General features: G+C 47.8%; 1 protein-coding gene across 2 annotated transcripts; it reads left to right on the top strand.

Annotated features, from left to right (window-relative positions):
• The first annotated feature begins 263 nt into the window (after window positions 1–263).
• Window positions 264–57,759, top strand: LOC134984679 (zinc finger protein 271-like). 2 transcript variants are annotated; one of them, XM_063950202.1, is made up of 4 exons: window positions 264–340; window positions 459–556; window positions 703–1,006; window positions 55,509–57,759. In XM_063950202.1, exons 1-4 carry the CDS (start codon window positions 307–309, stop codon window positions 57,596–57,598), a joined length of 2,526 nt encoding a protein of 841 aa, XP_063806272.1. In that variant the 5' UTR covers window positions 264–306; the 3' UTR covers window positions 57,599–57,759. The 2 variants fall into 2 exon arrangements, with proteins under 2 accessions (XP_063806272.1, XP_063806273.1); XM_063950203.1 differs by having other exon boundaries at window positions 55,512–57,759.
• Window positions 57,760–111,294: the final 53,535 nt, after the last annotated feature.

The raw sequence follows: 111,294 nt of genomic DNA on the forward strand, positions 1-111,294 counted from the left end.
GAGAGGTGACTGCTGGGAATGGGGCATTATACAGTAACACCAGGGGAAGTGTCTGGGTGATGACTGGAGAGGTGACTGCTGGGAATGTGGCATTATACAGTAACACCAGGGGATGTGTCTGGGTGATGACTGGAGAGGTGACTGCTGGGAATGTGGCATTATACAGTAACACCAGGGGATGTGTCTGGGTGATGACTGTATCACTGTGTGTGTCAGGTTCCTATAAGGTGTCAGGATGTCACTGTTTATGTCTCCATGCAGGAGGGGGAGTATATAGAAGAGCACAGGGGTCTGTACAAGGACGTGATGATGGAGAATCACCGGCCCCTCGCATCACTGGGTAAGAGGAGACTGTCATGTATTGTACAGGGGAGAGCAGGTATGGGGCCCCCTATATACACACATCATCTGATAATCACATATATACACTGTACTCAGTCACTGTGTGTCTCCTACAGATGGGCCCAGTAACAGAGATACCCCAGAGAGATGTCCCCGTCCTCTGTATTCCCAGGATTGTACAGAGGAGTATCACAGGATCCCACAGGAGGATCAGGTAGGTGGGCTATAGGGTCTCCCCAATATACCAAAGTGACTGTCACTATATGATCTGTAGAGGAGCTGTGTGTATTATACACTGATATTGTACTGTTTCACCTCAGTTTAATCTGACTATATGCAACTGACATTGTTTTTTTTTAGGTGGAACGTCTGTCTAATATTAAAACAGAAGATACAGAGGGAGAAGAAGAGATGTATGTGACTGATATAAAGGCAGAAGATACAGAGGGAGAAGAAGAGACGTATGTGACTGATATGAAGGCAGAAGATATAGAGGGAGAAGAAGAGACGTATGTGATTGATATAAAGGCAGAAGATATAGAGGGAGAAGAAGAGACGTATGTGACTGATATGAAGGCAGAAGATATAGAGGGAGAAGAAGAGATGTATGTGAGGGGTGATCAGCAGTATAAGGAGGAGGAGATCCCTACAGAAATCAGCACAGGTGAGTAATAAACACTTATTACAGAAGTCACATATTCTCCTAGTCACGACAGCAATCTCTCTACACCCTCCTCTGGCAGTAAAAACTGAGGAATATGTATTTTCCGGGTTCACTACGGCTGGCCGGCGGTCGGGCTCCCGGCGCCCAGCATACCGGCGCCGGGAGCCCGACCGCCGGCTGACCGACAGTGTGGCGAGCGCAAATGAGCCCCTTGCGGGCTCGCTGCGCTCGCCACGCTACGGGCACGGTGGCGCGCTACGTGCGCCACACTATTTTATTCTCCCTCTATGGGGGTCGTGGACCCCCACGAGGGAAAATAAGTGTTGGTATGCCGGCGGTCGGGCTCCCGGCGCCAGTATACTGAGCGCCGGGAGCCCGACCGCCGGTATACAGAAGACCACCCGTATTTTCCCAGTGGGGGAGTCGGGAGACATCAGCCCCTATTATACTCCTGCTCTCCCACTCACATCATGTCACTGTGTGTTACCAGCCCAAAGATCTGACCAGTCTCCTCCCCACACTCTCTGGTGTATCTCATACATCAGGAGACATCAGACCCTATTATACTCCTGCTCTCCTCCTCACATCATGTCACTGTGTTACCAGCCCAGAGATCTGACCAGTCTTCTCCCCACACTCTCTGGTATATCTCATACATCAGGAGCCATCAGCCCCTATTATACTCCTGCTCTCCTCCTCACATCATGTCACTGTGTGTTACCAGCCCAGAGTTCTGACCAGTCTCCTCCCCACACTCTCTGGTGTATCTCATACATCAGGAGCCATCAGCCCCTATTATACTCCTGCTCTCCTCTCACATCATGTCACTGTGTGTTACCAGCTCAGAGATCTGACCAGTCTCCTCCCCACACTCTCTGGTGTATCTCATACATCAGGAGACATCAGCCCCTATTATACTCCTGCTCTCCTCTCACATCATGTCACTGTGTGTCACCAGCCCAGAGATCTGACCAGTCTCCTCCCCACACTCTCTGGTGTATCTCATACATCAGGAGCCATCAGCCCCTATTATACTCCTGCTCTCCCCTCACATCATGTCACTGTGTGTTACCAGCCCAGAGATCTGACCAGTCTCCTCCCCACACTCTCTGGTGTATCTCATACATCAGGAGCCATCAGCCCCAATTATACTCCTGCTCTCCTCTCACATCATGTCACTGTGTGTTACCAGCCCAGAGATCTGACCAGTCTCCTCCCCACACTCTCTGGTGTATCTCATACATCAGGAGCCATCAGCCCCTATTATACTCCTGCTCTCCCCCTCACATCATGTCACTGTGTGTTACCAGCCCAGAGATCTGACCAGTCTCCTCCCCACAGTCTCTGGTGTATCTCATACATCAGGATCCATCAGCCCCTATTATACTCCTGCTCTCCCCTCACATCATGTCACTGTGTTACCAGCCCAGAGATCTGACCAGTCTTCTCCCCACACTCTCTGGTATATCTCATACATCAGGAGCCATCAGCCCCTATTATACTCCTGCTCTCCTCTCACATCATGTCACTGTGTGTTACCAGCCCAGAGATCTGACCAGTCTCCTCCCCACACTCTCTGGTGTATCTCATACATCAGGAGCCATCAGCCCCTATTATACTCCTGCTCTCCTCTCACATCATGTCACTGTGTGTTACCAGCCCAGAGATCTGACCAGTCTCCTCCCCACACTCTCTGGTGTATCTCATACATCAGGAGCCATCAGCCCCTATTATACTCCTGCTCTCCCCCTCTCATCATGTCACTGTGTTACCAGCCCAGAGATCTGACCAGTCTCCTCCCCACACTCTCTGGTGTATCTCATACATCAGGAGCCATCAGCCCCTATTATACTCCTGCTCTCCCCTCACATCATGTCACTGTGTGTTACCAGCCCAGAGATCTGACCAGTCTCCTCCCCACACTCTCTGGTGTATCTCATACATCAGGAGCCATCAGCCCCTATTATACTCCTGCTCTCCCCTCACATCATGTCACTGTGTGTTACCAGCCCAAAGATCTGACCAGTCTCCTCCCCACACTCTCTGGTGTATCTCATACATCAGGAGACATCAGACCCTATTATACTCCTGCTCTCCTCCTCACATCATGTCACTGTGTTACCAGCCCAGAGATCTGACCAGTCTTCTCCCCACACTCTCTGGTATATCTCATACATCAGGAGCCATCAGCCCCTATTATACTCCTGCTCTCCTCCTCACATCATGTCACTGTGTGTTACCAGCCCAGAGTTCTGACCAGTCTCCTCCCCACACTCTCTGGTGTATCTCATACATCAGGAGCCATCAGCCCCTATTATACTCCTGCTCTCCTCTCACATCATGTCACTGTGTGTTACCAGCTCAGAGATCTGACCAGTCTCCTCCCCACACTCTCTGGTGTATCTCATACATCAGGAGACATCAGCCCCTATTATACTCCTGCTCTCCTCTCACATCATGTCACTGTGTGTCACCAGCCCAGAGATCTGACCAGTCTCCTCCCCACACTCTCTGGTGTATCTCATACATCAGGAGCCATCAGCCCCTATTATACTCCTGCTCTCCCCTCACATCATGTCACTGTGTGTTACCAGCCCAGAGATCTGACCAGTCTCCTCCCCACACTCTCTGGTGTATCTCATACATCAGGAGCCATCAGCCCCAATTATACTCCTGCTCTCCTCTCACATCATGTCACTGTGTGTTACCAGCCCAGAGATCTGACCAGTCTCCTCCCCACACTCTCTGGTGTATCTCATACATCAGGAGCCATCAGCCCCTATTATACTCCTGCTCTCCCCCTCACATCATGTCACTGTGTGTTACCAGCCCAGAGATCTGACCAGTCTCCTCCCCACAGTCTCTGGTGTATCTCATACATCAGGATCCATCAGCCCCTATTATACTCCTGCTCTCCCCTCACATCATGTCACTGTGTTACCAGCCCAGAGATCTGACCAGTCTTCTCCCCACACTCTCTGGTATATCTCATACATCAGGAGCCATCAGCCCCTATTATACTCCTGCTCTCCTCTCACATCATGTCACTGTGTGTTACCAGCCCAGAGATCTGACCAGTCTCCTCCCCACACTCTCTGGTGTATCTCATACATCAGGAGCCATCAGCCCCTATTATACTCCTGCTCTCCTCTCACATCATGTCACTGTGTGTTACCAGCCCAGAGATCTGACCAGTCTCCTCCCCACACTCTCTGGTGTATCTCATACATCAGGAGCCATCAGCCCCTATTATACTCCTGCTCTCCCCCTCTCATCATGTCACTGTGTTACCAGCCCAGAGATCTGACCAGTCTCCTCCCCACACTCTCTGGTGTATCTCATACATCAGGAGCCATCAGCCCCTATTATACTCCTGCTCTCCCCTCACATCATGTCACTGTGTGTTACCAGCCCAGAGATCTGACCAGTCTCCTCCCCACACTCTCTGGTGTATCTCATACATCAGGAGCCATCAGCCCCTATTATACTCCTGCTCTCCCCTCACATCATGTCACTGTGTGTTACCAGCCCAGAGATCTGACCAGTCTCCTCCCCACACTCTCTGGTGTATCTCATACATCAGGAGACATCAGCCCCTATTATACTCCTGCTCTCCCCTCACATCATGTCACTGTGTGTTACCAGCAGCAATACTGTGTGCTAGCAGTACCTCAGCCTATGGTATTACATGCCCTGAGAGTGTCTCTATTAGCACACGCCGGACTATATATAAACCATTTTTCTTTTTCATCCACTAAGGGTCACTGGAGTACTCTTAGGATATGGACGGTTTCCGTACAACCAGGCACTGAATATTAAAATTTAGAACTCTCCTCCCCTCCATATCCCAGAGTACCTCAGTGTTTTCTCTAACGTCCTAAGTGGATGCTGGGGACTCCGTAAGGACCATGGGGAATAGCGGCTCCGCAGGAGACTGGGCACAACTAAAGAAAGGTTTAGGACTAACTGGTGTGCACTGGCTCCTCCCTCTATGCCCCTCCTCCAGACCTCAGAATTTGGTGCTCGGCCGAGCTGGATGCACACTAGGGGCTCTCCTGAGCTCTTAAAAAACTTAAATATAACTTTCTTTTCTATTTTCAGTGAGATCTGCTGGCAACAGACTCACTGCTACGAGGGACTAAGGGGAGAAGTTGCGAACCTACCTGCTTGCAGCTAGCTTGGGCTTCTTAGGCTACTGGACACCGTTAGCTCCAGAGGGATCGAACACAGGCCCAGCCTCCGTCGTCCTGTCCCGGAGCCGCGCCGCCGTCCCCCTTACAGAGCCAGAAGCAAGATGTTCCTGGAAATCGGCGTCAGAAGACTTCGGTCTTCATTAAGGTAGCGCACAGCACTGCAGCAGTGCGCCATTGCTCCCCATGCACACCTCACACTCCGGTCACTGATGGGTGCAGGGCGCTGGGGGGGGCACCCTGGGCTGCAATAAGAGTACCTTACTGGCAAATTACCACATAATATAGTCATTAAGACTATATATGTGTAAAATCCCCTGCCATATATTCCATAAAAAAGCGGGAGAAGTCTGCCGGGAAAGGGGCGGGGCTATCTCCCTCAGCACACAGGCGTCATTTCCTCACAGCTCCGCTGGAAGGACGCTCCCAAGGCTCTCCCCTGCAGTTTCCAGACTTCATAGGGTAAAAAAGAGAGGGGGGGGGGGCACTAAAATTTAGGCGCAATCTGTGTAATATTAGCAGCTATAAGGGAAAATCACTGTGTGTATAGTGTGAATTCCTACATTATATAGCGCTCTGGTGTGTGCTGGCATACTCTCTCTCTGTCTCTCCAAAGGACTTTGTGGGGTCCTGTCCTCAGTCAGAGCATTCCCTGTGTGTGTGCGGTGTGTCGGTACGGCTGTGTCGACATGTTTGATGAGGAGGCTTATGTGGAGGCGGAGCAGGTGCCGATAAATGTGATGTCACCTCCTGCGGGGCCAACACCTGAATGGATGGACATGTGGAAGGAATTACGTGACAGTGTCAACTCCTTACATAAAAGGTTTAGTAGATGTGGGACAGTCGGCTTCTCAGCTCGTGCCTGCCCAGGCGTCTCAAAGGCCATCAGGGGCTCTAAAACGCCCGCTACGTCAGATGGCAGACACAGATGTCGACACGGATACTGACTCCAGTGTCGACGACGATGAGACTAGTGTACATTCCAATGGGGCCACACGTTACATGATTACGGCAATGAAAACTGTGCTGCACATTTCTGATGTTCCCCCGATAAGAAACTGGTAATTTCTAAAAGGTTACTAATGGCGTACCCTTTCCCGCCAGGGTACAGGTTACGCTGGGAAACACCCCCTAGGGTGGATAAAGCGCTCACGCATCTGTCAAAAAAGGTGGCACTACCGTCTCCGGACACGACTGCCCTAAAGGAACCTGCTGATAGAAAGCAGGAGGCTATACTGCAGTCTGTATACACACTCAGGTATTATACTGAGACCAGCTATTGCTTCAGCCTGGATGTGCAGTGCTGCAGCTGCGTGGTCAGATTCCCTGTCGGAAAATATTGATACCTTAGACAGGGACACTATATTGCTAACCATAGAGCATATAAAAGACGCTGTCTTATACATGAGAGATGCACAGAGGGATCTTTGCCGGCTGGCATCTAAAATAAGTGTAAAGACGATTGTTGAGTTGGGTGCACTATATCAATTAGTTGGGTTGATTGTCAAGATTAAAGCGTAATTTTTATTACTTTTCTTAATTTTAAGAAGGTCCTTGTCATGGGACACATACAGCAAAATATAGAGGTTAAAAACATGACATATACAAACACATACGTGAAACTAGAGAGAAAGAAATGTGAGAGAGATTCTTAAAAAGTGGGGTCACCACAATGACTCCTGCAACTAGTATAATTATTTATGTGTGAGACAATAGCCACTCAGGATATGGACTGGATGATGTTTGCCAGTCCTAAGTGTAATAAATATCGTATGGGACAATTAAATGTTGCCACGAATGGTGGTGTGTTGTAAGTGGAACACTGCCTCTGGTACGTAGATACCATGGAAAATATAATGCAATAAGAGCCTCTTTCTCTACTGCTAGTGATGTACAAATAAGTTGCTCTTAAATGGAGAGCAATAACTCCAATGATACTGGTGGTTAAAGCATAAACAAAATTGTGTTGTACCACTGGTGCCTTGTAATCCAAAAATGCTGTGTATATCCTTGCGTACTGCGTTCTAGATATGTCCGTAACGCTGCCTTAACATAAGTCCAGGGTTAACAGCATATGCCCCATGTAGTGGGGGAATCAATTGGAAAATATACTAGGATACTACAGTGATGATTATTTTTCAAATATAGGCACAGAGTGAGTATATTGTAGTACACATTTATTTGGAAATAAAAGGAAAGGATGTTGCACAATGTCCTAAGACAAATGTAACACGAGAGGAACACTTGTTGCAACACCAGTTCATACAAAGGAAAGAGGATTTGCAATAATATCGCTTCACTAATATATGTGCTATTCATGCATCATACACATGTCTACCTATTGAGAAAAAATTACTTTTATTAGAAGTGTAAAATACACTATTATCTTTACTGATCATACGCGTATACACCTCTTGTCAGGTAAGTCACTTAGTTGCTATCTCTGTTTGTTGACATAGCCTGGGGTAATCCCCTGTGCTGCTATCTCGAGTGGTAGTTTGTCTGTATTTCTAAACTCATACACACAGCCTGCCGAGCAAATCCTGATTGCTAATTGCTATGGCTCAGTAGAGATCAGTGCTGGTGCAGGTACATCATCACTATTACACAGAATACAACATAGCATATAACATTTTTAGGGAGTCCTTGATAAAGCTGCTCGTACAGTGAAACATGCATGTCAGCTTGTTAGTGGGCCACCACACTCCCTAAAAAATATGTGCTATTTCAACAAACAGAGATAGCAATTACTTGCTTCTCTGAACATTATACATTGGTGGACTTACTGAAGCTAGAATTACTCTGTGCCTAGTAACCACTGTACCACTTATAATAAAACTATAGGAATTAGGCATGGCATTATAAGCATTGGTCTGGAGCTATATTACATGTTAGGGGTTATCAGAGTCAGCAGTAACGGCATTTATTATCATCATAATCCCTATAGAGAGGAGCCATTACGCCATAACAGGGACAATTGACCCTAAGGGTGTTAAGAACACTGCTTAATTACACATCATTTACTATTAATTTATATTCTTTGCTCTCAATATTCTGGATGTCCTCAGTGGATTTCTTATATTGAGTACACATCTGTATACCCATATAATACAAGTGACTTACCTGACAAGAGGTGTATACGCGTATGATCAGTAAAGATAATAGTGTATTTCTCTGACGTCCTAGTGGATGCTGGGAACTCCGTAAGGACCATGGGGAATAGCGGGCTCCGAAGGAGGCTGGGCACTCTAGAAAGATCTTAGACTACCTGGTGTGCACTGGCTCCTCCCACTATGACCCTCCTCCAAGCCTCAGTTAGATTTCGTGCCCGGCCGAGGTTGGATGCACACTAGGGGCTCTCCTGAGCTCTTAGAAAGTAATAGTCTTAGATTTTTTTATTTTCAGTGAGACCTGCTGGCAACAGGCTCACTGCAGCGAGGGACTAAGGGGAGAAGAAGCGAACTCGCCTGCTTGCAGCCGGATTGGGCTTCTTAGGCTACTGGACACCATTAGCTCCAGAGGGATCGACCGCAGGCCCAGCCTTGATGTTCGGTCCCGGAGCCGCGCCGCCGTCCCCCTTACAGAGCCAGAAGCAAGAAGATGGTCCGGAAAATCGGCGGCATGAAGACTCAGTCTTCACCAAGGTAGCGCACAGCACTGCAGCTGTGCGCCATTGCTCCTCTCACACACTTCATACTTCGGTCACTGAGGGTGCAGGGTGCTGGGGGGGGGCGCCCTGAGGCAGCAATAAAAACACCTTGGCTGGCTAAAATACCTCAATATATAGCCCCAGGGGCTATATATGAGGTAAATACCCCTGCCAGAAGTCCATAAAAAGCGGGAGAATAGGCTGCGAAAAAGGGGCGGAGCCTATCTCCTCAGCACACTGGCACCATTTTTCCCTCACAGCTCCGCTGGAAGGGAAGCTCCCCGGCTCTTCCCTGCAGTCTACACTACAGAAAAGGGTTAAAAAAAAAAAGAGAGGGGGGCACTAAATTTAGGCGCAGTATACATTATATATAAAAACAGCAGCTATAGGGGACATAACTCAGTTAGTCCCTGCAGTATATAGTGCTCTGGTGTGTGCTGGCATACTCTCACTCTGTCCCCCCAAAGGGCTTTTGTGGGTCCTGTCCTCGTTTAGAGCATTCCCTGTGTGTCTGCGGTGTGTCGGTACGGCTGTGTCGACATGTTGAATGAGGAGGCTTATATGGTGACGGAACAGAGGCCGATATATGTGATGTCGCCCCCTGTGGGGCCGACACCAGAGTGGATGGATAGGTGGAAGGTATTAACCGACAGTGTCAACTCTTTACATAAAAGGGTGGATGACGTAACAGGTGTGGGACAGCCGGCTTCTCAGCCCGCGCCTGCCCAGGCGTCTCAAAGGCCATCAGGGGCTCAAAAAACGCCCGCTACCTCAGATGGCAGACACAGATGTCGACACGGAGTCTGACTCCAGTGTCGACAAGGTTGAGACATATACACAATCCACTAGGAACATCCGTGACTTGATCCCGGCAATAAAAAATGTGTTATACATTTCTGACATTAACCCAAGCACCTATAAAAATGGGTTTTAGGTTTGGGGAGAAAAAACAGGAAGTGTTTTGTTCCACCATCAGATAAATAAATGAAGTGTGTGAAAAGCGTGGGTTCCCCCATTAAGAAACTGGTAATTTATAAAAGTTACTGATGGCTTATCCTTTCCTGCCAGGAGAATAAGTTGCGCTGGGAGATATCCCCTAGGGTGGATAAGGCGCTCACACGGTTGTCAAAAAAGGTGGCACTGCCGTTTTAGGAACGGCCACTTTGAAGGTACCTGTTGATAAAAAGCAGGAGGCTATCCTGAAGTCTGTATTTACACACTCAGGTACTAGACTGAAACCTGCAGATCGTGCTGCTGCAGCGTGGTCGGTGACCCTGTTAAGCATACTAGTTTGCTAATATGAGAACATATTAAAGACGTCGTCTTATATATGAGGGATGCACAGAGGGATATTTTGCCGGCTGGCATCCAAAATGAATGTAATGTCCATTCTGTCAGGAGGGTATTAGAGACCTGTCACTGGACAGGTGATGCTGACTTAAAAAGCGCATAGAGATTCTGCCTTAAAAGGGTGAGGAATTATTTGGGGATGGTCTCTGAGACCTCGTATCCACAGCAACAGCTGGGAAGAAATATTTTTACCTCAGGTTTCCTCACAGAAAAAGGTACAGTCCTGTCGGCTTCAGAAAAGCAAGCGGGTCAAATGGCGCTTCCTTTCTGTACAGAGACAAGGGAAGAGGGAAAAAGCTGCACCAGTCAGCCTGTTCCCAGAATCAAAATTCTTCCCCCGCTTCCTGTGAGTCCACAGCATGACGCGGGTGCTCCACAGGGGTAGCCAGGTACGGTGGGGGGCCGTCTCAAAAATTTCAGCAATTAGTGGGCTCGCTCACAGGTGGATCCCTGTTTCTTTCAAGTAGTATTTCAGGGGTACAAGCTGGAATTCGAGATGTCTCCCCCCCGCCGTTTCCTTAAATATGCCTTGCTGACAACTCCCTCAGGCAGGGAGGCTGTGCTAGAGGCAATTAATAAGCGGTATTCCCAGCAGGTAATACTCAAGGTGCCCCTACTTAAACAAGGACGGGGTTACTTTTCCACACGGGTTGGGGTACCGAAACCGCATCGTTCGGTGTGACCCTTCTTATATTTAAAATCCTTGAACACATACATAAAAAAATTCAAGTTCAAGATGGAATCGCTCAGGGCGGTTATTGCAAGCCTGGACGAGGGGGATTACATGGTATCCCGGGGCATCAATGATGCTTACCTGCATGTCCCCATTTACTATCCTCGCCAGGAGTACCTCAGATTTGTGGTACAGGATTACCATTACCAAGTCCAGACACTGCCGTTTGGACTATACATGGCACCGAGGGTGTTTTATCAAGGTAATGGCCGAAATGATGATACTCCTTCGAAAAAAGGGAGTTTTAATTATTCCGCACTTGGACAATCTCTTTATAAGGGCGAGGTCCAAGGAGCAGTTGGTAGTCGGGGTAGCACTATTTTGGAAAGTGCTACAACAGCACGGTTGGATTCTAAACAGTCCAAAGTCACAGCTGGTTCCTATGACACATCTACTGTTCCTGGGGATGGTTCTGGACATAAACCAGAAATAGTTTTCTCCCGGAGGAGAAAGCCAAGGAGTTGTCATCTCTAGTTAGAGACCTCCTGAAGCCAAAACAGGTAGCGGTGCATCATTGCACGCGAGTCCTGGGAAAAATGGTAGCTTCCTACGAAGCAATCTCATTAGGCAGGTTCCATATAAGAACTTTTCAGAGGGACCTGTTGGACAAGTGGTCCGGATCGCATCTTCCGATGCATAGGCTGATAACCCTGTCTCCAAGGACCAGGGTATATCTACTGTGGTGGCTGCAGAGTGCCCATCTTCAAGAGGGCCACAGGTTCGGCATACAGGACTAGGTCCTAGTGACCATGAATGCCAAGGTCAAGTCAGGTTATTTCCCTACACATAAATATTCTGGACCTGAGGGCCATTTACAATGCCCTGAGGCCGGCAAGGCCTCTGCTTCAAAACCAGCCGGTACTGATCCAATCAGACAACATCACGGCAGTCGCCCATGTAAACCAACAGGGCGGCACAAGAAGCAGGATGGCGATGGCAGAAGCCACAAGGATTCTCCGATAGGCGGAAAATCATGTGTTAGCACTGTCAGCAGTGTTCATTTCCGGAGTGGACAACTGGGAAGCAGATCTTCTCAACAGACACGACCTCCACCCGGGAGAGTGGGGACTTCCTCCAGAAGTCTTCCAAAGGATTGTACACCATTGGGAAAGGCCACAGGTGGACATGATGGCGTCCCGCCTCAACAAAAGCTATAAAAGATATTGCGCCAGGTCAAGGGACCCTCAGGAGATAGCTGTGGACGCTCTGGTAACACCGTGGGTGTACCAGTCGGTTTATGTGTTCTCCCCTCTGCCTCTCATACCAAAGGTACTGAGAATAATAAGGCGGCGAGGAGTAAGAACGATACTCGTGGTTCCGGGCTGGCCAAGAAGAGATTGGTACCCAGAACTTCAAGAATTTATATCAGAGGACCCATGGCCTCTGCCACTCAGACAGGACCTGTCTGTTCCAAGACTTACCGCGGCTGCGTTTGACGGCATGGCGGTTGAACGCCGGATCCTGAAGGAAAAGGGCATTCCGGAGGAAGTCATTCCTACGCTTACTAAAGCCAGGAAAGAGGTTACAGCAAATCATTATCACCGCATATGGCGGAAATATGTTGCATGGTGTGAGGCCGAAAGGGCCCCAACAGAGGAATTTCAACTAGGTCGATTTCTGCATTTCCTGCAAGCAGGAGTGACTATGGGCCTTAAATTAGGTTCCATTAAGGTACAGATCTCGGCTCTGTCGATTTTCTTCAAAAAGAACTAGCTTCAGTACATGAAGTTCAGACATTTATAAAAGGAGTGCTGCATATTCAGCCCCCGTTTGTGCCTCCTGTGGCACCTTGGGACCACTAAAGACCGTGGATCTGTAATATCTCACTTGGAAAGTGGTCATGTTATTGGCCTTGGCTTCTGCCAGGCGAGTATCAGAATTGGCGGCTTTGTCTTGTAAAAGCCCTTATCTGATTTTCCATATGGTTAGGGCAGAATTGAGGACTCGTCCCCAGTTTCTCCCTAAGGTGGTGTCAGCGTTTCACCTGAACCAGCCTATTGTGGTGCCTGCGGCTACTAGGGACTTGGAGGACTCCAAGTTGTTAGACGTGGTCAGGGCCCTGAAAATATGTTTCCAGAACGGCTGGAGTCAGAAAATCTGACTCGCTGTTTATCATATATGCACCCAACAAGCTGGGTGCTCCTGCTTCTACGCAGACTATTGCTCGTTGGATTTGTAGCACAATTCAGCTTGCACATTCTGTGGCAGGCCTGCCACAGCCAAAATCTGTCAATGCCCATTCCACAAGGAAGGTGGGCTCATCTTGGGCGGCTGCCCGAGGGGTCTCGGCTTTACAACTTGCCGAGCTGCTACTTGGTCAGGGGCAAACACGTTTGCAAAATTCTATAAATTTGATACCCTGGCTAAGGAGGACCTGGAGTAAAAGTAATTTTTTCTCAATAGGTAGACATGTGTATGATGCATGAATAGCACATATATTAGTGAAGCGATATTATTGCAAATCCTCTTTCCTTTGTATGAACTGGTGTTGCAACAAGTGTTCCTCTCGTGTTACATTTGTCTTAGGACATTGTGCAACATCCTTTCCTTTTATTTCCAAATAAATGTGTACTACAATATACTCACTCTGTGCCTATATTTGAAAAATAATCATCACTGTAGTATCCTAGTATATTTTCCAATTGATTCCCCCACTACATGGGGCATATGCTGTTAACCCTGGACTTATGTTAAGGCAGCGTTACGGACATATCTAGAACGCAGTACGCAAGGATATACACAGCATTTTTGGATTACAAGGCACCAGTGGTACAACACAATTTTGTTTATGCTTTAACCACCAGTATCATTGGAGTTATTGCTCTCCATTTAAGAGCAACTTATTTGTACATCACTAGCAGTAGAGAAAGAGGCTCTTATTGCATTATATTTTCCATGGTATCTACGTACCAGAGGCAGTGTTCCACTTACAACACACCACCATTCGTGGCAACATTTAATTGTCCCATACGATATTTATTACACTTAGGACTGGCAAACATCATCCAGTCCATATCCTGAGTGGCTATTGTCTCACACATAAATAATTATACTAGTTGCAGGAGTCATTGTGGTGACCCCACTTTTTAAGAATCTATCTCACATTTCTTTCTCTCTAGTTTCACGTATGTGTTTGTATATGTCATGTTTTTAACCTCTATATTTTGCTGTATGTGTCCCATGACAAGGACCTTCTTAATATTAATAAAAGTAACAAAAGTTACGCTTTAATCTTGACAATCAACCCAACTAATTGATACAGTGCACCCAACTCAACAACCGTCTTTCCAGTTCTCTTTATATGTTTGATACCTTGGTTGTAATAGGGTTGCACCTCCAGAGAGGCTTAAATTCTAATTCAGACACACGTCTTTTGGGGCTTCATTGATTCATTTATCTATTAAATTGTTCACATAGATCATTCAAGTGTGCAGATGTACCTCTCTCTTTGTGATCTAAAATAAGTGCAATGTCCATTTCTGCCAGGAGAGCATTATGGACTCGGCAGTGGACAGGGGATGCAGATTCTAAAAGACACATGGAAGTTTTGCCTTACAAAGGTGACGAGTTGTTTGGGGATGGTCTCTCTGACCTAGTTTCCACAGCAACAGCTGGGAAGTCAACATTTTTACCCCATGTTCCCTCACAGCCAAAGAAAGCACCGTATTATCAGGTACAGTCCTTTCGGACACAAAAAGGAAAGCGGGTTAGAGGCGCGTCCTTTCTGCCCAGAGGCAGAGGTAGAGGGAAAAAGCTGCAACATACAGCCAGTTCCCAGGAACAAAAGTCCTCCCCCGCTTCCTCTAAGTCCACTACATGACGCTGGGGCTCCACAGGCGGTGCCAGGTACGGTGGGGGCCCGTCTCAAGAACTTCAGCAATCAGTGGGCTCGCTCACGGGTGGATCCCAGGATTCTACAAGTGGTATCTCAGGGGTACAAGCTGTAATTAGAGACGTCTCCCCCTCGCAGTTTCCTCAAATCTGCCTTGCCAACAACTCCCTCAGACAGGGAGGCAGTGATAGTGGCAATTCACAAGCTGTATTCCCAGCAGGTGATAGTCAAGGTACCCCTCCTTCAACAAGGACGGGGTTACTATTCCACAATGTTTGTGGTACCGAAACCGGACGGTTTGGTGAGACCAATTTGAAATTTGAAATCCTTGAACACTTATATAAAAATATTCAAGTTCAAGATGGAATCGCTCAGGGTGGTTATTTCAAGCCTGGACGAGGGGGATTACATGGTATCACTGGACATCAAGGATGCTTACCTGCATGTCCCCATTTACCCTCCGCACCAGGAGTACCTCAGATTTGTGGTACAGGATTGTCATTACCAATTCCAGACGTTGCCGTTTGGTCTGTCCACGGCACCGAGGGTATTTACCAAGGTAATGGCCGAAATGATGATACTCCTTCGAAAAAAGGGAGTTTTAATTATCCCGTACTTGGACGATCTCCTGATAAAGGCGAGGTCCAGGGAGCAGTTGTTTGGTCGGGGTAGCACTATCTCGGAAGGTGCTACAACAGCACGGTTGGATTCTGAATATTCCAAAGTCACAGCTGGTTCCTACGACACGTCTACTGTTCCTGGGGATGGTTCTGAACACAGAACAGAAAAAAGTGTTTCTCCCGGAGGAGAAATCCAAGGAGCTGTTATCTCTAGTCAGAGGCCTCCTGAAACCAAAACAGGTGTCGGTGCATCATTGCACGCGAGTCCTGGGAAAAATGGTAGGTTCCTACGAAGCAATTCCATTCAGCAGGTTCCATGCAAGGACCTTTCAGTGGGAACTGTTGGACAAGTGGTCCGGATCGCATCTTCAGATGCATCGGCTGATAACCCTGTCTCCAAGGACCAGGGTGTCTCTGCTGTGGTGGCTGCAGAGTGCCCATCTTCAAGAGGGCCGCAGATTCGGCATACAGGACTGGGTCCTGGTGACCATGGATGCCAGCCTTCGAGGCTGGGGGGCAGTCACACAGGGAAGAAACTTCCAAGGACTATGGTCAAGCCAGGAGACTTCCCTACACATAAATATTCTGGAACTGAGGGCCATTTACAATGCCCTAAGTCAGGCAAGACCCCTGCTTCAAAACCAGCCGGTACTGATCCAGTCAGACATCACGGCGGTCGCCCATGTAAACCGACAGGGCGGCACAAGAAGCAGGATGGCGAGGGCAGAAGCCACAAGGATTCTCCGATGGGCGGAAAATCACGTGTTAGCACTGTCAGCAGTGTTCATTCCGGGAGTGGACAACTGGGAAGCAGACTTCCTCAGCAGGCACGACCTCCACCCGGGAGAGTGGGGACTTCATCCAGAAGTCTTCCAGCTGATTGTAAACCGTTGGGAACGGCCACAGGTGGACATGATGGCGTCCCGCCTCAACAAAAAGCTAGAAAGATATTGCGCCAGGTCGAGAGACCCTCAGGCAATAGCTGTGGACGCTCTAGTGACACCGTGGGTGTACCAGTCGGTTTATGTGTTCCCTCCTCTTCCTCTCATACCCAAGGTACTGAGGATAATAAGAAGAGGAGTAAGAACTATACTCATTGTGCCAGATTGGCCAAGAAGAGCTTGGTACCCAGAACTGCAAGAAATGATCTCAGAGGACCCATGGCCTCTGCCGCTCAGACAGGACCTGCTGCAGCAGGGGCCCTGTCTGTTCCAAGACTTACCGCGGCTGCGTTTGACGGCATGGCGGTTGAACGCTGGATCCTGAAGGAAAAGGGCATTCCGGAGGAAGTCATCCCTACGCTGATTAAAGCTAGGAAAGAAGTGACCGCAAACCATTATAACCGCATATGGCGAAAATATGTGGCGTGGTGTGAGGCCAGGAAGGCCCCAACGGAGGAATTTCAGCTGGGCCGTTTTCTGCACTTCCTTCAACGTGGTGTTGAGTTTCTTAAAATCACATTGGTTTGAACCACTAAAAACCGTGGATCTGAAATATCTCACGTGGAAGGTGGTTATGTTATTGGCCTTGCCTTCTGCCAGGCGAGTATCAGAATTGGCGGCTTTGTCTTGTAAAAGCCCTTATTTGATTTTCCATATGGATAGGGCAGAATTGAGGACTCGTCCCCAGTTTCTTCCAAAGGTGGTGTCAGCGTTTCACCTGAACCAGCCTATTGTGGTGCCTACGGCTACTAGGGACTTGGAGGACTCCAAGTTGCTAGACGTTGTCAGGGCACTGAAAATATATGTTTCCAGAACGGCTAGAGTCAGAAAATCTGACTCGCTGTTTATCCTGTATGCACCCAACAAGCTGGGTGCTCCTGCTTCTAAGCAGACTATTGCTCGCTGGATCTGTAGTACGATTCAGCTTGCACATTCTGCGGCTGGACAGCCGCATCCTAGATCCGTGAAAGCCCATTCTACGAGGAAGGTGGGTTCTTGGGCGGCTGCCCGAGGGGTCTCGGCTTTACAACTTTGCCGAGCTGCTACTTGGTCGGGGTCAAACACATTTGCAAAATCTACAAGTTTGATACCCTGGCTGAGGAGGACCTAGAGTTTGCTCATTCGGTGCTGCAGAGTCATCCGCACTCTCCTGCCTGTTTGGGAGCTTTGGTATAATCCCCATGGTCCTTACGGAGTCCCCAGCATCCACTAAGACGTCAGAGAAAATAAGATTTTACTCACCGGTAAATCTATTTCTCGTAGTCCGTAGTGGATGCTGGGCGCCCATCCCAAGTGCGGATTGTCTGCAATACTTGTATATAGTTATTGTTTAACTAAAGGTTTATTGGTGAGAGCCATCTGTTGAAAGGCTCAGTTATTTTTCATACTGTTAACTGGTTATAGTATCACGTGTTATATGGTGTGATTGGTGTGGCTGGCATGAGTCTTACCCGGGATTCCAAATCCTTCCTTATTGTGTCAACTCTTCCGGGCACAGTATCCTAACTGAGGTCTGGAGGAGGGTCATAGGGGGAGGAGCCAGTGCACACCAGGTAGTCCTAAATCTTTCTTAGTTGTGCCCAGTCTCCTGCGGAGCCGCTATTCCCCATGGTCCTTACGGAATCGCCAGCATCCACTACGGACTACGAGAAATAGATTTACCGGTGAGTAAAATCTTATTTTTTCTGTGCTTCTCGTAGAAACAGTCTTGTGTGGAGCTTAACCACACTACTTTGAATATTTTTATTTTTAATCTTTTTTTTTTCTTCTACTTTTGAAATTTTTTGCTCACAGCACATCTCTTCCCAGTTTCTGTAAAAACTTGGGTCCGGGATAGTGGCGCTGCACGGAGCAGCGCATGGCGTGTCGGTCCTCACAAAGAGCACCCTCACAGCCACACGCAGTTCATTCCCTGACTGCTGCTACAGCTGGACGGAGCTTACAGATAGAAGCCCCGTCACAGCCATTTCTTCTGGAGTCAGGTATGCTGGGGGTATGGGGCGGTCAGCGCACGCTGCCGCCCCACTGTGTGGGGACAAGGTTCACTGAGCTCTCGCTGCGCCCGCACCCGCCTCTCCTGACAGGCCGCCCCGGCAACCGCTCCGAGCAACGCCGCCTCCACCGCTGAGACCCGCCGGCCGTTGCTCTCACCCGCCGCTCGCACCCGCTGGCCGCCGCTGTAGGACCGCGCTCCATTACAGCGCTCCCCGGCTCCCTGCACCCTAATTGCGCTGGGAGTGAGATACCCGCGTCCCGGTAATTCCCGCTCAGACAGCGGTACACGGGCAACGGGGGAGGGAGCAGGAGGGGGGGCGATGACATTAGCGGAGGGCTGCATAAGGGGGGTGACATTGATGAAATAGGCTGTTAAGCCTATATTACAGGGTTGGCTACACTTGTTACATATACCCTGCACTGTGAGGCATGGTGGCCATTTTAATCTTGCTTCCTGTCTTCCAGTTTGTGATTCCAGAACGTTCCTGTACTACATATCTCTACTCCACCGGAGGCGCAGGGCTGTTGGTGGGAATTTGGGATCAGTTTCATATAGTCCTGGCCACGTGCACTACACGTTGCTATATATATATATATATATATATATATATATATAAATATATATCCAGGTTGAATTCTAAAAAAAAATTGGCTAAAATTACCTTCAGGTTGTGTGTATATAATGTGTATAAGGTGTATATGAAACCTAAATGCATTCTGTGCTTAGACTTAGGTCCCATCACCATGATATCTCATTATGGTATGCAATTATTCCAAAATACGGAAAATCCAAAATACCTCTGGTCCCAAGCATTTTGGATAAGGGTTACTCAACCTGTATGTGTATGTGTGTGTGTGTGTGTGTGTGTGTGTGTGTGTGTATATAGATATAGATATAGATATATATAGATATATATCTATTTAGATATATGTAGATATATCACCTTAGTACTATTTACTGAGCCGTGCAGGTTGTCTGTCTTTGTATGTTGTATTGTCTGTCTGCATAATGAGTAAGGCACCGGCAAAACCAAAAAAGCACTGCCATGTCTGTCAGAATGTGTTACCGGATGGATCTACCACATGTACCGTATGTTTTGTGGATTCAGCTACAGATACAATCCCTGCTCCGCTGTTTAAGCCGGTTTCATCCCCGGACCCTCCATGGGCTATGCTAGCAGATGTCATGGCTGGTTTGCAATCAGAATTGGCCGCCGCTTGACAGGAGCGGGAAGCGGCAAGATCTAGGGTGAGACCGCTAGGACTACCGGAGGGGTCTCAGCCTTGCCAACGGCCTAAGTCCATTTTGGGCAGTAGGGATAAATTTACTTTGTCTTATGATTTACCAGTTTCTGCTATGTTACAGTCTGAGGATTCTATGCCAGACCTCACTGCGCAAGATGAGCATGAGGAAGGCGAATTGGACCAGCAGTCCGATAGTGAAGATTTTGACAGTCCGGGCATTGATAATCTCATCAGAGCGGTACGTCAGTCTCTGAGGTTTACAGAATCTGAGGAGCCTCTGACAAATGATGAAGTCGTCTTTGCTAAACGACAGAGGACTCCGATGTGTTTTCCTATTTCGGAATCTCTTAATAAGATGTTACTGGAAACACGAAAGAATCCGGATAAACGGTTTTCTATACCTCGCAGATTTAAGTCTAGTTACCCGTTTCCGGAGTCTGTGACAGCTACATGGGAGAATCCGCCATTGGTGGATTCGTCTGTGTCTAAACTTACAAAGAAATTAACTATACCAGTACCAACGGCTACTACGCTTAAAGACCCTTCAGACCGTAAAATAGAAGCTATGCTAAAATCCATGTATGTAGCAGCAGGAGTGTTGCTTAGACCTGGGTTGGTTGGCATTTGGGTAACTAAGGCGCTCATGGTATGGATAACAGAGCTCAAGTCTGCCCTACATGACGATCACCTCGTACTTCTCGCTGATCAAATCTGGGAAGCTGCTGATTATCTATGTACAGCTTCTACTGACGTCTGTCAGCTCACTTCTCGCCTTTCATTGTCGCTTGTTGCAGCACGACGAGCAATCTGGCTGCGCTCTTGGCAAGCGGAGGTCAAAAGAGGTATAGAGGCGTTACCTTACTGTGGCGAGAAGTGGTTTGGTCCTGAATTGGACAAATGGATTGCTGAGGCCACAGGTGGTAAGTCTGTTTTCTTACCATTGCCTCCAACGGCGCCTAGGCGGAAATACTCGGGCCCGGCGTTCAAATCATTTCGGCCTAAGCCCTTTCGAGGTCATGGTAGGGGACCAGCCACGGCCGGTAGACTAGGTCGAGGGCGTGGTTTCCAACAAACCAACGGCAGTCGTCAAGACGCTAAGGTCACCAACAAGCCAGTGGCATGACGGACTCCCAGCCCATCTTGGATCTCCAGTTGTGGGAGCAAGCATTCAGACGTTCCATTTGGCATGGTTCCAGACGTCCACAGATGGGTGGATCCGCAATTTAGTGCTCAAAGGTTACAAAATAGAGTTCGACTGTCTCCCACCACTGTGGTTTTTCAAGACAGTACTGCCTGTGTCGGACGACAAACGGGCGGTTCTCCAACTTGCCATTCAATGCCTGCTGGATTCAGCAGTTTTGATTCCGGTCCCTGTACAACAACAAGGTCAGGGTTATTATTCCAGTCTGTTTGTGGTACCAAAGCCGGATGGCTCGGTCAGGCCAATATTGAACTTAAAGGGTCTCAATCAGTACGTCACTTAATACAGATTCAAGATGGAATCTCTGCGGTCAGTAATTGCAGGTTTAGAGCCACAGGAATTCATGATTGCGCTGGATCTCAAAGATGCGTATTTGCACATTCCGATTTGGCCACCTCATCAGAGGTTCTTGCGGTTTGCAATACGGCAGAACCATAACCAGTTTCAGGCTCTACCGTTTGGCCTCTCGTCAGCGCCTCGGGTATTCACCAAAGTGATGTCTGTGATGATAGCTCATCTCAGATTCCTGGGAGTGATAATAGTTCCGTACTTGGACGATCTGCTCATCAAAGCTCCGTCTCAACAGATGCTTCTCCAACATGCGTTGCTAACGTACAATGTACTAGTTCAGCACGGTTGGATTGTCAACTTCAAGAAATCACATCTGATTCCGTCTCAAGGACTGCAATTCCTAGGTATGATTCTCGATACGGTAAATCTAAGAATTTACCTACCAGAACAGAAAGTACAGATTATTCGTCATCTGGTACAATTAGTGCTCAAGCCACGCACAGTCTCGGTACATTTGTGCATTCGCCTCTTAGGCACAATGGTGGTGGCTTTCGAAGCGCTTCAGTTCGGAAGATTTCACTCACGTCCTTTTCAACTGGATGTGCTCGCACAGTGGTCGGGCTCGCATCTGCAGATTTACCGCAGGGTGAGGTTGTCGCCATGGGCCAGGGTATCTCTACTCTGGTGGCTCAATGTACACAATCTGACCGCAGGGAAACAGTTCGGCGCCTGGAATTGGATAATTCTAATGACGGATGCGAGTCTCAGAGGTTGGGGAGCTGTAGTTCAAAATTGTCAGCTCCAGGGTCTCTGGGCGGCTCACGAAAGATTGCGGTCTATAAATGTCCTGGAACTCCGGGCAATTTACAATGCGCTCTCACCGTCGCATGGCCGTACAGCCTCGTGTACCTGTTTCCACCGTTTCTGCTGCTCCCTCTGTTGCTAAAACAGATCTAAAGAGAGTCCGCCACAGTCATACTAGTGGCGCCTCATTGGCCTCGGAGAGCTTGGTTCTCAGATCTCCGAGGACTACTCGCAGACTAGCCTTGGCCGATCCCACTTCGTCCGGACCTGTTACAACAGGGTCCGTTCCTATACCCCGATTTAGCGCGGCTGCGTTTGACGGGATTGCTGTTGAGACCGCCCTCTTGAGAGAGGGCATTCCAGAATCTGTTATACCAACCATGTTACGTGCTAGGAAGCCAGTTACGGCAGCTCATTATTACAGAATTTGGCGTGCCTATATAGGTTGGGGTGAAGCTCGGAAGTTTCCGACATCATCTTTCAAGTTATCCCGTCTTTTGTTATTTCTACAGACGGGGCTGGATGGAGGACTGCGTTTATCTACCCTAAAGGTGCAGGTATCTACTTTGTCAATTTACTTTCAAAGATGATTGGCTCTATTGCCGTCTGTACACACTTTTCTGCAAGGTGTCCTCAGAGTACAGCTTCCATTCATTCCACCTACAGCGCCATGGGACTTGAATCTGGTTTTAGATTTCTTACAGTCTTCATATTTTGAACCCTTACACCAAGTGGATATTAAGTTTCTCGCTTGGAAAACAATTTTCCTACTAGCCTTGACTTCGGCAAGGCGTGTTTCCGATTTGGGTGCCTTGTCATGCAAGCCACCGTATTTGGTGTTTCATGATGACAGAGCGGAACTTCGGACGAATCCCGCTTTCCTACCAAAGGTAGTGTCATCTTTTCACATCAATCAACCAATAGTGGTTCCTGTGTTGACAGGAAATTCTGGAACCTTGGATGTGGTACGCGCATTAAGCGTTTATGTATCCCGAACGTCTACAGTTCGTAAGACGGATACGTTGTTTGTTCTGTATGATGCTGCCAAGATGGGTTGGCCAGCTTCTAAGCAGACCTTATGCAGATGGATTAAACTGACCATAGGTCAGGCTTACCTTCATGCTATGTTACAGCCGCCTACATCAGTAACAGCTCATTCCACACGTTCTGTGGGAACTTCATGGGCAGCTGGTCGTGGGCTTCTACGACGCAGCATTGCCGTGCGGCTACATGGTCATTAGTGCACACGTTTGTGCGCTTTTACAAGTTTGATACGTTTGCGGCATCAGCATCTAGCTTTGGCCGCCTAGTGTTGCAGGTGCCAAACTGCTCTCCCGCCCACAGCGGAAGCTTTGGTACGTCCCAAGAGTACTCCAGTGACCCCTAGTGGATAAAAAAGAAAATAGGATTTTGGTACTTACCAGGTAAATCCTTTTCTTTGAATCCATAGGGGGCACTGGACGCCCACCCAGAGCAGTTTTACCTAGTTTGCTGTATCGTATGGTAACACATTCTCACCGACTGGTTCAAGTTTCAAGTTCTATCGGTTATTGTGCCAACTGTTTACTTGTCAGTCACGTTATTTGTCAACTTTATTGTTGTCCGTTCTGTTATATGTAATTCTCCTTTGTCAACCTCTCTATTGCTCCTGTCTGTTCGACTCAGTAAAAAACACTGAGGTACTCTGGGATATGGAGGGGAGGAGAGTTCTAAATTTTAATATTCAGTGCCTGGTTCCTACGGAAACCGTCCATATCCCAAGAGTACTCCAGTGCCCCCTATGGATTCAAAGAAAAGGATTTACCTGGTAAGTACCAAAATCCTATTTTCTCCAACGTCCTAGAGCAGGGGTGGGCAATTATTTCAGCTGGGCGGCCGCTTAACACTTCCAGCGAATATTCGAGGGCCACACACAAAATACTCAAAAAGAGTCCCCTTTTTACACATTACGGCAGACAACGTCCTCCTTTGTACACATTACGGCAGACTGCGTCCCCTTTTTACACATTACAGCAGACAGCGCCCCCGTTTTTACACATTATGGCAGACATTGTCCCCTTTTTACACATTACGGCACACATCGTCCCCCTTTTTACACATTACGGCAGACTGCGTCCCCTTTTTACACATTACGGCAGACAGCATCCCTTTTTTTACACGTTACGGCAGACTGCGTCCCCTTTTTACACATTACGGCAGACAGCATCCCTTTTTTTACACATTACGGCAGACAGTCCCTACACCCCTATCCCTCCCCTAAACCCATATTGTAGTTTTTAACTCAGCTGCCTCCCCACCCCTAAACCTATATGGCAGCTTAAGCAGTGAGGGGCCTGCAGGACAGGGGGTTTACCTGTTTGTCACAGTGGCAGACGATCCCCGCTGTCCGATGATCCGCGCTGCTGCTGCCTGGAGTCACTGCTGATGTGGCCTCTCCTGCTCCCGCTCACTGGCCGCCGCTTCTTCTCCTCACTCAGCCGCCGCTCCTGCTCACTGCAGTGCCCACCCCCCCGTGCCGCCCAGCGCGCACATGGTAACAGAGGAAATCACGGTCAGCTGACCCTGTGACGTGACCGGGATTTCCTCAGCAGCGCCGCGTCTGAGAGCAGTGCAATGACAAGCGGCCTGTCGGGCCACTTGTCATTGCAGTCTGGTGGGGCACAGTGGGCCAGGCACGATCGGGCCGCCTGTTGCCCACCCCTATACTAGAGGATGCTGGGACTCCGTAAGGACCATGGGATAGACGGGCTCCACAGGAGAAATGGGCACTTTAAGAAAGACTTTGACTCTGGGTGTGCACTGGCTCCTCCCTCTATGCCCCTCCCCCAGATCTCAGTTTGAGACTGTGCCCAGAGGAGATGGGTGCACTGCAGGGAGCTCTCCTGAGTTTCCTGCTAATAAAGTATATTTGTTAGGTTTTTTATTTTCAGGGAGCACTGCTGGCAACAGACTCTCTGCATCGAGTGACTGAGGAGAGAGAAACAGACCTACTTCTCTGAGTTGCAAGGTCTTGTTTATTAGGCTACTGGACACCATTAGCTCCAGAGGGATTGGAACACAGGTTCGTCCTGGACGTTCGTCCAGAGCCGCGCCGCCGTCCTCCTTACAGAGCCAGAAGAAAGAAGCCGGGTGAGTGAGAAGAAAGAAGGCTTCAAAGGCGGCAGAAGACTTCGTGAGCTTCACTGAGGTAACGCACAGCATTGCAGATGTGCGCCATTGCTCCCATACACCTCACACACTCCGGTCACTGTAAGGGTGCAGGGGGGGCGCCCTGGGCAGCAATATAAACCTCTCCTATGGCAATAAGAGATATATACATGTACAGTTGGGCACTGTACATGTATATAAAAGAGCCCCCGCCATGTTTTACATATTTTGAGCGGGACAGAAGCCCGCCGCCGAGGGGGCGGGGCTTCTCCCTCACCAGCGCCATTTCTCTCCACAGCGCTGAGAGGATTCTTCCCGGACTCTCCCCTGCTTACAGATGGTGACGGTGGGTTTTCAAGAGGGGGGGGGCACATAATTGGCGGTATACATGTGTTTCAGCGCTATTGGAAGGAACATACTGTGTTTCTCTTTCATCCACTAGGGGACACTGGCGTCCTATACAGTAGGGGGTGTGAAGCTTGCAACCGGAGGTGTGGCACAATCTAAAATTAGCATTGCCTGCACAGCCGGCTCCTCCCCCTTCACATCCCTAATCCCTCAGTTTGGAAAATTGTGCCTAGGAGGTACAAGCACAAGAAGGGAGCTTTTGTTCCCATGAAGATTTATTTGTTTATTTTTATTTATTTTTTCTCTTTTATACTGACCCAATCCCTCCTAACTAAAGGGAGGGTGCAGGTTTTAAACGTAAAGATGGTAAATGCCCGATCCCACCTAAATGAAAGGGGGTGCAGGCTTTACCAGGCGAAAAGGCTGCGTTCCCCTAATAAAAGGGGGACAAAGTTCTGGATTGGAGACAATGATTCCTGCTGAAGGGGTCTGCATCTCTATAAAAGCACCAACCGTGAGTACTGGGTGTTTTAAAATGGCCCTGCAGGAGTTGCAGTAGCATTAGGTTTTTTTTGTTTTTTCTTTATGTAATTTCCCTAGGGGGCTTTATTAGATCCTCATTGTGTAGAGGACTGATCCCCTGTAATGTGGATAGAAAGATTAGCTCCCCACAGCGGCGTTAAGGCAGCGATCGCAGTGTGAGGCGGGCCGGGATCCCTTCAGCAGCGCAGCCCTCCCTGTCAGTCCACACAGAGAGAGGCGCCGCTACGGGACCCGATGAGAGCAGTCCCGGCGCGCTGGCCAGCAGGAGATCGTAACCGCGCGCCTGAGCGGATTCAGCCGCCGGAGGAGGGGAGAGACAGAGACGCTGCAGTGAGAAGCGGCTGAGGTGATTCCCTCAGCCGCGGGACGGGGCTCCATAGCGCGCAGACAGGGCGGCCACTACGGCAAGTAGGGCTCCTTTCTGCATTGATGTACTCACCGGAGGTAGTTCCCCCTCATAAATGAAGTGTCCAGAACTTTTAATTGGCGGCCATCTTAAAATTCAGAGGCAGGCGCCAGAAAAACTGTGGCGCATGGAGTGAACCTCTCTCCTGTTATACATAAATAGTGAGACAACGCCCTCTACTGGTGAAATGTTATAATGCGGATCCTGAAATATAAATAGGATTATGAGGTCTTTTCAAAGGTACTCTATTACAAAGAGCCTACAGAAAATACTAAAAGGCAAGTGAAGCCAACTCTAACACCGTAGCTGACTTACAGTGGGTGTGTGGCGGTTACAAGTCAGATGGTGTAAAGACAAAAGAAATAAATCTTTTGTTTCCGCCATCTATCACAGTCTTTCTCTACCTAGTTTAAAGGGTGAAAGCGCTGCGACACAGTCTGGTAAGGGATTTTTTGTCAACATGTCTAATACACCAACCAAGACCTCCAAAAACCCATTAGGTTTGCAGGTAACGAAAAGAGCACGCGAATGGCAGCTCCAGGGTGTGCGCTTCCTGCTTCGACAAGGACGCTCCACCTGGGAGCAGTGCTCCTTCTAGGTCAGGGAAAGATAACCCTGCAGATGGAATCTTTAATGAGATGAGGAATCCCACACGCAACAATTAGGGCTGTGGGATTTCTCATCAGGTTAACGCCTACCGCACAAGCAGTAACCAAGGTGTGCAGGGCGGTTTAAGGTCCTCTTCCTCTTGTACCGTAAGCAGGACTGGAAGAGGGTCTTCTCATTGATACAAAGGAAGGTGAGTTAATTGAATCTAACCTAGAAGCCGACTTTCCAAAAGAGGACACGGCAATCTCAGGTCTTGATTTTTTAATCGAAACAGTGACGGAGATCCTACATGGTAAGGTAGAATAAGTAAAGGAGCCAGAACATTCAAATGGCTCGAATCCCAAAAGTCGCTTTCAGCAGCGTTTCCCATTCCTATATCCCTCCAATCTCAGATGGAGGAGGCTTGGAAGCAACCTGACAAACTCTTTAAAGTTTCCCAACAGTGTTTCCAGTAACTTATCCCCTACCTAAGGGTGTAATGGATAAGTGGGAGACTCCGCCGGTTGTGGATGTTTTCCTAGGACGGTTGCCGAAAAGGACAATCTTACCATTACCTAATGTAACGACCTTAAGAGGTTGACACAGCTTTAAAGTCAATTTTTGTAGCAGGTGCAGCACAGAAACCTACGGTTGTCTGCGCTTCGGTTAACAAGACCATGGGAGCATGGTCTGGACATATAGTACAGGCTATGGAGGGGGAAAATGGCTTGGAAGAAATTATCCAACGGGCGGAGCATATTCAAGATATTCGCAGGATGGCATCGCGCATCTCTGCATCAGCCATATCGACTAGACTGACAGAGAATGGCGTGGAGACTCTAGCACCAAGGGGCGGTAGAATCCTTTCCCTTGGAGGGTGAGATGCTTTTCGGTCCAGAGTTGAACAAGTGGATTCCGCAAACTACAGTAGGGACGTCCACTTTTCTGTCTACTCCTTATACTAGAGCTACTCCACAAGTTAGGAGAGGTTATTTGAGACCAGCGTGTAATTCCTTTAGATCGCAGTACTTGCAAGCCCGAGGAAGAAATTTCGGTACACAAGTGCGTGGGGGCGGAGGTAGAGGTTGCTCTCAGGCAGCAGCCAGAAAGCAGGATAAAACTGCTGACAAGACCATGGCAGGACGGTCTCCCGTCTCACCTGGGATCCCCCTTGATGGGCGAAAGTCTGGGAGGTTTTCGGTACATCTGGGTCTACACCTCACCAGAACTTTGGATAAACGACCTAATCTCTCTACAGACTGGATTTACCACAGAGACTGAGAGTCAGTTTTTTTACAAGGGGATTGCCTCGGTGCCCTCAGAAAGCAAAGGCGTTACTGCCAGCAACTGAAATATTGCTACGGTCAGAGGTCATTATTCCGGTTCCCACCTCTCAGAGAGGAACGGTTTTCTAATCCAATCTTTTTGTCGTGCCAAGACCAGTCGGGACGGTCAGGCCGATACTCAATTTAAAAGTTTTAAACCTGTTTATAAGGGTATACATATTCTAGTTGGAATCAATCCAGTCGATCATTGCAGGCTTAGAACATGCATATCTGCATATCCCAATCGGGGCCCTTAACCAGACTTACTTGTGGTTCGCACTGCTGACGGATCACTCCCAATTCAGGGCCATTGCAGTTCTGTCTCTCATCGGCCCCAAGAATCTTTACCGAAGATCATGGCAATCATCGTTGCAGAATCGGGACTATTGAGGGTCAGGATTAGCCTTATCTAGACGACATGCTAATCAATGCATCCTCTCGAGAACAGTTGATCAGGGATGTTCAGACATCTCATCCATTTCTCATTCAACATGGGTGGATTATGAATTTCCAAAGATCCAACCTCATGCCAACTCAACGGATTCAGTTCCTCGGTCTCATCTTGGACACTGTACAATTGAGAGTATTCCTACCAGAGAACAAGGTGCAGAACCTACAGAGATTAGTGGCTCAGGTACTGAGCTCACAAACGTTTTTTCTACACCTCTGTGTGTCATTTCTCGGGAAGACGGTGGCGTCTTTCGAAACTCTCCAGCACGGCAGACTTCATTCCCGACCATTACAGAGGGACCTCATTGCTCAGTGAGCAGGGTCACACTGGTTTCTACATCAAAGAATCCGACGTCCACCGCGCATACGCACCTTATTACTTTGGTGGTCGTTGCACATGAATCTCGCAACAGGCAAGGGATTCGGCATTTGGGATTAGAGGATCCTGACAACAGACGCCAGTCTCAGAGTTTGGGGTGCCGTCTTAGAGGAGTATCCGTTTCAGAGCAGATGGACGCTACTGGAGAGCAGTTTACAATGCGCTTTCCTTAACCAAAGACTAAGTCATGGGTCAACAAGGCAGTCGGACAATGTCACGACGACGGCATACATAAACCGTCAAAGATGAACAAGGAACGGGATGGCGTTAAAGGAAGCCACAAACATCTTGTGGGCAGAAAGGTGAAAGATCATCCTCTCGGCAGTGTTCATTCCAGGTGTGGAATACTTGGAAGTAGATTATCTCAATCACCAGGACATGTATCCGGGAGAGTGGTGCCTCCATCCACGGATTTTCGACATGGTGGTGAAGAAATGGGGTCTACCTCAAGTCGACCTAATAGCATCTCGGCAATAACATCAGCTGCCCAGATGTGTGTCCAGGATAAGTGATCCAGCAGAAGGAGTGAACGCATTAACTCTTCCTTGGTGTTACAGGAAGGTTTACATTTTCCCACTTTTCCAACTCATACCCAGGGTTCTGAAAAGGGTTAAATGAGAATGAGTGTGGGCGATTATAATCGCACCAGATTGGCCCCCCGCAGTAGTGCTGCTCAGGCCTGCGAGGGTTACTAGCGGAAGATCCTTGACGGTTCCGTCAGAGAGAGAACCTGCTATCTCAGGGACCGTTTCAACACCCAGACCTGGACGGGCTGCGTTTAAAGGCGTGGCGGTTGAAACCCGGATCTTAAGACAGAGGGACACCAAGAACGGCCATTCATACGATGATTGCCGCTAGGAAACCGGTCAAAGCCGTACAAGGAAGAGGTACTTGGACTGGTGTCAAGAACATGGGTGGAATTCGACGAACTTCCACTTATCTAAGCTTTTACTTTTCCTTCCGGCCGGCCTAGAGTTAGGTCTGCGGCTGGGATCTCTGAAGGTTCAAGTGTCGCCTCTTGCCATCCTTTTTCAACAGCGGTTGGCATTCTTGCCAGAGATTCAACCCTTTTTATAGGGGTTCTAAGGATAAAGCCCTCTTTTTCGTCCTCCCACTGCACCATGGGCTCTAACTTTGGTGTTAAAACGAAAAGCACTGTTTGCGCAGTTAGCGAGAACAGACCTGAAATATCTCTCTTGGAAGGTAACATTGTTGCTGGCCTTGGCTTCGGCTGGGCGGCTTTCTAAGTTAGGAGCCTTATCGTGTAAGAGTCCTTTGTATTTAATTATTTTTCATGAAGATCGAGCGGAAGTCCGTACAAGGGCGGATTTCCTTCCTAAGGTTGTTTCAGGGTTTCATGTAAACCAGCAAATTGTGGTCCCATCTTTCCATTGTCTCACGGATGGGGACGTGTCCTTGGATTTTGTTCGAGCTTTGCGGGTGTACGTACACGGTACGTCATCTTTCAGGAAGTCGGACATTTGTTTGTCCTTTATATGGGCCAAAAAAGGTTTGGTCGGCTTCTAAGCAGTCTTTAGAATTGCCATTCGGCAAGCGTATATTTCCTGTGGTACACAGGTTCCGGTACAAACGGTTGCTCATACTACCCGATGGGTGGGTGCCTTCGGGGCGGCTGCCAGAGGTTTTTCTACTACTTAACCTTGCAGAGCGGCGACGTGGTCCTCAGTCCACACGTTCGCGAAAGTTTAAAAGTTTGATACCTTTGCGTCCGAAGATTCTAAGTTCGGACGTTTGGTTTAGCAGGCCACATACAGCACACCCTCCCTGGGGGAAAACTTTGGTACGTCCCCTACTGTATAGGACTCCAGTGTCCCCTAGTGGATGAAAGAGAAAAGAGGATTTTGGTACTTGCCGATAAATACATTTCTCTGAATCCTCTAGGGGACACTGGACGCCGCCTCGGTGCTGTCCGTCTACTGGGTTCACATTTCCTGTTCAAAGGACTCTTGTGACTCACGTAGTTAGTCCCTGAACTTTGCCAAACAAGGTCATAGGATCAAATCACATTGTGGCTCTGTGCCTAATATGGATTTTACAAAGTTTGTCCAAACAGCGTTGATTTTCAAGTTAGAAGTTATTGGATGCTGTTTGGTAGGTTGTACGGTTCGGTTCCTCGCCATGTGCTCAAGTGTCATGTCCTATTCTCTAAGTTAAATTTTACAAACTGAGGGATGTGAAGGTGGAGGAACCGGCTGTGCAGACTATGCTAATTTTAGATTGTGCCACACCTCCGGTTGCAAGCTTCATACCCCCTACTGTATAGGACTCCAGTGTCCCCTAGAGGATTCCGAGAAATGGATTTATCGGTAAGTACCAAAATCCTTTTTTTTTTTTTTTTTTTCTCCCTGGGTTATAGAGCTGGGGTGTGTGCTGGCATACTCTCTCTGTCTCTCCAAAGGGCCTAGGGGGAACCTGTCTTCAGAAAAGAGATTCCCTGTGTGTGTGTGCAGTGTGTCGGTACGTGTGTGTCGACATGTTTGACGCTGAAGGCTCACCTAAGGGGGAGTGCATGAATGTCAGGTAGCCGTCGGCAGCGCTGACACCGGACTGTGCTAATGTAAATTTATTACATCAGAGATTAGACAAGGCTGAGGCTAGGGAACAGGCAGGTAGTCAGACCATGCCTGTCCCAGTGGCACCGGGACCTTCCGGGTCTCAGAAGCGCACATTATCCCAAATCACTGACACAGATACCGACACGGATTCAGATTCCAGTGTCGATAATGAGGATGCAAAATTACAGCCAAAAGTGGCTAAGGGTATTCGTTATATGATTATTGCTATAAAAGACGTTTTACATATCACAGAGGAACCCCCTGTCCCTGACACGAGGGTACACATGTATAAAGAGAGAGAGCCTGAGGTCACCTTTCCATCCTCATATGAGCAAAGCGAATTGTGCGAAAAGGCTTGGGAATCTCCAGACAGGATTCTTATGGCGTATCCCTTCCCACAAAAGGACGGGATACGGTGGGAATCTTCGCCTAAGGTGGACAAGGCGTTAACGCGCTTATCAAAAAAGGTAGCACTGCCATCCCAGGATACGGCTACCCTCAAAGATGCTGCTGATCGCAAGCAGGAAGTTACCATGAAGTCCATTTACACGCATTCTGGTACTATTATTAGGCCGGCTATAGCATCGGCCTGGGTTTGTAGTGCTGTCGCAGCATGGACTGATTCCCTATCAGCAGAGATTGAAACTCTGGATAAGGATACCATTTTCATGACCCTAGGGTATGTAAAAGATGCTGCGTTATATATGAGGGATGCTCAAAGAGACATTTGTTTACTAAGCTCTAGAATAAATGCTATATCTATTTCTGCTAGGCGACTCTTGTGGACCCGGCAGTGGACAGGGGATGCCGACTCAAAACGGCATATGGTGTCGTTGCCTTACAAGGCGGAAGAGTTGTTTGGAGAAGGCCTCTCGGACCTTGTCTCTACTGCTACGGCAGGTAAATCGAATTTTTTGCCTTATGTTCCCCCTCAACCTAAGAAGGCGCCTCATTATCAAATGCAGTCCTTTCGTTCAAATAAAGGCAAAAAGGTACGGGGATCGTCCTTTCTTGCCAGAGTAAGAGCAAGGGGAAGAAGCTGCACATAGCTAGTTCCCAGGAGCAGAAGTCCTCCCCTGCGTCTGCAAAATCCACCGCATGACGCTAGGGCTTCCCTGGTGGAGTCAGCTCAAGTGGAGGCACGTCTTCGATTTTTCAGCCACATCTGGGTTCACTCACGGGTGGATCCCTGGGCACTAGAGATTGTTTCTCAGGGATACAGGCTGGAGATTCGAAGAGGTGCCTCCTCGCCGGTTTTTCAAGTCTGCTCTGCCAGCTTCTCCTTCAGAGAGGGAGTTAGTGTTAAATGCAATTCAAAAATTGTATCTTCAACAGGTGATAGTCAAGGTTCCCCTTCTGCAACAACGAAAGGGGTATTACTCAACCCTGTTTGTGGTACCGAAACCGGACGGTTCGGTCAGACCCATTTTGAATTTAAAATCCCTGAACCTGTACTTAAAAAAGTTCAAGTTCAAGATGGAATCGCTCAGAGCGGTCATCGCCAGCCTGGAGGGGGGGGGGGGGGGATTGGATGGTTTCCCTAGACATAAAGGATGCATACCTTCATGTTCCGATATTTCCTCCTCATCAGGCGTTCCTGAGATTTGCGGTACAGGACTGTCATTACCAATTTCAGACGTTGCAGTTTGTGCTTTCCATGGCCCCGAGGCTTTTTACCAAGGTAATGGCGGAGATGTTGGTGCTCCTGCGCAAGCAAGGTGTCAAAATTATCCCGTACTTGGATGATCTCCTCATAAAGGCGAGATCTCGAGAGAAGTTACTGGACAGCGTATCACTGTCTGTGAAGACGTTACAGCAACACGGCTGGATTCTCAATATTCCGAAGTCACAGCTGGTTCCGACAACGCGTCTGACCTTTTTGGGCCTGATTCTGGACACAGACCAGAAAAAGGTTTTTCTTCCGATGGAAAAGGCTCAGGAGCTCATGGCTCTGGTCAAGAACCTATTGAAGCCAAAAAAGTTTTCAGTGGCCATCCCCTTCGGCAGGTTCCATGCGAGGACTTTTCAATGGGACCTACTGGACAAGTGGTCTGGGTCTCATTTACAAATGCATCAAAGGATCATTCTGTCTCCCAGAGCCAGGGTATCTCTCCTATGGTGGCTACACAGTGCTCACCTTCCTAGAGGGCTGCAGGTTCGGCATTCAGGACTGGATCCTGGTGACCACGGACGCAAGCATCCAAGGTTGGGGAGCAGTCACACTGGGAAGAAATTTCTAAGGTCTCTGGTCAAGTCTAGAGACTTGTCTCCACATCAGCGTCCTGGAGTTGAGGGCCATATACAACGCCCTACGTCAAGCGGAGGCATTACTTCGCAACAAGCCAGTTCTGATTCAGTCAGACAATGTCACAGCAGTGGCTCGTGTAAACCGCCAAGGTGGCACAAGGAGCAGGGTGGCAATGGCAGAAGCCACCAGGATTCTTCGCTGGGCGGAAGGTCATGTAAGCGCACTGTCGGCAGTGTTCATTCTGGGAGTGGACAACTGAGAAGCGGACTTCCTCAGCAGACACGATCTGCATCCGGGAGAGTGGAGACTTCATCAGGAAGTCTACGCACAGATCGTGGGTCAGTGGGGACTGCCCCAAATAGACATGATGGCGTCCCGTCTCAACAAAAAGCTAAAGCGGTATTGGGCCAGGTGAAGGGACCCTCAGGCGGTGGCGGTAGACGCCCTGGTGACGCCTTTGGTGTTCAGGTCGGTCTGTGTTCCCTCCTCTTCCTCTCATACCCAAGGTGTTGAGAATAATAAGACGAAGAGAAGTGAGAACAATCTTCGTTGCTCCGGATTGGCCACGAAGGACTTGGTATCCGGATTTGCAGGAGTTGCTCACAGAAGATCCGTGGCCTCTTCCTCTACGACAGGACCTTCTGCAACAGGGGCCCTGTATGTTCCAAGACTTACCGCAGCTGCGTTTGACGGCATGGTGGTTGAACGCCGGATCCTAGCGGAAAAAGGTATTCCGGAGGAGGTCATTCCTACCCTGATTAAGGCTAGGAAGGACGTGACATCGAAACATTATCACCGCATATGGAGAAAATATGTTTCTTGGTGTGAGGCCAGAAATACTCCCACGGAAGAATTCCATTTGGGCCGTCTCCTTCACTTCCTTCAAACTGGAGTGAATTTGGGCCTAAAATTAGGATCCATAAAGGTACAAATTTCGGCTTTATCCATTTTCTTTCAAAAGGTATTTGCTTCTCTTCCTGAAGTTCAGACATTTGTGAAGGGAGTACTGCATATTCAGCCCCCGTTTGTACCTCCGGTGGCACCTTGGGACCTAAAACGTGATAAGTTTCCTTAAGTCACATTGGTTTGAACCACTCAACGCGGTGGAGTTGAAGTACCTCACTTGGAAGGTGGTCATGTTGCTGGCCTTAGCTTCAGCAAGGCGAGTTTCGGAATTGGCGGCTTTGTCACATAAAAGTCCCTATCTGGTTTTTCATGTGGATAGGGCGGAATTGAGGACTCGTCCTCACTTCCTTCCTCAGGTGGTCTCATCTTTTCATATGAACCAACCTATTGTAGTGCCTGTGGCTACGCGTGACTTGGAGGATTCCGAGTCTCTTGATGTGGCCAGAACAGCTAGGGTCAGGAAGACAGAAGCTTTGTTTGTTCTATATGCGGCCAACAAGATTGGCGCTCCTGCTTCAAAGCAGACTATTGCTCGCTGGATCTGTAACACGATTCAGCATTCTACGGCATTCTACGGAAGGTTTGCCGTTGCCAAAATCGGTTAAGGCCCATTCCACTAGGAAGGTGGGCTCTTCTTGGGCGGCTGCCCGAGGGGTCTCGGCACTACAGTTGTGCCGAGCAGCTACTTGGTCGGGGTCAAACACCTTTGCAAAGTTCTATAAGTTTGATACCCTGGCTGAGGAGGACCTCTTGTTTATGTTGTAGTTTCATCGGTTTTGGACCGAGACTATGTTTGTTCATACTGTTAACTGGTTAGTATATCACAAGTTATACGGTGTGGATGGTGTGGGCTGGTATGAATCTTGCCCTTGGATTAACAAAATTCCTTTCCTCGTACTGTCCGTCTCCTCTGGGCAGTTTCTCTAACTGAGGTCTGGATGAGGGGCATAGAGGGAGGAGCCAGGGAACACCCAGTGAACACCCAGAGTCAAAGTCTTTCTTAAAGTGCCCATGTCTCCTGCGGAGCCCGTCTATTCCCAATGGTCCTTACGGAGTCCCAGCATCCTCTACGGACTACGAGAAAAAGATTTACCGGTAGGTTTTAAAATCTTATTTTCGCTTACGTCCTAGAGGATGCTGGGGTCCATTTCTCTATCGTCCTAAGTGGATGCTGGGGTTCCTGAAAGGACCATGGGGAATAGCGGCTCCGCAGGAGACAGGGCACAAAAAAGTAAAGCTTTACTAGGTCAGGTGGTGTGCACTGGCTCCTCCCCCCATGACCCTCCTCCAGACTCCAGTTAGATTTTGTGCCCGAACGAGAAGGGTGCAATCTAGGTGGCTCTCCTAAAGAGCTGCTTGGAGAAAGTTTAGTTTAGGTTTTTTATTTTACAGTGAGTCCTGCTGGCAACAGGATCACTGCAACGAGGGACTTAGGGGAGAAGTAGTAAACTCACCTGCGTGCAGAGTGGATTTGCTGCTTGGCTACTGGACACTAGCTCCAGAGGGACGATCACAGGTACAGCCTGGATGGTCACCGGAGCCGCGCCGCCGGCCCCCTTGCAGACGCTGAAGATAGAAGAGGTCCAAAATCGGCGGCTGAAGACTCCTCAGTCTTCATAAGGTAGCGCACAGCACTGCAGCTGTGCGCCATTTTCCTCTCAGCACACTTCACACGGCAGTCACTGAGGGTGCAGAGCGCTGGGGGGGGGCGCTCTGAGAGGCAAATAAAAACCTTACTAAAGGCTAAAAATACCTCACATATAGCCCACAGAGGCTATATGGAGATATTTAACCCCTGCCTAACTCAAATAATAGCGGGAGAAGAGCCCGCCGAAAAAGGGGCGGGGCCTATCTCCTCAGCACACGGCGCCATTTTCTGTCACAGCTCCGCTGGTCAGGACGGCTCCCAGGTCTCTCCCCTGCACTGCACTACAGAAACAGGGTAAAACAGAGAGGGGGGGCAAGATTAATGGCTATATTATATATATATATATAAAGCAGCTATAAGGGAGCACTTATAATAAGGCTATCCCTGTCATATATAGCGCTTTTTGGTGTGTGCTGGCAGACTCTCCCTCTGTCTCCCCAAAAGGGCTAGTGGGTCCTGTCTTCATTAGAGCATTCCCTGTGTGGTTGCTGTGTGTGTCGGTACGTGTGTGTCGACATGTATGAGGACGATATTGGTGTGGAGGCGGAGCAATTGCCAAATATGCAGATGTCACCCCCCAGGGGGTCGACACCAGAATGGATGCCTTTATTTGTGGAATTACGTGATAGTCTCACTTCACTTAAACAGTCGGTTGAGGACATGAGGCGGCCGGACAATCAATTAATGCCTGTCCAGGCGCCCCAAACACCGTCAGGGGCTGTAAAACGCCCTTTGCCTCAGTCGGTCGACACAGATCCAGACACAGGCACTGATTCCAGTGACGACGGTGGAAATTCAAACGTATTTTCCAGTAGGGCCACACGTTATATGATTTTGGCAATGAAGGAGACGTTAAATTTAGTTGATACTACAGATACCGTAAAACAGGGTATTATGTATGGTGTGAAAAAACTACCAACAGTTTTTCCTGAATCAGAAGAGTTAAATGACGTGTGTGATGAAGCGTGGGTTGCCCCTGATAAAAAGTTGATAATTTCAAAGAAGTTATTGGCATTATACCCTTTCCCGCCAGAGGTTAGGGCGCGCTGGGAAACACCCCCTAAGGTGGACAAGGCGCTAACACGATTATCTAAACAAGTGGCGTTACCCTCTCCTGAGACGGCCGCACTTAAGGATCCATCAGATAGGAGGATGGAAGGTATCCAAAAGAGTATATACACACATGCAGGTGTTATACTACGACCAGCTATAGCAACTGCCTGGATGTGCAGTGCTGGAGTAGTTTGGTCAGAATCCCTGATTGAAAATATTGATACCCTAGATAGGGACAATGTTTTGCTGTCGTTAGAACAAATAAAGGATGCATTTATCTATATGCGTGATGCACAGAGAGATATCTGCACACTGGCATCACGAGTAAGTGCTATGTCCATTTCAGCCAGAAGAGCATTATGGACACGACAGTGGACAGGCGATGCGGATTCAAAACGTCATATGGAAGTTTTGCCGTATAAAGGGGAGGAGTTATTTGGAGTCGGTCTATCAGACTTGGTGGCCACGGCTACTGCCGGGAAATCCACATTTTTACCTCAAGTCACTCCCCAACAGAAAAAGGCACCGACCTTTCAACCGCAGCCTTTTCGCTCCTACAAAAATAAGAGAGCAAAGGGCTTGTCGTACCTGCCATGAGGCAGAGGCAGAGGGAAGAGACACCAACAGGCAGCTCCTTCCCAGGAACAGAAGCCCTCCCCGGCTCCTGCAAAAACCTCAGCATGACGCTGGGGCCTCTCTAGCGGACTCGGGGACAGTGGGCGGCCGTCTCAAAAATTACAGCGCGCAGTGGGCTCACTCGCAGGTAGACCCCTGGATCCTGCAGATAATATCTCAGGGGTACAGGTTGGAATTAGAGACGGATCCTCCTCATCGTTTCCTGAAGTCTGCTTTACCAACCGTCTCCTCCGAAAGGGAGACGGTTTTGGAGGCCATTCACAAGCTGTACTCTCAGCAGGTGATAGTCAAAGTACCCCTCTTACAACAAGGGAGGGGGTATTATTCCACTCTATTTGTGGTACCGAAGCCGGATGGCTCGGTAAGACCTATTCTAAATCTGAAGTCCTTGAACCTCTACATAAAAAAGTTCAAGTTCAAGATGGAGTCACTCAGAGCAGTGATAGCGAACCTGGAAGAAGGGGACTTTATGGTATCCTTGGACATCAAGGATGCGTATCTCCACGTTCCGATTTACCCCGCACACCAGGGGTACCTCAGGTTCGTTGTTCAAAACTGTCACTATCAGTTTCAGACGCTGCCGTTCGGATTGTCCACGGCACCTCGGGTCTTTACCAAGGTAATGGCCGAGATGATGATTCTTCTTCGAAGAAAAGGCGTATTAGTTATCCCATACTTGGACGATCTCCTAATAAGGGCAAGGTCCAGAGAACAGCTGGAGACAAGATTAGCACTATCTCAAGAGGTGCTAAGACAACACGGGTGGATTCTGAATATTCCAAAATCCCAATTAATCCCGTCAACTCGTCTGCTGTTCCTAGGAATGATTCTGGACACGGTTCAGAAAAAGGTTTTCCTTCCCGAGGAAAAAGCAAAGGAGTTATCCGACCTGGTCAGGAACCTCCTAAAACCAGGAAAGCTGTCAGTGCATCAATGCACAAGAGTCCTGGGGAAAATGGTGGCTTCTTACGAAGCAATTCCATTCGGCAGATTCCATGCAAGAATTTTCCAAAGGGATCTGTTGGACAAATGGTCAGGGTCACATCTTCAGATGCACCTGCGAATAACCCTGTCACCAAAGACAAGGGTGTCTCTTCTGTGGTGGTTGCAGAAGGCTCACCTATTAGAAGGCCGCAGATTCGGCATTCAGGATTGGATCTTGGTGACCACGGACGCCAGCCTGAGAGGCTGGGGAGCAGTCACACAAGGAAGAAACTTCCAGGGAGTATGGACGAGCCTGGAAAAGTCTCTTCACATAAACATTCTGGAACTAAGAGCAATCTACAATGCTCTAAGCCAGGCGGAACCTCTCCTGCAAGGAAAGCCGGTGTTGATTCAGTCGGACAACATCACGGCGGTCGCCCATGTAAACAGACAGGGCGGCACAAGAAGCAGGAGTGCAATGGCAGAAGCTGCCAAGATTCTTCGCTGGGCGGAGAATCACGTGATAGCACTGTCAGCAGTGTTCATCCCGGGCGTGGACAACTGGGAAGCAGACTTCCTCAGCAGACACGATCTTCATCCGGGAGAGTGGGGTCTACATCCAGAGGTCTTCCACATGTTAATAGACCGTTGGGAAAGACCAATTGTAGACATGATGGCGTCTCGCCTCAACAAGAAACTGGACAAATATTGCGCCAGGTCAAGAGATCCACAGGCAATAGCTGTGGACGCGCTGGTAACTCCTTGGGTGTACCAGTCAGTATATGTGTTTCCTCCTCTGCCGCTCATACCAAAGGTATTGAAGATTATACGGCAAAGAGGAGTAAGAACAATACTAGTGGTTCCGGATTGGCCGAGAAGGACTTGGTACCCGGAACTTCAAGAAATGCTCACGGACGAACCGTGGCCTCTACCTCTGAGAAGGGACCTGCTGCAGCAGGGTCCCTGTCTCTTTCAAGACTTACCGCGGCTGCGTTTGACGGCATGGCGGTTGAACGCCAGATCCTAAAAGGGAAAGGCATTCCAGAAGAAGTCATTCCTACCTTGATTAAGGCAAGGAAGGAAGTCACCGTGAAACATTATCACCGCATTTGGCGAAAATATGTCGCGTGGTGCGAGGATCGGAGTGTTCCGACGGAGGAATTTCAACTGGGTCGTTTTCTACATTTCCTGCAATCAGGATTGTCTATGGGTCTCAAATTGGGATCTATTAAGGTTCAAATTTCGGCCCTGTCAATATTCTTCCAAAAAGAATTGGCCTCAGTCCCTGAGGTCCAGACTTTTGTCAAAGGAGTACTGCATATACAGCCTCCTGTGGTGCCTCCGGTGGCACCGTGGGATCTAAATGTAGTTTTAGATTTCCTCAAATCCCATTGGTTTGAACCATTGAGAAAGGTGGATTTGAAATATCTCACATGGAAAGTGACTATGTTACTGGCCCTGGCTTCTGCCAGGAGAGTATCTGAATTGGCGGCTTTATCTTATAAAAGCCCTTATCTAATTTTCCATTCGGATAGGGCAGAACTGCGGACTCGTCCGCATTTTCTTCCTAAAGTGGTGTCAGCATTTCACCTGAACCAACCTATTGTGGTGCCTGCGGCCACTAGCGACTTGGAGGACTCCAAGTTGTTGGACGTTGTCAGAGCCTTAAAAATATACATTTCAAGGACGGCTGGAGTCAGAAAGTCTGACTCGCTGTTTATACTGTATGCACCCAACAAGTTGGGAGCACCTGCTTCTAAGCAGTCGATTGCTCGTTGGATTTGTAGCACAATTCAACTTGCACATTCTGTGGCAGGCCTGCCACAGCCTAAATCTGTTAAGGCCCATTCCACAAGGAAGGTGGGCTCATCTTGGGCGGCTGCCCGAGGGGTCTCGGCATTACAACTCTGCCGAGCAGCTACGTGGTCGGGGGAAAACACGTTTGTAAAATTCTACAAATTTGATACCCTGGCAAAAGAGGACTTGGAATTCTCTCATTCGGTGCTGCAGAGTCATCCGCACTCTCCCGCCCGTTTGGGAGCTTTGGTATAATCCCCATGGTCCTTTCAGGAACCCCAGCATCCACTTAGGACGATAGAGAAAATAAGAATTTACTTACCGATAATTCTATTTCTCGGAGTCCGTAGTGGATGCTGGGCGCCCATCCCAAGTGCGGATTATCTGCAATACTTGTACATAGTTATTGTTAACTAATTCGGGTTATTGTTTAAGGAGCCATCTTTAAGAGGCTCTTTCTGTTATCATACTGTTAACTGGGTTTAGATCACAAGTTGTACGGTGTGATTGGTGTGGCTGGTATGAGTCTTACCCGGGATTCAAAATGCCTCCCTTATTGTGTATGCTCGTCCGGGCACAGTACCTAACTGGAGTCTGGAGGAGGGTCATGGGGGGAGGAGCCAGTGCACACCACCTGACCTAGTAAAGCTTTACTTTTTTGTGCCCTGTCTCCTGCGGAGCCGCTATTCCCCATGGTCCTTTCAGGAACCCCAGCATCCACTACGGACTCCGAGAAATAGAATTATCGGTAAGTAAATTCTTATTTTTAGTACCATGGGGTATATACGGTTCCGCAGGAGCCTTATGCACTTTAAGACTTTTTAATAGTGTGAACTGACTCCTCCCTCTATGCCCCTCCTCCAGACCTCAGTTTAGAAAATGTACCCATGAGACTGGACGCAGTCTAGTGGAGCTCTACAGAGCTTTGCTGGAAAATACATTGATAGGTTTTTTATTTTACAGCCTCCCTGCTTCGTGGGACTTGGTGGGGGGGACGTTAGAACCAACTTAATTAGTTAATGGTTCTGCTTCCGCTGACAGGACACCATTAGATCCTGAGGGTACTGAACACAGCTCAAGCCTGGCCAGCGTTCACTCCTGCAGCACTGCCGCCGCCCCCTAACAGCGCCAGAACACAGAAAAAGGATGAGTATATTACTGGAGTCCTGCAGAGAGGGTACTCCATCATCGCTGGCGGCTTTTCAGGTACCAGTGCAGCGGCAGGGACGCTGCTCGCCATGTCTCTCAGCACGGGTGAAGAGTGCGGGGGGTGGGGGGGCGCTCTGAGCGGCATGTAATACCTTTTCTCTAGCTGGCATATAATACACATCCCCCCCGTCCATGAGGTTGTGCTACCCCCGGGGCCAGGATAAATATTCCCGTTCTGTGTTCGAAGCGTGCCATTGCAAGGGGGCGGAGCTTCTCAGAGGACACAGTTCACTCACTGCACGCCATTTTTCTCTGTGGGGTTCCAGGCGCAGTTTCTCCTCAAGTACCAGGATGTTATAGGGGGGAAGGAGTGTAACTAATCAGGTTGATTATGCGCTAATAGTGTGTATTGCACATTATAGAGGGAGCAGTGTGTGAACTGGCAAATCCCTTTGTGTTTTTCTGACAGGCATCAGTGTGTGTCTGTCCCCGATAGCTCTCCGGTCTCCGGTGTGAGAGGGGTCTGTGTGTGTGTGTGTATACACGCGTGTATCATGTCAGACATGGGAAGGGGGGGGGGGGGGGAGTCTTCACCGCTGGAACCCATTTTAGAGGCACAAGAGGGTAATATCAGAAGGAGCCGGAGTGGGTGAGAAAGTTGCAAAATTATATTTCCATGATTGCACAGAAATTCTCTGAGTCTGAGCAACAGATATATTGGAGGCAGTCTGTGGTGGATGCACTGTTTGCTGACCCCTCCATATCATCCACTCTGGTCCCATCCAGTTCCCAGAAAAGGTCTCTGGCCCAGATAATGCAAGGGGACACAGATTCCAACACGGAAGCCGACACTGGGGATTTGAGAGGGGTAGACCCAAAATTAGCAAAGAGCATTCAATGTATGATAGTCGCTATAAAATCTACCGATACAACATCTGCAAAAGGATTATTTTAGATTGAATAAGAAACAGGTGGTGACTATTCCTCAAAGGATCTGAATGCATTCTTTGAGGACGCCTGGTCTAACCCCGAAAGGAAATGTACTATTCCCAGAAGGATACGTGTAGCGTACACTTTCCCTGAGGAAGACAGGCGCAAGTGGGAGACACCCCCAATGGTGGACACCTCAGTTTCTAGACTGTCTAGGAAAATCGTCTGCCTGTCCCAGGGTCAGCTTCTTTAAAGGATCCTGCTGACCGTAAATTAGAGACGACAATAAAATCCATATATACCGCTAATGGTACGTTACTCAGGCCCACCATTGCTTGTGCGTGGCTGGGTAACGCTGTGGAACCATGGGCAGACAACTTGCTAGTTAATACAGACACAGTTGATAAGGATGACTTGGTCCTAATTCTCAGTCATATCAAAGATGCTGCAGGTTACTTAGTTGAGAAGATGAAGGATATTTGTTTCCTGGGTTCAAGAGCCTCAGCTATGGCGATTTGAGGCCGCAGGGCATTATGGATTTGCCAATGGAATGCTGATGTGGAATCAAAGGAATATTGAGGCGCTCCCTTACAATGGGGAGGCCCTCTTTGATAAGCTGGATGCCATGATTTCCACGACTACATCAGGCAAGTCTGTTTTTTTGCCTTCCGCAGCTGTCCCCCTTAAGAACGAGTATCCTTCTCATACCATGCAGTACTTTCAGAATAACAGGTACAAAAAGGCAAAAGGTACCCCCCTTCTTTGCAGGAAGGGGTAGAAAACGTACAACACCAGCAGGCTCACAGGAGCAGAAGTCAATGGCTGCTGCTGCTAAACCCTCAGCATGACGCTGGGGCTCCCATGCGGGAGTACGATCGGGTGGGGGCACGCCTAGTGTTTTTCAGCCAGGTCTGGATTCACTCAGATCTCAATCCTTGGGTATTACAAATAGTGTTCCAGGGTTACAGGTTGATATTTCAAGATCTTCCCCCATGCCGATTTTGTGCTGAACGCAATACAGAAATTGTGTCAAGACAAGGTAATTTCCTTAGTTCCCGTGATGCAACAGGAAAAAGGTGGTTTTTATTCAAGCCTATTTGTGGTACCGAAGCCGGATGGCTCGGTCAGACCGATTTCTAAACCTGAAGTCGCTAGATCTGTTTTTGAAACGGTTCAAGTTCAGGATGGAATCCCTAAGAGCGGAGATCTCCAGCTTGGAAGAAAAGGAATTTCTGGTGTCGCATAAAGCATACCTGAGGTTTGCGGTGCAGGACTGCCACTACCAGTTCCAAATGTTACCTTTCGGACTCTCCACAGTTCCATGGGTGTTTACCAAGGTGATGGCGGAGATGATGGTACTTGATCGCAAGAAAGGAGTCCACATAATTCCTTACCTGGATGATCTCATAAAGGCGAGGTCCGGGGAGACGTTAGTGCAGAACATTGCACTATCCCTGATGATCCTTCAACAGCACGGTTGGATCATAAACCTTCCAAAATCACAATTGGAACAGACAACGAGGTTATCATTTCTGGGAATGATACTGGACACTAGGTGCATCAAACGCCCCATGAATTTTTAAAAGAAAGAAAAATGATTTGTCCCCATGCTACATTTTTTAGAATTGTTATGGATATATTGCATACAAATTTTGAAGAATCAGATATTTATGTGGCCCACCATGCCCCTGAAGATTAGAGATTTTCTAATTTTTTTTCTGTTTATTTTATTTCTATAAATTTCTATTTATTTTATCTGAAAAATAAATAATGATTTGATGATTTGTGATTTGGATGGGAACAGCCACGATAGGCCCATGAAGCTTCATGCTGTTCCTTTTCTTTGTTCTTATGTTCTTACATCAATGTAAGACACACGTACAAAAGTTGGCTTCATTTTGCTAAAGTTAGTTATTTTGTATAATACAATACACGTGCTTTAGTACCAAAATACAGACAATTTTTAGGTGTGGAGGTGGGCCACCTAAGTCAAATCCTACATCAAAAAAAATTTGCAGTTTCTATGCAAAAAAGTTACATTTTAAGAATAGGGACAGCAAGCATTCCGAATGTCGGGGCGTTTGATGCACCCTACTGGACACAGAGGTACAGAAAGTATTCCTTCCGTGTGGAATAGGCTCTGGAGATCCAGAAGATGGTCAAACAAGTTTTGAAACCAGCACGCGTGTCAGTTCATCAATGCATCCGCCTGCTGGGGGAGATGGTGGTGGCCTAGGAGGCTTTGCAATTTGGCTGATTCCATGCCAGGGTGTTCCAGTGGGACCTACTGGACAAGTGGCCCGCATCGCATCTACGCATGCATCAGAGGATATTCCTGTTGACAAAAGCCAGAATTTCACTCATGTGGTGGCTACAAACTTCTCACCTCCTGGAAGGACGCAGGTCCGAGATTCAAGCCTGGATCCTAGTGACCACGGATGCAAGTCTCCAAGGTTGGGGAGCAGTCACGCAAGGGAAAAACTTCCAAGGAAGATGGTCAAGTCAAGAAACACTTCTTCACATAAACATTCTGGAGTTGAGAACCGTTTACAACTGCCTTCAGCAAGCGGCGCATCTTCTTCAAGATCGTCCCATAGAGATCCAGTCAGACAATGTAACAGCAGTAGCTTACATAAACCGTCAGGGAGGAACGAAAAGCAGAGCGGCAATGGCAGAGGTGACAAAAATACTCCTCTGGGCAGAAAGACATGCACAAGCTCTGTCAGCTATCTTCATTCTGGGAGTAGACATTTGGGAAGCGGACTTCCTCAGCAGACACTATCTCCATCCAGGAGAATGGGGCCTCCACCCTGAGGTCTTTGCGGAGGTAACAAGTCGTTGGGGCGTTCCTCAAGTAGACATGATGGCATCTCGTCTCAACAAGAAGCTTCAGACATATTCCAGGTCGAGAGACCCACAAGCAATAACAGCGGATGCACTGGTGACCCAGTGGGTATTCCAGTCAGTGTATCTGTTTCTTCCACTACCACTAATACCAAGAGTTCTAAAGATCGTCAGAAGAACAGTGGTTCGGGCTATTCTCATTGCTCCAGACTGGCCAAGGCGGGCATGGTATCTTCAGGAGTTACTACTAGAAAATCCTTGGCATCTTCCTCTTCACGAGGACCTGCTTCAGCAGGGGCCGTTAGTTTATCAAGACTTACCGTGGCTACGTTTGATGGCATGGCTCTTGAATGCCAGATCATAGCCCGTAAGGGTATTCCCAAGGAAGTCATTCCCACACTTATTCTGGCCAGGAAAGGGGTAACGACCAAACATTACCATCGTATTTGGAGAAAATATGTGTCTTGGTGTGAATACAAGAATTCTCCTGCGGTGGAGTTTCAATTAGGACATATTCTCCTATTTCTACAGGCGGGTGTGTATGCTGGGTTGCGATTAGGGTCGATCAAGGTCCAAATTTATGCTTTGTCCATTTTCTTTCAGAAACACTTGGCTTCCCTGCCTGAGGTTCAGATGTTCGCGAAGGGTGTTCTGTGCATCCAACCTCCCTTTGTGCCTCCTGCAGAACCATGGGATCTTAATGTGATGTTGCAGTTCCTAAAATCGGACTGGTTTGAGCCTCTGCAAGAGGTGGAGTTGAAGTTTCTCACTTGGAAAGTGGTCATGCTGTTGGCCTTGACATCGGTCAGATGAGTGTCTGAATTAGGGGCTCTGTCTCACAAGAGTCCTTATTTGATTTTTCATGAAGATAGGGCTGAGCTGCGGACGCGTCAGCATTTTCTTCTGAAGGTTGTGTCTTCTTTCCATATCAACCAACCGGCGGTGGTGCCAGTGGCTTCTGACACCTCAGCCGTCTCTAAGTCCTTGGATGTCATCAGGACATTGAAGACTTATGTTGCCAGGATGGCTCGGATAAGGAAAACAGAGGCTTTGTTTGTCCTCTATGACCCATACAAGATTGGGTGTCCTGCGTCTAAGCAGACTATTGCGCGCTGGATCAGAGGTACCATTCTGCACGCTCATTCCACAGCAGGATTGCCGTTAGAGTTCGGAAAAAGCCCACTCTACCAGGAAAGTGGGTTCGTCCTTGGTGGCTTCCTGGGGGGTCTCGGCATTGCAGATTTGCCGAGCTGCTACTTGGTCAGGTGCAAACATGTTTGCTAAGTTTTACAGGTTTGACACCTTGGCTGCTGACGACCTTCAATTTGGTCAGTCAGTTCTGTAGGAACATTAGCACTTTCCCGCCCGTACTGGGAGCTTTGGAACATTCCCATGGTACTAATGTGGACCCCAGCATCCTCTAGGACGTAAGAGAAAATAGGATTTTAATAACCTACTTGTAAATCCTTTTCTTGTAGTCCGTAGAGGATGTTGGCAAATTTTTCCTGAAAAATTAAGTTTTGTCTTTTTACACAGGTTCTCGCGTGTTAAGATGTTTTGCAGCAGTTGCTGTTACGTTATGCATGCACGTTGGCATGGGTTATGTTAATGGCCATGTTAGGCGGCATGTTTGTATGGTGTGAGGTGGTGTGAATATCGCCACTAGTTTAATGTAAATTTTTCTCTTGAAGTCCGTCTCCTCGGGCACAGTTCCTATACTGAGGTCTGGAGGAGGGGCATAGAGGGAGGAGCCAGTTCACTCTGTTAAAAAGTCTTAAAGTGCCGAAGGCTCCTGCGAAACAGTCTATACCCCATGGTACTAAAATGGACCCCAGCATCCTCTACGGACTACGAGAAAAGGATTTACCGGTAGGTTATAAAAATCCTGTTATACTCCGTTACAGTAATAGCAAAAACAAATTAGAATACTCAGCTCTAATCTCAGATGTTTCAAGATCTGTCCCAGATGATGGTCGTCGATTAAGTAGTTTAAACAATATAGTTCAGTCGCCCTCAGGGTCTCCCTTTAATAACTCTGTCTGAATTTATTAAACTGAGGTGGTCTATAGAAGTCTATGGGGTATATGCAATTCACGGCGAATCGCGGCAAATTATCGCCATTTTTAAATTCGACACAATTCGACAGGTGAATTCCGGCAGGTGGCTGCTGGAATTCACCATATTCAATGCAAAACGGAATCGACAGTCCCGCGGGCGAAAATTGGACGATTTGCCGGATTTTGCTGCGATTTTAAAAAACTGGAAAAACACAGAAAAAAAATGGCGTGGGGTCCCCCCTCCAAAGCATAACCAGCCTCGGGCTCTTCGAGTTGGTCCTGGTTCTAAAAATGCGGAGAAAAATTGGGCATGGATACCCCGTATTTTTAAAACCAGCACCGGGCTCTGCGCCTGGTGCAAAAAATACGGGGGACAAAACGAGCAGGGGTCCCCCGTATTTTTTACACCAGCATCGGGCTCCACTAGCTGGACAGATAATGCCACAGCCGGGGGTCACTTTTATACAGTGCCCTGCGGCCGTGGCATTAAATATCCAACTAGTCACCCCTGGCCGGGGTACCCTGGGCTGTGGGGACCCCTTCAATCAAGGGGTCCCCCCCCCAGCCACCCAAGGGCCAGGGGTGAAGCCCGAGGCTGTCTCCCCCCCCCCCGCCCCCCCCCATCCAATGGCTGCGGATGGGAGGCTGATAGCCTTGAGTGAAATGACAAGAATATTGTTTTTTCCAGCAGTACTAAAAGTCCCAGCAAGCCTCCCCCGCAAGCTGGTACTTGGAGAACCACAAGTACCAGCATGCGGGAGAAAAACGGGCCCGCTGGTACCTGTAGTTCTACTGGGGAAAAAATACCCAAATAAAAACAGGACACACACACCGTGACAAGTACAACTTTATTACATACTGCCGACACACACATACTTACCTATGTTGACACGCCGACTGCCACAGTCTCCGACGATCCGAGGGTACCTGTGAAAAAATTATACTCACCTTCCAGCGTCCAGAGGTACATCCACATCCAGAGTATAATCCAGGTACTTGTTAAAAAAACAAACCGAACACCCGTTCCATGCCGTACTGAAAGGGGTCCCATGCTGACACATGAGACCCCTTCCCACGAATGCCGGGACATCACGTGACTCCTGTCACTGAAGTCCCTTCAGCCAATCAGGAAGCGCTACTTCCGTGGCGCTCACCTGATTGGCTGTGCGCTGTCTGTGCTGTGACAGCGCATCGCAAAGCCGCTCCATTAGTTTCAATGGTGGGAACTTTGCCGTCAGCGGTGGGGTTACCCGTGGTCAGCCGCTGACCGGCGGGTGACCTCACCGCTAGCCGCTAAGTTCCCACCATTGAATATAATGGACGGGGCTGTGCGATGCGCTGTCTGAGTTCAGACAGCGCACCGCCAATCAGGTGAGCGCAATGAAGTTGCGCTTCCTGATTGGCTTTAGAGACCTTTGTGTGACAGCTGTCACTGACAGGTCTCATTCGTGGAAAGGGGTCTGATGTGTCAGCATGGGACCCCTTTCAGTCCGGTGGTCCGTGTGTTCGTTTTCTTTTTTTGCCAAGTCCGTGGATTTATCTCTGGACTCTGGCTGAGGTGAGTATATTGATCTTTTATTTTCAGGTTTCCGTGGATTCTACATGGAGAAGAGGACCGATGTCGGCATGTGAACATAGGTAAGTATGTGTGTGTCGACGTATGAAATAAAGTTTTACTGTCACGGTGTGTGTGTCCTGTTTTTATTTGGGTATTTTTTTTTCAGTAGTACTACAGGTACCAGCGGGCCCGTTTTTCTCCCGCATGCTGGTACTTGTGGTTCTCCAAGTACCAGCTTGCGGGGAGGCTTGCTGGGACTTGTAGTACTGCTGGAAAAACAATATTCTTTTCATTTTACTCAAGGCTATCAGCCTCCCATCTGCAGCCCTTGGATGGGGGGGGACAGCCTCGGGCTTCACCCCTGGCCCTTGGGTGGCTGGGGGGGGGGACCCCTTGATTGAAGGGGTTCCCACTCCCCCAGGGTACCCCGGCCAGGGGTGACTAGTTGGATATTTAATGCCACGGCTGCAGGGCACTGTATAAAAGTGACCCCCGGCTGTGGCATTATCTGTCCAGCTAGTGGAGCCCGATGCTGGTGTGAAAAATACGGGGGACCCCTGCTCGTTTTGTCCCCCGTATTTTTTGCACCAGGCGCAGAGCCCGCTGCTGGTTTTAAAAATACGGGGGATCCCCGGTCAATTTTTCCCCCGCATTTTTAGAACCAGGACCAGCTCGAAGAGCCCGAGGCTGGTTATGCTTTGGAGGGGGGGGGGGACTCCACGCCATTTTTTTTATAGGATTTTACCGTTCCAGCAATAAAAAATAAAAAAAAAAAATATTTTAAAAAATATATAAATAATATTTGTGCCTCCAAAAAAAAAAAAAAAAAAGTACCTAATCCCTTCTAATATAAATAGATATGCTATTCCCAAAAAAAAAACAACACCAAAAAAAACATGTTTAAATTTTTTTTTATTGTTTTCACCCTCCAAGGTGTGGCGGATTGAAAATGACGAATTTACTGTCTAAAAGCACTGCTGTCGAATTTCCAAACTTGAATTGAATATGCTTTTGTCAAATTGCAGCACTTGTATCATTGCAGAAAAGTCGAATTTGCAAAAAAACGAATTTCAAAAAGTCGAATTTTGAAAGTCCGTTTTTTTGACGGAAAGCACTGAGATGCATTGCCGATTTTTTTTTTTTGTCGAAAATGACCCGAAATTCGACAATTTCGGGAATTCGACCGCAATTGCATATACCCCTATATCCGCTGCAGACAGACCTAGCTTCAATCAGAACTAACCTGCTATGTGTAAGTCTCTAGGCTTTATACCCTGCAAGGATACGCTAACATTGTCTTACCAGATATTACATTCAGGTCTGTGATGCTGGGTGCAGTAGTCATTCAGTATAACGTCATTTATCTTATCCTGGACAACTGTCCCCTTTCACCTACTTATGTATACAATACCCCAAACATCTTACCAGACAGTTTCCATCTGAGATGCTGATAATAGGAAGATATATTTATTATAATCAGCCAGCCTAAAAGCTGTGTATATTCTTCCCCCTAATCCTAATAAAATGTACATGTATAAAGCAATGAGGATATACATATACAAAATGGAGTTATACATGGACAAAATGGCATCTAAAAAGTAGTTACAAATATCACCCCCTACAGAAATATATCAATGTGAGGGATCAATTGTAATGACCTAGAAGAAGGTCTATTCTCTAATGTGACCTGTGTACAGCAGAGTAATAAGTGTAATCACGCACACCTGGATGTCTAATTCTCCAAGTATTATAGAGGTCACATTCAGCTAATAAAGGGAGCTATGAGGAAGCTGAGGAACGGGCGGCATTACTGATCTGTTCATCAGTGGTGGAGGATCTATCAAGATGAGGGTCTGGAGCAAGAGTAACATCTCCCATAAGGAGAAGTGCAATTTCTTGTAGCTTTGGAAAAAAAATATATATTTAAGAAATTGGGGATGTCTGGCATGAGGGGCATAGAGAGAAGTGAGGGTGACATATTTATTATGAATCTCTCCAACTAGAATCCAATATCTACCATTGCAATCCACCCACTTGCTGTCCAGGTGAAAGGGGCAGGATCTATTAGAAAGGATGGCTACACCACAGGAGATAGAGCATGCTGGGTAGTTATTGGTAAACTGAGGGGGAGAGTGCAATGGAACATGTGATTCCTGAACGGCTACCACCGCCACCTTCTGGTCAGCGAAATATTTTATTGCAAGACGTCTCTTACGGGGAGAATTAAGACCTTTTACATTAAGACTTAAAAACGTCACCGTGATAGAGATCAGATCATGGTATGAAACATCTAGGCTCATCTGTGTAAAGTCCAATAGAGTCTGTAGAACGTCTGCATACTTCAAATTATCAAATAACAGAAAAAAAAAATAGGGAACAAAAATGGGAGACAAACAGAAATAGCGTCCATAAAGGAGCTAGAGATTCCGTCACTAGGGTACCGTGACAGAAAGGTGGAAAAAGGTGGCGGTCGGGCCTAAAAGGGAAACCCACCGACTACCCAAAGTTGCCATACGAGAGGGCAAAATCTAGTCATCATAGTAACAATTGTACAAAGAAATCTCAAATGTAGCATAACATAGTACTATTCTTAATCTCAATGTAACCAGAGGAGGTAAAGGCTAAGAACCTGGTCTTTTATACTATTTAGGTTCTACCAACACAGTTATAAGGGCAACAGGATGTTACATGAATCAGTCATGCTTTGCCTGAACACCCAATCATTCTAGAAAGGTATAGCGAAACGTAAGAGTGGAAAGAATATCAGACTATATTATTATTATTATATTATACTATATTATTTATATTATTGCTACTATATAGCAATTAAAGAGCACAGGACATAAAGAGAAATAGACACGTTTTAAACCCATAACGAGAACAAATAAATCTGGCCCAAAAATAGATCCATGCCCAGTACCTTAGTCCCAGTTGGCACATGTTACAGTAGGAAACAAACTCTGAGTGTCTGCAACAGTCTTACTGCTTTAGCATATTACTTCAAGATGGAAGACCACTCCTGCGGGATTGCTTTAGGTATCGTGTCATGTGGGATTTTTTATGTTGATAGTCCTTCATTTTCAGAATAGCAGGGCCATCCTCAGGTGAAGGTATCACTGTGAAGGCGCCGTTTTGCATTACAATAACCTTAGTAGGAAAGCCCCATTTGTATTGCACATTCCCTTGGGTGGAATAGACGCCTTTTGGCCAGCGTCACAGGAGAAATATCTGCAGATTATCCAGGCACTCAGCTGTGGATGAGGAAGGCAAAGCAGCCTGTATAATGCATTCTTTAATATGAAAAAAGTGGACCCTGAGCCGAGTGTCCTTCGGTGCTTGGATAGGGGCCTGTTTGGACTTTGGGAGTCTATATGGATCCTATCAAAAAGAAGGTCCACTGCAGAAGCCTTCGGTGGAAGTTTCTGAAAAGAGAACCGTGACATAATCATAAAGCTCAGCATTTTGTAACAGAGGGGCAGATGTATTAAGCCAGGTGAAGTGGTAAAGTGGAAGGTGATAATGCACCAGCCAATCAGCTCCTAACTGTCATTTTTCAAACCCAGCCTGTAACATGTAAGTTAGGAGCTGATTGGCTGGTGCTTATCACCTTCCACTTTATCACTTCACCAGGCTTAATACATCTGCCCCTCATGTAAGTTAGGAGCTGATTGGCTGGTGCGTTATCACCTTCCACTTTATCACTTCACCAGGCTTAATACATCTGCCCCCAGAATCCAGAACGCCCATTATTTTGATATTATTTCTCCGAGAGCAGTCTTCTAAATCAATGACTTTATCACGAATAGAGACCGGGTCTTCCTGAAAGGTGTCATGTGCTGAAATCAGATCTTTGTGAGACGCAACAATCTCTTTCATCTTAATCTGTACGAGTGCCAATCTCACTGATATCAGACCTCAAAGCTTGAATATTAGAGTTAAGTTCTGAGGTTATTTCAGTCCTTAAATGCAGATAACCTAGAATGTATAGAGCGTAGAGTAACAGGACCATCTAGAGCAGGCATTCCCAACCACGGTCCTCAAGGCACACTTACAGTGCAGGTTTTTGTGATATCCAGGCTTCAGCACAGGTACTTAATTAGTAGCTCAGTTATTTTGATTTAAACATCTGTGCTGCAGCCCGGATATCTCTAAAACCTGCACTGTTGTTGTGCCTTGAGGACTGTGGTTGGGAATGCCTGATCTAGAGTGTCTTAAGACGTCTTCTGCCATTACAGATGGGCTGTGCATCTGACCAGAAGAAGCAGATGATGTAGCGGTCTCAGAAGGACCACCTGAATTTGAGGTACCAAAGGGATGGACAGGTGTGGCCAATTTGGTACATTTTAACCTTTTTTGGAGGCATGGTAAGCCAGCTCCAAAGAGACTGACCTCTCAGAGATACTAAAATACAAACGATCAATAAATAAAAGGAGCAGTAGTACGCTGTCAGGAGGTTACACCAAGATGACTTGGTTCAAAATTACATTCTTAGTTGGGATGACGGGGGTATCGAGGCCAAAATTTCAAGTAAACATGATGTAATGCAACTCAAATAACACAGTAATGACCGAGAAATTCCACTAGAGGTCAGCGTGATCACAGACATGAAGCACTCAGCACAGAGAGACACAAATGGCAAAATATATTCAGTGGATGAATCCACAAAATAATATACTGTAAGGTTGTAATCAGAGTGTAATGAGGTGTACTCAGACGATACTTGATACTGGGCTCTGCTTGTAGACTGAGAGGAAGTAGATTATAATGGTACCATATAAATAGAAGGTAGTTTCACCTCCAGGCAAATGCTTCAATTTAGTGTAGTGACCCCGTTCCAGCAGCCAGGACACTTATTTAGCAGCTTACATCAATTATAAACCTTATGCGATGGCCGGGCACCAGGATCCAAAATGGCAGCCACCTTCCTTCCCAATACCACCGGGCTCTGGTGACTGTGGGCAGCCTGTTCTGTCCCCAGCAGTAGTGGAATCTGCGCACCCATGTGAGTGGGAGAGCAAGTGATCCCGACTGAGACAAAAGCGCCTCCTAGTCAGGTGGCCGGAGCGTACAGGAAAGCCTGGGCGCACTTAGCCCCAGAATACAGCCCATGGCTTCAGCAGTGTCACTGGGGTAAGCGACTTTAGGGCAGGAGGAGTGGGGGACGTAATAGATTGGGTTTTGGTCCCAGTGGCGGCTGAGAGCTATCAGGTAGGGTAGATAAGAAGCCACTTAGTGAGGAGAGGTCCAGAAAGCACATCTGAATGGACTCAGGCCTCGGCCCTCTTATTTATTATTTTTTATACTAACAGGGGTGACAGGTGTGGTACATCCCTGCAAAGGCAGATCCAATCTCTCATCAGACTCTGCTGTCTTCCCTGCACTCTCACTCAGATGTTCACTGCTGCCAGTAGCACACGTATGAGAAGCAGAAGTATGGTGTCAGCTGTATAGATTCTGATATGTAATTTTCTGTATCATACTTACTTTACACACACCATCCTTATGACTATTGAGAGAATAGAGGTAATACACTGATGATGGGGTTGTAAGAGTGCATTATAACCTAGCAGATGATGATTGCAGTGTATTATATGGTGTATTGCATGTAAAGTACCTTGTTCCACCTACTATGCTGTAGCAATATACCTTATATAAGGGTGAGTAACACATGTACAGGCTTACCAGCGTATGAGCACACACATAAAGGAATGCTACCTTACTAATGCTTCCAGGAGTAACGTTAGGAGACATTTCTCTGATCCATCAGCTCATATGACATGTTATTGTTCATCTATAATCTCCAATTCATACGATATGTTCCCCATCCATTGTTTTACATTGGTGCTGACATAGGACTTGGCGAGTGACTATATCTCCATATATACTTCATGGTTAGTTACCAGTACAAGAGAGAGATATCTAAGTCTTATTATAATATTACATTTGTTATTGTGAGTGTTCTCAGGAGGGTGGACACAATGATAATCTGAGACACAATATTATAAAGCCTTCATTAAAAGTTATGTTTTATTATACACATTTACAAATAAGTGTCCCAGAGAGTCGTCTTCTCCTATTGTTTACAAGATTAATATTGTTACAGAAAATGTCACATTTCCATAATGTATTTTATTTCCAGCAGATGGACACACAAGCAGGAATATCTCAGAAGTACATCTAATGTTATCCCCGGATTGTGACATAAGAGATAATGACAGTAGACAGGATTCTCCAGGAGATAACCCCATTACCCCAATTATACATCCAGCTCTATCAGCTGATCCCCCTGATCCTGGGAAATGTTCTCCTGATCACTCTGATATTGGTGCATCTGTTACAGCTCTGAGAGTAGATACAGTGTTTCCCTGTTCTATAGATGCCAAATGTATTACACAGAACACAAAGCCTATTACCCATCAGCCAGCTAAGGAAGGTGAGAGGCCATTTCCATGTTCTGAGTGTGGGAAATGTTTTACATTGAAAGCAAATCTTGTTACACATCAGAGAAGTCACACAGGTGAGAGGCCATTTTCTTGCTCTGAGTGTGGGAAATGTTTTGCACACAAATCAGTACTTGTTACACATCAGAGAAGTCACACAGGTGAGAAGCCATTTCCATGTCCTGAGTGTGGGAAATGTTTTAACCAGATATCACATCTTGTTAGACATCAGCGAAGTCACACAGGTGAGAAGCCATTTTCTTGCTCTGAGTGCGGGAAATGTTTTACACAGAAATCAAAACTTGTTCCACATCAGCGAAGTCACACAGGTGAGAAACCATTTCCATGTTCTGAGTGTGGGAAATGTTTTGCACACAAATCAGATCTTGTTAGACATAACAGAAGTCACACAGGTGAGAAGCCATTTTCTTGCTCTGAGTGTGGGAAGTGTTTTACACAGAAATCACAACTTATTCCACATCAGCGAAGTCACACAGGTGAGAAGCCATTCCCATGTTCTGAGTGTGGGAAATGTTTTGCACACAAATCAGATCTTATTAAACATGAGAGAAGTCACACAGGTGAGAGACCATTTCCATGTTCTGAGTGTGGAAAATGTTTTGCATGGAAATCACATCTTGTTACACATCAGCAAATTCACACAGGTGAGCATGTGTTTTCTTGCTCTGAGTGTACAAAATATTTTACACGGAAATCCGATCTTATTACACATCAGCGAAGTCACACTGGTGAGAAGCCATTTCCATGTTCTGAGTGTAGGAAATGTTTTACACGGAAAGCAGTTCTTGTTAAACATCAGAGAAGTCACATAGCTGAGAAGCCATTTTCTTGCTCTGAGTGCTGGAAATGTTTTACACAGAAATCACAACTTGTTCCACATCAGCGAAGTCACACAGGTGAGAAGCCGTTTTCATGTTCTGAGTGTGGGAAATGTGTTGTATGGAAATCGCATCTTGTTAAACATCAGAGTAGTCACATAGGTGAGAAACCATTTCCATGTTCTGAGTGTGGGAAATGTTTTACTCAGAAATCAGGTCTTATTGCACATCAGCGAAGTCACACAGGTGAGAAGCCATTTCCATGTTTTGAGTGTGGGAAATGTTTTGCATGGAAATCGCATCTTGTTAAACATCAGAGTAGTCACATAGGTGAGAAACCATTTCCATGTTCTGAGTGTGGGAAATGTTTTACTCAGAAATCAGGTCTTATTGCACATCAACGAAGTCACACAGGTGAGAAGCCATTTCCATGTTCTGAGTGTGGGAAATGTTTTACTCAGAAATCAGGTCTTATTGCACATCAGCGAAGTCACACAGGTGAGAAGCCATTTCCATGTTTTGAGTGTGGGAAATGTTTTACACAGAAATCACATCTTGTTCTACATCAGAGTAGTCACACAGGTGAGAAACCATTTCCATGTTCTGAGTGTGGGAAATGTTTTACATGGAAATCAGGTCTTATTGCACATAAGCGAAGTCACACAGGTGAGAAGCCATTTCCATGTTCTGAGTGTGGGAAATGTTTTGCACAGAAATCAGATCTTATTGTACATCAGAGAAGTCACACAGGTGAGAAGCCATTTCCATGTTTTGAGTGTGGGAAATGTTTTACACAGAAATCATATCTTGTTAGCCATAACAGAATTCACACAGGTGAGAAGCCATTTTCTTGCTCTGAGTGTGGGAAATGTTTTACACAGAAATCACATCTTGTTACACATCAGCAAAGTCACACAGGTGAGAGACCATTTCCATACTCTGAGAGATAAGCTCTTGTTGCACACAATAGACATCACTCAGGTGAGGGACCATTTTAATCTTCTGGAGTATACTTATCTTTGCCTTGTATTGTTCCTCAAGATCCTGTCCTATCTCCTATGCTTTTTGCAATATACATGCTACAGCAGGGTGAAATAACCCAGTACCAATCCTAACTGTCTAGCTGAGCTCCAGTTGTGGGTGATGCCAGTTGGCTTTGACTCGGTCCTAGTGAAACAGGTCCTGATAGAAGCTCACCAACAAGGGGCAGGGCTACAGCTCAGCTTTACCTACCAACCAGATGTCAGGAATCTGCATTCTCCATTGCATCACTTCCTGTGAACAGGCGTCTCCTGGCTTCAGTCCTCTGTCTTGAGAGTATCCCCTGTGAATTGGACCTGTGGAACTGCAGGTTCCAGCAGTTCAGTTCCAGTCTTCAGTCTCCTGTAGCCTGGCTTACACAGTGCTTCTATTTAACAGCATTTACTCCCGGTGCACTACTGAGCCCAGCCAGCAATCAGCAGTGCATTGCAGAATTACTCTCCTGATGAATCGTTAACTTCAGCTAACACATAACTGATCTGAACACCCAATCCAGCGGGGTGTGTTCTCATAGAGATGCAACATCCAATCATCTCAGACCAAGGGGTATAAACTCCAGTTCCTGGCTCAGTCTCATTGCCTCGGACGAGTCGCATTTGGTGTGTCAAGGTCTCCTGGTTCCTGTGTTCCTGTCTCCAGTAGTTCCCCATGGATATTCTCATAATTTCATTACATTCATCATTCTGCATTTCTCCTGCTTGTTCCAGACTCCAGCCACAGTTCATCAGCAGTAATAGACTCTCCTCAGATGTTATTCATTGCCTAACTTGTGCACCTTATTACCAGCATTCCATTCTGTGCATTGCATCCAGCACTTATCAAGCATGCTGAGTTAGGACTGTCTCCTGCCTGGGCCTTGGTTGGCTAAAGAACTTTTATGTTACAGAGACTGTGTGCTTTTACAAGTATTACCGGAGTTCTGTCTTCTAAACCATTCACATTTATTTACCAAGTTATTCCACGTTTAGTTATCAGAGACTGTGCTTTGCAAGTATTACCGGAGTTCTGTCTTCTAAACCATTCACATTTATTTACCAAGTTATTCCACGTTTAGTTATTAGAGACTGTGTGCTTTGCAAGTATTACCGGAGTTCTGTTTTCCAAACCATTTGCATTTACCAAGTCAGTCCGCGTTTAGTTATCAGAGACAGTGTGCTTTGCAAGTATTACCGGAGTTCTTTCTTCTAAGCCATTCACATTTATTTACCAAGTCATTCCACGTTTAGTTATCAGAGACTGTGTGCTTTTACAAGTATTACCGGAGTTCTGTTTTCCAAACCATTCACATTTATTTACCAAGTTGTTCCACGTTTAGTTATCAGAGACTGTGTGCTTTGCAAGTGTTACCGGAGTTCTGTTTTCCAAACCATTTACATTTATTTACCAAGTTGTTCCACGTTTAGTTATCAGAGACTGTGTGCTTTGCAAGTATTACCGGAGTTCTGTTTTCCAAACCATTTGCATTTACCAAGTCATTCCACGTTTAGTTATCAGAGACAGTGTGCTTTGCAAGTATTACTGGAGTTCTTTCTTCTAAACAATTCACATTTATTTACCAAGTCATTCCACGTTTAGTTATCAGAGACTGTGTGCTTTACAAGTATTACCGGAGTTCTTTCTTCTAAACAATTCACATTTATTTACCAAGTTATTCCACGTTTAGTTATCAGAGACTGTGTGCTTTGCAAGTATTACCGGAGTTCTGTCTTCTAAGCCATTCACATTTATTTACCAAGTTAGTCCACGTTTAGTTATCAGAGACTGTGCTTTGCAAGTGTTACCGGAGTTCTGTCTTCTAAACCATTCACATTTATTTACCAAGTCATTCCACGTTTAGTTATCAGAGACTGTGTGCTTTGCAAGTATTACCGGAGTTCTTTCTTCTAAACAATTCACATTTATTTACCAAGTCATTCCACGTTTAGTTATCACAGACTGTGTGCTTTGCAAGTATTACCGGAGTTCTGTTTTCCAAACCATTTGCATATATCAAGTTATTTCACGTTACCGGAGTTTTTCTTTGTTTCAGTTATTATTTACAAATCTGTTTACATCCAGCTACCAAGTTGTTTCACATTTGTGTTACCAGTGACCTTATTTGCTTTAAACCTGCATTCTGCCATCAACTTGTCACCAATATATATTTGTGTTGCCAGAGACTTTTCTCTTACGTCCTAGAGGATGCTGGGGACTCCGTAAGGACCATGGGGTATAGACGGGCTCTGCAGGAGACAGGCACTATCAAGAACTTTAGAATGGGTGTGCACTGGCTCCTCCCTCTAAGCCCCTCCTCCAGACCTCAGTTAGATCCTGTGCCCAGGGGAGACTGGGTGCATTACAGGGGAGCTCTCCAGAGTTTCTCTGAAAAAATAATTTTGTCAGGTTTTTTATTTTCAGGGAGCACTGCTGGCAACAGGCTCCCTGCATCGTGGGACTGAGGAGACAGAAGCATACCTACTTAAGTGATAGGCTCTGCTTCTTAGGCTACCGGACACCATTCACTCCAAAGGGAGTTGGAACGCAGGTCTCACCCCGCCGTTCGTCCCAGAGCAGCGCCGCCGTCCTCACAGCCGGAAGATAGAAGCCGGGTGAGTATAAGAAGAAAGAAGACTGCAAAGGCGGCAGAAGACTTCAGCTCTTCCCTTTGGTAAGTGCGCAGCGGTAACGCTGCACGCTATTGCTCCCGCCCACAACACGCACTGATGGGTGCAGTGGGGGGCGCCTTGGGCAGCAATATAAACCTCTAGGACTGGCAAATACGTATATATAGGCTGCGGAGGCAGTAGATATAAAAATCCCCCGCCAGTATTACAAAATTGAGCGGGACTGAAGCCCGCCGCTGGATGGGGCGGAGCTTGATCCCACAGCACTAACCAGCGCCATTTTCTCCACAGCACTGCAGAGAAGCTGGCTCCCCAGACTCTCCCCTGCTGAACGATGTGACACAGGGCAGAAAAGAGGGGGGGGGGCACTTGTAAGGAGCAGTGAGTGTATTATACAGATAATTATATATAAAAGCGCTATATTATCTGGGAATTTGTTTCCACTGTCATTTGGCACTGGGTGTGTGCTGGCATACTCTGTCTCTTGTCAAAGTCAGAAAAATATGATGCACACTGCCATATTTGCACCTCATGCGTGTCCCCACTGCGCGTGCATGAGCCCTTCCGTGCATGCGTATACTCGTCACGTGCTCTTGCGGGTGTACGGTATGCGCATTTACGGTGGAGTTTGTGTGCGTCTGGCGGGCGACTCGATCGTTACATATTTTTGTCATATAATGTATTTTTTGTAGACTATGGTCCCTTTGATAGAATCTGAAAGTTTAGTTAATGTAGCATGTTCATGGACAAAGAGATCCCTCTTTGTTTGATACGAAGGGTCAGACAGAGGTTACACAGTGGTGTTTAGTATCCATCGGAAGAGTATTTAATTAGCCATATTCCGGTGTTGGTTAGAAACAGATATATCGCTCGTGCGAATAGTTATGACCATAAGAAGTTTATGGACATACACTATGTTTGCACTTTATTACCCATGCGGCGGGAAACCTGAGATTCCCTCCCACCTGAGCTGTTTGAAATAGTCACAGCCCACCTGTATGAACCAACCTATGACCTTTTGTTATAATGCGGAGACGAATTCCTATGTCCAATGAACAATGAGATTATAGGTACCTTTTGTAGTATACTGTATGCAGGGTATATAAGATCAGCCATCCTGGGCAGCTCAGTCTCTCTCACTCCACAAACTGTTTTCAACTTGATTAACTGGGAGCTTGGTACCAGGAATATGCGCAGCGATCGTTCCCAGTGTGTGTAAGTAATTCTCTGTAATGATTCTCGCTCCTTGATTGTATTGGCCAAATTCTCTGTTTTAGTATAAGATTGTAACGTTATTGTATATTTCTGTCTAGATATTCTGTTAGGATTATATGTTAGTATGTAGAGTATAAACTGTAACTGTGTACTCCTTTTGATATATCTAAATCCTCGTTAGTAAAGGTGTTAGAACCTCAGCAGGGTGTCTGTGTCTCTCTAGCTAGATACAAAGGGTTCAGTGTATCTCAATTACAAACAGCCTTGCTTAAATATCCATGTCAAGCAGTGGTATATCATTACAGTGTTACAATACTAAAGGTATACATTATAATCATATTCTGTGGTTAAAGTTTATAAAGGTTACTATTTGGGTGTATGCTCGCTGTGGGTATTTCCGTACACCCAGCACAGCGTGGCTACTTCATTTGCGTGCCACGTGCGAGGTCTTCATACGCAAATAGCGTACGGAGTGCGTAGCATGTGCACATGGTTTAGCAGCCATTACGGCTACACGGTATTAATGTATAGCTAATGTTAAAAGGTAGATACTTGACTCTATCACTCTCCAAAGGGCCTTATTGGAGAACTGTCTCCATATAAATATATCCTTGTGTGTGGGTGTCGGTACGAGTGTGTTGGCATGTCTGAAGCGGAAGGTTCATCTAAGGAGGAGTTGGAGCAGATGATTGTAGTGTCTCCGTCGGCAACACCGACACCTGATTGGTTGGACATGTGGAATGTTTTAAATGCAAATGTGACCTTATTAAATATTAGTATGGACAAACCAGAGTCCAGGGAAAAAGCAGAGAGTCAATCCATGGCTTTTACTGTGTCACAGGGCCCTTCAGGGTCTCAAAAATGTTCTCTATCCCAAATGGCAGACACTGATACCGACACGGATTCTGACTCCAGTGTCGACTACGATGATGCGAGGTTACACACAAGGGTGGCCAAAAATATTAATTATATGATTATTGCAATAAAAGATGTTTTGCATATCACAGATGACCCCTCTGTCCCTGACACGAGGGTGCGCATGTATAAGGAAAAGAAACCTGAGGTAACCTTTCCCCCATCACATGAGCTAAACGAGTTATTTGAAAAAGCTTGGGAAACTCCAGACAAAAAACTGCAGATTCCCAAGAGGATTCTTATGGCGTATCCTTTCCCTGCACAGAACAGGGTACGGTGGGAATGCTTGCCCGGGGTGGACAAGGCTTTAATGCGCTTGCCCAAGAAGGTGGCGCTACCGTCTCCAGACACGGCAGCCCTCAAGGATCCTGCTGATCGCAGACAGGAAACGACGTTAAAATCTGTACGCATACGGGTGCTTTACTCAGACCGGCAATAGCATCGGCATGGGTATGTAGCGCAGTAGCAGCTTGTACAGATACCTTGTCAGCTGATATTGATTCCCTAGATAGGGATACCATTTTATTGACCTGGTCACATTAAAGATGCAGTCTTGTATATGAGAGACGCTCAAAGAGATGTTGGGCTGCTAGATTCGAGAGCCAACGCATGGCGATTTCTGCTAGGCGAGCCCTGTGGACCCGCCAATGGACGAGTGATGCCGACTCAAAGAGGCATGTGGAGGTTTTACCTTACAAGGGTGAAGTTTTATTTGGGGAAGTTCTCGCGGACCTGGTTTCCACAGCTACCGCGGGTAAATCTACTTTTTTACCTTATGTTCCCCCACAGCAAAAGAAAACACAATATCAGATGCAGTCCTTTAGGTCACATAAGTCCAGAAGAGGTCGGGGCTCATCCTTCCTCGCCAGAGGTAAGGGTAGAGGGAAAAGAATGCCTGCTTTGGCTAGTTCCCAGGAACAGAAGTCCTCACCGGCTTTACTAAATTCACCGCATGACGCTGGGGCTCCACTGAGGGACTCCACACCGATGGAGGCACATCTTTGACTCTTCAGACAGGTCTGGGTTCTGTCAGATGTGGATCCTTGAGCGATGGAAATTGTATCCCAAGGCTACAAACTGGAATTCGAAGAGGTGCTCCCTCGACGATTTTTCAAGTCGGCCTTGCCAGCTTCTCCCCCAGAGAGGGAAGTAGTGTTAGCTGCAATTCAAAAGCTGTGTCAACAGCAAGTGATTATCAAGGTTCCCCTAGTCCAGGGCTGGCCAAACCAGTCCTCGAGATCTACCAACAGTTCACATTTTCCAGACCACCTAGCTGGTGCACAGGTGTAATCACTACTAATTAAGATGTGCTGCATTAATTCCTAACTGACAATTCTACAGATCTCCAGGAGGCCTGGAAAACGTGAACTGTTGGTAGATCTCGAGGACTGGTTTGGCCAGCCCTGCCCTAGTCCAACAGGGGAAAGGGTACTATTCAACCCTGTTCATGGTCCCGAAGCCGGATGGCTCGGTCAGACCCATTTTAAATCTAAAATCCCTAAACCTGTACCTCAAAAAGTTCAAATTCAAGATGGAATCGCTCCGGGTCGTGATCTCCAGACTAGAAGGGGGGGGGGTTTATGGTATCACTAGATATAAAGGATGCATACCGTCATGTCCCCATATATCCTCCTCATCAGGAATACCTGAGATTCGTTGTAGAGGACTGTCATTACCAGTTTCAGACGTTGCCGTTTGGGCTTTCCACAGCCCGAGGATTTTCACCAAGGTGATGGCGGAGATGATGGTGCTCCTGCGCAGGCAGGGAGTCACAATTATCCCGCAGGTTCGGCATTTAAGACTGGGTCCTGATAACCATGGAAGCAAGCCTCCGAGGATGGGGAGTAGTCACACAAGGAAGAAATTTTCAGGGACTATGATCAAGCCAGGAGGCTTTTCTACACATCAACGTACTGGAATTGAGGGCCATATACAACGGCATACTTCAAGCGGAGAATCTTCTTCGCGACCTACCGGTTCTGGTTCAGTCAGACAACGTCACAGCAGTGGCTCATGTAAACCGCCAAGGTGGGACAAGGAGCAGAGTGGCAATGGCGGAAGCCACCAGGATTCTTCGCTGGGCGGAAAATCACGTAAGCGCTCGGTCAGCAGTCTTCATTCCGGGAGTGGACAACTGGGAAGCAGACTTCCTCAGCAGGCACGATCTCCATCCATGAGAGTGGGGACTTCATCAAGAAGTTTTTGCAGAGATAACAAGTCTTTGGGGAATTCCTCAAATAGACATGATGGCATCATGCCTCAACAAGAAGCTTCGGAGGTATTGTGCCAGGTCAAGGGACCCTCAGGCAGTAGCGGTAGACGCTCTGGTGACACCATGGGTGTTTCAGTCAGTCTATGTGTTCCCTCTTCCTCTCATCTCAAAAATATTGAGAATCATAAGACGAAAAAGAGTGCAGGCAATACTCATTGTTCCAGATTGGCCTCGAAGGGCCTGGTACTCAGATCTTCAGGAAATGCTCACAGAAGATCCGTGGCCTCTTCCTCTCAGGGAGGACCTGTTGCAGCAGGGACCCTGCGTGTTCCAAGACTACCGTGGTTATGTTTGACGGCATGGCGGTTGAACACCGAATCCTAGCTGGGAAAGGTATTCTGGAAGAAGTCATCCCTACGCTGATAAAGGCTGGGAAGGAGGTGACGGCGAAACATTATCATCGTATCTGGAGGAAGTATATATCTTGGTGTGAAGCCAAGAATGCTCTTACGGAGGATTTCCATCTGGGCCGTTTTCTCCACTTTCTGCAAACAGGAATGGATATGGGCCTGAAGTTAGGGCCGAAATCTGTATCTTAATTGAGCCTATCTATATTCTTTCAGAAGGAATTGGCTTCTCTCTCAGAAGTTCAGACTTTTGTAAAGTGAGTGCTGCACATCCAGCCTCCTTTTGTGGCACCATGGGACCTTAACGTGGTGTTACAGTTCCTAAAATCTCACTGGTTTGAACCTCTTCAAAAGGTTGAATTTGAATTTCTCACTTGGAAGGTGGTCATGTTATTGGCCTTGGCATCTGCAAGGCGGGTGTCTGAATTGGCGGCCTTGTCTCACAAGAGCCACTATCTGATTTTCCATGTGGATAGAGCGGAGTTGAGGACTCGTCCTCAATTTTTGCCTAAGGTGGTTTCATCATTTCATATGAACCAACCTATTGTGGTGCCTGTGGCTACGGGTGATTTGTAGGACTCCAAATCCCTGGATGTAGTCGGGGCCTTAAAAGTGTATGTAGCCAGGACGGCTCGGGTTAGGAAAACAGAAGCACTGTTTGTCCTGTATGCAGCCAACAAAGTTGGTGCTCCTGCTTCGAAGCAGACTATTGCTCACTGGATCTGTAACACGATTCAGTAGGCTCATTCTACAGCTGGATTGCCATTACCAAATTCGATAAAGGGCCATTCCACTAGGAAGGTGGGCTCTTCTTGGGCGGCTGCCCGAGGCGTCTCGGCTTTACAGCTTTGCCGAGCAGCTACTTGGTCGGGTTCAAACACTTTTGCAAAGTTCTAGAAGTTTGACACCCTGGCCGATGAGGACCACGCATTTGCTCAATCGGTGCTGCAGTCATCCGCACTCTCCCGCCCGGTCTGGAGCTTTGGTATAAACCCCATGGGCCTTACGGAGTCCCCAGCATCCTCTAGGACGTAAGAGAAAATAAGATTTTACACCTACCGGTAAATCTTTTTCTCCTAGTCCTTAGAGAATGCTGGGCGCCCGTCCCAGTGCAGACTACTTTCTGCAAGGCTTGTATATAGTTATTGCTTACATAAGAGTTATGTTACAGTTGAAATCAGTCTTTGCCTGATACTGTTTTTTGTTCATACTGTTAACTGGTTGCGTATATTCCAGGTTATACGGTGTGGATAGTGTGGGCTGGTATGAATCTTGCCCTTGGATTAACAAAAATCCTTTCCTCGGACTGTCCATCTCCTCTGGGCACAGTTCTCTAACTGAGGTCTGGAGGAGGGGCATAGAGGGAGGAGCCAGTGCACACCCATACTAAAGTTCTTTATAGTGCCCATGTCTCCTGCCTGTCTCATGTCACAGTGGTCACAGAGACCTCCAACTATACTATTGAAGTATCGGCTTCAATACATTCAATTGGTATTAGTGAATTATTAACTGGCACAAAGAAGCTATTATCAAGAAACAATATATGATAAAGTGTATACATCCTTGCAGTCTGCATGACTTGTGAGTGTTTATATTATTACTGACCAGATACCACGGTGCCAAATACCCACACCCATTGGCATGCTATATCACGAATCCCTACATTTAATATGACCTATATAGGCAATAAGCAGTTACCATTGTTATATATAAGACTGATGGTAACAATATGGGTGGTCATTCCGAGTTGTTCGCTCGCAAGCTGCTTTTAGCAGCTTTGCACACGCTAAGCCGCCGCCTACTGGGAGTGAATCTTAGCTTCTTAAAATTGCGAACGACGTATTCGCAATATTGCGATTACACACCTCTTAGCAGTTTCAGAGTAGCTTCAGACTTACTCGGCATCTGCGAACAGTTCAGTGCTTGTCGTTCCTGGTTTGACGTCACAAACACACCCAGCGTTCGCCCAGACACTCCCACCGTTTCTCCGGCCACTCCTGCGTTTTTTCCGGAAGCGGTAGCGTTTTTTCCCACACGCCCATAAAACGGCCAGTTTCCGCCCAGAAACACCCATTTCCTGTCAATCACACTACGAGCGCCTGAGCGAAGAAAAAGCCGTGAGTAAAATTCCTAACTTCTTAGCAAATTTACTTGGCGCAGTCGCAGTGCGGACATTGCGCATTAAGCGGAAAATCGCTGCGACGCGATAAAAAATACAGAGCGAACAACTCGGAATGACCACCCTGGTGTGAAGAAATTAAAGGTGTAACAGCATAAAAGCTACCTTCATTATACACTTCCTTAATAATTATGAATGCTGACAGCATAGACTGAGAGCACCAATGGATAGAGATATCATATTTCCCATTTAAGGAAGTTTTCGACGTACCAGTGTGAACTTTACACTGTGGTTAACAGACATTAACTTATGGGACAGCCTACAAAACCTGGCAAGTGGAAGCTTTGCCTATAGATTTATAGATGTAGAATTATACCCTCATTAAGTGCTGACAGCAGAGACTGAGAGCACTGACTAACATCACTAATAAAGAGAGGTATTCGGCTTATCACCAAATTATATACCCTATGACTACAAATTTATTCCGTGCGAAGGAATAGTCATAGGTACTGACTGCGGATATTCATCAGTCAGTGCGTGATACACCAATGCAATTGTTGCTAATAGAGGCGTACCATAAGTGCGCTGACAGCTGAGACTGAGAGCGCGTATTTCTGTTCCACACGAATCACCGTATGAAGGATTTATTCCAGGATACACTTGGTTATACATACTGCTACACAGGACATATTCCCTAGAAGTGCATGCCAAATACATAGGTCACAGTGTGGTGTAGGTGGTCGACACAGATGACTCAAGTTGAATAGAGATATGGAATTTATTTGATACAAATCGATTAATAACATCACATTATTGTATATTTGAAGTAAGCCTGCACCTAACCTGACATTGAGATCACATCCTGACAGCACCAATCAACTATTAACAAGGTCATAGAACCTAGCATATACTTACTATATATACAAGACATTGCACAGCACAGTGGATTTGAAGAGTGTGTGTTTTTAACACTATATGTTGCACCATGTCTCACTTTTGTCTTTATTGATTTTATAATTTCACAGTTCCTGGCTCTTTTATGAAGATGACAATAAAAGTTATATTTTAAATGTGCTTATTTAATTGGAGTGCGCCACTTCTAGTCCAATTCTTTCCTTTCCTCTTGAAACTTGAATTACAGGGGGTAGGAAAACAAAAAAAGGACTGGTATGGGTACGGTGTGATGGTGCTGGGAAAGGGGTGCAGGGTCAGAGGTGGAACTAGCGGTGGTGCTAGGGGGCACCAGACAAAATCTTGCCTAGGGCATCATATTGGTTAGGGCCGGGTCTGGACTGCATGGTCCCCAGACTGCATGGGACAGAAGCTAGTCTCCATTTTGGGAAAACTCCCATGATTCCAAAGTCTGTAACACATGGTACAAATGGGGATGCCAGTGGCCATTTTAGGTTTCAGGTTCAAACACATGGCATTCTTTGCTAGGCCATAAAGTCACATAGCAGAAGCCATTTTATAAACTACATATCTCTGAAAGACTCCACTATATTCCAGAATGTATAAGCTACAACATAATGCATATGTGCTGATTTTACAATTCCAAGCCAACACAGTATCTCAATAACCAGAGCATATTGTATGCTGGCTATGCTGTATAATGTAGCCAGTACTTACATACCAACTCCGGTCAGTACCTTTGAGACTGTTAGGCGCCGGGGTCCGCAATGTCCTCGTGGCCCGGCGCCTAGCAACTAGGGACGCTGTGCGTACGTAGCCGCCGGCTCCCTAGCAACGCAGGGACGCCGAGCGGCTGAGCCGCCTGGACCCTGGCAACGGGGACGCCATGGGCAGACCGCTTTCCCCGTTGCAGGGTCAGATTTCTACATACACGCTGGTCTTGTGGGCAGCTGCACAGCATTTGGGGCAATTAGACTAGGGGCATCTGATTGGAGGACTCTTTGTTAAATGCTTCTCAGTGCTTCACACAGACGCCGGTAATAGCTTCCTGCATGCTGCTTGGGTTTGCTGAACGTCTGTTCCAGTCCTGCTGTGTCCGGTCATTCCTGTCCTCAGAAGTCCTGTATCTTGGAGTTGTCATCTCATCCCAAGAAGTCATTTGGTCCCCTGTAGTCCTCATCGATCACCAGAGAATATCGAGTGGTGTTCGTGAGTTGCGGCTCTGCCGTGTGTTGCGGCTCAGCCGCTTTATCTTTTTATTCTATTTTGCAGCATTTGCGGAGGGTTCCGCTTCCACAAGTCCTCTCCGGAACTCGGTGGTGCCGGGTAGGAGAGTGGACAAGTGGGTATTTTGGTTGTCCTTTTCCCTGGTGGTTTTTCTGCACATATTCTAGTTTTAAGTTAGCTTGTAGCCCCTGGCCTTGTTGCTGAGTTAGAGGGCCCCTTGTTATCACCCTGTCTCGGATTTCCCTTTGTCTCCCATTAAGACCTGAGGGGGCATCGGAGCTGGGCAGACGTAATCCGCCCTTCAAACGCGGCTGCCATGGGCTCAAGCAACCATAGTCTCGCAGGGGATTTCTGACAGCACGGGCGAGACAACGGAGTTAGGGCGCAAGGGGCTATTTTCCATTCCCGCTCCCTTTCCCAGCATTGCGTTCCAGTGCTCAGGTCCTTCTTATAGGTTCTCCTCAGACCAGAGTGCTGGAATCGTAACAATTACATACCGTAATGCCCATTACACATTATTACACACTGTAATGCTCATTACACATTATTACACACTAATGCCCATTACACATTATTACACACCATAATGCCCATTACACATTATTACATACCACAATGCCCATTACACATTATTACACACCGTAATGCCCATTACACATTATTACACACCGTAATGCCCATTACACATTATTACACACCGTAATGCCCATTACACATTATTACACACCGTAATGCCCATTACACATTATTACACACTGTAATGCCCCTGACACATTATTACACACTGTAATTCCCATTACACATTATTACACACCGTAATGCCCATTACACATTATTACATACCGTAATGCCCATTACACATTATTACACACCGTAATGCCCATTACACATTATTACACACCGTAATGCCCATTACACATTATTACACACCGTAATGCCCATTACACATTACTACACACTGTAATGCCCATTACACATTATTATACACCGTAATGCCCATTACACATTATTACACACCGTAATGCCTATTACACATTATTACACACCGTAATGCCCATTACACATTATTACACACCGTAATGCCCATTACACATTATTACACACTGTAATGCACATTACACATTATTACACACCGTAATGCCCATTAAACATTATTACACACCGTAATGACCATTACACATTATTACACAGCGTAATGCTTATTACACATTATTACACACTGTAATGCCCATTATACATTATTACACAGCATAATGCCCATTATACATTATTACACAGCATAATGCCCATTACACATTATTACACACTGTAATGCCCATTACACATTATTACACACTGTAATGACCATTACACATTATTACACACCGTAATGACCATTACATATTATTACACACTGTAATGCCCATTACACTTATTACACACAGTAATGCCCATTACACATTATTACACACCGTAATGTCCATTGCACATTATTACACACCGTAATGCCCATTACACATTATTACACACCATAATGTCCATTGCACATTATTACACACCGTAATGCCCATTACACATTATTACACACCGTTATGCCCATTACACATTATTACACACTGTAATGCCCCTGACACATTATTGCACACCGTAATGCCCATTACACATTATTACACACCGTAATGCCCATTACACATTATTACACACCGTAATGCCCATTACACATTATTACACACCGTAATGCCCATTACACATTATTACACACCGTATTGCCCATTACACATTATTACACACTGTAATGCACATTACACATTATTACACAGCATAATGCCCATTATACATTATTACACAGCATAATGCCCATTACACATTATTACACAGCATAATGCCCATTACACATTATTACACACTGTAATGCCCATTACACATTATTACACACTGTAATGACCATTACACATTATTACACACCGTAATGACCATTACATATTATTACACACTGTAATGCCCATTACACTTATTACACACAGTAATGCCCATTACACATTATTACACACCGTAATGCCCATTACACATTATTACACACCGTAATGCCCATTACACATTATTACACACCGTAATGCCCATTACACATTGTTACACACCGTAATGCCCATTACACATTGTTACACACCGTAATGCCCATTACACATTATTACACACCGTAATGCCCATTACACATTATTACACACCGTAATGCCCATTACACATTATTACACACCGTAATGCCCATTACACATTATTACACACTGTAATGCCCATTACACATTATTACACACCGTAATGCCCCTGCGATCATTTTCATTGTGGAAGCCGTCACTCTCCAGCGACCCCCATCACCGGGCAGCAACGTGCCTGCGCATTGCGGTTCTCACGCATGCGCAGTTCAGACCCGTTTGCACTGCTGCGAGGTCTGAATGAGGCCCATGGTGCGATATGTGCTACATTTTTTTACCATTGTGACTATATAGTCATCGCACCGTGTGTATACAGCTTTATTCCTTCTACACAAACAGGGAAAGAAAGGTTCTACATAATATCTGCCTATGGGGGTTATTCAGAGTTGTTAGCAAACCAAAAAAGTTAGCAATTGGGCAAAATCATAGGTAAAATGTAACATGTGCAGTGCAGGTGGGGAAGATGTAACATGTGCAGTGCAGGTGGGGAAGATGTAACATGTGCAGTGCAGGTGGGGGATATGTAACATGTGCAGTGCAGGTAGGGAAGATGTAACATGTGCAGTGCAGGTAGGGAAGATGTAACATGTGCAGTGCAGGTGGGGGAGATGTAACATGTGCAGATAGAGTTAGATATGGGGGTTATATTGTTTCTGTGTAGGGTATAAACTGGCTGCTTTATTTTTACTGTGTCAAATACTGTGACAGAGACAACTTTCTAAAGGCATATATATATATATATAATGTGACTAATAATGACACTGATCCAGAAGCCATTATTATTAATGACATAAATGAGGCCGATGACATGATAGAGGAATTTAGAGAATGCATTATGATATGGACTCTGAAGATGAAGCATGGTGGTCTATGTCTGATCCTAACACCTGGTTCTCAGGAATGGGAAAATGGGTTCCTAGCGTAAAGTATTCTGTGATGAGGTTTATCCTTGTGATCATTATAGCCGTTCTTCTGATGTACACTGTCTACAGGTGCGGCCTATGCTGTATTCAGAAGGCTACAGCCAGACGCAGGACAGCCGCACTACATGAGATGATGAGCAGTAATCTATATGTTCCCAGAAATTCCCCTGAAATGACAGGACACATGGATAATGTCCCTGATCAGAGGGTGGAACTGTCAAATACTGTGACAGAGACAACTTTCTAAAGGTATATATATGTATTCCTGGACAGTATGTATATACACGGGTATGTATACATGATACCCAGATGATTCTATATAATCACAATATAACGGTGATTTCATATTCATCATTATCTTATCTATTATATTCACCCATTCTGTATTCAGCATATATAGGAAAGTATAATCATATGAAAATGACAATATTCTATAGCGCAGTCTAGAAATCCCGCTGCATTACATTAGGTAAATATGAGTCACCCGTCTCATACATGCACAAAATACTACCATATGTATATGCACTTAGAGACGTTACAACACAAATATACTTAGCACCCTGTTATTCTTGGGATGCCACAAATGCACATTCCATCCATCATATCGCTCCAGACATATGAAAAATAAACACAACAATAAAAATAATACAGTGTGGTATTTCTGATCACAAATGTTCTAACATATAGCCACTTGGTGTACAGATCAGGGAATACATTGTGGACCCGTTTCCAAGCGGTTTTCTTCCACCAATCGTTGCTCCCCTTCAATCAACAGGAAAGACTTACTTGTAAGCCGCCTTGGTAATAGCGCCTACAGGTATCTTTTCCCTTTCCTCTCCTCCGGTGTTTATGGATTACACGGCATAAGTACGTATCCGAATGTCATATGCTTAAAATATTGACATTTATTTCACAGATAAAAAATACTAAAATATAAAAAGATACAGGGACATTTCCATCTTTTTCTCATCAGCTCCAAGCGGTCAGATTATAACATAGTCACCATTCCCTGGAGAGTGGAATCCCGGGATAATCTCACCCTCCTGATGTTCTAGACCAACAATGTGCTGGCAAGGCTGATGTACTCTGTCCTGTTTGTCACCACTCCCGACGCGTTTCCACGCTCCTGGCGTATTTGTCAAGGAATGGTGGCAGACTATCATTCATGCAATTTATACCTAGTGGCCGGAAATGGGTCACCGGAAGTAGCCATGTTTTATGGGACACATATGAAACTTCGCTATTATGTCCAACTTCCATACTACGTTATTGGGCATGCACTCATTATAAAAATACATCCCAAAATATTATTTATAAAATCTGTAGCAAAAATATATATAGGTTTTTAATCCCTAAAACTTCTTAAACATACGGGCGGATATGACGTTTTTCTTTCCCCTCATCTGAGGGCAGAAGTTACGTCTTTAGTAACATTTATTTGGCTCCTATCTCCACTTCCTCCATTGGGATGAGAATATCATCTCAATCCCATATTGGCAGAAGTGAGGTCAGTCCTCCATCCTTAACTGAGAGCAGAAGTGAAGGCGCCTCCATATTATAGTAAGGGTGAGCCGGTCAATACCTAAAAATAAATTGATAATAGATATATGGGCAAGTATGACATTCTTCTTATGCTTCAGCTAAGGGCATAAATTACATCAATAAGTCATTCTATTTATTACTAGATTCCTCTTCCTCCATTGAGACGGAGCTTCCATATTGATGAATCATACTGGTGGAAGTGATGTCACTCCCCCATCCCTGACTAAGGGCGGAAGTGACGTCACTCTTCCCATCCCTGACTAAGGGCGGAAGTGACGTCACTCCCCATCCCTGACTAAGGGCGGAAGTGACGCGTGGCGTGACGCGTGGACCCCCATGAGGGAGAATAGCTGTCGGTATGCCAGGTGTCAGGATCCCGGCGCCGGTATACTGTGCGCCGGGATTCCGACATTTGTTATACTGAAAACCACCCATATGGGCAAGTATGACGTTCTTCTTATACTTCAGCTAAGGGCATAAATTATATCAATAAGTCATTCTCTTTAATACTAGATTCCCCTTCCTCCATTGAGACGGAGGTTCCATATCGATGAATCATACTGACGAAAGTTACGTCACTCCCCCATCCCTGACTAGGGGCGGAAATGACATCACTCTCCCATCCCTGAATAAGGGTGAAAGTGATGTCACTCCCCCATCCATGACTAAGGGCGGAAGTGGCGTCACTCCCCCCATCCCTTACTAAGAGTGGAAGTGACATCACTCCCACATCCCTGACTAAGGTCGGAAGTGATGTCACTAACCCATCCCTGACTAAGAGCGGAAGTGACATCACTCCCCCATCCCTGACTAAGGGCGGAAGTGATGTCACTCCCCCATCCCTGACTAAGGGTGGAAGTGATGTCACTCGCCCATCCCTGACTAAGGGCGGAAGTGACATCACCCCCCCCCCCCCCCCATCCCTGACTAAGGGCGGAAGTGATGTCACTTCCCCACATCCCTGACTAAGGGCGGAAGTGATGTCACTCCCCCATCCCTGACTAAGGGCGGAAGTGACATCACTCCCCCATCCCTGACTAAGGGTGGAAGTGATGTCACTCCCTCATCCCTGACTAAGGGCGGAAGTGACGTCACTCCCCCATCTCTGACTAAGGGCGGAAGTGGTGTCTACTCCGTGTTTTGATAAGAACAAACTTATCATAACAGAAGAAAGATTATTATTGCCCATTTTGTTTAAAAAGCGGAATAAATCACAATTTCTATAACGATAATGACAAAATAATAAAAAGCAAATACGCATACCAATTCGCTATGTGATAAGGATCACAGTAATAAACCATTGGATATATATGTAAAATTAATAAATTCAAAAAGGTCCTTACTGCTTTATACATATTCACTAAAAGATGAGTATATATAGATCGTATTAATAAAAAATATAAGAAGGATCACCTAAATACACTACATTCAGAAAGAGGTTTGAGAGTCTCGTGATTCCACTCTCTCACATGTAGCATTTATTAATAAATTCACAAAAACCATTTGATTTTGAAATCATGATTTAATCCCAGTGGTTGTAAGGTTTTAAAATAAAAAATCATCCTCATTTCATTTTTAGGTAATCTATTATCTCTATCGTTTGCTCTCCAATTATTCTTTGTAATCGCTAATCCACAAAAATTCTTCATTCCTTTTAATGATTGATTGTGGAACTTCTTAAAATGTAATGAGAATGGATGTCCTTCATTACCCTTATCAATATTACGAGTATGTTCTGCTCATCGTACTATTAATGCTCTCTTCATTTTACCTATATATTATTTATTACACGTGCACGCAGTCATATAGACTGCATAGTTGGTGTGGCAAGTAATAAAATCCTTACATTTGAATACACCCATAGATGTTTCTATTTCAGTTACTTGGTGTTTTTATTAGGACATGCTTTACATAACTTGCAATCACCACGTCTATAGAAACCTTTATTTCAGGGTAAAAGTCTAGTTCTATCCATCAGGAGGGCACTCTGAACAATTTTATTCTTAATTGTGGGGGCTCTTTTATAAATAAACTTCGGCTTTTCTGGTAGAATGGATTTTAAGGTTGGATCTTTTAATAGGGTGGTCCAGTTTCTTCTTACTACTTGTTCCACCTTTTTATATTGTCAATTGAATTGAGTGACAAAAGCCAACCCATAACTTTCATCTTTATCTAAGGTAACTTTCTCCTTGGATAATAACATATTCCTATCATATCCTTCCACCTCTTTTACTGTTTTATTTCATTTATTTTTATCATATCCTTTTCGCTCAAATTTTGAAACCATATCTGAGGCTTGTTCCTGAAAGTTATTTAAGTTGGAGCAGTTCCTTCTTAATCTAACCATTTGCCCCGTAGGTATATTTTGTAACCACTGTGGCACATGGCTAGTATCCGATCCAATATACGTGTTAGAATCTGTGGGCTTACTATAAGTACTGGTAACATATGCAGAAAGTCAGATGTATGTTAACATTGTTCTAATTTAGATGTGCACAAAAGGCATGAAGACTATTTCTATTTCCCCTCTATGTACCGCCACCATTGCACCAAGGGGGTCTTTCCGAGTTGTTCGCTAGCAGATTTCGGTCACAGCACAGCGATCAAGCAAAAAATCAGTGCTTCTGCGCATGCGTATGCGGCGCAATGCACACACGCGTCGTACTATTACAATGAATTATGTAGTTTCACACAAGGTCTAGCAAACCTTTTCAGTTGCACTGCTGGCCACAGAGTGATTGACAGGAAGTGGGCATTTCTGGGTGTCAACTGACCATTTTCAGGGAGTGTGCAGAAAAACGAAGGGGTGCAAGATAAAAAAGCAGGCGGGGAAACACAGGCGTGGCTGGCCGAACGCAGGGCGTGTTTGTGACATCAAAACAGGAACTGAATAGTTTGAAGTGATCGTAAGCTAGGAGTAGGTCTGGAGCTACTCTGAATCTGCACAAAATTATTTTGTAGCCACTCTGCGATCCTTTCGTTCGCACTCCTACTAAGCTAAAATACACTCCCAGAGGGCGGCAGCTTAGCGTTTGCATGGCTGCTAAAAGCAGATAGCGAGCGAACAACTCGGAATGACCACCCAAGTCCGCACCCCAGCCATGCCCAGTCCACACCGCAATGTTCTCCCATGCAGACATAAAAAGATTTGCATTGCTGGGTGTGAACTTGGTGCCCATGGCGGTACCGACTTCCTGCTTATAAAAACAACCATCAAAGTTAAAATAATTGTTTCTTAAAATTAATTTTATACCGTCACTCTATAAGTGAAGCTTCATGTTTTTCTTTAACTAAGGTATTTCTAACAGCTTCTATACCATCACTATGTTTTATTATAGTATATAGCGATGACACATCTGCAGTTACCAGACAATAATTAGCTCCCCAATTTACATCATTCAATTTTGTTAAAACATCCTTAGTATCTTTAAGATATGATCGTTCTTGACCTACTAATGGTTGTAGATAATGGTCTATTAAGGCAGTTAAATTATGGAGTTAGTACCTGCAACTATAGGTCTACCGGGGGGTCTTTGGTGGCTTTATGTAACTTAGGCAATAAGTATAATACAGGAATGGTATATTCTGCATTGATTATGACGTCACCTACATCTTTCTCTATGGTGCCATTTATAACATATTTCTCTACCAATATTTTTAGAGATTGTAGGATTTTATTGGATGGGTCTCCCTCTAGTTTACAATAGGTTTCTCCATCTTGAAGTTGCCTCGTTTCTTCCTGTATAAACTTGGCCTTATCCATTACTACAACACCCCCCTTACCTGCAGGTTTTATCATGATATCGTTGTTGGATTGTAAACCTTTCAATGCCACTCTTTCTTTATATGGAAGATTTCTCTGTTCATTCTTTCCCCCAATGATCATTTTTTCAACTTCTTCAACAACACTTTTTTTAAACAAAACAACCGTTTACATGTGTGGGATTAAAGGTAGATTTCTTTTTAAATGGGGAACTTTTAGCTATATCTCCCTTACTACCACTCTTGTCTGCAAATAATTTCCTTAGCGCCAACTTCCGCACAAACTTCTGGATGTCTACAAATACATCAAACTTTTTCATGACATTTGAGGGGGGCATATTTTAAGCCTTTAGATAAAACACGTTTTTCTATTTCACTTAATTCATAATTGCTTAAATTGAATATCTTTATACCTCCATTTTCAGGCTCCTTAATCATGACTGTAGAATCATCTAAATTAATGTTTCCAATATTTCCGTCAGTCTCTATATCTAGATGATCGATGGATTTTGGATTTGTGGCATACCAAGAATAATAGGGTGCACATCCGTGTTGTAACGTCTCTAAGCGCAAATACATATGGTAGTTTTGGGAATTTTGTAATCATATGAACTTTATACAGACTAAATTACATTTGGCCTACATTTCAGTACAACAACAAGTTAGTTAGTTGGTTCTGATAGCACGTACGCATCCGATATGATCATGAAATCCAGTTTTACTTCCAAATATGGAATCCCCCACACAACAGAATACAATGAAACATAGGACGTCTGTTGTATAATTTATTATCACCAAGGACACATATGTGAGAGCAGGAGACACCTCGTCACAAGGACACATATGTGAGAGCAGGAGACACCTCGTCACAAGGATGTGGTTATGTGAGAGCAGGAGACACCTCGTCACAAGGACACATATGTGAGAGCAGGAGACACCTCGTCACAAGGATGTGGTTATGTGAGAGCAGGAGACACCTCGTCACAAGGATGTGGTTATGTGAGAGCAGGAGACACCTCGTCACAAGGATGTGGTTATGTGAGAGCAGGAGACACCTCGTCACAAGGATGTGGTTATGTGAGTGCAGGAGACACCTCGTCACAAGGATGTGGTTATGTGAGAGCAGGAGACACCTCGTCACAAGGATGTGGTTATGTGAGAGCAGGAGACACCTCGTCACAAGGACACATATGTGAGAGCAGGAGACACCTCGTCACAAGGATGTGGTTATGTGAGAGCAGGAGACACCTCGTCACAAGGATGTGGTTATGTGAGAGCAGGAGACACCTCGTCACAAGGACACATATGTGAGAGCAGGAGACACCTCGTCACAAGGATGTGGTTATGTGAGAGCAGGATACACCTCGTCACAAGGATGTGGTTATGTGAGAGCAGGAGACACCTCGTCACAAGGATGTGGTTATGTGAGAGCAGGAGACACCTCGTCACAAGGATGTGGTTATGTGAGAGCAGGAGACACCTCGTCACAAGGATGTGGTTATGTGAGTGCAGGAGACACCTCGTCACAAGGATGTGGTTATGTGAGAGCAGGAGACACCTCGTCACAAGGATGTGGTTATGTGAGAGCAGGAGACACCTGGTCACAAGGATGTGGTTATGTGAGAGCAGGAGACACCTCGTCACAAGGATGTGATTATGTGAGAGCAGGAGACACCTCGTCACAAGGATGTGGTTATGTGAGAGCAGGAGACACCTCGTCACAAGGATGTGGTTATGGGAGAGCAGGAGACACCTCGTCACAAGGATGTGATTATGTGAGAGCAGGAGACACCTCGTCACAAGGATGTGATTATGTGAGAGCAGGAGACACCTCGTCACAAGGACACATATGTGAGAGCAGGAGACACCTCGTCACAAGGATGTGGTTATGTGAGAGCAGGAGACACCTCGTCACAAGGATGTGGTTATGTGAGAGTAGGAGACACCTCGTCACAAGGATGTGATTATGTGAGAGCAGGAGACACCTCGTCACAAGGATGTGATTATGTGAGAGCAGGAGACACCTCGTCACAAGGACACATATGTGAGAGCAGGAGACACCTCGTCACAAGGATGTGGTTATGTGAGAGCAGGAGACACCTCGTCACAAGGATGTGGTTATGTGAGAGCAGGAGACACCTCGTCACAAGGATGTGATTATGTGAGAGCAGGAGACACCTCGTCACAAGGATGTGATTATGTGAGAGCAGGAGACACCTCGTCACAAGGATGTGGTTATGTGAGAGCAGGAGACACCTCGTCACAAGGACACATATGTTTGAGCAGGAGACACCTCGTCACAAGGATGTGGTTATGTGAGAGCAGGAGACACCTCGTCACAAGGATGTGGTTATGTGAGAGCAGGAGACACCTGGTCACAAGGATGTGGTTATGTGAGAGCAGGAGACACCTCGTCACAAGGATGTGATTATGTGAGAGCAGGAGACACCTCGTCACAAGGACACATATGTGAGAGCAGGAGACACCTCGTCACAAGGATGTGGTTATGTGAGAGCAGGAGACACCTGGTCACAAGGATGTGGTTATGTGAGAGCAGGAGACACCTCGTCACAAGGATGTGGTTATGTGAGAGCAGGAGACACCTGGTCACAAGGATGTGGTTATGTGAGAGCAGGAGACACCTCGTCACAAGGATGTGGTTATGTGAGAGCAGGAGACACCTCGTCACAAGGATGTGGTTATGTGAGAGCAGGAGACACCTCGTCACAAGGATGTGGTTATGTGAGAGCAGGAGACACCTCGTCACAAGGATGTGGTTATGTGAGAGCAGGAGACACCTGGTCACAAGGATGTGGTTATGTGAGAGCAGGAGACACCTCGTCACAAGGATGTGGTTATGTGAGAGCAGGAGACACCTCGTCACAAGAATGTGGTTATGTGAGAGCAGGAGACACCTCGTCACAAGGATGTGGTTATGTGAGAGCAGGAGACACCTCGTCACAAGGACACATATGTGAGAGCAGGAGACACCTCGTCACAAGGATGTGGTTATGTGAGAGCAGGAGACACCTCGTCACAAGGATTTGGTTATGTATGAGCAGGAGACACCTCGTCACAAGGACACATATGTGAGAGCAGGAGACACCTCGTCACAAGGATGTGGTTATGTGAGAGCAGGAGACACCTCGTCACAAGGACACATATGTGAGAGCAGGAGACACCTCGTCACAAGGATGTGGTTATGTGAGAGCAGGAGACACCTCGTCACAAGGATTTGGTTATGTGAGAGCAGGAGACACCTCGTCACAAGGATGTGGTTATGTGAGAGCAGGAAACACCTCGTCACAAGGATGTGGTTATGTGAGAGCAGGAGACACCTCGTCACAAGGATGTGGTTATGTGAGAGCAGGAGACACCTCGTCACAAGGATGTGGTTATGTGAGAGCAGGAGACACCTCGTCACAAGGATGTGGTTATGTGAGAGCAGGAGACACCTCATCACAAGGACACATATGTGAGAGCAGGAGACACCTCGTCACAAGGATGTGGTTATGTGAGAGCAGGAGACACCTCGTCACAAGGACACATATGTGAGAGCAGGAGACACCTCGTCAGAAGGATGTGGTTATGTGAGAGCAGGAGACACCTCGTCACAAGGATGTGGTTATGTGAGAGCAGGAGACACCTCGTCACAAGGATGTGGTTATGTGAGAGCAGGAGACACCTCGTCACAAGGATGTGGTTATGTGAGAGCAGGAGACACCTCGTCACAAGGATGTGGTTATGTGAGAGCGGGAGACACCTCGTCACAAGGATGTGATTATGTGAGAGCAGGAGACACCTCGTCACAAGGATGTGGTTATGTGAGAGCAGGAGACACCTCGTCACAAGGACACATATGTGAGAGCAGGAGACACCTCGTCACAAGGATGTGGTTATGTGAGAGCAGGAGACACCTCGTCACAAGGACACATATGTGAGAGCAGGAGACACCTCGTCACAAGGATGTGGTTATGTGAGAGCAGGTGACACCTCGTCACAAGGACACATATGTGAGAGCAGGAGACACCTCGTCACAAGGATGTGGTTATGTGAGAGCAGGAGACACCTCGTCACAAGGACACATATGTGAGAGCAGGAGACACCTCGTCACAAGGATGTGGTTATGTGAGAGCAGGTGACACCTCGTCACAAGGATGTGGTTATGTGAGAGCAGCAGACACCTCATCACAAGGACACATATGTGAGAGCAGGAGACACCTCGTCACAAGGATGTGGTTATGTGAGAGCAGGAGACACCTCGTCACAAGGATGTGGTTATGTGAGAGCAGGAGACACCTCGTCACAAGGATGTGGTTATGTGAGAGCAGGAGACACCTCGTCACAAGGATGTGGTTATGTGAGAGCAGGAGACACCTCGTCACAAGGACACATATGTGAGAGCAGGAGACACCTCGTCACAAGGATGTGGTTATGTGAGAGCAGGAGACACCTCGTCACAAGGACACATATGTGAGAGCAGGAGACACCTCGTCACAAGGATGTGGTTATGTGAGAGCAGGAGACACCTCGTCACAAGGATGTGGTTATGTGAGAGCAGGAGACACCTCGTCACAAGGACACATATGTGAGAGCAGGAGACACCTCGTCACAAGGATGTGGTTATGTGAGAGCAGGAGACACCTGGTCACAAGGATGTGGTTATGTGAGAGCAGGAGACACCTCGTCAGAAGGATGTGGTTATGTGAGAGCAGGAGACACCTCGTCACAAGGACACATATGTGAGAGCAGGTGACACCTCGTCACAAGGATGTGGTTATGTGAGAGCAGGAGACACCTCGTCACAAGGATGTGGTTATGTGAGAGCAGGAGACACCTCGTCACAAGGATGTGGTTATGTGAGAGCAGGAGACACCTCATCACAAGGACACATATGTGAGAGCAGGAGACACCTCGTCACAAGGATGTGGTTATGTGAGAGCAGGTGACACCTCGTTACAAGGACACAAATGTGAGAGCAGGAGACACCTCGTCACAAGGATGTGGTTATGTGAGAGCAGGAGACACCTCGTCACAAGGATGTGGTTATGTGAGAGCAGGAGACACCTCGTCACAAGGATGTGGTTATGTGAGAGCAGGAGACACCTGGTCACAAGGATGTGGTTATGTGAGAGCAGGTGACACCTCGTTACAAGGACACATATGTGAGAGCAGGAGACACCTCGTCACAAGGATGTGGTTATGTGAGAGCAGGAGACACCTCATCACAAGGACACATATGTGAGAGCAGGAGACACCTCGTCACAAGGATGTGGTTATGTGAGAGCAGGTGACACCTCGTTACAAGGACACAAATGTGAGAGCAGGAGACACCTCGTCACAAGGATGTGGTTATGTGAGAGCAGGAGACACCTCGTCACAAGGATGTGGTTATGTGAGAGCAGGAGACACCTCGTCACAAGGATGTGGTTATGTGAGAGCAGGAGACACCTGGTCACAAGGATGTGGTTATGTGAGAGCAGGAGACACCTCGTCACAAGGATGTGGTTATGTGAGAGCAGGAGACACCTCGTCACAAGGACACATATGTGAGAGCAGGAGACACCTCGTCACAAGGATGTGGTTATGTGAGAGCAGGAGACACCTCGTCACAAGGACACATATGTTTGAGCAGGAGACACCTCGTCACAAGGATGTGGTTATGTGAGAGCAGGAGACACCTCGTCACAAGGATGTGGTTATGTGAGAGCAGGAGACACCTGGTCACAAGGATGTGGTTATGTGAGAGCAGGAGACACCTCGTCACAAGGATGTGGTTATGTGAGAGCAGGAGACACCTGGTCACAAGGATGTGGTTATGTGAGAGCAGGAGACACCTCGTCACAAGGATGTGGTTATGTGAGAGCAGGAGACACCTCGTCACAAGGATGTGGTTATGTGAGAGCAGGAGACACCTCGTCACAAGGATGTGGTTATGTGAGAGCAGGAGACACCTTGTCACAAGGACACATATGTGAGAGCAGGAGACACCTCGTCACAAGGATGTGGTTATGTGAGAGCAGGAGACACCTGGTCACAAGGATGTGGTTATGTGAGAGCAGGAGACACCTCGTCACAAGGATGTGGTTATGTGAGAGCAGGAGACACCTCGTCACAAGGACACATATGTGAGAGCAGGAGACACCTCGTCACAAGGATGTGGTTATGTGAGAGCAGGAGACACCTCGTCACAAGGATGTGGTTATGTGAGAGCAGGAGACACCTCGTCACAAGGATGTGGTTATGTGAGAGCAGGAGACACCTCGTCACAAGGACACATATGTGAGAGCAGGAGACACCTCGTCACAAGGATGTGGTTATGTGAGAGCAGGAGACACCTCGTCACAAGGATTTGGTTATGTGAGAGCAGGAGACACCTCGTCACAAGGACACATATGTGAGAGCAGGAGACACCTCGTCACAAGGATGTGGTTATGTGAGAGCAGGAGACACCTCATCACAAGGATGTGGTTATGTGAGAGCAGGAGACACCTCATCACAAGGACACATATGTGAGAGCAGGAGACACCTCGTCACAAGGATGTGGTTATGTGAGAGCAGGAGACACCTCGTCACAAGGACACATATGTGAGAGCAGGAGACACCTCGTCACAAGGATGTGGTTATGTGAGAGCAGGAGACACCTCGTCACAAGGATGTGGTTATGTGAGAGCAGGAGACACCTCGTCACAAGGATGTGGTTATGTGAGAGCAGGAGACACCTCGTCACAAGGATGTGGTTATGTGAGAGCAGGAGACACCTGGTCACAAGGATGTGGTTATGTGAGAGCAGGAGACACCTCGTCACAAGGATGTGTTTATATGAGAGCAGGAGACACCTCGTCACAAGGATGTGGTTATGTGAGAGCAGGAGACACCTCGTCACAAGGATGTGGTTATGTGAGAGCAGGAGACACCTCGTCACAAGGATGTGGTTATGTGAGAGCAGGAGACACCTCGTCACAAGGATGTGGTTATGTGAGAGCAGGAGACACCTGGTCACAAGGATGTGGTTATGTGAGAGCAGGAGACACCTCGTCACAGGGATGTGGTTATGTGAGAGCAGGAGACACCTCGTCACAAGGACACATATGTGAGAGCAGGAGACACCTCGTCACAAGGATGTGGTTATGTGAGAGCAGGAGACACCTGGTCACAAGGATGTGGTTATGTGAGAGCAGGAGACACCTCGTCACAAGGATGTCGTTATGTGAGAGCAGGAGACACCTCGTCACAAGGACACATATGTGAGAGCAGGAGACACCTCGTCACAAGGATGTGGTTATGTGAGAGCAGGAGACACCTCGTCACAAGGATGTGGTTATGTGAGAGCAGGAGACACCTCGTCACAAGGATGTGGTTATGTGAGAGCAGGAGACACCTCGTCACAAGGATGTGGTTATGTGAGAGCAGGAGACACCTCGTCACAAGGATGTGGTTATGTGAGAGCAGGAGACACCTCGTCACAAGGACACATATGTGAGAGCAGGAGACACCTGGTCACAAGGATGTGGTTATGTGAGAACAGGAGACACCTCGTCACAAGGATGTGGTTATGTGAGAGCAGGAGACACCTCATCACAAGGACACATATGTGAGAGCAGGAGACACCTCGTCACAAGGATGTGGTTATGTGAGAGCAGGAGACACCTCGTCACAAGGATGTGGTTATGTGAGAGCAGGAGACACCTCGTCACAAGGATGTGGTTATGTGAGAGCAGGAGACACCTCGTCACAAGGATGTGGTTATGTGAGAGCAGGAGACACCTCGTCACAAGGATGTGGTTATGTGAGAGCAGGAGACACCTGGTCACAAGGATGTGGTTATGTGAGAGCAGGAGACACCTCGTCACAAGGACACATATGTGAGAGCAGGAGACACCTCGTCACAAGGATGTGGTTATGTGAGAGCAGGATACACCTCGTCACAAGGACACATATGTGAGAGCAGGAGACACCTCGTCACAAGGATGTGGTTATGTGAGAGCAGGAGACACCTCGTCACAAGGATGTGGTTATGTGAGAGCAGGAGACACCTCGTCACAAGGACACATATGTGAGAGCAGGAGACACCACGTCACAAGGATGTGGTTATGTGAGAGCAGGAGACACCTCGTCACAAGGACACATATGTTTGAGCAGGAGACACCTCGTCACAAGGATGTGGTTATGTGAGAGCAGGAGACACCTCGTCACAAGGATGTGGTTATGTGAGAGCAGGAGACACCTGGTCACAAGGATGTGGTTATGTGAGAGCAGGAGACACCTCGTCACAAGGATGTGGTTATGTGAGAGCAGGAGACACCTGGTCACAAGGATGTGGTTATGTGAGAGCAGGAGACACCTCGTCACAAGGATGTGGTTATGTGAGAGCAGGAGACACCTCGTCACAAGGATGTGGTTATGTGAGAGCAGGAGACACCTCGTCACAAGGATGTGGTTATGTGAGAGCAGGAGACACCTCGTCACAAGGACACATATGTGAGAGCAGGAGACACCTGGTCACAAGGATGTGGTTATGTGAGAGCAGGAGACACCTGGTCACAAGGATGTGGTTATGTGAGAGCAGGAGACACCTCGTCACAAGGATGTGGTTATGTGAGAGCAGGAGACACCTCGTCACAAGGACACATATGTGAGAGCAGGAGACACCTCGTCACAAGGATGTGGTTATGTGAGAGCAGGAGACACCTCGTCACAAGGATGTGGTTATGTGAGAGCAGGAGACACCTGGTCACAAGGATGTGGTTATGTGAGAGCAGGAGACACCTCGTCACAAGGACACATATGTGAGAGCAGGAGACACCTCGTCACAAGGATGTGGTTATGTGAGAGCAGGAGACACCTCGTCACAAGGATTTGGTTATGTGAGAGCAGGAGACACCTCGTCACAAGGACACATATGTGAGAGCAGGAGACACCTCGTCACAAGGATGTGGTTATGTGAGAGCAGGAGACACCTCGTCACAAGGACACATATGTGAGAGCAGGAGACACCTCGTCACAAGGATGTGGTTATGTGAGAGCAGGAGACACCTCGTCACAAGGATTTGGTTATGTGAGAGCAGGAGACACCTCGTCACAAGGATGTGGTTATGTGAGAGCAGGAAACACCTCGTCACAAGGATGTGGTTATGTGAGAGCAGGAGACACCTCGTCACAAGGATGTGGTTATGTGAGAGCAGGAGACACCTCGTCACAAGGATGTGGTTATGTGAGAGCAGGAGACACCTCGTCACAAGGATGTGGTTATGTGAGAGCAGGAGACACCTCATCACAAGGACACATATGTGAGAGCAGGAGACACCTCGTCACAAGGATGTGGTTATGTGAGAGCAGGAGACACCTCGTCACAAGGACACATATGTGAGAGCAGGAGACACCTCGTCAGAAGGATGTGGTTATGTGAGAGCAGGAGACACCTCGTCACAAGGATGTGGTTATGTGAGAGCAGGAGACACCTCGTCACAAGGATGTGGTTATGTGAGAGCAGGAGACACCTCGTCACAAGGATGTGGTTATGTGAGAGCAGGAGACACCTCGTCACAAGGATGTGGTTATGTGAGAGCGGGAGACACCTCGTCACAAGGATGTGATTATGTGAGAGCAGGAGACACCTCGTCACAAGGATGTGGTTATGTGAGAGCAGGAGACACCTCGTCACAAGGACACATATGTGAGAGCAGGAGACACCTCGTCACAAGGATGTGGTTATGTGAGAGCAGGAGACACCTCGTCACAAGGACACATATGTGAGAGCAGGAGACACCTCGTCACAAGGATGTGGTTATGTGAGAGCAGGTGACACCTCGTCACAAGGACACATATGTGAGAGCAGGAGACACCTCGTCACAAGGATGTGGTTATGTGAGAGCAGGAGACACCTCGTCACAAGGACACATATGTGAGAGCAGGAGACACCTCGTCACAAGGATGTGGTTATGTGAGAGCAGGTGACACCTCGTCACAAGGATGTGGTTATGTGAGAGCAGCAGACACCTCATCACAAGGACACATATGTGAGAGCAGGAGACACCTCGTCACAAGGATGTGGTTATGTGAGAGCAGGAGACACCTCGTCACAAGGATGTGGTTATGTGAGAGCAGGAGACACCTCGTCACAAGGATGTGGTTATGTGAGAGCAGGAGACACCTCGTCACAAGGATGTGGTTATGTGAGAGCAGGAGACACCTCGTCACAAGGACACATATGTGAGAGCAGGAGACACCTCGTCACAAGGATGTGGTTATGTGAGAGCAGGAGACACCTCGTCACAAGGACACATATGTGAGAGCAGGAGACACCTCGTCACAAGGATGTGGTTATGTGAGAGCAGGAGACACCTCGTCACAAGGATGTGGTTATGTGAGAGCAGGAGACACCTCGTCACAAGGACACATATGTGAGAGCAGGAGACACCTCGTCACAAGGATGTGGTTATGTGAGAGCAGGAGACACCTGGTCACAAGGATGTGGTTATGTGAGAGCAGGAGACACCTCGTCAGAAGGATGTGGTTATGTGAGAGCAGGAGACACCTCGTCACAAGGACACATATGTGAGAGCAGGTGACACCTCGTCACAAGGATGTGGTTATGTGAGAGCAGGAGACACCTCGTCACAAGGATGTGGTTATGTGAGAGCAGGAGACACCTCGTCACAAGGATGTGGTTATGTGAGAGCAGGAGACACCTCATCACAAGGACACATATGTGAGAGCAGGAGACACCTCGTCACAAGGATGTGGTTATGTGAGAGCAGGTGACACCTCGTTACAAGGACACAAATGTGAGAGCAGGAGACACCTCGTCACAAGGATGTGGTTATGTGAGAGCAGGAGACACCTCGTCACAAGGATGTGGTTATGTGAGAGCAGGAGACACCTCGTCACAAGGATGTGGTTATGTGAGAGCAGGAGACACCTGGTCACAAGGATGTGGTTATGTGAGAGCAGGTGACACCTCGTTACAAGGACACATATGTGAGAGCAGGAGACACCTCGTCACAAGGATGTGGTTATGTGAGAGCAGGAGACACCTCATCACAAGGACACATATGTGAGAGCAGGAGACACCTCGTCACAAGGATGTGGTTATGTGAGAGCAGGTGACACCTCGTTACAAGGACACAAATGTGAGAGCAGGAGACACCTCGTCACAAGGATGTGGTTATGTGAGAGCAGGAGACACCTCGTCACAAGGATGTGGTTATGTGAGAGCAGGAGACACCTCGTCACAAGGATGTGGTTATGTGAGAGCAGGAGACACCTGGTCACAAGGATGTGGTTATGTGAGAGCAGGAGACACCTCGTCACAAGGATGTGGTTATGTGAGAGCAGGAGACACCTCGTCACAAGGACACATATGTGAGAGCAGGAGACACCTCGTCACAAGGATGTGGTTATGTGAGAGCAGGAGACACCTCGTCACAAGGACACATATGTTTGAGCAGGAGACACCTCGTCACAAGGATGTGGTTATGTGAGAGCAGGAGACACCTCGTCACAAGGATGTGGTTATGTGAGAGCAGGAGACACCTGGTCACAAGGATGTGGTTATGTGAGAGCAGGAGACACCTCGTCACAAGGATGTGGTTATGTGAGAGCAGGAGACACCTGGTCACAAGGATGTGGTTATGTGAGAGCAGGAGACACCTCGTCACAAGGATGTGGTTATGTGAGAGCAGGAGACACCTCGTCACAAGGATGTGGTTATGTGAGAGCAGGAGACACCTCGTCACAAGGATGTGGTTATGTGAGAGCAGGAGACACCTTGTCACAAGGACACATATGTGAGAGCAGGAGACACCTCGTCACAAGGATGTGGTTATGTGAGAGCAGGAGACACCTGGTCACAAGGATGTGGTTATGTGAGAGCAGGAGACACCTCGTCACAAGGATGTGGTTATGTGAGAGCAGGAGACACCTCGTCACAAGGACACATATGTGAGAGCAGGAGACACCTCGTCACAAGGATGTGGTTATGTGAGAGCAGGAGACACCTCGTCACAAGGATGTGGTTATGTGAGAGCAGGAGACACCTCGTCACAAGGATGTGGTTATGTGAGAGCAGGAGACACCTCGTCACAAGGACACATATGTGAGAGCAGGAGACACCTCGTCACAAGGATGTGGTTATGTGAGAGCAGGAGACACCTCGTCACAAGGATTTGGTTATGTGAGAGCAGGAGACACCTCGTCACAAGGACACATATGTGAGAGCAGGAGACACCTCGTCACAAGGATGTGGTTATGTGAGAGCAGGAGACACCTCATCACAAGGATGTGGTTATGTGAGAGCAGGAGACACCTCATCACAAGGACACATATGTGAGAGCAGGAGACACCTCGTCACAAGGATGTGGTTATGTGAGAGCAGGAGACACCTCGTCACAAGGACACATATGTGAGAGCAGGAGACACCTCGTCACAAGGATGTGGTTATGTGAGAGCAGGAGACACCTCGTCACAAGGATGTGGTTATGTGAGAGCAGGAGACACCTCGTCACAAGGATGTGGTTATGTGAGAGCAGGAGACACCTCGTCACAAGGATGTGGTTATGTGAGAGCAGGAGACACCTGGTCACAAGGATGTGGTTATGTGAGAGCAGGAGACACCTCGTCACAAGGATGTGTTTATATGAGAGCAGGAGACACCTCGTCACAAGGATGTGGTTATGTGAGAGCAGGAGACACCTCGTCACAAGGATGTGGTTATGTGAGAGCAGGAGACACCTCGTCACAAGGATGTGGTTATGTGAGAGCAGGAGACACCTCGTCACAAGGATGTGGTTATGTGAGAGCAGGAGACACCTGGTCACAAGGATGTGGTTATGTGAGAGCAGGAGACACCTCGTCACAGGGATGTGGTTATGTGAGAGCAGGAGACACCTCGTCACAAGGACACATATGTGAGAGCAGGAGACACCTCGTCACAAGGATGTGGTTATGTGAGAGCAGGAGACACCTGGTCACAAGGATGTGGTTATGTGAGAGCAGGAGACACCTCGTCACAAGGATGTCGTTATGTGAGAGCAGGAGACACCTCGTCACAAGGACACATATGTGAGAGCAGGAGACACCTCGTCACAAGGATGTGGTTATGTGAGAGCAGGAGACACCTCGTCACAAGGATGTGGTTATGTGAGAGCAGGAGACACCTCGTCACAAGGATGTGGTTATGTGAGAGCAGGAGACACCTCGTCACAAGGATGTGGTTATGTGAGAGCAGGAGACACCTCGTCACAAGGATGTGGTTATGTGAGAGCAGGAGACACCTCGTCACAAGGACACATATGTGAGAGCAGGAGACACCTGGTCACAAGGATGTGGTTATGTGAGAACAGGAGACACCTCGTCACAAGGATGTGGTTATGTGAGAGCAGGAGACACCTCATCACAAGGACACATATGTGAGAGCAGGAGACACCTCGTCACAAGGATGTGGTTATGTGAGAGCAGGAGACACCTCGTCACAAGGATGTGGTTATGTGAGAGCAGGAGACACCTCGTCACAAGGATGTGGTTATGTGAGAGCAGGAGACACCTCGTCACAAGGATGTGGTTATGTGAGAGCAGGAGACACCTCGTCACAAGGATGTGGTTATGTGAGAGCAGGAGACACCTGGTCACAAGGATGTGGTTATGTGAGAGCAGGAGACACCTCGTCACAAGGACACATATGTGAGAGCAGGAGACACCTCGTCACAAGGATGTGGTTATGTGAGAGCAGGATACACCTCGTCACAAGGACACATATGTGAGAGCAGGAGACACCTCGTCACAAGGATGTGGTTATGTGAGAGCAGGAGACACCTCGTCACAAGGATGTGGTTATGTGAGAGCAGGAGACACCTCGTCACAAGGACACATATGTGAGAGCAGGAGACACCACGTCACAAGGATGTGGTTATGTGAGAGCAGGAGACACCTCGTCACAAGGACACATATGTTTGAGCAGGAGACACCTCGTCACAAGGATGTGGTTATGTGAGAGCAGGAGACACCTCGTCACAAGGATGTGGTTATGTGAGAGCAGGAGACACCTGGTCACAAGGATGTGGTTATGTGAGAGCAGGAGACACCTCGTCACAAGGATGTGGTTATGTGAGAGCAGGAGACACCTGGTCACAAGGATGTGGTTATGTGAGAGCAGGAGACACCTCGTCACAAGGATGTGGTTATGTGAGAGCAGGAGACACCTCGTCACAAGGATGTGGTTATGTGAGAGCAGGAGACACCTCGTCACAAGGATGTGGTTATGTGAGAGCAGGAGACACCTCGTCACAAGGACACATATGTGAGAGCAGGAGACACCTGGTCACAAGGATGTGGTTATGTGAGAGCAGGAGACACCTGGTCACAAGGATGTGGTTATGTGAGAGCAGGAGACACCTCGTCACAAGGATGTGGTTATGTGAGAGCAGGAGACACCTCGTCACAAGGACACATATGTGAGAGCAGGAGACACCTCGTCACAAGGATGTGGTTATGTGAGAGCAGGAGACACCTCGTCACAAGGATGTGGTTATGTGAGAGCAGGAGACACCTCGTCACAAGGATGTGGTTATGTGAGAGCAGGAGACACCTCGTCACAAGGACACATATGTGAGAGCAGGAGACACCTCGTCACAAGGATGTGGTTATGTGAGAGCAGGAGACACCTCGTCACAAGGATTTGGTTATGTGAGAGCAGGAGACACCTCGTCACAAGGACACATATGTGAGAGCAGGAGACACCTCGTCACAAGGATGTGGTTATGTGAGAGCAGGAGACACCTCGTCACAAGGATGTGGTTATGTGAGAGCAGGAGACACCTCGTCACAAGGACACATATGTGAGAGCAGGAGACACCTCGTCACAAGGATGTGGTTATGTGAGAGCAGGAGACACCTCATCACAAGGATGTGGTTATGTGAGAGCAGGAGACACCTCGTCACAAGGATGTGGTTATGTGAGAGCAGGAGACACCTCATCACAAGGACACATATGTGAGAGCAGGAGACACCTCGTCACAAGGATGTGGTTATGTGAGAGCAGGAGACACCTCGTCACAAGTGTGGTTATGTGAGAGCAGGAGACACCTCGTCACAAGGATGTGGTTATGTGAGAGCAGGAGACACCTCGTCACAAGGATGTGGTTATGTGAGAGCAGGAGACACCTCGTCACAAGGATGTGGTTATGTGAGAGCAGGAGACACCTGGTCACAAGGATGTGGTTATGTGAGAGCAGGAGACACCTCGTCACAAGGACACATATGTGAGAGCAGGAGACACCTCGTCACAAGGATGTGGTTATGTGAGAGCAGGAGACACCTCGTCACAAGGATGTGGTTATGTGAGAGCAGGAGACACCTCGTCACAAGGATGTGGTTATGTGAGAGCAGGAGACACCTCGTCACAAGGATGTGGTTATGTGAGAGCAGGAGACACCTCGTCACAAGGATGTGGTTATGTGAGAGCAGGAGACACCTCGTCACAAGGATGTGGTTATGTGAGAGCAGGAGACACCTCGTCACAAGGATGTGGTTATGTGAGAGCAGGAGACACCTGGTCACAAGGATGTGGTTATGTGAGAGCAGGAGACACCTCGTCACAGGGATGTGGTTATGTGAGAGCAGGAGACACCTCGTCACAAGGACACATATGTGAGAGCAGGAGACACCTCGTCACAAGGATGTGGTTATGTGAGAGCAGGAGACCCCTGGTCACAAGGATGTGGTTATGTGAGAGCAGGAGACACCTCGTCACAAGGATGTCGTTATGTGAGAGCAGGAGACACCTCGTCACAAGGACACATATGTGAGAGCAGGAGACACCTCGTCACAAGGATGTGGTTATGTGAGAGCAGGAGACACCTCGTCACAAGGATGTGGTTATGTGAGAGCAGGAGACACCTCGTCACAAGGACACATATGTGAGAGCAGGAGACACCTCGTCACAAGGATGTGGTTATGTGAGAGCAGGAGACACCTCGTCACAAGGATGTGGTTATGTGAGAGCAGGAGACACCTCGTCACAAGGACACATATGTGAGAGCAGGAGACACCTGGTCACAAGGATGTGGTTATGTGAGAGCAGGAGACACCTCGTCACAAGGATGTGGTTATGTGAGAGCAGGAGACACCTCATCACAAGGACACATATGTGAGAGCAGGAGACACCTCGTCACAAGGATGTGGTTATGTGAGAGCAGGAGACACCTCGTCACAAGGATGTGGTTATGTGAGAGCAGGAGACACCTCGTCACAAGGATGTGGTTATGTGAGAGCAGGAGACACCTCGTCACAAGGATGTGGTTATGTGAGAGCAGGAGACACCTCGTCACAAGGATGTGGTTATGTGAGAGCAGGAGACACCTCGTCACAAGGATGTGGTTATGTGAGAGCAGGAGACACCTGGTCACAAGGATGTGGTTATGTGAGAGCAGGAGACACCTCGTCACAAGGACACATATGTGAGAGCAGGAGACACCTCGTCACAAGGATGTGGTTATGTGAGAGCAGGATACACCTCGTCACAAGGACACATATGTGAGAGCAGGAGACACCTCGTCACAAGGATGTGGTTATGTGAGAGCAGGAGACACCTCGTCACAAGGATGTGGTTATGTGAGAGCAGGAGACACCTCGTCACAAGGATGTGGTTATGTGAGAGCAGGAGACACCTGGTCACAAGGATGTGGTTATGTGAGAGCAGGAGACACCTCGTCACAAGGATGTGGTTATGTGAGAGCAGGAGACACCTCGTCACAAGGACGTGGTTATGTGAGAGCAGGAGACACCTCGTCACAAGGACACATATGTGAGAGCAGGAGACACCTCGTCACAAGGATGTGGTTATGTGAGAGCAGGAGACACCTGGTCACAAGGATGTGGTTATGTGAGAGCAGGAGACACCTCGTCACAAGGATGTGGTTATCTGAGAGCAGGAGACACCTCGTCACAAGGACACATATGTGAGAGCAGGAGACACCTCGTCACAAGGATGTGGTTATGTGAGAGCAGGAGACACCTCGTCACAAGGATGTGGTTATGTGAGAGCAGGAGACACCTCGTCACAAGAACACATATGTGAGAGCAGGAGACACCTCGTCACAAGGATGTGGTTATGTGAGAGCAGGAGACACCTCATCACAAGGATGTGGTTATGTGAGAGCAGGAGACACCTCATCACAAGGACACATATGTGAGAGCAGGAGACACCTCGTCACAAGGATGTGGTTATGTGAGAGCAGGAGACACCTCGTCACAAGGATGTGGTTATGTGAGAGCAGGAGACACCTCGTCACAAGGATGTGGTTATGTGAGAGCAGGAGACATCTCGTCACAAGGACACATATGTGAGAGCAGGAGACACCTCGTCACAAGGATGTGGTTATGTGAGAGCAGGAGACACCTCGTCACAAGGATGTGGTTATGTGAGAGCAGGAGACACCTCGTCACAAGGACACATATGTGAGAGCAGGAGACACCTCGTCACAAGGATGTGGTTATGTGAGAGCAGGAGACACCTCGTCACAAGGATGTGGTTATGTGAGAGCAGGAGACACCTCGTCACAAGGATGTGGTTATGTGAGAGCAGGAGACACCTCGTCACAAGGATGTGGTTATGTGAGAGCAGGAGACACCTCGTCACAAGGACACATATGTGAGAGCAGGAGACACCTCGTCACAAGGATGTGGTTATGTGAGAGCAGGAGACACCTCGTCACAAGGATTTGGTTATGTGAGAGCAGGAGACACCTCGTCACAAGGATGTGGTTATGTGAGAGCAGGAGACACCTCGTCACAAGGATGTGGTTATGTGAGAGCAGGAGACACCTCGTCACAAGGATGTGGTTATGTGAGAGCAGGAGACACCTCGTCACAAGGATGTGGTTATGTGAGAGCAGGAGACACCTCGTCACAAGGATGTGGTTATGTGAGAGCAGGAGACACCTCGTCACAAGGATGTGGTTATGTGAGAGCAGGAGACACCTGGTCACAAGGATGTGGTTATGTGAGAGCAGGAGACACCTCGTCACAAGGACACATATGTGAGAGCAGGAGACACCTCGTCACAAGGATGTGGTTATGTGAGAGCAGGAGACACCTCGTCACAAGGACACATATGTGAGAGCAGGAGACACCTCGTCACAAGGATGTGGTTATGTGAGAGCAGGAGACACCTCGTCACAAGGATGTGGTTATGTGAGAGCAGGAGACACCTCGTCACAAGGATGTGGTTATGTGAGAGCAGGAGACACCTCGTCACAAGGATGTGGTTATGTGAGAGCTGGAGACACCTCGTCACAAGGATGTGGTTATGTGAGAGCAGGAGACACCTGGTCACAAGGATGTGGTTATGTGAGAGCAGGAGACACCTCGTCACAAGGATGTGGTTATGTGAGAGCAGGAGACACCTCGTCACAAGGATGTGGTTATGTGAGAGCAGGAGACACCTCGTCACAAGGACACATATGTGAGAGCAGGAGACACCTCGTCACAAGAATGTGGTTATGTGAGAGCAGGAGACACCTGGTCACAAGGATGTTGTTATGTGAGAGCAGGAGACACCTCGTCACAAGGATGTGGTTATGTGAGAGCAGGAGACACCTCGTCACAAGGACACATATGTGAGAGCAGGAGACACCTCGTCACAAGGATGTGGTTATGTGAGAGCAGGAGACACCTCGTCACAAGGATGTGGTTATGTGAGAGCAGGAGACACCTCGTCACAAGGACACATATGTGAGAGCAGGAGACACCTCGTCACAAGGATGTGGTTATGTGAGAGCAGGAGACACCTCGTCACGAGGATGTGGTTATGTGAGAGCAGGAGACACCTCGTCACAAGGACACATATGTGAGAGCAGGAGACACCTCGTCACAAGGATGTGGTTATGTGAGAGCAGGAGACACCTCGTCACAAGGATGTGGTTATGTGAGAGCAGGAGACACCTCATCACAAGGACACATGTGAGAGCAGGAGACACCTCGTCACAAGGATGTGGTTATGTGAGAGCAGGAGACACCTCGTCACAAGGACACATATGTGAGAGCAGGAGACACCTCGTCACAAGGATGTGGTTATGTGAGAGCAAGAGACACCTCGTCACAAGGATGTGGTTATGTGAGAGCAGGAGACACCTCGTCACAAGGATGTGGTTATGTGAGAGCAGGAGACACCTGGTCACAAGGATGTGGTTATGTGAGAGCAGGAGACACCTCGTCACAAGGACACATATGTGAGAGCAGGAGACACCTCGTCACAAGGATGTGGTTATGTGAGAGCAGGAGACACCTCGTCACAAGGACACATATGTGAGAGCAGGAGACACCTCGTCACAAGGATGTGGTTATGTGAGAGCAGGAGACACCTCGTCACAAGGATGTGGTTATGTGAGAGCAGGAGACACCTCGTCACAAGGATGTGGTTATGTGAGAGCAGGAGACACCTGGTCACAAGGATGTGGTTATGTGAGAGCAGGAGACACCTCGTCACAAGGATGTGGTTATGTGAGAGCAGGAGACACCTCGTCACAAGGACGTGGTTATGTGAGAGCAGGAGACACCTCGTCACAAGGACACATATGTGAGAGCAGGAGACACCTCGTCACAAGGATGTGGTTATGTGAGAGCAGGAGACACCTCGGTCACAAGGATGTGGTTATGTGAGAGCAGGAGACACCTCGTCACAAGGATGTGGTTATGTGAGAGCAGGAGACACCTCGTCACAAGGATGTGGTTATGTGAGAGCAGGAGACACCTGGTCACAAGGATGTGGTTATGTGAGAGCAGGAGACACCTCGTCACAAGGATGTGGTTATGTGAGAGCAGGAGACACCTCGTCACAAGGACACATATGTGAGAGCAGGAGACACCTCGTCACAAGGATGTGGTTATGTGAGAGCAGGAGACACCTCGTCACAAGGATGTGGTTATGTGAGAGCAGGAGACACCTCGTCACAAGGACACATATGTGAGAGCAGGAGACACCTCGTCACAAGGATGTGGTTATGTGAGAGCAGGAGACACCTCGTCACAAGGACACATATGTGAGAGCAGGAGACACCTCGTCACAAGGATGTGGTTATGTGAGAGCAGGAGACACCTCGTCACAAGGATGTGGTTATGTGAGAGCAGGAGACACCTCGTCACAAGGATGTGGTTATGTGAGAGCAGGAGACACCTCGTCACAAGGATGTGGTTATGTGAGAGCAGGAGACACCTCGTCACAAGGACACATATGTGAGAGCAGGAGACACCTCGTCACAAGGATGTGGTTATGTGAGAGCAGGAGACACCTCGTCACAAGGATGTGGTTATGTGAGAGCAGGAGACACCTCGTCACAAGGATGTGGTTATGTGAGAGCAGGAGACACCTCGTCACAAGGATGTGGTTATGTGAGAGCTGGAGACACCTCGTCACAAGGATGTGGTTATGTGAGAGCAGGAGACACCTGGTCACAAGGATGTGGTTATGTGAGAGCAGGAGACACCTCGTCACAAGGATGTGGTTATGTGAGAGCAGGAGAACACCTCGTCACAAGGATGTGGTTATGTGAGAGCAGGAGACACCTCGTCACAAGGACACATATGTGAGAGCAGGAGACACCTCGTCACAAGAATGTTGTTATGTGAGAGCAGGAGACACCTGGTCACAAGGATGTGGTTATGTGAGAGCAGGAGACACCTCGTCACAAGGATGTGGTTATGTGAGAGCAGGAGACACCTCGTCACAAGGATGTGGTTATGTGAGAGCAGGAGACACCTCGTCACAAGGATGTGGTTATGTGAGAGCAGGAGACATCTCGTCACAAGGACACATATGTGAGAGCAGGAGACACCTCGTCACAAGGATGTGGTTATGTGAGAGCAGGAGACACCTCGTCACAAGGATGTGGTTATGTGAGAGCAGGAGACACCTCGTCACAAGGACACATATGTGAGAGCAGGAGACACCTCGTCACAAGGATGTGGTTATGTGAGAGCAGGAGACACCTCGTCACAAGGATGTGGTTATGTGAGAGCAGGAGACACCTCGTCACAAGGATGTGGTTATGTGAGAGCAGGAGACACCTCGTCACAAGGATGTGGTTATGTGAGAGCAGGAGACACCTCGTCACAAGGACACATATGTGAGAGCAGGAGACACCTCGTCACAAGGATGTGGTTATGTGAGAGCAGGAGACACCTCGTCACAAGGATTTGGTTATGTGAGAGCAGGAGACACCTCGTCACAAGGATGTGGTTATGTGAGAGCAGGAGACACCTCGTCACAAGGATGTGGTTATGTGAGAGCAGGAGACACCTCGTCACAAGGATGTGGTTATGTGAGAGCAGGAGACACCTCGTCACAAGGATGTGGTTATGTGAGAGCAGGAGACACCTCGTCACAAGGATGTGGTTATGTGAGAGCAGGAGACACCTCGTCACAAGGATGTGGTTATGTGAGAGCAGGAGACACCTGGTCACAAGGATGTGGTTATGTGAGAGCAGGAGACACCTCGTCACAAGGACACATATGTGAGAGCAGGAGACACCTCGTCACAAGGATGTGGTTATGTGAGAGCAGGAGACACCTCGTCACAAGGACACATATGTGAGAGCAGGAGACACCTCGTCACAAGGATGTGGTTATGTGAGAGCAGGAGACACCTCGTCACAAGGATGTGGTTATGTGAGAGCAGGAGACACCTCGTCACAAGGATGTGGTTATGTGAGAGCAGGAGACACCTCGTCACAAGGATGTGGTTATGTGAGAGCTGGAGACACCTCGTCACAAGGATGTGGTTATGTGAGAGCAGGAGACACCTCGTCACAAGGATGTGGTTATGTGAGAGCAGGAGACACCTCGTCACAAGGATGTGGTTATGTGAGAGCAGGAGACACCTCGTCACAAGGATGTGGTTATGTGAGAGCAGGAGACACCTCGTCACAAGGACACATATGTGAGAGCAGGAGACACCTCGTCACAAGAATGTGGTTATGTGAGAGCAGGAGACACCTGGTCACAAGGATGTTGTTATGTGAGAGCAGGAGACACCTCGTCACAAGGATGTGGTTATGTGAGAGCAGGAGACACCTCGTCACAAGGACACATATGTGAGAGCAGGAGACACCTCGTCACAAGGATGTGGTTATGTGAGAGCAGGAGACACCTCGTCACAAGGATGTGGTTATGTGAGAGCAGGAGACACCTCGTCACAAGGACACATATGTGAGAGCAGGAGACACCTCGTCACAAGGATGTGGTTATGTGAGAGCAGGAGACACCTCGTCACGAGGATGTGGTTATGTGAGAGCAGGAGACACCTCGTCACAAGGACACATATGTGAGAGCAGGAGACACCTCGTCACAAGGATGTGGTTATGTGAGAGCAGGAGACACCTCGTCAGTAGGATGTGGTTATGTGAGAGCAGGAGACACCTCATCACAAGGACACATGTGAGAGCAGGAGACACCTCGTCACAAGGATGTGGTTATGTGAGAGCAGGAGACACCTCGTCACAAGGACACATATGTGAGAGCAGGAGACACCTCGTCACAAGGATGTGGTTATGTGAGAGCAAGAGACACCTCGTCACAAGGATGTGGTTATGTGAGAGCAGGAGACACCTCGTCACAAGGATGTGGTTATGTGAGAGCAGGAGACACCTCGGTCACAAGGATGTGGTTATGTGAGAGCAGGAGACACCTCGTCACAAGGACACATATGTGAGAGCAGGAGACACCTCGTCACAAGGATGTGGTTATGTGAGAGCAGGAGACACCTCGTCACAAGGACACATATGTGAGAGCAGGAGACACCTCGTCACAAGGATGTGGTTATGTGAGAGCAGGAGACACCTCGTCACAAGGATGTGGTTATGTGAGAGCAGGAGACACCTCGTCACAAGGATGTGGTTATGTGAGAGCAGGAGACACCTGGTCACAAGGATGTGGTTATGTGAGAGCAGGAGACACCTCGTCACAAGGATGTGGTTATGTGAGAGCAGGAGACACCTCGTCACAAGGACGTGGTTATGTGAGAGCAGGAGACACCTCGTCACAAGGACACATATGTGAGAGCAGGAGACACCTCGTCACAAGGATGTGGTTATGTGAGAGCAGGAGACACCTGGTCACAAGGATGTGGTTATGTGAGAGCAGGAGACACCTCGTCACAAGGATGTGGTTATGTGAGAGCAGGAGACACCTCGTCACAAGGATGTGGTTATGTGAGAGCAGGAGACACCTGGTCACAAGGATGTGGTTATGTGAGAGCAGGAGACACCTCGTCACAAGGATGTGGTTATGTGAGAGCAGGAGACACCTCGTCACAAGGACACATATGTGAGAGCAGGAGACACCTCGTCACAAGGATGTGGTTATGTGAGAGCAGGAGACACCTCGTCACAAGGATGTGGTTATGTGAGAGCAGGAGACACCTCGTCACAAGGACACATATGTGAGAGCAGGAGACACCTCGTCACAAGGATGTGGTTATGTGAGAGCAGGAGACACCTCGTCACAAGGACACATATGTGAGAGCAGGAGACACCTCGTCACAAGGATGTGGTTATGTGAGAGCAGGAGACACCTCGTCACAAGGATGTGGTTATGTGAGAGCAGGAGACACCTCGTCACAAGGATGTGGTTATGTGAGAGCAGGAGACACCTCGTCACAAGGATGTGGTTATGTGAGAGCAGGAGACACCTCGTCACAAGGACACATATGTGAGAGCAGGAGACACCTCGTCACAAGGATGTGGTTATGTGAGAGCAGGAGACACCTCGTCACAAGGATGTGGTTATGTGAGAGCAGGAGACACCTCGTCACAAGGATGTGGTTATGTGAGAGCAGGAGACACCTCGTCACAAGGATGTGGTTATGTGAGAGCTGGAGACACCTCGTCACAAGGATGTGGTTATGTGAGAGCAGGAGACACCTGGTCACAAGGATGTGGTTATGTGAGAGCAGGAGACACCTCGTCACAAGGATGTGGTTATGTGAGAGCAGGAGACACCTCGTCACAAGGATGTGGTTATGTGAGAGCAGGAGACACCTCGTCACAAGGACACATATGTGAGAGCAGGAGACACCTCGTCACAAGAATGTTGTTATGTGAGAGCAGGAGACACCTGGTCACAAGGATGTGGTTATGTGAGAGCAGGAGACACCTCGTCACAAGGATGTGGTTATGTGAGAGCAGGAGACACCTCGTCACAAGGACACATATGTGAGAGCAGGAGACACCTCGTCACAAGGATGTGGTTATGTGAGAGCAGGAGACACCTCGTCACAAGGATGTGGTTATGTGAGAGCAGGAGACACCTCGTCACAAGGACACATATGTGAGAGCAGGAGACACCTCGTCACAAGGATGTGGTTATGTGAGAGCAGGAGACACCTCGTCACGAGGATGTGGTTATGTGAGAGCAGGAGACACCTCGTCACAAGGACACATATGTGAGAGCAGGAGACACCTCGTCACAAGGATGTGGTTATGTGAGAGCAGGAGACACCTCGTCACAAGGATGTGGTTATGTGAGAGCAGGAGACACCTCATCACAAGGACACATATGTGAGAGCAGGAGACACCTCGTCACAAGGATGTGGTTATGTGAGAGCAGGAGACACCTCGTCACAAGGACACATATGTGAGAGCAGGAGACACCTCGTCACAAGGATGTGGTTATGTGAGAGCAGGAGACACCTCGTCACAAGGATGTGGTTATGTGAGAGCAGGAGACACCTCGTCACAAGGATGTGGTTATGTGAGAGCAGGAGACACCTCGTCACAAGGATGTGGTTATGTGAGAGCAGGAGACACCTCGTCACAAGGACACATATGTGAGAGCAGGAGACACCTCGTCACAAGGATGTGGTTATGTGAGAGCAGGAGACACCTCGTCACAAGGACACATATGTGAGAGCAGGAGACACCTCGTCACAAGGATGTGGTTATGTGAGAGCAGGAGACACCTCGTCACAAGGATGTGGTTATGTGAGAGCAGGAGACACCTCGTCACAAGGATGTGGTTATGTGAGAGCAGGAGACACCTGGTCACAAGGATGTGGTTATGTGAGAGCAGGAGACACCTCGTCACAAGGATGTGGTTATGTGAGAGCAGGAGACACCTCGTCACAAGGACGTGGTTATGTGAGAGCAGGAGACACCTCGTCACAAGGACACATATGTGAGAGCAGGAGACACCTCGTCACAAGGATGTGGTTATGTGAGAGCAGGAGACACCTGGTCACAAGGATGTGGTTATGTGAGAGCAGGAGACACCTCGTCACAAGGATGTGGTTATGTGAGAGCAGGAGACACCTCGTCACAAGGATGTGGTTATGTGAGAGCAGGAGACACCTGGTCACAAGGATGTGGTTATGTGAGAGCAGGAGACACCTCGTCACAAGGATGTGGTTATGTGAGAGCAGGAGACACCTCGTCACAAGGACACATATGTGAGAGCAGGAGACACCTCGTCACAAGGATGTGGTTATGTGAGAGCAGGAGACACCTCGTCACAAGGATGTGGTTATGTGAGAGCAGGAGACACCTCGTCACAAGGACACATATGTGAGAGCAGGAGACACCTCGTCACAAGGATGTGGTTATGTGAGAGCAGGAGACACCTCGTCACAAGGATGTGGTTATGTGAGAGCAGGAGACACCTCGTCACAAGGATGTGGTTATGTGAGAGCAGGAGACACCTGGTCACAAGGATGTGGTTATGTGAGAGCAGGAGACACCTCGTCACAAGGATGTGGTTATGTGAGAGCAGGAGACACCTCGTCACAAGGACACATATGTGAGAGCAGGAGACACCTCGTCACAAGGATGTGGTTATGTGAGAGCAGGAGACACCTCGTCACAAGGATGTGGTTATGTGAGAGCAGGAGACACCTCGTCACAACGACACATATGTGAGAGCAGGAGACACCTGTCACAAGGATGTGGTTATGTGAGAGCAGGAGACACCTCGTCACAAGGATGTGGTTATGTGAAAGCAGGAGACACCTCGTCACAAGGATGTGGTTATGTGAGAGCAGGAGACACCTCGTCACAAGGATGTGGTTATGTGAGAGCAGGAGACACCTCGTCACACGGATGTGGTTATGTGAGAGCAGGAGACACCTCGTCACAAGGACACATATGTGAGAGCAGGAGACACCTCGTCACAAGGATGTGGTTATGTGAGAGCAGGAGACACCTCGTCACAAGGATGCTGGTTATGTGAGAGCAGGAGACACCTCGTCACAAGGACACATATGTGAGAGCAGGAGACACCTCGTCACAAGGATGTGGTTATGTGAGAGCAGGAGACACCTCGTCACAAGGACACATATGTGAGAGCAGGAGACACCTCGTCACAAGGATGTGGTTATGTGAGAGCAGGAGACACCTCGTCACAAGGATGTGGTTATGTGAGAGCAGGAGACACCTCGTCACAAGGATGTGGTTATGTGAGAGCAGGAGACACCTCGTCACAAGGATGTGGTTATGTGAGAGCAGGAGACACCTCGTCACAAGGATGTGGTTATGTGAGAGCAGGAGACACCTCGTCACAAGGACGTGGTTATGTGAGAGCAGGAGACACCTCGTCACAAGGACACATATGTGAGAGCAGGAGACACCTCGTCACAAGGATGTGGTTATGTGAGAGCAGGAGACACCTGGTCACAAGGATGTGGTTATGTGAGAGCAGGAGACACCTCGTCACAAGGATGTGGTTATGTGAGAGCAGGAGACACCTCGTCACAAGGACACATATGTGAGAGCAGGAGACACCTCGTCACAAGGATGTGGTTATGTGAGAGCAGGAGACACCTCGTCACAAGGATGTGGTTATGTGAGAGCAGGAGACACCTCGTCACAAGGACACATATGTGAGAGCAGGAGACACCTCGTCACAAGGATGTGGTTATGTGAGAGCAGGAGACACCTGGTCACAAGGATGTGGTTATGTGAGAGCAGGAGACACCTCGTCACAAGGATGTGGTTATGTGAGAGCAGGAGACACCTCGTCACAAGGACACATATGTGAGAGCAGGAGACACCTCGTCACAAGGATGTGGTTATGTGAGAGCAGGAGACACCTCGTCACAAGGATGTGGTTATGTGAGAGCAGGAGACACCTCGTCACAAGGACACATATGTGAGAGCAGGAGACACCTCGTCACAAGGATGTGGTTATGTGAGAGCAGGAGACACCTCGTCACAAGGATGTGGTTATGTGAGAGCAGGAGACACCTCGTCACAAGGATGTGGTTATGTGAGAGCAGGAGACACCTCGTCACAAGGACACATATGTGAGAGCAGGAGACACCTCGTCACAAGGATGTGGTTATGTGAGAGCAGGAGACACCTCGTCACAAGGATGTGGTTATGTGAGAGCAGGAGACACCTCGTCACAAGGATGTGGTTATGTGAGAGCAGGAGACACCTCGTCACAAGGATGTGGTTATGTGAGAGCAGGAGACACCTCGTCACAAGGATGTGGTTATGTGAGAGCAGGAGACACCTCGTCACACGGATGTGGTTATGTGAGAGCAGGAGACACCTCGTCACAAGGACACATATGTGAGAGCAGGAGACACCTCGTCACAAGGATGTGGTTATGTGAGAGCAGGAGACACCTCGTCACAAGGATGCGTTATGTGAGAGCAGGAGACACCTCGTCACAAGGACACATATGTGAGAGCAGGAGACACCTCGTCACAAGGATGTGGTTATGTGAGAGCAGGAGACACCTCGTCACAAGGATGTGGTTATGTGAGAGCAGGAGACACCTCGTCACAACGACACATATGTGAGAGCAGGAGACACCTGGTCACAAGGATGTGGTTATGTGAGAGCAGGAGACACCTCGTCACAAGGATGTGGTTATGTGAGAGCAGGAGACACCTCGTCACAAGGATGTGGTTATGTGAGAGCAGGAGACACCTCGTCACAAGGATGTGGTTATGTGAGAGCAGGAGACACCTCGTCACAAGGATGTGGTTATGTGAGAGCAGGAGACACCTCGTCACAAGGACACAGTATGTGAGAGCAGGAGACACCTCGTCACAAGGATGTGGTTATGTGAGAGCAGGAGACACCTCGTCACAAGTATGCGGTTATGTGAGAGCAGGAGACACCTCGTCACAAGGACACAGTATGTGAGAGCAGGAGACACCTCGTCACAAGGATGTGGTTATGTGAGAGCAGGAGACACCTCGTCACAAGGACACATATGTGAGAGCAGGAGACACCTCGTCACAAGGATGTGGTTATGTGAGAGCAGGAGACACCTCGTCACAAGGATGTGGTTATGTGAGAGCAGGAGACACCTCGTCACAAGGATGTGGTTATGTGAGAGCAGGAGACACCTCGTCACAAGGATGTGGTTATGTGAGAGCAGGAGACACCTCGTCACAAGGATGTGGTTATGTGAGAGCAGGAGACACCTCGTCACAAGGATGTGGTTATGTGAGAGCAGGAGACACCTCGTCACAAGGACACATATGTGAGAGCAGGAGACACCTCGTCACAAGGATGTGGTTATGTGAGAGCAGGAGACACCTCGTCACAAGGATGTGGTTATGTGAGAGCAGGAGACACCTCGTCACAACGACACATATGTGAGAGCAGGAGACACCTGGTCACAAGGATGTGGTTATGTGAGAGCAGGAGACACCTCGTCACAAGGATGTGGTTATGTGAGAGCAGGAGACACCTCGTCACAAGGATGTGGTTATGTGAGAGCAGGAGACACCTCGTCACAAGGATGTGGTTATGTGAGAGCAGGAGACACCTCGTCACACGGATGTGGTTATGTGAGAGCAGGAGACACCTCGTCACAAGGACACATATGTGAGAGCAGGAGACACCTCGTCACAAGGATGTGGTTATGTGAGAGCAGGAGACACCTCGTCACAAGTATGCGGTTATGTGAGAGCAGGAGACACCTCGTCACAAGGACACATATGTGAGAGCAGGAGACACCTCGTCACAAGGATGTGGTTATGTGAGAGCAGGAGACACCTCGTCACAAGGACACATATGTGAGAGCAGGAGACACCTCGTCACAAGGATGTGGTTATGTGAGAGCAGGAGACACCTCGTCACAAGGATGTGGTTATGTGAGAGCAGGAGACACCTCGTCACAAGGATGTGGTTATGTGAGAGCAGGAGACACCTCGTCACAAGGATGTGGTTATGTGAGAGCAGGAGACACCTGGTCACAAGGATGTGGTTATGTGAGAGCAGGAGACACCTCGTCACAAGGATGTGGTTATGTGAGAGCAGGAGACACCTCGTCACAAGGACACATATGTGAGAGCAGGAGACACCTCGTCACAAGGATGTGGTTATGTGAGAGCAGGAGACACCTGGTCACAAGGATGTGGTTATGTGAGAGCAGGAGACACCTCGTCACAAGGATGTGGTTATGTGAGAGCAGGAGACACCTCGTCACAAGGACACATATGTGAGAGCAGGAGACACCTCGTCACAAGGATGTGGTTATGTGAGAGCAGGAGACACCTCGTCACAAGGATGTGGTTATGTGAGAGCAGGAGACACCTCGTCACAAGGACACATATGTGAGAGCAGGAGACACCTCGTCACAAGGATGTGGTTATGTGAGAGCAGGAGACACCTCGTCACAAGGATGTGGTTATGTGAGAGCAGGAGACACCTCGTCACAAGGATGTGGTTATGTGAGAGCAGGAGACACCTCGTCACAAGGACACATATGTGAGAGCAGGAGACACCTCGTCACAAGGATGTGGTTATGTGAGAGCAGGAGACACCTCGTCACAAGGATGTGGTTATGTGAGAGCAGGAGACACCTCGTCACAAGGACACATATGTGAGAGCAGGAGACACCTGGTCACAAGGATGTGGTTATGTGAGAGCAGGAGACACCTCGTCACAAGGATGTGGTTATGTGAGAGCAGGAGACACCTCGTCACAAGGATGTGGTTATGTGAGAGCAGGAGACACCTCGTCACAACGACACATATGTGAGAGCAGGAGACACCTCGTCACAAGGATGTGGTTATGTGAGAGCAGGAGACACCTCGTCACAAGGATGTGGTTATGTGAGAGCAGGAGACACCTCGTCACAAGGATGTGGTTATGTGAAAGCAGGAGACACCTCGTCACAAGGATGTGGTTATGTGATAGCAGGAGACACCTCGTCACAAGGATGTGGTTATGTGAGAGCAGGAGACACCTCGTCACACGGATGTGGTTATGTGAGAGCAGGAGACACCTCGTCACAAGGACACATATGTGAGAGCAGGAGACGCCTCGTCACAAGGATGTGGTTATGTGAGAGCAGGAGACACCTCGTCACAAGTATGCGGTTATGTGAGAGCAGGAGACACCTCGTCACAAGGACACATATGTGAGAGCAGGAGACACTCGTCACAAGGATGTGGTTATGTGAGAGCAGGAGACACCTCGTCACAAGGATGTGGTTATGTGAGAGCAGGAGACACCTCGTCACAACGACACATATGTGAGAGCAGGAGACACCTGGTCACAAGGATGTGGTTATGTGAGAGCAGGAGACACCTCGTCACAAGGATGTGGTTATGTGAGAGCAGGAGACACCTCGTCACAAGGATGTGGTTATGTGAGAGCAAGAGACACCTCGTCACAAGGATGTGGTTATGTGAGAGCAGGAGACACCTCGTCACACGGATGTGGTTATGTGAGAGCAGGAGACACCTCGTCACAAGGACACATATGTGAGAGCAGGAGACACCTCGTCACAAGGATGTGGTTATGTGAGAGCAGGAGACACCTCGTCACAAGGATGCGGTTATGTGAGAGCAGGAGACACCTCGTCACAAGGACAGCATATGTGAGAGCAGGAGACACCTCGTCACAAGGATGTGGTTATGTGAGAGCAGGAGACACCTCGTCACAAGGACAGATATGTGAGAGCAGGAGACACCTCGTCACAAGGATGTGGTTATGTGAGAGCAGGAGACACCTCGTCACAAGGATGTGGTTATGTGAGAGCAGGAGACACCTCGTCACAAGGATGTGGTTATGTGAGAGCAGGAGACACCTCGTCACAAGGATGTGGTTATGTGAGAGCAGGAGACACCTGTCACAAGGATGTGGTTATGTGAGAGCAGGAGACACCTCGTCACAAGGATCGTGGTTATGTGAGAGCAGGAGACACCTCGTCACAAGGACACATATGTGAGAGCAGGAGACACCTCGTCACAAGGATGTGGTTATGTGAGAGCAGGAGACACCTCGTCACAAGGATGTGGTTATGTGAGAGCAGGGACACCTCGTCACAAGGATGTGGTTATGTGAGAGCAGGAGACACCTCGTCACAAGGACACATATGTGAGAGCAGGAGACACCTCGTCACAAGGATGTGGTTATGTGAGAGCAGGAGACACCTCGTCACAAGGATGTGGTTATGTGAGAGCAGGAGACACCTCGTCACAAGGACACGATATGTGAGAGCAGGAGACACCTCGTCACAAGGATGTGGTTATGTGAGAGCAGGAGACACCTGGTCACAAGGATGTGGTTATGTGAGAGCAGGAGACACCTCGTCACAAGGATGTGGTTATGTGAGAGCAGGAGACACCTCGTCACAAGGACACATATGTGAGAGCAGGAGACACCTCGTCACAAGGATGTGGTTATGTGAGAGCAGGAGACACCTCGTCACAAGGATGTGGTTATGTGAGAGCAGGAGACACCTCGTCACAAGGACACATATGTGAGAGCAGGAGACACCTGGTCACAAGGATGTGGTTATGTGAGAGCAGGAGACACCTCGTCACAAGGATGTGGTTATGTGAGAGCAGGAGACACCTCGTCACAAGGATGTGGTTATGTGAGAGCAGGAGACACCTCGTCACAAGGATGTGGTTATGTGAGAGCAGGAGACACCTCGTCACAAGGATGTGGTTATGTGAGAGCAGGAGACACCTCGTCACAAGGACACATATGTGAGAGCAGGAGACACCTCGTCACAAGGATGTGGTTATGTGAGAGCAGGAGACACCTCGTCACAAGGATGCGGTTATGTGAGAGCAGGAGACACCTCGTCACAAGGACACATTGTGAGAGCAGGAGACACCTCGTCACAAGGATGTGGTTATGTGAGAGCAGGAGACACCTCGTCACAAGGATGTGGTTATGTGAGAGCAGGAGACACCTAGTCACAAGGATGTGGTTATGTGAGAGCAGGAGACACCTCGTCACAAGGATGTGGTTATGTGAGAGCAGGAGACACCTCGTCACAAGGATGTGGTTATGTGAGAGCAGGAGACACCTCGTCACAAGGATGTGGTTATGTGAGAGCAGGAGACACCTCGTCACAAGGATGTGATTATGTGAGAGCAGGAGACACCTCGTCACAAGGATGTGATTATGTGAGAGCAGGAGACACCTCGTCACAAGGACACATATGTGAGAGCAGGAGACACCTCGTCACAAGGATGTGGTTATGTGAGAGCAGGAGACACCTCGTCACAAGGATGTGGTTATGTGAGAGCAGGAGACACCTCGTCACAAGGATGTGGTTATGTGAGAGCAGGAGACACTCGTCACAAGGACACATATGTGAGAGCAGGAGACACCTGGTCACAAGGATGTGGTTATGTGAGAGCAGGAGACACCTCGTCACAAGGATGTGGTTATGTGAGAGCAGGAGACACCTCGTCACAAGGATGTGGTTATGTGAGAGCAGGAGACACCTCGTCACAAGGATGTGGTTATGTGAGAGCAGGAGACACCTCGTCACACGGATGTGGTTATGTGAGAGCAGGAGACACCTCGTCACAAGGACACATATGTGAGAGCAGGAGACACCTCGTCACAAGGATGTGGTTATGTGAGAGCAGGAGACACCTCGTCACAAGGATGCGGTTATGTGAGAGCAGGAGACACCTCGTCACAAGGACACATATGTGAAAGCAGGAGACACCTCGTCACAAGGATGTGGTTATGTGAGAGCAGGAGACACCTCGTCACAAGGATGTGGTTATGTGAGAGCAGGAGACACCTAGTCACAAGGATGTGGTTATGTGAGAGCAGGAGACACCTCGTCACAAGGATGTGGTTATGTGAGAGCAGGAGACACCTCGTCACAAGGATGTGGTTATGTGAGAGCAGGAGACACCTCGTCACAAGGATGTGGTTATGTGAGAGCAGGAGACACCTCGTCACAAGGATGTGATTATGTGAGAGCAGGAGACACCTCGTCACAAGGATGTGATTATGTGAGAGCAGGAGACACCTCGTCACAAGGACACATATGTGAGAGCAGGAGACACCTCGTCACAAGGATGTGGTTATGTGAGAGCAGGAGACACCTCGTCACAAGGATGTGGTTATGTGAGAGCAGGAGACACCTCGTCACAAGGATGTGATTATGTGAGAGCAGGAGACACCTCGTCACACGGATGTGGTTATGTGAGAGCAGGAGACACCTCGTCACAAGGACACATATGTGAGAGCAGGAGACACCTCGTCACAAGGATGTGGTTATGTGAGAGCAGGAGACACCTCGTCACAAGTATGCGGTTATGTGAGAGCAGGAGACACCTCGTCACAAGGACACATATGTGAGAGCAGGAG

The sequence above is a fragment of the Pseudophryne corroboree genome (assembly GCF_028390025.1).
Source record: "Pseudophryne corroboree isolate aPseCor3 chromosome 3 unlocalized genomic scaffold, aPseCor3.hap2 SUPER_3_unloc_72, whole genome shotgun sequence".
Taxonomy (NCBI): Eukaryota; Metazoa; Chordata; class Amphibia; order Anura; family Myobatrachidae; genus Pseudophryne; species Pseudophryne corroboree.

Bases quoted from the DNA above. Each gene is read 5' to 3' on its own strand.
- LOC134984679 (XM_063950202.1), top strand. From the start codon at position 307: ATGATGGAGAATCACCGGCCCCTCGCATCACTGG. The intron at 557-702 runs GTAGGTGGGCTA...GTTTTTTTTTAG, and splicing joins GGATCCCACAGGAGGATCAG to GTGGAACGTCTGTCTAATAT. The intron at 1,007-55,508 runs GTGAGTAATAAA...TTTTATTTCCAG, and splicing joins CCCTACAGAAATCAGCACAG to CAGATGGACACACAAGCAGG.